The sequence below is a fragment of the Phodopus roborovskii genome, unplaced genomic scaffold (assembly GCF_943737965.1).
Source record: "Phodopus roborovskii unplaced genomic scaffold, PHOROB, whole genome shotgun sequence".
Classification (NCBI taxonomy): Eukaryota; Metazoa; Chordata; class Mammalia; order Rodentia; family Cricetidae; genus Phodopus; species Phodopus roborovskii.
Window position 1 is genome coordinate 48,770,373 of NW_026126517.1, and position 141,950 is coordinate 48,912,322.

At 44.1% G+C, this 141,950-nt stretch overlaps 5 protein-coding genes and 1 non-coding gene across 11 annotated transcripts in view; 4 read left to right on the forward strand and 2 right to left on the reverse strand.

Moving 5' to 3' along the window:
• Positions 1–9,499: 9,499 nt before the first annotated feature.
• Dnaaf4 (dynein axonemal assembly factor 4) lies at positions 9,500–34,689 on the forward strand. 2 transcript variants are annotated; one of them, XM_051197932.1, is made up of 10 exons: positions 9,501–9,744; positions 11,702–11,849; positions 12,305–12,438; positions 16,064–16,289; positions 18,288–18,433; positions 20,972–21,081; positions 26,964–27,117; positions 29,918–30,023; positions 30,495–30,620; positions 34,496–34,689. In XM_051197932.1, exons 1-9 carry the CDS (start codon positions 9,622–9,624, stop codon positions 30,608–30,610), a joined length of 1,263 nt encoding a protein of 420 aa, XP_051053889.1. In that variant the 5' UTR covers positions 9,501–9,621; the 3' UTR covers positions 30,611–30,620; positions 34,496–34,689. The 2 variants fall into 2 exon arrangements, with proteins under 2 accessions (XP_051053890.1, XP_051053889.1); XM_051197933.1 differs by lacking the exon at positions 29,918–30,023 and having other exon boundaries at positions 9,500–9,744.
• Positions 27,529–27,632, forward strand: LOC127232037 (U6 spliceosomal RNA). The gene has a single exon (XR_007835338.1). It is a non-coding gene; the product is annotated as a U6 spliceosomal RNA (small nuclear RNA).
• Positions 34,690–35,160: 471 nt separating the features above from the next.
• Positions 35,161–38,794, reverse strand: Pierce2 (piercer of microtubule wall 2). Its single transcript, XM_051197053.1, has 2 exons — positions 38,530–38,794; positions 35,161–35,670 (listed from the first exon to the last, which is right to left on the reverse strand). The coding sequence occupies exons 1-2, from the start codon at positions 38,752–38,754 to the stop codon at positions 35,329–35,331; spliced, it is 567 nt and encodes a 188-aa protein (XP_051053010.1). The 5' UTR covers positions 38,755–38,794; the 3' UTR covers positions 35,161–35,328.
• A 170-nt stretch (positions 38,795–38,964) lies between these two features.
• Ccpg1 (cell cycle progression 1) lies at positions 38,965–71,046 on the forward strand. Of its 3 annotated transcripts, XM_051197937.1 has the most exons (10): positions 38,965–39,071; positions 50,216–50,284; positions 53,624–53,744; positions 54,059–54,135; positions 56,399–56,597; positions 59,144–59,395; positions 64,817–64,938; positions 66,860–68,259; positions 70,377–70,477; positions 70,944–71,046. In XM_051197937.1, exons 2-10 carry the CDS (start codon positions 50,225–50,227, stop codon positions 70,958–70,960), a joined length of 2,349 nt encoding a protein of 782 aa, XP_051053894.1. In that variant the 5' UTR covers positions 38,965–39,071; positions 50,216–50,224; the 3' UTR covers positions 70,961–71,046. The 3 variants fall into 3 exon arrangements, with proteins under 3 accessions (XP_051053894.1, XP_051053892.1, XP_051053895.1); XM_051197935.1 differs by having other exon boundaries at positions 38,966–39,071; positions 70,377–71,046; XM_051197938.1 differs by lacking the exons at positions 38,965–39,071; positions 54,059–54,135 and having other exon boundaries at positions 70,377–71,046.
• Positions 70,349–90,381, reverse strand: Pigb (phosphatidylinositol glycan anchor biosynthesis class B). 2 transcript variants are annotated; one of them, XM_051197939.1, is made up of 12 exons: positions 90,229–90,381; positions 89,144–89,283; positions 88,569–88,682; positions 87,209–87,313; positions 84,825–84,955; positions 82,008–82,148; positions 79,469–79,520; positions 77,225–77,436; positions 76,204–76,268; positions 72,809–73,022; positions 72,528–72,708; positions 70,349–71,338 (listed from the first exon to the last, which is right to left on the reverse strand). In XM_051197939.1, the coding sequence occupies exons 1-12, from the start codon at positions 90,356–90,358 to the stop codon at positions 71,195–71,197; spliced, it is 1,629 nt and encodes a 542-aa protein (XP_051053896.1). In that variant the 5' UTR covers positions 90,359–90,381; the 3' UTR covers positions 70,349–71,194. The 2 variants fall into 2 exon arrangements, with proteins under 2 accessions (XP_051053896.1, XP_051053897.1); XM_051197940.1 differs by lacking the exon at positions 72,528–72,708.
• Positions 90,382–97,766: 7,385 nt separating this feature from the next.
• Positions 97,767–141,950, forward strand: part of Rab27a (RAB27A, member RAS oncogene family) — a 53,147-nt gene continuing 8,963 nt past the window's right edge. Inside the window, exons 1-5 of one of the 2 annotated variants that reach the window (XM_051197941.1) lie at positions 97,767–98,236; positions 127,853–128,027; positions 132,674–132,759; positions 134,290–134,393; positions 139,402–139,525. In XM_051197941.1, coding sequence (XP_051053898.1) covers positions 127,875–128,027; positions 132,674–132,759; positions 134,290–134,393; positions 139,402–139,525 — 467 coding nt within the window. In that variant the 5' untranslated portion in view covers positions 97,767–98,236; positions 127,853–127,874. Of the gene's footprint in view, positions 98,237–118,031; positions 118,055–127,852; positions 128,028–132,673; positions 132,760–134,289; positions 134,394–139,401; positions 139,526–141,950 lie in introns of those variants that run through there. The other variant, XM_051197942.1, reaches the window with a different exon arrangement.

The following is a 141,950-nucleotide window of genomic DNA, read 5'->3' on the forward strand; positions in this document are numbered from 1 at the left end:
AAGAGGGCATCAGAGCCCCTTCTGGAGTTAGAGGCGGTTGTGAGGAACCAGTGGAAGGTATTGGAAACCAAACTCTGGTCCTCTGCAGGAGCTGTATACATGCTTACCTTTTGAGCCATCTCTACTTCCCTGAGTTCTGACTTTTGAGAAATTACATTCTTCCTGCTATGTGCGTACCTTTAGCATGAGTGGAACAAGATGGCTTGTGCTCTCCGGCCTTAACACTTCATTATGGTAGTATTGTTTTGGTTATTGTTTAAAATGGGTTATGAAGTTTAACCAGCCCTCCATTGCTTTGCTGATAGTTTGAGTGGTTAGCTATCTTTGCAAAGATGAAATGACCTCTCCAAATCAAGTCTAGGGACATACAATTTATAAGGTGATTATTTCACCTTATTTCTAAGCTGTTGCTTTAAAAAAAAATACATAGATGACTTTCAACACCATAGTAAGAATCTGTAAATATAAGAAAAACCAGTTGGCACACACTTTTAATTCCCAGCACTCCCGAGAGACAGAGGCAGGCAGGTCTCTAAGTTTGAGGCCAGGGTGGTCCAAAGAGAGAGTTCCAGGACAGCCAGGAGTACACAGAAAGAGACCCTGTGTAGAAAAAAAAGAAAAACAAAAACAAAACAAAGACAAAAACAGGAAAGAAGAAAAACCATTGGAGACAGAGACAGAAGGATCTCTTGAGTTCTAGACAGCCAGGGCTACATATATTGAGATCCTATCCTGAAAAAAAAAAAAAAAAAAAAAAAAGCCCCATATTGTTTCAGCCATGAGTCATGGACAAGCTGTAATCACAGCTAATGAGTATCTTCACAGGTTTGAATTAATTTTCATACTAGTTCCACATCTGTCTCTGCAAAATACTAAGTTGAAATTTATAAAATTTATAAAGACACTTTTGGTGATGAATTAGGCTGGGTGGTGGTGACACACGCCTTTGATCCCAGCACTTGGGAGGCAGAGGCAGGAGGATCCCTGTGAGCTCGAGGCCAGCCTGGTCTACAGAGGGAGTTCCAGGAGAGTCAAAAAGTGATGAATTATGATCCTGGCCCATAAATTTTGTCTCATTTTACCCAAAGAAGTCTGTTACACAGGTTGACACGGCTTTCTTAGGCAAAGTGATGAAGAGCTCCTAACTTTAAACATATACCAGAGGTGAAGATGTACAGGTGGGATTGTGTTTTCTGGTATAATCCTTTTTTCTTCACCAGAAGGCGACCTCTGCGCACACTCTCACTCCTACATCAAGCTCACCATTCATGCCATGGCCTGCTCAACAAAGCCTTGTTACTGATGAAGATTTACAGCACCAGTTCTGGCTAGAGGTATGATTCAGCCATTAAGAGCACTTACTGCTCTTAGAGGACTCAGCTTCGGTTCTCAGCACCGGTGTCAGGCTCTCAAGCATCTATAACTCCTTCTGGCCACCGTGGTTAGTGCATGTGTATGAGAATTATCCTCTGAAGAGCAGCCAGTGCTCTTAATCCTTGAGCCACCTCTCCAGCCCTGTGTGTGAATTAAAACATGGAGTGCACACGCACAAATAATAATGGTAAGCCTTTTAAAAGCAGTAGCTCTTTTCTGAAAGGCTCACTTGCTTTTTCTCTAGAGGATTTCTGGTCCACAGGCTTCAGATATCCCAGGATACAAAAATACTGAAGCAACTTAGCTTATCAAAGAAAATAAGCCTGTCTTCAAATAGAGTGCTTGGACTAAGATTTGTGGCCGGTGTCTTCCTCTGGGTGGAACAATACTGCTCTTGTGGTCCTTGCTACCCCAATTGGAAGGTTACATACACATAGGAAGTGAGGTTTTCCTGCACTAGTGTCTATTCTGTGTAAGTAAGAAGAATATAATGACAGGCAGGTTTTGAGTTTTGCTTTCTTTTGGTTTTCAGACATCCAACTTTGCCTAGTGACAGGGAAAACTCTTAACGATACTGGGCACCATGAAATCTGATGACACTATCCTAAAAGCATACTGAGCATCTTCATCTAACATTCTTTCAAACACACTTGAACAAATTAGTGTGCCAGTATTTCTCCCATACTCGGGCTGGTAGAACACTAAGCAGATGTGCAAGCAGAAGTTTTTAAAAGGGGCTTTTAAAGTGTGTAGAACTTCTTTTTTTGTAATGTAGAGAGGTTTTGTGTGCATGTATATTTGTGCCATTTTAGGCTTCTCTAATTCAAAAAGTTTAAAATCAACTAGACTCACGGAGCTCATTTGTAAATAATAGTTGGGGTGTCGGTATGAGATAGATTCCCAGGGAAGCTCCTGACAACTGGAGATCACCTCTGTGTAAGAGGGGGAGAAGCAGTGAGCTTCTGTCCTTTCCATGCGGTGAGGGAGGCCTAAGTTTACTGCTGTGGGTGGATCAACTAAGCTCTCTTCACGTCTGCTGTAGAAGCAGGTTTGTTTTTTTCTCTCCAGGATGTTCCAACTTCCCCATCTTGCCTCTGATCAGAAGTTGCCTGTGAGCTGGGGATGTGGCTCAGGAGTAGAATGCTTGCCTGGCATTCGGGAAATTCAAGTTCCTTCCCCAGGACCACACAAAATTAGGACATGGCGGTGCCCCCCCTGAAATCCCAGCACTTGAAAGGTGGAGGCAGGAGGTCAGGAGCTCAAAGGCTTCCTCAGCTATATAGCAAGTTTGAGGCTAGCCTGGGGTACATAAGAGTATCACAAAAAAAAAAAAAAAAAAAAAAGAAAAAGAAAAAGAAAGAAAGAAAGAAGGGAGGAAGGAAAGAAATGACTTCCTTGTGTGGTGTTGAGTGGCTAGGTGTAAGAGTTAATTTCCTGTTGAGATACAGATGAAGATACGGAGAATGTGCCATTGCATTTCCTTTTGTGGATAGTCTTCAGAAAAGAGGATCAAGCACTTCAGACCAGCCCAATCCCAGGCCCCACAGGAAGCAGTAACTTTTGCAAATCAGCTGCCCCTGTCTTTGGACTATTTCTTCCAGGAAAGTCTGGACTTTCATAGCTTTTCTGAGCTCAGAGTTTTCCTTCTCATCTTCAAATTCCAACAACTTTTCCACTTACTCAGGAGAACAGTATAAAGTTGTGTCTGCATTTACCAATTCTTGGTTAACTCTGGGATGGGCATTTAGAGGCACTGGAGCAGGGAGACTAGGGGAGCCCTCACATCTCCCAAGTCAAATAGTCAAAGGGAGACAGAAGAAGGTGGCCATATATAAGCCAAAGCCTGAAGACATTGGACACTTGCCTGTGTGTAATTCAAAACTCAGTAAAAGCCCTGGGTGGGAGATCTCGCCTAACACATTAGTTGCAGTTATATCAAAATGTCTCTAAGTACCTGTACCTTTCTTGTTCCGTGGTAGGTGGTGTTGCTTGTTAAAGTGTTATCCTTTATAAAAAAAAAAGAGTCCTGCTTCTTATCATGATGTATGTGACTTCAACAATTGTTTCATATTAAAACTATCTCCTCCCAATGTACTGTTGACATATGCCTATTTTGGGGATATCACTTCAGTACTTTTATACAAACTCAAGTGTGTTCCACATTGGTGACATGTATTTTGGCAGTAGGTTGACCTTTTGTTCTTAGTGTGTGTCTTAAGTCATACATACACCAGTGCTGTGGTCTGTGGCAAAATTACTGTAATTCAAATTGGAAAATAAAAGGTTTCCAGACTTTGTCCAACCTTTATTCCTGTGGCGAAGGAAATTACTATGTAATTCTAGTTATTTCATATGCTGGTATGTTTTAAGCTACTCTATGAAGTAAGTGAAACATCAGTGTTTATGAGAAGTCTTCGAAGGCATGGGAGGAGTAAAATGTGACATTAGCAACTCATGGCATTCATAATGTAATAAATACATCTTAAAGTTTTAACCTGCTCAGCATGGTAGCGTAAACTCATAATCCCAGCACTCAGAACCTGAGGCTCTGCAGTTAGAGACCACCCCAGCAATGTAGCAAGGCTGTATCAAGAAGAAAGAGTCCATCTACCAGGTATGATTTCTGAGTAATTCTCTTAGCTGACATCCTTTGATGACTCACAACTAAAAGCAATATTCACTGTACCATAGCCAAAATAATGGCACCAGTCTTTACTAAGGACTTGCTGAGGTAATCAAGACAGTTATTAATATAATAAAACTCCTCTCATGTGCTTAGACTTTGTGACCATGAACAAGAACATGGATGTTATATAGTTTGTAACTGTCTGGTGATGGGATTTGATAAGGAAAGTCATAATTATGATTTTAGAAACATTTAACCAGGAAAGCACATGTTTGTTTTATATCTCCGAGTTACGTCTGTAAGAACACTAGTTTACAAACATTCTTTGTTGAGACTGGAGCATTGGCTCAGCTCTTGAGAATGCTTGCTGCTCTTTCAGGGAACTCAAGTTCAGTTCCCAAAACCCAAGTCTGGCAGCCCCGAAACCCTCTTCCTGGCCTCTGCAGACATTTGCAAACACACAAAGAGACACATAAGTAAACAAATACATAAATGTTTTTAAGTCATTATCACTAAAATTTTACCCAAAGAGGTTGTAGTGAATAATATTTGGACATTGCAAATTTGCACATTTGAAATTATATGCTTAAAGTAAAAACAAATGCTGATGTGTATCTTTCTAAAACATTCCAGTTTAGACTTTTATCAGTCAGAACTGCTGAGTTAAAAAAGAATTCCCTATACCAGTGGGTATTTTTCCAAGCGTGTGTGTACCAAGGTTATATTTGTGCTTCTGAGGCTACATCAGAGCTTGTTATGCTGGTTGTGGTATGGCCTGTAATTTTTTTTTCTTTTGTTAATAGGATGGCACAGCAATAACTCACCCAGTCATATGCTTCCATTCTATTTGATGTGAATGTTCATATTTTCATAGACCTATTTTTGTGTATGTGTGTCAAAAAGTTTAGTACCACTTCTTAGGAATTTATTTTTTGTCTAACATTTAACAAGTAGTCTTTTTAGAGTTTAGTATATGTCTGTTTAAATCATAGAATTTTAAGGAAGTAATAATATGAATTAATAAGTGCTCAGGGCTGGGCGTTGTGGCACACACCTTTTATCTCAGCACTGGGAAACAGGCAGGAGGATCTCTGCAAACTTGAGGCCAGCCTGGTCTTTGTAGTGAGTTCCAGACCAGTCAAGTACGCACGGTGAGATCCAGTCTCAAAATAACAATATAATAATGAAGTAACTAGTGGATCATCCCAAATTATTATCTTTGCATGGTTTGTACACAGGTTTTATACTTTTCAAAGAAATTGAAACATGCTTGGTAATTGACAGAATTTGGTCAAATGTGGATAGTTTTTTAAAGGCTTCAAAGTGTTCGACCTATTACATTCTCAGTTATAAAAATCTCTCCTCACGGATGTTACACTTGTACAGTTCCCTTCTGCCCCAAACACCGTGCTGGAGTTTAACATTGAGCATGTCTTCCACACATTAGTGTTTTATTCTGAAGCTGTAAGATGAGCAGAGGCTCTATTTTCCCATCAGTCAATGTTCTTGCCACCATTGTTTTCAGGGAGATGCTTGTGTCGCCTGCATGCAGTGTAAAGACCGGAAGTCTGTAGACTCTGATAGTGGAAATCATGTGTGCAGTCTTTCCTGAATAACTTGCAAGTTTGTCTCCTGTGGTGTTACTCTACTTCAGATTCTTCTAAATAAAGCTAGTTTTGAAGGAGAAGGCCTGATTATTTTAAGTGTTTGAACTTTATCTCTCAGCAAGGAGGGGTAGGTGTGACTGCACTGGCTTTGGGTGAAATAGAGCCAAAGAAGATTAACTGAAGCTCTGGCCTGGAATTTGCCAAGAGTTTATGCTGATCGGACAATTCCTTCTGGTGAGATCCTGATATATATTCTCATTCTCATTCTCTCTCTCTCTCTCTCTCTCTCTCTCTCTCTCTCTCTCTCTCTCTCTCTCTCTCACACACACACACACACACACACACACACACACACACACACACCGACACCAGAACAGAGGTGGAGTTGAAGGTTAAATCTGTGAAACTTGGGGCTGGATAGATGACTCAGAGGTTAAGAGCACTGGCTACTCTTCTAGATGACACAGTTTCAATTCCTAGCACCCACATGGCAGCTCACACCTGTCTGTAACTCCAGTTCCAAGGCTTATACATTGCAGGCAAAACACCAATGAATATAAAATAAAAATAAATCATTTTTTTAAAAATCTGTGCAACTTTAACATTGTAAGTTATGCAGAAAATACAACTAAATACCTTACAGGGGAGACACCATGATCAAGACGGTAGTTTGGGGTGGTAATGAGTGGGGTGGGGCTAGAGAGATGGGTAACAGCACTCATTAGCTGTTCTTCCAAAGGTTGGAGTTCAAGTCCCAGCACCCACAGGCAACTCACCACCTTCTCCAGTTCCAGGGGATCTGATGCCCTCATCTGGACTCTCTGGGCATTGCATGAACATGGTACAAAGACAAACAGGCAAGCCACCCAAACACATAATATTTTAAACACATAGATTTTAAAAGGAACTACTTAGTGGGCATGGCAGCACATACCTTTAATCCCAGCACTTGTGCTGCAGAGGAAAAGGCTTGCAGATCTCTGTGAGTTCAAGGCCAACCTTGTCCAGGGCTACAAACAGATATACCTTTTGTTTTAAATGTTTAAAATATGGCATTGGTGAGTAGGATGTGAGGGTCACATAAGTATATTGGGGAGGATGAGAAGTTGAGACAGGAGGACTGATTTGAAGGCCAGCCTGGGCTACCCACATAAAGAGAGGATTGGGGGAGAAAGATATCTCAGCAGATCAGTAGCCTGGCTATATAGCAAGTTCTAGATCAGCCTGAATTGCATGGTGCCACCTTGTCTCCAAAATTAATGAACAAATAGTAATTTTCTTTAAGAATCTTTCTTTTTATATATTTTATTTTATTTGTTATAGAGGTCAGAGAACAATTTGCCATAGTTGGATCTCTCCTTTCACCATGGAGGTCCTGGGGCTTGAACTCAGGTTGTCAGGCTTGGCAGCAAGCTCCTTTACCTGGGCCCTTATGAATCTTTTTTACTTTTTTTTCAATCATCCATTTAGTGTATAGTGATAATGTACTTGTTTTTATTGGTATGTAATATTGGTATATAATAGTCTGATATATGAGAAACATTTGGATGCTTTCCAGGTTTAAAGTTTTACATTTATTTTATGTGTGTGAGTGTTTTGCCTAGTGTCTGCATTTGCTTGCAGTGCCCACAGAAGCCAGAAGAGGGTGTCAGATCTCTCGGAACTGGTTTTTACAGACACTGAGCTGCCTTGTGTGGGCTGGGAATTGAGCAGCAAGTGCTTTTAGGAGCCATCTCTCCAGCCCTTAGCAAGGACATTTTTTCACATAAGGATCTTATCTCTGTCTCAGAGAAGACAGAGATACCAAGTTAGAGTCTTTCTTAAATTCCTTCAGCTTAAGCCAGGCTGGGATGCTGTGGCACATACCTTTAGCCCAGCACTTGGGAGGCAGAGGCAGATGAATGAGTTCAAGGCCAGCCTGGTCTACAGAGTGAGTTCCAAGACAGCCAGGGCTACTCAGAGAATTGAAAATGAAAAATAAAGAAATAAAAGTTCCTCCAGCTTAAAACATCCAATATGCCTGTGCCAAGGAGTGCAACTAAGGATGTCTAGTGGGCCTAGGTTGAAAAAATATTTCAGATAAAAAAAATTAACACTATTATGCTTTTTGATAAACATCAGTTCTGTTTCATTTTATTTCAGACAAAGGTCTCATGTAGCCCAGGCTGGCCTCAGATTCAGTATGTAGTAGAGGATGGCCTTGAATCTCTGATCTTCCTGCTTCTACTTCTCAAGTTCTAGGGTGATGGGCGTGCACAGCCTCTCCTGGTTGACATGGTGCTGAGGAGGGAACCCAGCACTTGATATATGGAGCAAGCTCTGCTAACTGAGCTACACCCTCAGTCCAACAATCCTTTTATTAGTATTTATTTATTTGGTTTTTCCAGACAGGATTTCTCTGTGTAGCCCTGGCTGTCCTGGAACTTACTCTGTAGGCCAGGTTGGCCTAGAACTCAGAGATCTGTTTGCTTCTGCCTGCCGAGTGTTGGGATTACAGGTGTGAGCCACCACTGCCTGGCTTTTAGTCTTTATTTTTAAGTGTGTGTAAAAACAAGAGTAGAATAAAAAGGGGAAATGTGGAAAACACGAAAATGGACCAAATCTGCAGGACTTGTAGGTTTCTCAGCTCAGTGGGACAAATGAACTCTAAGATGGCTCCCATTGTCCCAAAGGACCAGAAGTTTGAGATATTGAACTGTTCACAAAGTCTGTTGGCATCAGCAGTGGGGGAAACATACTAACCCAGCTGCAACGAATTACATTGGAGTTTAAAAACTTGTGTAAATGCTCTCCAAAAGTTTTTGTTGTTTTTTTAAGTTTAAAATCCAGCTTCCTATGTGCAAATAACTTTTCTGGTATGTAATTATACCAGGCACTGCGTCTAAGGAAGTAGTGTAGAAAGAACATTTAAAATGAATTAAGGATCTCAGTCATTATTCTGCCAACAGTGTATGTAACAATAGATTTAAATGCTAGGAGCACAGGTTCCTTAACCACATGGGCCGAACTACACAACCTTCAAGTTTCTTGGCAGCTGATTTTTTAGTGTGTACTTACACTATTGGAAAAATGCATCGGTTTAAATCCAGTAGATCCTACTATGGAGTTATAGCGAAGCTGTTTGTGTGCCATTGTGTTTTTTTTTTTTTTTTTTTTTTTTTTTTTTTCAAAGCAGGACTCAAATTTTGAAGTCTGGGTCCGTTCCCAGATTTGGAGGATGCAAACGTGCACACCAGAGCTCTCAGGATGTGTGATGGAAACAGCCTCTAAACAGATTCATTCATCACACGTTGCTTTATGTTTTGAGACAAGAGTTTTATATATCAGGATGGCCTCCAACTGAAGTCTCCTGCTTCAGCCTCCCCATGTGCTGAGATTACAGGCCACCGCACTGCTAATGCCCAGCAAAGGATGAGAGCAAACCAAACGTCCCGACTCTAAAGTGCATGTCCCTCTGAAGTCTAAAACCTCAACTTTTTCCTTTCCAGTGTCAGGCATCCCATGGCAAGCCCCACCTCTCCCAGGGAGCACAACACAGCTTCTCTTCTCCTTTAACAAAATCCACTTTGAAATTACTTTTATTTAATTAATCTGTTTTTGCGTGCGAGTGCAGTGCAAGAAGTAAGAAATTGGTACCCAATTGGAGCTAAAAGCGCTTGTGAGCAACCCAGCCCAGGTGCAGGGAACCGAACTTGGGTCCCCTTCAGAGGATCGCATCCGCAGCGCATTTTCTCGACACCAGAGCCATCCCATGTCCATCTTAAGGACATGTCCTGCTCTACTTCCTCATTCTCTCAGGCTAAGACGCAGCAGGGAGCCAGACGCTCCAGACCCAAGAACGACCAGAGCGCACGAGGAACGCTGGGAAGCCTGGACCTCCACTGGACCCCTGACCCGGAAGGACCTGGAAGTGCCCGAAGGGCCGGAAGTGATGGCAGCCGCGATCTCTGCTTTCCTAGCAACCGTGCTGGCTTCTTAGCGACGCGGGGTGGCTCCCGCGTCCCTGGTCCAGCCATGCCGGTGCGGGTGAGCGAGTTCAGCTGGCAGCAGACCCCGGCCGCGGTTTTCCTGTCGCTGCCTCTGCGCGGCGTGTGCGTGCGCGACGCCGACGTGTTCTGCGGGGAAAGTTACCTGAAGGTGGGAGGGGTGGTGTACTCGGAGTACTGTACTGTGTCCATTGTGTTTACCTTTTCATGTTTTGTTAAACATTTCTTATTTCCAGTTTTTACTTTTAATTGCTTGTGTGTGTGTGTGTGTGTGTGTGTGTGTGTGTGTGTGTGTGTGTGTGATGCTAGGGATCAAATCCAGCCTCCTATGTATGCCACGCCACTGGGCTACATTTCCAGCTATTACATGCATTATGTGTGTATATGTATGTGAACGAATGTTTGCGTGTATGCGTGTGCACCAGGTGTGTGCAGTGTCTGCGAAGGTCAGAAGAGGGCGCCAGATCTCTTGGGACTGAAGTTAACAGATGGTAATGAGCCATGATGTGGATGCTGGGGACCAAACCCCTCAGTCTTTTTTTATTGTTGTTTTGTTCTTTCTGTTTGTTTGCCCGAGACAGGATTTCTCTGTAGCTTTGGAGCCAGCCCTGGAACTTTCTGTGTAGATCAGGCTGACCTCGGACTCACAGAGATCTATTTGCCTCTGCTTCCTGAGTACTGGGATTAAAGGCCTGCACCTCTACTGCCTAGCTCCAAACCCAGTCTTTTGCAAGAGCAGCATATGCTCTTAAACACTGAACCATTTCTCCAGCCCCAATGGCTTATAGTCTTACTCTGTAGCCCACACCGACCTGGAATTTTAGCCTCCTGCCTCAGACTTCCAAGTGCTGGACTTAGTGGGATGCTTCACCTTCCCTGGCAAGGCCTCAATTTAAAATCCCCTTTAAAAAAACAAATCTAAAGCCAGGCAGTGGTGTCATATGCCTTTAATCCCCAACAATGGGAGACAGAGGCAGGGGGATCTCTATGAGTTCCAGGCCAGCCTGGTCTACAGAGCAAATTCTAGCCAAAGCTACACAGAGAAACCTTTCTTAAACAAACAAACAACTGGCTGGTGAGATGGGTTAATAAGTTAATGTACTGCTGCCAAGCCTCGTAACCTCAGTTCAGTCCCTGGGAAGGAGAGAACCAACTTCCCACAATTCCACGTGTATGCCATGGTACTCACAAAGTGCCATTAAAGAAATAACAAAAGGGTTGGAGAGTTGGCTTAGTGGTTAAGAGCACTGGCTGCTCTTCCAGAGGTCCTGAGTTCAATTCCAGCAACCATATGGTGGCTCACAATCATCTGTAATGAGAGCTGGTGTCCTCTTATGGCCTGTAGGTATACATACATGCAGGCAGACATAATTAATAAATAAATCTTGGTGTTGATGGTGCATGCCTTTAATCCCAGCACTCAGGAGGCAGAGGCCAGCCTGGTCTACAGAGCGAGTTCCAGGACAGCCTCCAAAGCTACATAGAGAAACCCTAGAGAAACCCTGTCTTGAAAAACAAACAAACAAACAAACAAACAACAACAAAGACAAATCTCTTTAACACATCCAGGTCAAGGATTACTTTCATCCATGGCTTCCTCAGATACCCACACACACTTTGCTAATTTAAGCTACCTGGAATAAATTCAGTGGGGTTTTGCCTCAAAGTCACTTTGTAGCTGAAGATAGCCTGGAAAGTCTGAGCTTCCTGCCTCTATCTCCTGAGAGCCCAGATTACAAGTATTTGACACTATGCCAGAGACTATATCCCCAATGGAATGAATAATTGTAACTTTTTTTATTTATTTTATGCATAAGGCTATTTTGCCTCGTGTGTGTGTGTGTGTGTGTGTGTGTGTGTGTGTGTGTGTGTGTGTACCACGTGCCTGTCTGGTGTCCTTGGAGTTCAGAAAAGGATGTCAGATCTGGTGGAACTGGAGTTACAGATGGATGTTAGTCTCCATGTGGGTGCTGCAAACAGAACCCAGGTCCTCTCAAGAACAAGTGCTTTTAACCACTGAACCATCTCTCTAGACCAGACTTACTTTTTAATGGTAGTATCTTTAAGTGTGCAACTAACTTAATGCCTGCTTTCTGTCTCCTGAACAGGTCAACTTTTCTCCATTTTTATTTGAGGTGTTTCTCTATGCTCCCATAGATGATGGGAATAGCAAAGCCAAGATTGGGAATGACATGATTCTCTTTACATTGTATAAAAAGGAACCAGTTATGTGGGAGACCCTCTCTATGCCAGGTGGTAAGTTTTAGTGAAAGTTAACTTGAGCTGGGTGTCTTTCATGAGAGCTCAGTATGTACCTGTAATCCAAGCACTGGGGAAGTTAGACTACATGAGTGTGCGCCACCACTGCCCAGCTGCACTCTCAGCTCTTAAGAGGACCACAACTGTAAAACCATTCTGGGCCATGTGAAAGATGCTTTCTCAAAAACATTCCCTTCTGGGGCTGGCTGCTCTTCCAGAGGACCTGGTTCAATTCTCAGACTCCACATGGTGGCTCAGAACTATCTGTAACTCTAGTTCCCCAGGATCTGACACCTTCACACTGATGCACATAAAATAATTTTTAAAAACCTCTATTCTTGTGAAATTGGATCTAAAGAAATCTTATTCTGGATCCCTATGATAAGTGCTTTTCATGTCAATAAAAACAAATTAATTATAATCCCGATTCAATACTTTTCCTTATGTTGCAGTCAACAAAGAGATGATGCAGAGAATAAGAGAAAAATCTATTCAGCAAGCCCAGGAGAAAGCAAAAGAGGCCACAGAAGCAAAAAGTGCTGCCAAGCGGGAAGATCAGAGATACACACTAGGTGTGATGATGAAGGTGAGGGCAGACCTCCAGGGGGCTTGCTGAGGCAGACTATGATGAGCGGGGGAAAGATGAGAAGTTCAGCCAGGTGTGGAGGTGCAGACCATCCAGCTACTCAGGATGGTAAACCAGGAGGATCAGAAGTTCAAGCTGTCAACAGCCGTGGTGGCAAACGACTTTAATCAGTTCTCAGGAGGCAGAGGCAGGAGGATCTGTATGAGTTTGAGGCCTGCTTAGTCTACAGAGAAAGTTCCAGGTTTCAAAGCCACAGAGAAACACTGTCTTGAAAAAAAAGAAGCTGGTCGAGGTGGTACACCTCTTTAATCCCAGCATTGAGGAGGCAGAGGCAGGAGGATCTCTGTGAGTTCAATGCCAGCCTGGTCTACATATCCAGTGAGTTTCAGGACAGCCAGGGCCATATAGACCTTGTCTCCCCAACTTCTGCCTCTGTTTCAGCAATTCTGTCCAGTTTACAAATACTTTCCTCTCTTTAATTCTCATTTTGGCATCTGGAAACGATTAAGGATTTTATAAATAAACACTGTTCCATGAAGAATAATTGAGGGTGCTGTGACTGGGAGTGTAAGGTGTGAGGCGATGAGACACAGCTGGGTTCTTCGAGGGTGAGGATGTCCCACTCCTTATACATTTCTTCTCTGCATTGTGTTTGCTGGGGGAAAAAATGAAGGCATACTTGTAGTTGAACTTTCCTTTGGGCCCCCAGCTCACAAAAAAAGACACAGATGTTGAGTGACTTCCCACCTGGTTCCGAAGCCACCCCTTTAGTTCCAGATGAACACATGGACGCTGTATTAGTTATAAAGCTGTTGGCCAGTGACTAGTGTTTTTTATTGGCTATCTCTGTCTTAATTATTAAGCCATTTCTGTTCATCTAAGTAATTCCACATGGTCTTATCTTACCGGGGTATGCCGGACCCTCAACTTCTTTACCTGCTACATGAAGACTACTCAGCCTCTCCACAGAAAAGTGATTTCCTATTTGTCTCTGCTCATATTCTGATTCTGCTCAGGTCATTTCCTGTCTGACCAATCAGCCAATCAGTGTTTTATTCATTAACCAATAAGAGAAACATATACACAGAAGAACATCCCCCATCACACAGGGACTTATTATGTAAGACCCTAATTTCTGGGTCCTGATGGGCCGATGGGAGAGCCCCGATCCACAAACACCAAAACCAGGAGATGCAACAAGCAAGAGGTGTTTATTGAAGGAGTGTACTCAGGTGTCAGCTGCACACTCCTCAAAGGGTTTAGGCTCTTTTTATAGAGACAAACCACAAATCAGCATACATGCATGGGTCACAAGGTGATTGATTACAAAGTATGATCTCATGTTTGAGAAATCACCCAGGTGTGACCTGTTCTTCAAGGGAAAAACCATAGAATGACTTGGAAAGTTCCCAGACTGTCCGTTGGCCAGGTGTGACCCAGACAGGGCTGTCCATCTGGGACCATTTGTTCCAGGATTGGGGTCCATTTCCTTGTGGTGGGCCAAGGCCTGTGAGAAACTTCTTTCATACTCTGGCTTTCTCTTGGCTGTACATTTGGAGCCTTCAGTTATTCCACAAAGGTTTGATGATTCAGTAACTAGACCTGTTTAACAAGATCAGCCTAGCATATAACTACTAGCCCCATTACCATAATAACCTTTCTTGTTGTCATAATTTCTGATCTTTCCACCCATGTCCACGTCCATTCTTTGTGATTTTCTATATTCTGCTTTCAAGAACTATTCTCCTGCCCCCTTTCTACATCCTTGCTCTGCAAACTAAAGTCTTTCAACTGTTAATTATGGAAGTTTGACCTTAGCTTAGGCTTTTTCCCAGCTAGCTCTTATAACTTAAATTAACTTGACTTTCTTAATTTACACTTGGCCACGTGGCTCATTTACCTCTGCTCTGTACTGTATGTCCTATTCAGAGTCTCTGTGAAATCTGAGTGCCTAGATTCCTCCTCTTCCTCTCTCTCCCTGGAAACCCTGACTATTCTCTCCTGCCTAGCTATTGACCATTCAGCTCTTTATTAAATCAATCAAGAAGTGCCTTAGGCAGAGATGAATCTTTACAGTGTACACAAATATTCTGTTGCAACAAATACTTATTTTTTTGTTTGTTTGTTTTTCAAGTCAGAGTTTCTCTGTGTAGCCTTGGCTGTCCTGGAACTATCTCTGTAGACCAGGCTGTCCGAACTCAACAGAGAACTGCCTGCCTCTACCCCCCCCCCCAAATGCTAGGATTAAAGGTGTGCCTTACCACTGCCCAGCTCAACACATACTTGTTATTAAATGAAGCAAATTGTTACCTTTCAGACTGTGGTGTTCTCTCTGACTTCATCATGCCCTTTTGTGAGATATAAATACAGACTTTACTTTTTGTCATGTACAGATTGCTTGGTTTCTCCAGTTAGCAGCTCTCTGAGCTGCCACCGTGCAGTGGTTACTGTCTTTGGTGCCTACTATGTAAACCTTAATTAGGCAGATGCACTGGTCAGTTTTTCATTGCTATGACAACATTCCTAGGGTGCTCAGTGATAGAGTGCCCCCTTAGCATGCTGGAGACAGGAATTTAACCCTCAGCAATGATGAAAGAAAAATATGTGAAGCTGGGCAACTTTATAAAGAAAAGATATTTCCTTAGCTTACAGCTTTGGAGACTGGGAGTCCAAGACGAGGTGGTCCATCTGCTCGCTGAAGGGGCAGTGTGTGAGACAGATCATATAGCAAGACAGAGAGCCTGAGAGAGATCTGTGGCTCCTCAGCTTTTACAGCAACCGACTTTCTCAAAAGCTAACTCATGGCTCAGTGTGTAAAGGTATTTTATGTTCAATCCTCAGGACATACAAGATAGAAGGAGAAAATCAACTCTGCAGGTTGTCCTCTGAATTTCACACAAACCACATAGCATGTCTGTGCCCATGTCCACATTCAAGCATTCAAGTGCACGCACGCGTGCACACACACACACACACACACACACAGACACATGAAATGAAAAGGCAGGGTGACACATGCCTTTTCTTAGCACTCAGGAGGCAGAGGCAGGCAGAACTCTGAGTTCAAGACCATCCTGGTCTACATGGTGAATTTCAGGCCACTCAGAGTAGTAAGACCCTGTTCAAAACAAAAATAAAAACAAAAAGGAAGAAAGAAGAAAAAGTAAAAGAAAAACAACAGGTGTGGTATCATAATCCCTGCCCTCTGGAGGCATCAAAGCCAGGTTGTCCCAAGTGCTAGGCAAACACTCAGCTAACTGAGTTACATCACCAGATTATTGGCATCTGAGCTGTGACCTGTCCCACCATTTGACATGTTACCCCCCCCCCCAGGACTTCCTCCTACATGCACACTCTTGGGTGCTGAAGTATACGGGGAAGATGAGGGGCTGCCCATTTGGTGCCCTTCAGTTATCAGGACAGTGCCAGTCACCCAGGTGTGCACAGCCGACCGCAGGATCTACTGTTTCAGTGCAAATTAAAGCCTGGTGCGGTGGCAGCTGATTCTCATCCCAAGGTGCAGACACTCACATGAACAGAAGCACATGCTACACACACTCTTCACACGTGCAGGGCTGTTGCTTTCTAAATGTTCTAAAGGACTTGCTGATTACAATTTTTACAGATTGAAGAAGAAGAGAGGAAAAAAATAGAAGATATGAAAGAAAATGAACGGAAACAAGCAACTAGAGAATTGGAAGCCTGGAAAGAAAGTCAAAGACAAGCTGAAGAGCGAAAAAGAATCCCAAGGAAAGAGAAATGCCAACGGGGAAAGCAGGCTGAAGAGAAGGGAGCACTAAAGCCCCCGAGTCTGCCCAGGAAGGTCCCGCCCGCTAGACTCCCTGAAAGAGGTATGGCGCCTCCTGCCCTTTTCTCTTCCTTTGGTTTGGTTTTTAGTCTTCTTGCAGGCACATGCCATGCTCTGGTATATTAAGAATAAGCAATACAATACAAAGATGTGAGATGAAAGACCTTATCTGAGGGGTTGTGCTATGTGGTCTGGGGATCATGGCCGGCTGCTGGCCACATGGTAGTCATTTTATACATTCCATAAATAGCTAGTGTAGAGAGACACTGAAAGCAATAAAACACAAGAGTAGACACAGGGAACTTATTAGTTAGAGGATGGGTTGGAAGCTTGGTATAATGATGAAATCAGAAAACAAGAAAGACAACTAACTTACCGCCTTTGCTTTCACTTGTATTGAGGCAGGATCTCCTGTAGCCCAGGCTGGCCTCAAACTTGCTGCAGAGCTGAGGATGACCTCGAACTCCTGATCCTCCAGCCTTTGCTTCTCTAGTGCTGGGATTTTAGGCATGCGACACCATGCCACAAGCAAGTTTGTTTTTAGTTTCCCTCACTGATGGGGACCAAGTCCACGGCCTTGTGCTTTTCTAGGCAAGCTTATAGACCCTGAGCTGAATCCAACACTCTCTCTCTCTCACACACACACACACACACACACTTTCTTATTAAGACATTTTATGTAGTCTAAGCTGTCCTAAATGCCCTACATAGTTAAAAAGTCCCTTCTTTTTTTCTTCCTTCCTTCCTGTCTTCTTTTTTTTCTTCCTCCCTCTCTACCTCCCTCCCTTCCTTTCTTTCTTTTTTTTAGTTTTTCAAGACAGGGTTTCTCTGTATAAAAACGTTTTTTAAAAATATGATTTATGGCCAGGCATTGGTGGTATATGCCTTTGATGCCATTACTCAGGAGGCAGAGGCAGGTGGATCTCTGTAAGTTTGAGACCAGCCTGGTCTTCAAGAGCTAGTTCCAGGACAGGCTCCAAAGCCACAGAGAAACCCTGTCTCAAAAAACAAAACAAACAAACAAAAACAGATCTATGTAGCCAGGCAATGGTGGCACATAGATGACATCCCAGTACATGGCTTGTTTGTCCTCACATCTGCCCAGCACCTTTATAAGAATGTCTGCCTTTCGTTGGCATTGTTGCTGCCTTCTCACTTACCTTCTCTAGGAAGTGTATGCAGGGACACCGCCGTGGGGCGCAGGTGTCTGCAGGAACACTGCCGTGGGGCGCAGGTGTCTGCAGGGACACTGCTGTGGGGTGCAGGGGTTGGAGGAGGCATGGCAACGATGGCTTTGCCTAGTGTGCCTCCCCCAGAGTAGATATGAACTAGACAGAGGCTCAACCGTGAATCCCGGAAAAGTAGCGGGTCACTGATTAAAGAATAGACTAGCTGCCATGTTAATGCAGAGTATCCTATTCCTCGTTGCAGAAAACATCCTTCGTTTATTTTTATTTTTGTTGTTAGTATGTGTGTGTGGCATGGAGGGGCAGGACAGAAAACAACTTTGGGGAGTTGGTTTTACACCTCTGACTTATTATTATTATTATTATTATTATTATTATCTGAGTAGTGGCTTCATTAACCCTGGGTAGCCTGGAACTCTCTATCTAGAACTGTCTGGCCTTGACCTCACAGAGATGAGCTGGTCTGGAAAGCCACCCAACTCCTTCTACTTTGTTTGTTTTCCAGACAGGGTTTCTCTGTATTGTTTTGGAAGCTGTCCTGAAACTAGCTCTTGTAGACCAGGCTGGCCTCAAACTCACAGAGATCCTCCCAAGTCTGGGACTAAAGGCGAGCACCACCACCCCGCAAGTTCCTTCTACTTTTATGTGGTCCAGTTGCCATTCTTGTACAGCAGCAGCTTTGCCCTCTGACCTATCTCACTGGCCCTCTTTGCCATGTTTTATTTTGTCACTTATTAATTTTTATTATTTACTTGTAATTTTAGAATTAGCCTTGGTGTGTAGTTATCTTAAAAGTCAATCTGTTAGTTAGACATGGGAAATAAATGACTTATTCACTACCTTTGCTTCTGAAGGGAGAAATTGGGAAAACATATTTTCTGAGAAGCTAAAGGAAGACAGCATTCCTGCACCTCGATCGGCTGGCAGTATTCAAATCAGCTTTACGCCTCGAGTGTTCCCAACTGCTCTTCGGGAATCCCAAGTGGCAGAAGAGGAAGAGGTAGGCACACTTAGTCCCTGTTAAGTGTCACCACTTCAGTTAGAGTCACCACTGGAAAATGCCTTCATAAATTCATCTGTTGAAATTATGAAATTAGCACTGGGCTGGATACGGTGGCACACACCTTTAATCCCAGCACTAGGAGGCAGAGACAGATGCATCTGAATCTCCCTGAGTTCACACTAGCTTGTTCTACATAGTGAGTTCCAGGACAGTCAGGAATATGAAAAAAAAAAAAAAAAAAAAAAAAAAAAGAAAAGGAAAAAAAGAAAGAAAGAAAGAAAAAAAACAAAAGAAAAAGGGAAAGAAAAGAAAAGGAAAGAAATTAGGTTTTGGATTTCTTTGTTTTGTGTTGTATGTTTTGTTTTAGTATTAAAAGATGTTTAAGACTTTATAAATATTGAAAGGTTTAAAACATCATGGAATAGTGGGCTTATCAGATCAGGCCATTGTAAACAAAACAGCTAAAATTAGGTGGCTTAATGAAAGGACATCTCAGTTTTCTGATCAGGGATTTGGCCAGGGGTTCTTGGTGAGGCGCTCATCCTGTTTCTTCATGTTAGTAAGGAAGGCAAGCTTTGATCTGCTCCTTTTATGAGGAGAGTGAGGCTGTCCTGGCATGATCTAAACTCCATGGCCTTCTTTACTTCCCCATCTCGGACACTGTCACATCAAGGGTTAGGCCTTCAACGAGTGTATTTGCCATTTGACAGACTGTTCAGCCCATTGATCCAAGTGACAATTTTGCCTACCGGGAAAAGGTGGGAAATGTAAAACTGTTAATAAAAACAAGACCTTTTGGAAGGGGAGAGCTGACTCTACCATGTTGTCCTCTGGCTTACCTGTATGCTGTGACATGTGCACACTCCCCAATCATACACACACATACTAACAAACTTTGTTTCGTTTTGTTTTATTTGAGACAGATATAGCCCTGACTGGCTGGCCTAGAACTCACAGAGATCCCTCTGCTTCTGTTCCCCAAGTTCTGGGACTAAAGGTGTGTGCCACTACCACCTGGCCGTAAATAAGATTTTTAATGAGGCTTTTGTGTCTTCTGTGGCTGGGATCTGCTTTGCCCTTTGTTAGTCAGTATTCCACCACTGTGACAAAGGGCCTCAGAAAAGCACTTGTAAGGATAGAAAGCTTCAATTCATCTGTGGTTGGTTAGCCCCGTTGCTTTGGGGCCAGTGACTAGGCTCAGCATCTCAGAGATGCAAACCCACTCACCTCATGGCAGCAAGAGGTTAAGAGAAGGGACCAGGGTCCTGATGTCCTCTTCAGGCTCATCCCTCAGTGACCTGATTTCCTTTGCCCAGGTCCTATCCTCTGCAGGGTCTCTCCTCATAGCAGTGCCACAGGCTGGGGATCATTAACGCATGGCCTGGGGGAGCATGCTAAACACAACATCTCCCAATGATTCACAGTGTGGAAGGTTGATAATGTAAAGGAATTTAGGGATGGTAGCTCTTTCCCTGTAGCCCAGCAGGCCATGAATTTGTGCCCTCCTGCCTCAGCAAGTAGCTCAGATTACAGGTTGTGCCTTAAGGCCCAGCTCAGAGGCACTAAACTCAAGAGGTGAGCTCAGTGGAAGGTGACTAGGTCATGGTGACACACTCCCTGGGAGGGGTTAATACTGTTCTGAGGAGGGGACATTTCTCCACTAGAGCAGGTTGTGAAGTTGTGTAAGTCTAACCCTTCCCCCATCTCTGGGTCTCTCTTCTTCACCACACAAAAGCTGTCTCTCATACAACCCCTCACTGCGCTCCAACCATGTGATGCCATCTGTCATGCTGTGACACAGCCAAAAGGCTGACAATAGAACCTTCCAGATGATGCTATCTAGAACTTTGGATGGTCTTTTCTTGTTTTTGTTTTGTTTTGTTTTTTGAGACAGAGTTTCTCTGTGTAACTTCGGAAACTGTCCTGGAGCTAGCTCTTGTAGACCAGGCTGGTCTTGAACTCACAAAAATCCGCCTGCCTCTGCCTCCCGAGTGCTGGGATTAAAGGTGTGGGCCACCAACACCCAGATTCCACATATTTTTTATTTTATTTTACTTATTTATTTTTGAGACAGAGTCTCACTGTGCAGCCTAGAGCTCGATATGTGAAGCAGGCTGGCCTTGAACTCAGAGATCCACCTTGCTCTATCTCCATGGCTGGCTTCTTTTTCTCTAGATGCTATAAAATACTCTGACAAAAGCAACTTAAGGGAGAAAGCTTATGTCAGCCCACAGTACAAGGTATGGTCCACCATGGTGAGGAGGTCAGCGGAAGCTTGAAGCAGCTGCTCAGTGAGTGAGAACATGAATCCTGTTCCTACAGCTCTGTCCAAGTACACAGTCCAGATCCCCTATCCAGGAGTGGCTTCCCCTACCTACAGTTAAAGCAAGTTTCTTCCCAATAGATAATATAATCAGGATAATCCCTCCACAGGCATGCTAGAGGCCCTTCTCCAGGGTGATTGCCTGATGTTGTCAGGTTGACTACAGTGGCTTTGTAGACAATGTCCATCATGAAATTGTGTTCTCCTTGTAGTGGCTGCATAAACAAGCCGAGGCCCGGAGAGCCATGAGCACTGATCTTCCTGAGTTCTGCGACTTGAAGGAAGAAGAGAAGAATCCAGACTGGTTGAAAGAAAAGGGGAAGTGAGTTGTCAGAGTGTTCTTCATCACATTCCAAGCATAGATTGACCGTGTGTGTGTGTGTGTGTGTGTGTGTGTGTGTGTGTGTGTGTGTGTATGTGTGTGCTGTTGGGGCATTGCTGATAGTCTTATGTCTACTTGATATAAGCTTGAGTCATTTGGGAAGAAGGAACTTCATTTGAAAAAGTGCCCCACCAGATTGGCCTTTGGACATCTCTGTGGTGCATTTTATTGATTGATGATTGATGTGCAGTGCTCAGTTTATTGTAGGCACTGCTACCTGTGGGCAAGTGGTTCTGGGTACAACGAGAAAGTCTTAGCAAGCCAGGCCAGGAGGAGGCACATGCCCTTAATCCCAGAACTCAGGAGGCAGAGGCAGGTGGATCTCTGTGAGTTTGAGGCCGGCCTAGTCTACAGATTGAGTTCCAGGACAGGCTCCAAAGATACACAGAAAAACCCTGTCTTGAAAAACAAAAACAAAAAGATAAAACAAAACAAATAAAAAAACAAACAAAACCAAAACCCCAGCAAGCCAGTAAGTGTGGATCCTCTAAAACCTCTGCATTAGTTCCTGCCTCCAGGTTCCTACCTTGAATTTCTGCCCTGACTACAAGCTGGCTGATGAAATTAACCCTACCCCCCAAGTTTACTTTAGCTCTGGTGTTTATCACAACAACAAAACCCTAACTAGGGCAGGTAGGTCAAGATCCATATTTAATAAGTCTAATGAGACAGTTAAATGCAGTACAGTGCCTGAAGAATGTTATTGGGTAGGTGGAGTGCTTGCCTGGCACATACAAGGCCCAGGGTTCCATTCTTATCACTCCACACTCTGGGTGTGATTGATACCTGTAATCCCAGCATTTGGGAGGTAAAGGCAGGACGATTAGTTGTTTAAGGTCAATTTGTGCTATTCATGGAATTGGAGGCCAGCCTTAGAAAAGGGACCCCTTTTTTGTTTTGTTTTTTGAGACAGGATTTCTCTGTATTGCTTTGGAACCTGTCCTGGAACTCACTCTGTAGACTAGGCTGGCTTCAAACTCACAGAGATCTGCCTATCTCTGCCTCTCCAGTGTTGGGACTAAAGGCGTGCACCACCAACACCTGGCTAAGGGACCCTTTTAAAAAGCAAAACAGAACAACAACAATAACAAAAGAAAACAAAACAAACAAAAAATCCAGGTGTGCTGGCACAGGCTTTTAAAGCCACCAATCAGGAGACATAGGCAAGTGGCTGTCTGTGAGTTTGAAGCCACTTTGGGCTATACAGTGAATTCTAGGACAGCCAGGGCTGCACAGGGAGACTAGGAGATGGGGAATTGTGTTTTCTGTTTTCTTTTTCCTTTTGCAGTGCTGGTAGTGACCATCAGAGCCTTACCCGTGCCAGGGGCATTGATTGCCCTACCACCAAGATGCACCCCAGCATCATACTCCCTGCACCAAGTTTTGTAGAAAAGTTGAGAGTGAAGGAAAGAGTGTGACAGAAAGGAGTGGAGACATGCAAAGCAGCTTGTGGGTTGAGAACAGGACCAGCAGGCTAGCCCCGAGCTGCCCAGAGGGTCCTTCCAGGAGGCTTCTTTTTTTTTTTTTTTTTTTCTTTAACTGAGTCTTGCTTTGGTTCTGGACTTGATGATGCCTTGCAGGAGATACTCAGATAACCTCCTCTTGCCTAAACACATGGAACTGTGGGATGTGGATTTTATGTCATTATGTCACCTCACAAGTAGGTTCATAGCAAAACTAAGAACTGCTTGCATTTTTCTTTACCTATGTCTTAATTTTAAATGGAAAAGCTGCCTTTAAAATGATATATATGGGCCTGAAGAGATGCTCAGCAGTTAAGAGCAATGGCTTTCTTGAAAAGGACCCAGGTTTGGTTACTAGCACTTGGCAGCTCATAGCTGTCTATAACTCAATTTCTAGGGGATCTGAATCCCTCTTCTGGCTTCCTCAGGCACCAGACACATACATGGTATATGTACATATCTACACAGGGCAATACACTCATAAACACAAAAATAAAATAGAAAAAAAATACATATAGGACTAGGGAGGTTCTGTGCAGTCCTGAGGACATGAATTCAGTCCATGTGAAAAGCTGTTGATGTGGTACATGCTTTGAGTCCCAGTTCTGGGAAGGCAGAGACAGGTGGATCTCTGGGGCTCATTAGCCAGTCATCCTAACCTGGTCAGGAGCACCACATCCCAGTGAGGTGAGGCTGGGTGTGGGGTATATGTGTTTAATTTGAGGCTGGCCTAGTGTACGTAGTGAGTTCCAGACCAGCCAGGGTTATGTGGTGAAACCCTGTTTCCAAACAAAACCAACCACCAAACAAGGCAGGCGGCTCCCAAGGGACAGCAGCAAGCAAGCAGCATATACTTCATGCACATTCCCTTTGCTGGTCTAGTCCTGAGGAGCCAGAGTGGAGTGTGGCACTCACAGTAGCTCTCCACCACAGCTGAGCGGGGACAAGCTTAAGGATCACACTTTGTGTAAAATGGTTACAGTAAACCTGCTATTTTGTTTGTTATCCAAACATATCTGTCTGCTGCTTCCTCAGAGACACACTCTGCCACAGCTGGATGCTACACAAGCATCTTTGCAATCATGGTGCCAGGCTGGGAGTGTGGCTCAGTGGTAGAGACTTGCCTCCCATCTATGATACTCAAGGTCCTGGCTTCAACCTGCAGATCTACCCAGGAGATGGAGATCTCTGGATCTCCATCACAGGAGATCCATGGAGAATTGTCTTTTTATTTTGTTGAACCAGGGTCTCTTGTAGCCCAGTGTAGCTTTGAGCTTATGGCAGTCCTCCTGCCTGAGCCTCCAAAGTGGTGGGATTGTCTGTATCAGCCACCGCTCCTAGTTTGAGAATTGCGTTGTAAGCCATGTGCCTATATGCTTTCAGAACAGGAAACCTGCCTTTGCTACTGCATTTAAACAAGTTCTGTTTATGGAGACAGCTAGTTTTCTCGCACTGCTTTTCCTGATAGAAGGAGTGGATGTTAGAATTGGTGCAGGAGTAATTGCCCTTCATTGATTGTGTTTTACAGTTTATTCTGTTCTGTTGCAGTATTTGGTGGTTAGTATGTATTACAAAAGGCAGAGGAGAGAAAATTCAGTCTTTTTTTTTTTTTTTTTCTAAGGACTTTTTCTCCCTGGGAAAATCAATTGAGTGAGTACACTTGCCAAAGAGGAGCAGTCTTGGGCAGTAACTGGAGTGGCTGCCTGCCTTTTTGGTTTTTGTTTTGTTTTTTATTTTATTTATTTATTTTTTTTAGACAAGGAATCACTATGTAGCCCAGGCTGGGCTGGAACTTCTATGTAGACTGGGCTGGTCTTGAATTCACAGCGATCCTCCTGCCTCAGCATCCCTAGTGCTGGAATTACTGTCATACCTGCGGGGAATTGGCTTTAGTAGTTGTTGTTGTTGTTAGTATACAAAAACAATTATTATTATTGAGCTAGCAAATCAGCACTCCTGGCACTCCAGCCTTCACATTTGTCTTGTGCCAAAACCCTCGGCTCCCCTGGTTTTTGGACTTTGGGGCTTGAGCTAGAGCTACCTATACCAATGCTTTCTTGGTATCTAGTGGGCAGATGGAGCTCAGGACTCCTCAGCCTCCATAGTTGCTTAACGCAATTGCTCACAGTGCACGCCTCTTTCAACCCATCTGTATGGCCATGTGCTGCTTGGTCTGAGAAAGATGAAAGCTGTAGGTGTGAGTATGCAAACTAAGATGGCTATGCCATCACCAGGTGATAGACTCTTTAAGGATCAGTATGCATTCCATTGTTGGCTAAAATGTCATGTGTCTCACTGAATGCCCCATAAGTTCCTTTTTCTCCGGAGGAGGACCCTATGAGAAAAAAATAGTCCTAATGTTGCCCTCACTCACGTGTGACTTGTTATATAGACCAAACTGGCTTTGAACTTGTGGAAGTACTCCTGCTTCTGCCTCCCAAGTTCTGGGATTACAGGTCTTTAGCACCATGTACGTGTTATTATTATTTTTTTTTATCATATGCAGAATGCCAGCTTCTCCCCTCTTCATTCTGAATGCTAATTTGAAGGAGCATGTGTCCCTTCACTTAAGATGTATGGATGCAGACTGTTTGGCTTGCACACTCTGTCTATCCAGTAGATTTTTGTGGTATTAAGGATTGAATCAAGGGCCTCACTCATCTAGACAAATGCTAAAACACTGAGCTATATCCTATCCCCAGCCATTTTTTTAAAAAAAACTTTCATTTATTATTTCATTTATTGTTGGTTTGTTTTGACATGGGGCTCACATGCACAGTCTGGGGAACTTGCTGCAAAGCCCATAGAGCCTTAAGCTCTAGATCCTCCTTTCTCTCCCTCAAGTGATGGGACTACAGCTCCTACTTTTGTATTTTGAAACAGGGTCTCATTAAGTTGCCCAAGCTGGCCTTCAGCTTGTTCCATAGGCCAAGTAAAGCTTGATCTTGCAGTCTTCCTACCTCAGTCTGTCAAGCAGCTGGGATTACAGGTCTTTGCCACCAGGCTGGTTAATGTGGGCTCTTTGAGAAAGGTATGTTGACACATGTGTCAAGCTCAGAGTAGCTCTGCTGTGTCATAAAATGCTGGTCCCTCTGTTTCTTGCTCCTTTCCTGTCCTCATCACACCAGCTTTAACGTAGCTAGTTTCTCTTGTGTGCCACGGACTACCCCTGTTGGGTATGGGGTCCCTGGGATGAGGGTCCTCGAAGACTAGATGGGTAAGGATTCAACGGTGACAAACAGAAACAAACACAGGCAGTTTGAATCTGAGTGTATTTTGCAGTTCTCAAGCAGGGTTTTTATAGAGATAGTTTTCTCAGGGGATGTTTTTGTTAAACAAACCCAAACATGTGACATTATTGTTACTTGGCACAGTGACGCAGAAATCCAAAACATGAAATTACACAGAATTGTCCTTGGTTACTCAAAGCATAGAACCTTCCTTGCTTAACATAGAATCATCCAAGGCTAACTGCATATTTCTTAAATCAAGTTAATATATTTTTATGGTCAGTTATTGTTTAATATCTATTATCTAGTTCTTACTAGTTTTTTTGAAATATTGAACTATTATGACTATTTCAACTCTTTCTTAGTAAAAGCTTTTGTTACCAGACAGGCCCACTCTCGATGACACATGTACAGACATATGAAATTTTATTGTTGGGAAAGTTTTTACTATTTGTACTTTATATGAATGACATGGCTGATTTGGAAAGCACTGGTTTTTCCTGAGATGAGGTCATGGCTAGTGACCCCACTCAGGGGATGGTTTCTTATCTATATCTCTCGCTTGGAATGTCAGCGTAGGCTTTCAGGAACATTTCATTAATGTGAAAAAAAAAGATTAAACGAACAAACATGAGAATCACAGCCCAATATTTTTTCTCCAGTTGAGAGTTTTCACAACCATTTTCAGGAGACCTCCTTCATTTGAAGTTATCACCTCATTCTGTGGAACTTGTCACACAGAATCTACTGGATTTGGTGTGACACCTATGGGTAAAAATATCAACATTTGTTCTATGTGCTTTCCTTATTCACATCCAGCAGGGGGAGAAGTTTTACCAACTTTCACTCTCCAACTGGAGACCAAAATCACCAGCTTCACTCAGGCCACTTTAAGCCCCTTTCCCATCCCTAAATAAATCACTGAATCATGAAAACAGACATACATTGCTGTATGAAGCCACTGATGACTGCACTGCCTTTGGGGAGGAGGATCCATCCTATTCAAGGCATATGCTTGGTGTATGTAGAGAAATGGAGTTTGTACAGCAGGAAGTCTTCACCAGACAGGGAGTAAATATCCCCATGTCTGCTTCAATGTTAAATCGGCCTTTCCTTTTTGTTTCATTAGCAAATTGTTTGCAACAGAAAACTATTTGGCAGCGGTTGATGCATATAATCTAGCCATACGATTGAACAGTAAGATTCCATTATTGTATCTGAATCGGGCTGCTTGCCACCTCAAACTAAAAAACTTACACAAGGCCATCGAAGACTCTTCAAAGGTATGTATGTTCCTCTGATGGGTGTGTTGTGTGTTTGTTTATATATTTCTTACCTAGTTTAAAAATATGATGTTTTAAAATTATCCTGGAGAGCCAGGTGTGGTGGTTCCTCAAGAGGTTGAAGGGAGAAAATCACTGAGTTCAAGCCCAGGATGGATTATACAACAAGTTCCAGGTCAGGCAAGGTTACAAAATAAGGCTGGGCAGTGGTGGCACACGACTTTAACCCCAGCACTCACAGCATTCAGGAGGCAGAGGCAGGGGGATCTCTGTAAGTTCAAGGCCAGCCTGGTCTACAAGAGATAGTTCCAGGACAGCCTCTAAAACCACAGAGAAACCCTGTCTCAAAAAAACCCAAACCAAACCAACCAAACAAGCAAACAGATCAAAATAAACAAAGTAAACAAACTGGTGCCCAATTCAGCAGCACAACTACTAAAATTGGAAAGATACAGAGATTATCCTGGCCCCTGTGCAAGGATGACATGCAATTTTATGAAGCATTTCATAATTTTCTTTTTGAGTTTCCATTTTGAGTGTGTTTGAACTACTAAAACAATAAACTACTGATGCCTGCATAAGCAAAATTGTTATCCTTTAATGGAACCTAGCATGTTCAAGGTCTACATGGACAGGTCAGACCTTAGTAGTCAAGGGGTAGGGGTACTGCACTGCAGCCATTTGCTATGCCTTCTTTATTGGTTTAAATGATGCTCTAGGACAGAAGTTCTCAATCTGTGAATTGAAACCCCCACAGGGGTCACATGTCAGATATTTATATAATGATTCACAGCAGTAACAAAATTACAGTTATAAAGTAGCAACAAAATAATTTTATGGTTGGGGTCACCACAACATGAGGAAATGTACTAAAGGGTCACAGCATTAGGAAGGCTGAGAACCACTGGGCTAGGACTTAGCACTTAGCTTAGTAGTAGAGCATTTGCTTAGCCAGAGTGAGGTGCTGGGTTCTGTACTCAGTACCCTCCCCCAGAAGTTAAATGCTAGGCCCTTTGCCTGCTCTACCATTGAGTCTGTATCTGGTCCTCCTTTTCCTTTCTAGCTGTTCTATATGGAGGATAATCTGCAATAGCATGCTTTCTGCTTCCAAAGAGTGAGCTAATTCAGTATGTAGCGAGCAACATGGAAAGAACAACCAGCAGGTAGCAGATGATAAAACATCATCATGTAGGTGCTGGCAACATCCAGCAGCAGCATTGGGGAAGACCTACTGGAGTAGTCATTCTGGGAGTCCTGAGGGAGAGCATAGGGTTTGCTTCACAAATGAGCTTTTGGCTCCTCCTTCCCACTGCAGGCATTTTTTGTTGTCATTGGTGGTGATAGTGGGTTTTTTTGTTTGTTTTTCGAGACAGGGTTTTTCTGTTTTGCTTTGGAGCCTGTCCTTGAACTAGCTCTGTAGATCAGGCTGCCCTTGAACTCAGAGATCTGCCTACCTCTGCCTCCTGAGTGCTGAAACTAAAGGCGTGCCCACCAACACCCGGCTCATTGCAGGCATTTTTATACTGTATGATAAACAACAGTAACCTCTGCTTGAAACGGTTCACTTCCCAGCTAGTCTCAGGGGTGCCGTGTTTTTAATAGCACCCTTGGCTCTTAGCTGTTTTTCTTTCTCCCTGTTACAAGGTGCCAGGGGGCAACCTAACCTAGGACATGGAGTTTTGGAAGATGTTGAAATGAACATGCTTGAGTCAGCTCTCAATAAGCACAAATAGTACTGACAGTTTACCAATATAACTTATATTTCAGGTTAGATTGCCTAAGCTAAAAGTTGAACAAACCTTGATTTTGCCATTCTATGCTTTAGCCTCCCTAGTAGCTGGAATTATAGACATGTGCCACCAGGCCCATTAGCTGATTTGCTTGTGTTTTTAGTTATTTATTAATTTTTTTGAGACAGTGTCTTGTGTAGCCTAGTCTGGCCTGGAACACAGTATGCAGAGAAAAATGGCCTTGCACTCCTTATACTCCCAAGTGCTGGTACTGAAGGCCTGTGACCACACCCAGTTTAGCAATGCTCCAGGTATAGGAATTATGGTATAAACCATTATGTATTCTGATATCAGCCTTAAAGTTAGAATTTAGAATTTTCACAGTTTTTGCTCAGATTTAATTTTATGTATACCCTTTGTTTTATACACATAGTATGTGTGTGGATATGTGTGGATGTATGTGGGTATGTGTGTATGCAGGCTTGTGTAGTGGCAAGAGATCAGTCTTGGCATACTTCAGGCCCTGTTCACCTTATTTTATTAAGGATTTATTTTCAGTTATGTGTATGTTTGTGTTTCTGGTGTGTGTGTAGGGGGTGGGTATTTGCAAATGAATGCAGTTGCCCTCAGAACTCAAGGTATAGACAGTAGTGGGCAGGCAACTGAACTCAGGTCCTCTGGAAGAGCAGCAAGTGCTCTTAGCCTCTAACCCATCTTTCTAGCCTCACACTTGCATTTGTGTGTGTGTGTTTTAATTTAATTAAAATATATCATTTCCCCACTCCTCCCCTCAGTTCCTCCCATGTCCATCCCCCACCCACCATGTTCACGGTCGCTTTTTCTTTAACTATTACTCCCCACTTTTCTTTTGACACAGAGTCTCTCACTGGATCAGGGCATTGCTGATTCAGCTAGGCTGGCTAGCCTGCCAAGCAGCCCCAGGGATCAGCATGCTCTGCCATGCTTGGAGGTGGATGTTGGGGTTTGAACACAGGCCCTGATGCTTACAGAGCAAGCACTTTACCCACTGAGCATCTCCTTAACCACTACTTCTTTATATTGTTTGAAAGGCACTAGAATTATTGACACCACCTGTTTCTGACAATGCCAACGCAAGAATGAAGGCACATGTCCGACGAGGTACAGCATTCTGTCAACTAGAATTGTATGTTGAAGGTAAGAGATTGATGGGGCATAGTATAGCTGTCAGTAGAGTTATAGCCTCGAATGCACAAGGCCCTGAGTTAGATCCTTGCTACCATATACACTGTGTGCGGTGGCACATACCTGCAATGCCAGCATTTGGGAGATGGAGGCAGGAGATCAGAAGTTCAAGGTTGTCTTAAATTACCTATCAAGCTCATGTATGCTGAGCTACACACAGGAGACCCTGTTTCAAAAAACAAAAAGTTGTTAGGTGGTGGTGGTGCATGCCTTTACTCCCAGCACTCTGGAGGCAGGGGCTGGTGGATCTTTGTGAGTTCAAGGCCAAGTCTAGTCTACAGAGTGAGTTCCAGGACAGCCACAGCTGTTACACAGAGAAATCCTATCCTGAAAAACAAACAAAATGAACCAAAAAGTTGCCTAGATAACACATGTACTGATGAAATTCTTGCTTTGTTGATTATCACTGATATGTCAATACAGGCTTGCAAGATTATGAAGCTGCACTTAAGATCGACCCAGCCAACACAGTTGTACAGAATGATGCGGAGAAGATTCGGAATATAATTCAAGGGACAGGACTGAAGTCTCAAGACTAGAGACAGCTAGGTACAGGAGTCACTGTTAGCACTCTGTCACTGTAAGGGTCAAAGTGATAGAGAGCCTTTGGAAAGGCAGTGCCGGAGGAACAATTTCTGTAGCTCACTACCTTTGATCCCCCAGCACTGGGAGGCAGAGGCAGGTGGGCTCTGAGAGTTTGCAGCTAGCCTGCCCTACATGCCCAGCTCCAGGCCAGCCAGAGCTACACAGGGAGATCCTGTTTCAAAGCATAGAACTAAATACAGAGAATGGGCTGTTCTAATTCTTGGTCTTAGCACAGGGCTTGGGTTTTGATGTTGCTGTCTTGAACTCTCCTTGCTCTTGTAATTACGCTGTTGGGGTTTCCAGGATAAAGATTGTACTTATAAAGATTTTTTATTATATTAAATGTAGTACTTCACTCTGAATGATGGGTTTTGGTATGCTATATAGACAATTTTTAGTCATTTAAAGATACACAAAATCATATTTTTTTATACTGTTTGTTGTTTGAGATTAGACCAGCTAGAGTATAGTGTTGTATTGCATACCAAACCTTTTTGTCTGATGGACAAAAAGATGGAGAATTCCAGCACAGCCTGGGCTACATAGTGAGACTACCTCCAAAAGAAAAAAGTGAAGAAAGAAACAACAGCAAAAAAACAAACAAACAGGACTGGAGAGATGGCTCAGTGGTTAAGAGCACTGTCTGGAGCTGGGTGGTGGTGACACACCCTTCTAATCTCAGCTCTCAGGAGTCAGAGGCAGGAGGATCTCTGTGAGTCTGAGGCTAGCCTAGTCTACAAAGTGAGTTCCAGGACAGCCAGGACTGCCATATAGAGGAACCCTGTCTCAAAAAACAAACAACAAAACAAAAGAACACTGTCTACTCTTCTAGAGCTCCTGAATTCAATTCACACAACCACATGGTGGCTCACAACCATCTGTAATGAGATCTGGTGCCCTCTTTTGGCCTGCAGGGATACATGCAGACAGAACACTGTATACATAATAAGTAAATCTTAAAAAAAAAAAAAAAAAAAAAAAAAAAAAAGTTGGGTGTTGGTGGTACTTGGGGTACTTGGCTTTAATCCCAACTCTTGGGAGGCAGAGGCAAGAGGATCTCTGTGAGTTTGAGGTCAACTTGGCCTACAGAGTGAGTTCCAGGACAGCCAGGGCTGTTTCACAGAGAAACCCTAACTTGAAAAGCAAAACACATAACAAAACAAAAAGAGAGAGATTATTTATTTTTATTTTATGTGTATGGGTATTTTGCCTGCATGAATGTGTACCACTGATGTATGCAACACCTGCAGAGGCCAGAAGGCATCAGATATTTTGGAACTGGCTTTACAGACAGTTGTTCACTGTTATATGTGTGCTGGGAATTGAACCTGGGGCCTCTGGAAGAGCAGTCAGTTCTCTTAGCCACTAACCCATCTCTCTTCAGTCCCAAAACCTTAAACAAACAAATAAAAGCCAAAAAACAAACAAAACAACCAAGGGGCAGGAGAGGTAGCTTAGTGGTTAAGAATATTTACAGGTTTTCAATTTCCAATTCCACTATTGGGTATCTCACTACCACTTGGAACACCAGTTTCAGAGAATCTGATGCCTTCCTTTGTTTGGTCTCTCGAGTGCAAACTCACATGGTACACACACACACAACAAAAATTAAAATAAGTCTTCAAAAAAATTAATCCCAACAAAAGTTAAGACACAGTTAGTTTGCAAATTTTGATATTTTGAGACAGGGTATTGGTTTGTAGCTCAGGCTGGCCTGAACTCGTGGTCCTTCTGCTTCAGCCTCACTAATAATACTGGGATTACATCCTAGAGCCTTTGGGGTATGGTGATACTCACCTCTAAGCTTGGGAGGCTGAGATAGAAAGGTCCCACACAAGTTTGAGGCTAAGCCTGGGCTATGTTGAGAGACTGTCTCAGAAACAAACAAGCAAAAACACACAAAACAATACACAAAACTGGGGAAAATGAATATTAAAAAGTGTGTACAGCTATACACGGCTAGTTACAGGTGGCATTTTCTTGTCCTTGAGACAGTGTCTCACTTTGCAGTCCAAATTGGCTTGGAACTCACTATTGACCTCAAACTCATGGTGATTCCCCTGCCTCAGTCTCCTTAGTGCTAAGTGCCCCCATGCTCAGCTTAGTTTATAGGTCTTGATTATTTGTGGCTCTAGAATCTTGCAACACTTTACTTCCAAAATAGAATCTTCTGGTATAATAAAGTGAGTGGGGGACCTTGGCAGATTCCACGACAGGCTAGGGTGTGTGTGTGTGTGTGTGTGTGTGTGTGTGTGTGTGTGTGTGTGTGTGTGTGTCCTGTCTTTTAAAGGGGTCCTTTGCACCTGTGTGTAGACTAAGTAGCCATGGAACCCTGGGCTGACCAGGGTACTGCCTGAGTGCATTCTGCAGGTGACAGGGGCAGGGCAGTGTAATGCATGAATCCTTACACTGGGCAGAGGGCTGGTTTTGTAGAGAGAAACTGGGAGACACTGAAACAAGAGCAGTTTGGTCAGTCAGAGTGATTTTCCTTGAAAGGAGAGAACAGAGAGACAAAATGGAAACAACTGGTCCTTCATACCAGGTTACTTCTGCTCCCTTGCTTGTGGGGACTAAAATGAAGGCTCCCTGATCACACCAGGGGAAGGTGGTAGGTTTGGGACCAGGTCTTTCACTCCGGACTGGTCAGTTGAGTTTCTGAGTGACCACCAAGTAGAGTTTGGTACAGGAGCTCTGCTTTGATTTTTAGTCTGTCCTGTTGGGTTCTACAACAGAAACAGCCCACAGCAGGTGTCTTCTGTCACTCTGTCTTCTTTTTCAGTCTGAAGATATAGCCTTCACTGGACCTCCTGCATGCTATGTGCTCTACGACCAACCAGGCTATGTCCCCAAGCCCTATCATTTTTCTGTAATACTATATTATCCAAATATCAGTCATAGTTACTGTCTTGAGGAAAGATTGTATTCTTATGTCTTCAGATAAGCCAAAGAATTAAAAAAAAAAAAAAAAAAAAAGCTGCTGTTAGCCTAGCATGCCTGTCTCTGAGTTAGCAGCACTTTGTCCTGCCACTTAGGAGATAAAGAATGCTTGCTGAAAGATCCCTGCAGAGGGCTGGCCCATCTCTGGGAGCAAGTTCACTCTAGCTGAGCTCAGGGGACCGCAGTGGTGACCTCTGTTAAAATCACAAGGAAGGGTTCCTTCCTTGAAGAGTCTGCCACTCTCAATTCTTTCTTTAATAAATCTGTGTTCCCTCTGCTGTGAAAGGACAACCCCACAGAAGACCGTGCTTTTGCACTCAGCCCTACAGGTCCCTGTGCACAAGAAACTAAATACTAAGCTAGGTGTGGTTGGTTGTGCATACCTGGAAAACAATCACTTGGGAGTTTGAGGCAGGTGAATTGCCATGAGTGCACAACAGCCTGGGCTATAGCACAAAAGCCTATCTCAGATGGAGATGGAGAGGCTGACTAAATATTAAAATGGAATCATTGACTCACTCACAGTAAAATTGAGTTGTCAAACTTAGACTAACTTAGATGACCTTCCCATAAATCCAGAAGATCAGGACTAAAAGTCATAATGAATGGAGACCCAAACTGATTTGTTACTCAGACCTTATCATAGGTGCCCAAGTGGTTATGGCTACTTTCAATCTGTATGCTTAGGGATTGCCTCTGCTTTAATCTTTTTCACTTTCTTTTTTAAAGGGGGGGTGTAGGTGGTTACCAGTGAAAGGAGACAGACATAGGGCCTCATGCATGCTAGGCAGGCATCCTACAGCTGAGTCACACCCTCAGCCTCTGATTTATCCTTACATAAAATTAGTAATTTGCTATTATTATCTTACTAGTTATTTTACTCTATCTTTATTGTCTTACAGAGAAAATAACTTTGAAGGGACTGGAGAGATGGCTCAGCGGTTAAGCACTGGCTGTTCCTCCAGACACCCTGAGTTTAATTCCCAGCACCCACATGGTAGCTCACCATCATCTGTCATGAGATCTGGGCCTCTTCTGGCTTGCAGGCATACATGCAGGCAGAATACTATGTATATAATAAATAAATCTTAAAGAACTTTGGAGATGATGAGTGTTTTGTTTGTTTTATTTTGTATTTGTGTGGTTTGTGTTGTTTTGGAAAGAGTTTTTCTATGTAGCCCAGGTTTGCCCTGAAATTCTGGGCCTCATGCTTATGTTTGCAGAGTACTCGTGGTACAAGCATCCCCACATGCCTAGCTTTGAGCACTTTTTAAGATTTATAATTTTTATTTTAATTGTGTATGTGTTAGTAGTATTGGTGAGTGAAGATGCCTTCAGAGGCCAGAGGCATGGGATCCCTGGGGAGCTGGAGTTACAGGGGCTGTTCCTTCCCCTTCATACATGGTGTAGCGGACCAAACAAGAGCAGTCTGACTGCTGAGTCGTCTTTCCTGCCCTTGAACAGTGTTTGTGCTGCAGGGTGTGGTGGTTTACTACATAGAGAGTTCTAGGCTAGCTGAGTTGCATACTGAGACCATTTTTTCTAAAAATAAATGAAGTCACTGTCATTAAGTTATCAGTTAAAATTTTTATTTCTTAAAAGTATTTTAGAACATGTACTTATATCTTTGTTAAAAGTCATTAAAATCCTTTCATGTTCAGAAATTAGGCATTCTAGACTTAAAAATGAACATACTCAAGTACATTTTATCTTCAGTTGTCAGGAAGATGTATTTTCAGAGAGTGTGTTGAAAGTTAGGAAAATCAATGGTCCTGGTTCTGTCAGGGGCAGTATTTAGGCTGTTATTTTGATAAAACCCAGTTGCTCTGATGTGATTTGAGAACACTTGCTCTATTGGAATGTACTTGCAGGGAAAGAACTGGGGTCTAGGTGAGAAGGCACCATACTGGCTGGAATTGGTTTTGTACATAATCATCTGTGGTTTAGACAGTGAGGTGGTTGTTTGGAGTGTCTTGGGGTCCATCATACAGGAAAACACAGGGTTCCCAGGGTTCACACATGGAGCTGGTGGTTCAGGTTTCACTTCTGCATCTGAAGACAAAGTACTTTTCTTATCCTAAAAGGCACATAAAACCATTCTCAGTTACCCAGGAGCAGACTTAGACCTATCCACCCCCCCCCCCCCCCCCGCCGCCTTTCTTTTCATATCCTCTTTTCTTGGCTTGCTTGGTTGCTTCCTTTCCTTTCTTTCTTTTTTATTCTGAGACAGGGTTTTATTATGTATCTTTGTTGGCCTGGAGCTCACTATGTAGATCAGGTTATTCTGGAACTCACACAACTCTGCCTGTCTTTCTAGGGCTGGGATTAAAATCTAGGGCTACCATACCTGACTCTTTCTCTCTCTTAGGGAAAGGGTCCCAGGTAGCCCAGGCTAGCCTAGCACTCTGTGTGAACTTCTGACCATTTTGCCTTCAACCTTGCAAGCATTAGCATCATGTCATGGGTCATAACATCTGGCTACATTTTTTTAACCTTTTAAACCCTTTGTCCAGTACAACTTAAAAAGCCACTGAATTACAGACTTCACTGTGAAGTCATCTGTTGAGGCTTCTGTCCTGAGCGGCTCTGTATGCTGTCCAACACATGTGCTACTGTCCTCTTTCAAGCCTCTCCCGTTCTCTTAGCATCTGTATGACAACCTACAGAACCTGAATTTGTTTCCTGATATCTCCAGCCTTGCTTTATACTTAATGCCCAGATCTCTTTTTTCGTTTTCATCAGTCAAGAATCTTTCTCACCCAGGAGATTTCGGGAGAACACTCATGTTGCCCTATCTTGTAAAGTGGCCCTGTCTACCAATGTTGCTGTCAAACCCTTTCATTTTCCAGTTCTTTGAAGCAGTCTTATTCTGTAGCCTAGACTGGCTTTGAACTCAAGAAACTATTACTACCTCAGCTCCTAAGTGCTGTCACTGCAGACTTGTGCCACCATGCTTGGCTATGAGATTCCTGTGCTGGCTCCGTAACTTTTTTGTTTGTTTTTTGAGACAGGGTTTCTCTGAGTAGTTTTGGAGGCTGTCCTGGAACTGGCTCTGTAGACCAGGCTGGCCTCTGCTTCCCAAGTGCTGAGATCAAAGGCGTGCGCCACCATTACCTGGAATAGCCTTCTTTTATTTGATAAACATACACGGTTAAAAATGAGGCAGTGGCATAGTGTGGTTACTACTGTGAACTAATGTTCTCTAAGGAGGTACAGTGGTTAAAGAGTTAGCCACTATTCCTGGCTGCTTTTCTTACTTTAATGATCCTGAGAAGGCAGAGTTGGCTATGGTATGGCACATCCACACCCTTTAATCCCAAGGCAGAGGCAGGCAGATCTCTGAGTTCAAGGCCAGCCTGGTCTACAGAGCAAGTTCTAGACAGCTATGGAAGGCTACATAAACTTGTATTGGAAAACAAAAGAAAAAAAAAAACCCCCAAACTTTAGGGGCTGAGGATGTGGCTTTGTAGAGTGCTTGCCTAACAAACATACAAAGAAGCCCTGGGGTCTATGAAGTGGGTATGATGGCTCATACCATAATCCCAGAGAGGATCAGAAGGGTCACCCAAAGTTACAAAGGGGGATAGAGGTCATTCTGGGATACAGGAAGCCCTGTCTCAGAAAGAAAAAAAATCTAGAAATTGGAATACTAAGAGTGTGGTGTGAGGCAGAAACTTCCATCTAGATGTGACCCACTTAAAAATGGCTAAAAACACCAGCAAAACCCAAACCACAGGTTTTGGGCTCACTTGAAGGAAAACTGAATATAAATGTAAACATTAAAATGCTAAATAAATGTTTCTGTTTTTTTAAGGCAGGTCCCAATAATTACTTGGCCCCAAACTGCTGGCAGTTCTCCTGCCTCAGTTAGCCTCCACAGTGCTGGGATTCCAGGTCTGGGCCACCATGCCTAGCCATATCATGGGCTTTCTTTGGTTACCACTATCCACTTTGGTTAGTGAGGACTCCAGTTTTCATCAAATCACCTTTGCTACTACTGACACTAAGACTTAATCACTTCAGTTCCAGATCTAGTAATTTTTTTAGAAGTCACTTCAAATAATGCAAATCACTGAACGATTTATTTACTATCAGGAGACAATGCTATTGACTTCCATCTTTTAGATCTCCATTGTAATTGGAGATGTTTATAGGTAATCAAAGTAACTACTACATTACCCCATTCACTATAATGAAATTTTAGCCTCTTCAAGGAGTTCTAAGAGCAGGCAGGGCCTGTGGCATAGGCCGGGTAACCCCAATATTTAGGAAATAGAGGCAAAAGATTCTGGAGTTCAATGTCAGATACACAGAATGTGAGGTCAGCCTGGAATAGTCAGAGAAACTCTGTCTTGAAACAACAAAAAACACCACCCAAAACTTCTCTCTCACCCAAACCAAAACAAGGGATCAGGGATATACGTCCCTGGCAGAGTGCTTTTCTAATTTGTGTGAGGCTTGATGTTCAATTCCTGGTTACAGCAACACAAATTAGTAAGTCTAATCGTGAAACCAGTTTTGCCTAGCATCAGCTGCTTGAATGGGACAGGGGAAAGTTATTGATCCTCTGGCGTGTGTGCACTGTGTTCCCCCTCCCCGATCCTTTTAGACAAGGCATACTATAAATGACATCAGAATGAAGGTACTGGAAAGTGTAGTTCTGTAGTAAAGTGGTTGCCTACCATTCACAAGGCCTTGGATGAGATCCCCACGAGTGCAAACATAAAATAAAATCATCCTGGTCAAAACCATCACCAGTTTGTAGTGAGGTGCCGCCTTTACACCTTCAGAGCAATAATTATTTAGTGGATCGTGCATTTACACTTGTAAACGTAAAAGTCTGGTGACTGAGTGAGTTGAGTGGGAGTAGATGGTGCCTCAAATACTGTCAAAGAATTTGACTTTCAAAAGCGTCTAGTCTTCTGCTCAAACCCACCAAGTCGCAGTCGATCTGTCTCTCCATCTTCTCTCTTTCACAAAAGCAGCTCTTTCCTGATGGCGAGAAGTCTGGCGAGGGCGCAGGGTCCGGTCTTCTCACTGAATCGACGGGAAGCAGCAGCAAGGACGAAGCCAGAACGATCCGTGTCGCGTAAACTGCCAGATCTGGGGAGGGAGAGAGTGGGTGGAAACCTTGTCTTCCAGTGTGGCAGCCAATCTCCATGGCAACGGGTTACAGGCGTGGGAGCCCGGATGTTGTGGGGATCCGCGGTCGCCCCGCCCAGTTTCCGGCAACCTCAGTGGGGCGCGCCGCACGGATCTCGGGGAATCGTAGTTCTTTTTCCCCGCCGCGGGCCGGCAGGAGGCTCAGGAGGAACTACAGGTCTCGGCATGCCCCGCGGCGCCGCTCCAGTCGCCGCTTCCCCGCTGCGGACGCCCGCGAGCAGGTTGTTGTTTTTATGAGGCGTCACTGGCGTCTGGAGCCCGGACGCCGCCACGGTGACAGCCGGTGCGGTCAGGCGGGGGAGGCGCTGCCTTCAGGTAGGCCCCCGGGGCACAGGTGGGGAGGATGGGGCCGCCTCGGACTGCAGCTCGTGCCTTCGGGAGCAGCGCCGGGAGCCTGTCTTCTGGCAGTCGCCTCGGTCCTCGCGCTCGGGCAATCTCGGGTGGAGGGCGCGACTTGGCGGGCTGCAACCCCCGCGAGCTCCGAGCTAGGCGCCCTGGGATTCGGGTGCGGCTGCATCCATATGCTAAGATGCCGCTTGCGTCACCCGGCGGCTTCTCTGAGGTCCCAGGTGTCAGAAATAGAAAAGTGCCAGCGTGCAGCCCAGAGATGCGCTCTTACTTATTCTCGAAACCGTCTTGTTCTTCACCGTTTCCCTTCAGGGCCTCCCCAGCGTTGGTCAGGCTCGCGGGCTTGTCCTCAGTAGCAGCTGCGCGTTTGCGGTACGTGTTTACCTTTCATTTGTCCCAACTTTGCCTGGGGCAGCGCTGGAGTTGTACATCTTAGCTCTTTGAGGCATTTTTGTTGAGGGGTGAAATAAATGTGCACCGCCCTCCCCCCGTTTGCTTTCTTACCGCATGGAGTTGCTTGTACCCAGAATGGGCAACCAGTTAATTGCATCTTCCAGCAAGGTCACGTAATACTTGAAATGTCAGCATTAACTATCCCGTCTTAAAGTCCCAATCTCCTCACCTTCCGCTTTTGTTATCTGAGATAGGGTTTCTCTTAGCCCTGGTTGACCCAGAACTCGTTCTGTTGGTCTTGCTGGCCTTGAACTCCCAGATCGCTTGGCCCTGACACCTGAGTTCGGGATTAACTCCCTACCTTGCTTTACAGTGCTGATTTTCATAGGCCTCAGATTTCTCAGGGGCTGTTTATCATGTATAGCTGGTTTGAATGGTTTACTACTCCAACAAGCTCAAATCGGGAGGTTTGAGGTGAGTTAATGCTCAAAAGTGCTTTTGGTTTTTTCCTGTCATTGTAGCTCTGGCTTACAGCCAGGTTAGACCTGGGAGGTCGCTTGCTTAAACCTCCTAAGCACTCTGATCATAGTTGACTACCACCAAGCCCTGCTGTTAGTGCTGTTTTAACCCCTTTACACTAAAGTTGGAATTCTGGTCAAGGTTGTCCCCCCATCAGACATTTGGATCTGAAGCAGGAGGATGTCAAGTTTGATAACAACCTGGGCAATATAGTGAGACCATATTCCCAAACAAAAAGGTCTGGGAATGCTGACTGACTGACTGACTGACCCAGCAGTACCTCCAAGTGCTGGGATTAAGGTGTGTGCCACCACACCCACCTGTTGTTGTTTTTAGATAATGTTTTGCTCTGTCCAAGGACTGGGGCTTTGTTGCAGTTTTCCTGCTTTAGACTCCTGAGTGCTAAGCCAGCTTGAGCTCTTCATAAAATAAATTTTTATTTGCAAAGCCTTTGCTGCTTTTTAGATGGTAGTAGTCATAATCTGTCTTGGGGAGCATTCCTCCACATTTCAGTTTCTTCTCTTTTAGTTGTATGTTTTGTGTCTTCTGTTGGCTTGTTAGCTGTCTTGTTGGCGCTGGAAATCAACCCCAGGTCCTCTGGAAGAACGGTCAGTGCTTTTAACCACAGAGCTATCTCTCCAACCTGTCTTGTGTTGGTTTAACTGTGATTAGGCTTTGGGTCCATTCACAGGGTAAGAAACATTTATACTAGATTAATGTGACTGAGCTACCAAATTCCATAGCATTGTTGTTTAGCTGAAACTGTATTTTTAAATAACTTTAAATTATTTAAGTATTAATTTCGTTTTAAATTATTTGAATATGAATTGTAAAAACCCTAAAGTTGTTTGGAAAAATGTCAAGAAGGTAGCCTTCCCAGCCATCCGTGCCCCTTTTCAAAAGGTCTTTATTCCTAGTCACAATCACATTTGACTAGATTAAGGCAGGTAAATAGGCTGGTTTCAGTATTTACCATTTGCCTTATGCAGTTAAACAGGATCAAATCATCTTCCAGTTTGAGTTCAGAGATGGAGGCTAGTCCTTAAGGATTGCATACGACTAATATATTTTGGGATTTTTGTTTTGTTTCATTTGAATTTTTAGGAAGGGTATTTACTGTGTGAAAGCTGTTGAATCAGAATTTTCTGTGAAATTCTGTAACATGAGTTGCAGATTTTTCTCTCTTTTATAATTTTGTATTTAAATTTGAAACAAGCGTGTTTTACATGTCAATCCCAGTTCCCTCACCCTCCCCTTCTCCCCATCTCTTTCCCAACCCCCATCCCATTCCCTTCCTGCTCCCAAGGGAGGGTGAGCCCTTCTATGGGGGAATCTTCAAAGTCTGTCATATCATTTGCAGCAGGGCCTAGGCCCTCCCCTATGTGTCTAGGCTGAGAGAGTATCCATCTTTGTGGAATGGGCTCCCAAAGTCCGTTCATATACTAGGGATAAATACTGATCCACTACCAGAGGCCCCATAGACTGTCCAGTCCTCCTAACTGACACCCACACTCTGGGGGTCTGGGTCAGTCTTATGCTGGTTTCCCAGCTGTCAGACTGAGGTCCATCAGCTGACTCTGTGGGTTTCTCCAGCCTGGTCTTGATTTCTTTGCTCATCCCTCCTCCCTGTCTGCAACTGGATTCCAGGAGTTCCGCTCAGTGTTTAGCTGTGGGTGTCTGCTTCTGCCTCCTTCAGCTACTGGATGAAGGTTCTAGAATGGCATATAAAGTAGTCGTTAATCTCACTGGGGGAAGGGCATTTAAGGTAGCCTCTCCACTATTGCTTAGATTGTTAGTTGCAAAGGGAAGCAGTGTTAAATCATGAACAAGTAACTGAGCTTCCAAGTCTTTCCATTGATAAGTTGGAAGCAACTTATGTACCCATGGACACCAGTTTATGTGCCTTCAAGGTGGATTTGTGAAGATGGTATTGGATATGCAAATGAAATCAAGATGATGACAGATTTATCTCTTTATAACATTATTGGCCTCTGAAAGTGGCATTCAAGGCTGGAGAGAGATGGCTTAGCTGTTAGCACTGACTGTTCCAGAGGACGGGGTTTTGGGGTTTAATTCCCAGCACCCACATGGTAACCCACAGTTGTCTGTAGCTCCAGTTCCAGGGGATCCACACCAATGCTCACAGAATCAAGTAAAATAAATGAGAAAAAGTGGCATGTGAATCTTAGTCCACATTGGTGGTTGGATGACAATGCCATACATATCTGTTGGTGCAGGACTTCGTTTGTCTTCTTGGTAGAGCTGGGAAGGTAGCATGTTCTAGTGTGATGGGCAGTTGCTTCCCTTCCTCACTGTGACTTTGCTCTTCTTTACTAAAAGACCTGGGGTTGTAAAACAGTTCCTCTGTGGCTGGGGCCTTCATGCTTATCTTGTTCCCATATTTAGAAGTGTTAGAGGTCCTTAGTTTGATTTCATAGGAAGTGGCTCCTTTGCCCACCCTCCTGAGCAGCAAGACTACACTGAGTCTGAAATCCTCCAGATGTGAGAGCCCTGCATGGGGGGGGGAGATGCCTCCTCCTGGGAAAGTCAGCATTATTGGCTTCAGATTCTGAGGTTGACCTTGGTAGGTTGACGTAGACCATTAATATAAAACAGTGTTTAGAAATGTCTAAGTTCATTTGAAAGGCTATATCAGAGTGATATAGGTATGTAAATAGTTGTGTAAATGTACTGTGGATGGCAGTGGACAGATCAGGTGTATCCTCATTGTGCCCTAGTGCCACCAGATGACAGTGGGTGCCTCTCTTCCCTGTAACCCGATACAGACACCAGCAACAGTAACTAAGAAAATTAAAGAAAATCATCTTTTTGTGAATATTTAGAAGAACTAAAAAAAAAAAAAATTTGTGTGTGTGTGAGGGAGAGAGAGAGAGAGAGAGAGAGAGAGAGAGAGAGAGAGAGAGAGAGAGAGACTGAGAGACTATTGAGATAAGAAACAAAGTCAGAACCAGATTTGTAAAATGATGAAGCCACCCTGGACTCAGTGCTGTATAGCCTAGCCATCTTAGGTATTCCTTAACATTAGGGGGCGGGTATTTTTTTTACTGTGCCTGGGTATGTGTAGGTGAGTTCAGGTACCCATGGACACCAGTTTTTGTGAGTGCTGGATACTGAATTTGGGATCTGAAAGAACAGTATTGGGCAATGTCTCCAGCCTCATTTGTCAGTGCTTTTTCAGAACAGAGCTGTAACAACGCTGGTCAGGCCAATTTTTAACACTGCAAGTATGTAATGAAAGGAGGACCTCTCTCTCTCTCTCCCTCTCTCCCCCATGGGTATCTTAATTTCCTCTCTATTTGAATAAATAGTTCTCAACTTTTAAAAGAAGGCTGTGGCTTTAGTGAGGCAAAAGGACTGTTTGCTTCACATAACCTGAGAGTGGTTTTGGCTTCCTGACTTGCACAGTGTTACATCATAGAAGGGAACTTACAAAGTAATGGTGTGTTGCCACTTCTTTTGCAGAGCTGATGTTCTAGATGAAAAGATGCATTTAGTGTATATAGCAGTAGTACACGGATGGAGTGGATTTATTCCTCTGCCTTTATGTTTTAAAAATATATTGATTGATTTTTTTGTTTTTTGTTTTTTGTTTTTTTTTTGTTTGTTTGTTTTTGTTTTAGAGGTAGAGCTTTGTGTAGCTCAGGTTAGTTTTCAGCTGTACTACATAGACTAGGCTGGCCTTGAACTTCTGATGCTCTTATCCTTGTCTCTCCAGTGCTGAGATTCCTGTGCTACCACACATAGATTTTTTTTTTTTTTTTGAAGACAGGGTTCTTTTTTTTTTTTAATTTGTCTATTTTTATTTTATATGCTTTGTTTTGCCTGCATGTGAGGGTGACAGATCCCTGGAACTGGAGTTATACACAGTTGTGAGCTGTCATGTGAGTGCTGGGAATTAAGCAGGTCCTCTGGAAGAACAGTCAGTGCTCTTAAACACTGAGCCATCTCTCCTGTCCCAAAGAACAGGACTCTACTCTGTAGCCAGGCTGATCTGGAGCTTGTGGGTGATCTTACTTGTTTCCTGAGTGCTGGTCTTATAGTGTGTTCTCCATGCTTGGCTTACATTATTTTTAGTCACAGTGTTTTCCTACTTACTTCAGCTCGGAGAGAGCGAGCCTGCTTGTTGCAGAGAGGTATCTTTGTGCTCATTGACAGGAGTGATATAACCAGAGACTACAGAGGCTCTCATATCCTGTACTGTGTTTACTCACTCAATTCACTGGAAATCTAGTAGTTGATGCTTTAAGTAGTATATTAATTTCTTTGACACATTGATTTCTTTAAATTTTCAAGGAAAAGTCAGGCATTGGTGGCATACACCTTTGAGCCCAGCACTCAGGAGACAGAGGCAGGCGTATCTCTGTGAGTTGGAGGCCACCCTGGTCTATAGAGCTAGTTCCAGGACAGGCTCCAAAGCAATACATAGAAACTCTGTCTCAAAAAAAACCAACAATAAAAATAAATAAATAAACAAATAAAAAAAATTCCAAGGAGAAATTGCTCTTCTTGGAGATAACGATTTTGTGTTTATTTCACATTGTTTAAAACTGGTTTTATAGTTTTGAGAGGTTTATAGTTATCACCATGTAACTCCTGCCTGGAACTTGTCACATAAACTAGCCTGGCTTCCACAATTCAGTGGTCTACCTGCCTGCTGGGATTAAAGGCATGCACTACTACCATACACCTTTAATTGTGTTGTACATGTGCCTTATTTATTTGCTGTGAAAAGACACCATAACTAACACAACTTAAAAACAGAGATTGTTGGTGCTCACGGTGCCAGAGGACTAGAGTCCATGACGTGGTGGGGAGCATGGCATGAAGCAAGCAGACGTAGTGCTGGAGAAGTAGGGGAAGAGTTTACATCTAGGCAGAAAAAACAAGCATTAACTGGGAATGGTTCCACCAACTGTGGCCCAATACAGCACATGGGGGCTAGCTTCTTTTAAACCACCACAGTGTATATAGTCTGTGTGGCTATGTGCTTGGGAGTGCAAGCATCCTTGGAGGCTAGAGGTGTTGAATTCCAGTGGAACTGGAGTTCCAGTATGGTTTCTTAACTAATGAGCCATCTTTCCTTTCTAGCCCCTTTTCTTTTTGTGACTACCTAGGCTAGTCTCAGCCAACATGTAACCTTAATTGTCTTGGAACTCATTCTCTCTCTCTCTCTCTCTCTCTCTCTCTCTCTCTCTCTCTCTCTCTCTCTCTCTCCCCCCCCACCCTCCTCATTTTTTTGAGGCAGGGTTTCTATGTAGCTTTGGAGCCTGCCCTGGAACTCACTCTATAGACCAGACTGATCTCCAACTCACAGAGCTCCACCTGCCTCTGCCTCCTGAGTGCTGGGATCAAAGGTGTGCGTCACCACCACCCAGCTGAATTCATGATCTTTTACCTCAGATTTCAAGTAATTGGGATGGATTATAGGTTTGGGTCACTGGGCCCGAAGGTTTGAGGTTTTTGTATAGAATAATGTTTTTTTAAGGCCAGGCATGGTGGCTCAAGTATGTAGTCCTTGAATAGGAAAGTCTGAGTCAAGAAGAAAGATCAAGACCTACCTGGTTTACAGAATAATTTCCAGGCCGGCCTGGTTAAATTAGTGAGACCCTCTATCAAACTAAAAACCACTGGGCTGTACCAATGGTAAAGTGCTTGCCTAGCATGGATAAAGAAGGCCTTAGTTAACTCTCAGTGCTGAAAAGAAAGGCACACAGACTATGAGGGTGGTGATGAAAATACCCTCCATTTCTTTATTGTCCCCTTCTTTCCTGTTTTTGGGTTTTTGAGTTACAGTCTCAGGCTGATCTCATAATATAATCTCTTCTCTATTCTGGATGTGGAGCAGAGCTGGGTAACAGGCCCAGTTAGTACCATGCTTGGCTAGTTTTTTGTTTGATTTTTTTTTGAGACGGTTTCTCTGTGTAACCCTGGCTGTCCTGAAACTCACTCTGTAGACTAGGCTGGCCTTGGACTCAGATTTGTCTACCTCTGCCTCCTGAGTGCTGTGTGCACTGAATGTTTTCAGAGGAAGACTAGTTTCTGCTGTGCTGTTAGGTTGGCCTTGAGTCTAGGCTCAAACACTTGATGGGGAATATAACATCCATGCATCATTGTCTTCCAGAGCATTCTTTTTTTTCTCAGTAAAACAATTAAGCCAGTTCTGATTTACATGATCTATTTTTCAAACCCATGCAGTAATTGTATCAAATAAATTGAGAAAGTGAAATGCCCAGCTGGGATTGGAGACATGTCAGTGCTGTCCCAGTACTTGGGAAATGAAGAAAAGGAAAATTTGAGTATGAGGGCTAAAACAAACATAAAAGATGGAGAGAGCTCAGTCAGTAAAGTACTTGTCAGGCAAGCATGAGGACTTAAGTTCAATACCCAGAACCCACTTAGAAAGTGGCATGGTAGGTAGCTCATGCTTATTGAAGGGGCCAGACTCTCACCTGTCCCCCTGCTTTGGCAGTCATAACAGGCTGCAGAAATATCCAGCAAGATGTAGGCCTCTGACTCCACAAAATGTGCTTAGCTTCCTGACCTTGACCCTCCTACTAGTCGCAGGAGGTCAGATACCCTCCATGTGGCAAGGAACCAATCCGAAGTTAGCTGGTGGGCTCTGGCTGTGTCGCCGAAGCCCAGAAGTCTTAAGGCTGTTATGTATCCCTAGACACTCCACATGTTCTACCCAATACATTCCCTGCCTCATGTCTCCTTTGGGGCCTTCCTGCTCCATCTGCCATCTCGGACAGATGGAGAAACTGAGTTAATATAGTTAACTCATTAAACAATAAAAGACTCTTTGCTTTTGCATTGGAATGGGTCTCATGGCGATTTTGGGGCTCAGAATTTGGGCACAACATTATAAGTCAGGCAGGTCTTAGGAGTTAGCTGGTCAATCAGTTTAGCCTACTTGGCCTACTTGGCACAATTCAAGTCAGTTTTGTTATTGCCCCCCCCCCCTTTGAGATTAAATGTCACTATACAGCTCTGGCTCTTGTAGACCAGGCTGTGATGAAAGGAGTGCATGACCCTTCCTAAAAGAGACTGTCTTAAAAGAGCAAGGAATGCTATTCATTACTGTCCTGGCATCTGTATGTGTGTATGTGCATGCATGAATACCACAAGTACAAAGAATACCTATAATTAACACAGCTATTTAAAAATTAGAGTTAGAAGTGACATAGTCTCAGCATTGGAAAGCTCATGCAGGAGGATCACAAATTCTAGGCTAGCTTAGTTTATACAGCAAGTTCTAGGCTATTAATGTCTACATAGACTTGTCTCAAACCACCTTCCACCAAAAAATTTGTGTTTTGAGTACCCAAACTGAATTGGACTGAACCACGTGCCAGGTGCATTTGAAGAGTTGCTCTACAACTAAGTCACATCATACTCTCTAAACCCTATTTATTTATGTTAACCTGTAAAGCAATATATGACATTAAAAAATAATTTATTTATGTGCATTGGTGTGAAGGCACCAGATCCCCTGGAACTAGAGTTACAGACAGTTGTAAGCTGCCATGTGGGTGCTGGGAATTGAACAGGGGTCCTCTAGAAGAGCAGACAGTGCTCTTAACCATTGAGCTATCTCTCCAGCCCAGCCATATATGAAAATTTTAAAGAGGAGGAGCTAGGGGGCTGGAGAGATGGCTCTGCTCTTGCAGAGGACCAAGCTGCCCACATGGCAGCTCACAACCACCTGTACCTCCATTTCCGGGGGATCCCATCCTTCTAACCTCTAGGCACCAGCCACATATGTAGCAAACAGATACACATGCAGGCAAAACAATCACACACACACACACACAAAATTATGTTTTTTAAAAGTTAAAAAAAAAAAGAGGAGGCACTAGAGTGATTTCTCAGTGGTTGAGAGCTCTTCCTGCTCATGGAGAGGATCCAGGTACCCACATGTAGCCTGCTCTAGGAGATCCAGGCTCTATGGACACCAAGCCTGCATGTGAGACACATACATATGTGAGGCAAGACACATATACACACATACAAAAATACACAGAATTTTCAGAAGAAAAAAACACAACTTCACAAAACTGCTCAGGCTGATCTTGAACTTAAACTTATAGCTCAGGCTGACCTTAAACTTCCTGCTCCTCTCCCTTAGCCTCCTGGATAGCTGGAGTTACAGGCCTGTGCTTAGAGTCAGAGTCTGAGCAGTGAAGAGAGTGAGGTTTTCACGGACAGCCCAGCAGCACTTTGCTTTTACCTACCTCAGCCTATGGCCTGCTTGGAATCACAGAACTGTGAGATAACAGTGCCCACATTCTTCTCCCTCGTGTCTAATTCTAGAAGATAAGGAAATAGAAACACTGCCTTCTGTATAGTAAAATGTAGCTTTTTAGGGACAATGTGGTGGGATGTCATCATACCAGGTAACTGTTGTAGTTAATGAGGAAAGTTTAGCCTTGTGTTACATTCTTTGCTTTTCTAGACTGGGTCTCAGTGTGTTCTTGCTGTCCTGGAACTCACTCTGTAGACCAAGCTGACCTCAAACTTGCAGAGATCCACCTGCCTCTGCTTCCTGAGTGCTGGGATTAAAGGAGTGCGCCACCACTTCTGGGATAGCACAAGTAGGTTTCTGTTTATTTGCTTCATTTTTGTTTTTTGAGACAGGCTTTCTCTGTAGCTTTGAAGGCTATCTTGGAACTCACTCTGTAGAGATCTGCCTGTCTCTGCCTTCTTTCTGAGTGCTGGAATTAAAGGTGTGGGCTACTACCACCTGGCTAGCACAAGGCAGTTCTTAAGGATGATTCATAGAAGGAATGTTTCCTACCCTTCAAGCTCTCCAAAAACAATCAGAATTTATGGAGGCTGATGGTTAAGGAAGCCTGCCTGCCTCCACCCTGCCGTCTTCCCTCTTTCTTCCCCTCCTTCCCAGTCTTGGACTATCTTACTGTGAATCCTAGGCTGGCTTACAGTTGGTAGCCTTCCAACCTCAGCTTTCCTAGTGCTGCCTCCTGGGACTGAAGAGTACCATGCATGGCTGTCCAGGAGTCTTGGGAAGGTCATTGCAAACTAGCTATTCTTGGAGCAGAACAGAGGGTGGGGTGACTTCTGACTTGTAAAGGAGTGTCTTGTATACCAGGTTGGCCTGGAACTTACTGTGTAGCCATGAGTGACCTTGAACTTCTCATGCTCTGTCTCCAGCTCAAGTGCTAGGATTACAGGTGGATGCCAGCATGCTTAGTTCACATGGTACTGGAAATCAGCTCTAGCTAGGCATGCTTCCAGCTGGGCTGTGTCCTAGCCCCTGGATGCAGCTTTCTTGTAACCACAGCCTTCAGGTTGGATCGGACACTTTCATAGTGTCTGCAGTGCCAGAAGCTAGTTGGATTCTCAAAGCATGGCATGGTCGTGTACGCCAGTAATCCTAGCATTCTGGAGACAGGTAGGGGAATTGAGGGTTCAAGACTAGCCTGTGCTAGCTAGAGTAGGGTGAAATATGAAAGCTTGCGCTCAACTAGCTCTTAAAATATAAATTAACCTGGTTATATTAATCTATAGTCTACCATGTGGCTTGTACCTCTCTATATTTTCTGTGTCTCCATGGTGAGTTCCCCTCTCTTCTTCCCAGAGTTCCTATCTTTTCCTTGAAGTCCTGTCTGTCCTCTCCTAATTAGCCACTAAACCAATCAGAAGGCTCCTTGGCTGAGACATCTTCACAGTATATAAAAAGATTATCCCACAGTAGATTCCAGACACTCTTTTGTTTGCCCTTCAGCTCTGACTTCTGTTGTTTGCAGCAGCACAGCTTTGCAATTGCCTTGGTTGGTTCAGGAGGGTTCCCAGGAGCAGTTTGGTTGGTTTATTAACACATGTACGGTCATATGCCCAGTGTAGAAAACTTGTGGGGGTTGTCTAATATCACTTGGAGGTTTTATGCTGTGTCATGTAGAGCTTTTATAGACATTTAAGAAATGTCCCCAGCTGGAGAGATGGCTCAGAGGTTCAGAGCACTGGCTGTTTTTCCAGAGATCCTGAGTTCAGTTCCCAGCAACCACATGATGGCTCACAACCATCTATAATGAGGTCTGGTACCCTCTTCTGGCGTGCAAACATACATACAGGCAGAACACTGTATACATAATAAAGAAATAAATCTTAAAAAATAAAAAAATGTATCACATATTTTACTAAAGTTCTTGTGTTTGTAGACCTGGAAAATGTCTGAAAATTCCAGCGACAGTGACTCATCTTGTGGTTGGACTGTCATCAATCATGAGGTATGTTCTCTAATACATTGTTAGCAGCAACAGAACTGCTTTATGGAGGTCAGTGAGTGTTTTTTTTAAACATGTAAGCCATAGGTTCCTTTGTGTATAGTTTGGGTGTTTCCCCAAGCATATTAAACTTGGCTGCTAAAATACCATTAAGCTACATACAGCCCTAATCTCTTTCTTTTTTAAACAACAATAACTTTGAGATGGGGTCTTAATAAGTTGCCCTAGGTGGCTTTGGATTCTGTATGTGGCTCATGCTGATCATCTTGAATCTAGGATCTTCTCTCAGCCTCAAGAGCCTGGGATGAAAGGCAGGTGCCAGCACACCTAGGGTTTGGGGGGTTTTTTTTTTTGGTATGTTTTTGTTTTGTGGTTTTGAGAAATTAGTCTCACTGTGTAACTATCTTTGGATGGCCAGAATTGGCCTCGAATTCCCAACAGCCCTTCCAAGTGCAGAGATGATTGAAAAAGTCTCACTCTATCATGTAGGCTGGCCTGAAATTCAAGGCAGCCTTCCTGCCTCAGCCTCCCAGGTGGATTAGAGGTATGGCACATAACCAGTCTCTTTTTCCTTATGAATTTCAGGATTTACTAAAAAAAAGTATGTGTTTAGATTTGCATGTGTGGAGAACCACATTTGTTCATAATCAAGAGGATGCTTCCCGAGAGAGTAGCATCCAGGATTTTGGATACCCTGATGAACACTGCAGTCCAGCATCTTCTGTATTAATCCAGCTGATGTTCCTTAACTTTTTCTTTTGTTTTTGTTGTTGTTTGTTTTTTGAGACAGGATTTCTCAGAGTAGCCCTGGCTGTTTTGGAACTCACTTTGTAGACCAGGCTGCAGGCTGGCCTTGAACATCACACTCCTCATACCAACTTAATGTCTTAGGATTTCTTTTCTTTTCTTTTTTCTTTTTTACTTTTTCTTTTCTTTCTTTCTTTTTTTTTTTTTTTCTTTTTTTGAAACAGGGTTTCTCTGTATTATTTTCGAGCCTGTCCTGGCACTCACTCTGTAGTCCAGGCTGGTCTCGAACTCACAGAGATCTCCCTGCCTCTGCTTCTCAAGTGCTGGGATTAATGTCATGCGCCACCAACGCCTGGCTTGTTTTAGGATTTCTTTTGCTGTGAAGAGATGCTGATCTCAGTAACAGGGTTTCTCTGTGTAGCTTTGGAGCCTGTCCTGGCACTTGCTCTGTGTAGACCAGGCTGGCCTGGAACTCACAGAGAGTCTCCTGCCTCTGCCTGCTGCTGGGATTAAAGCCATGTGCCACCACTGCCTGGCTGACCACAGCAACTCTTACAATGGGAAACATTTAATTGGGCTGGCCTACAGTTTTAGAGGTTTAGTTTGTTAATGTCATGGTGGGGAACAGGGCAGTGTGCACACAGACATGATGCTGGAGAAGGAGCTGAGAGTTCTACAACTTGATCCACTGGCAGCAGAAGGAATCTGTTGCAGGGCATAGCTTGAGCATATATGAGTCCTCAACCCTCCTCCACAGTGACACTTCCTCCAACAAGGCCACACCTACTCCAGCAAGGTTACATCTAATTGTGCCACTCCCTCTGTCCCAATCTTTCAAATACATGAATCTGTGGGGAATATGACCTATTCAAACCACCACATTCTATTCCTTGGCCCCAAAGGCTTGCAGCCATAATATAATGCAAAATGTATTCAGTCCTGTTTAAAAGTCCAAAGAGGGGGGCTGAAGAGATGGCTTAGCCATTGGGAGCACTGGCTGATCTTCCAGAGGACCCAGGTTCAATTCCCAGCATCCACATGGCAACTCACAGCTGTCTGTGACTCCAGTCCCAGGGGACCCAACACCCATAGCAGAACATGAATGCACATTAAAAAAAGTTCAAAAAGACCGCCCTCCCACGTGCTGGATTAAAGGTGTGTGTCATCACTGGGACTTCCCTTAACTTTGAGGTGTTGACTTTATTATTTGTCAGGCTCTGCCTTTACAACTACATTCTTACGTAATTTTTGTGGTACATTCTTTTCATTCAGGGGTGGAGGGCAGATCATCATTTTACTGTGTAATTTAGGATAGCCTCTACATTACCACACAGCCCAGGTTTGACCTCCAGCTTCTGATCCTGCTGCCTTGATTTCTGAGCACCCAGTTGTCAGTGCCCTCTCCTTTATTATTATTATTATTATTATTATTATTATATATGTGTCGTATTTTGCCTGCCTGCATGTATGTCTTCATACCATGTATATACAGTGCCCTTGGAGACCAGAGGATGATGTCAAAGTCTCTGGGACTGGAAATACAGAAATTTGAGCCACATGTCGATGCTGGGAACTGAACCTGGGTCTCTGGAAGAGCAGCCAGTGTTCTAAACTGCTGAGCTATCTCTCCAACCCCAACAGCCTTTACTTTTTGGTACTGGTTTTGAAGACAGGATCTAGTTGTGGATGATGTGGAGCTTACACTGTAGTCAAGGCTGAATTGAGTATAGTCACAAAGCCAGTTTTGCAATGAGGAACGATACATATACTGTGAATTTGTGTAACTAGAATGTTATAATCATTGACATATTTCTCCCACTGGTGTTTGTTTTCAGAATAGAAGTCAGTGCAGCCTCACTTGCTCAGATTTGAGTAGCCTCATCAGTTTCCCTTTTGTTTTTAGGATTTTATGTCCTCTCTTCTGTAAATTCCTCTAAGTCCTTCTCTTGCTTGCTAAGGTCTCTTGGCTGTATTTTATCCTTATTTTCTTATTCTGATTTAGTCCAGAGCCTCCATCCCATGCAGTCTGCAAACCGGATCTAAACCTGCCTGAGACTCCATTTTGCTGCCAGTGCAGGCAATCTTTTAAAATTTTTATTTTATTCATATAAATATTTGTGTGGACCATGTGCACACAGTGCCTGAGGATGCTAGAACAGAGTGTTGGTTCTCCTGGGACTGGAGTTACAATTGTGAGCCACCCTGCGGGTACTGGGAATTAAACTTGGGTCCTCTGGAAGAACAGGTACTCTTAACTCCTGAGATATCTCTCCAGACCCCACAGTACAGATACTTAGCACTCGGAGTTTAGCTTTTAGCCTCTGAGCCATCTCTCTAGGACCATGGGAAGATTATCTGGCCAAGTAGCTTTATTTAAAAGGTAAATCCAACTGACAATATTTAATTTGATACCAAATATTTTGTTCATTCTGTTTGTGTTCATTTGACATGGGCTTGAAGCTTGTGACTCCATTCTGCAATTCCCTTCTATAGGCTTATATTAGGATAGATGATATTTGTAGTGTGGTAGCATTAGAGACTTTATGTCATCAAATCAGTCCAATACCTAAATTAATACTTACCACTCTCCCCTAGGGTTCTGATGTAGAGATCATGAATTCTGCCACAGCCAGTGACAGCTGTGAACTGACTCTAGAATGTTCCTCATTAGAGCAAGAGGAACTGCAAGTTCTTCATGTGGGCCCTGGAGGTGGAGGTAAGTTAAGTTCCTGTTCCTTTTCTTGGGGATGAAGGTATCATCATTGGTTGCCATTGGAATGGTCTTATCCTAGAATGTTCAGCGGGCTTGTGGGAAGCTGGAAACCTGTCATCAAGTATCTGAGATTAGTTAGAGGCTTCTGACACCTGAGAGCCATTAATGAGTTACATTCCTTGTGTGAAATTGTCCCCTCACACTTTCAAGTAATTGAAATTTGTTAGCAAGAGCAGAGTGATTGATGTAATGTCAGCCACACAAGCAAAGTGTTTTCAAAGAAATAACGCTGTTTATTGATCTTGGTTTTATACCAGAAAGCAGTGCAAACAGCATGTCTTCGGTGGCAGAGACTAGGTTGTCATCAGTGGGAGAAACCAAGTCAGCAATCGAGGTAAACTTTTATTTTGTTCCGTGGATATTTGATAAGCACTTTTCTCCTGTTTATGGCTAAGCATTCAATTCTTACCTAAATTACAAGAAAATTTAGTGTAAAAAAATCAGTCAGCTTTAAGGTTAAAGTTAACTTCTGCTGGGTTTCAGAACAGCACACTAAGCAAGTGCCTTCCCCTAGGTTACTCTCACACACAGACTTTATTGTGACTAGAAGATAAGTTAGTGTTTTGTTTAAAGAACAATTATTTTTTTGGTTTTCCAGACAGAGTTTTTGTGTAGCTTTGGAGACTGTCCTGGAACTTGCTCTGTAGACCAGGCTGGTCTTGAACTCAAAGATCTGGCTGCCTCTGCCTCCTGAGTGCTGGGATTAAAGGTGGGTACCACCACTCCTCAGCTAAACAACTATTCTTTTAATCTATATTGTGATTGTTTTTGGAAATTGGTTTCATTCATTATATATTCAGATTTTACTGAGTAAATGTCTAAAATAAAAGTTAACTTTTAAATTTGATAACAAGTTAAATATTGTCTGTTGGAGTTGCCTTTGAATAAAGCCACTTAGCTAGATAAATCTTTCCCTAGTATTTTAGTTCCTTGGTGCTGAGATTGGATGACATAAAGAAAAAAATAACTCATTTCTGAACGGGCTTGAAAAGATGGCTTAGTGGTTATGAGTGCCTGCTACTTAATCATGAGGACTTGGGTGATGGGAGATGTCATTTTGTAAATATTCTCGTATTAGTTAATGAATAAAGCACTGTTGGCCAATAGGAAAGCAAGATAGGTGGGACTAGGAGACAAGGAGGAGAGAAGTAGAGAAGCGATTTAAGATGTAGGATGGGGAGAGCAGAATGCCGGCCCCTCTCTCCGGTAAGGTAAGACCATGTAGAAATACTTAGATTAATAGAAATGTGTTAATATTTAGATAGAGCTAGCCAATAAGAAATGCTAGTAACAGGCTAACAGCATTATATCTAATATAGCGTCTCTCTGTTATTTGGGGCTGGTGTGGCTCTGGGACCAGGCCATCGAAAAAAACTACTCATAACACTTGGGTTCTGATTTCACCACACATGGAATAAGCTGGGTGTCCCACAAAAATGTGTAACTATAGCTACAAGGGATCTGATAGCTCCAAGGGATCTGATGCCCTCTTCTGGTCTGTGCACACACTTGAGCAGATACACGGCACCCTCCCCCCACATAAATAAGTAAGTAAGTAAGTAAGTAAGTAAATAAATAAATAAATAAAGCTTTAGTGTTGATGAGATCCTTCAGCAGTGGGATGGCACTTGCTGTCAAGTCTGACCTGAGTTCAGTTCTCAGGATTCACATGGTAGGCGAGAATTGAGGCTGGCAAGATGTCTTCTGATTGCCATATGCACCCCCCCAAAAAGTTATTAAAAACAGTTTTAATTTTAGAGGCTGGAAAGTCCAAGATGAAGGTGCTAATAACTGATTTTGTGTGTGATGATTGCTCTTTGCTTTAGTATGGTACCTTTTGCCAATTCTTTATAGGGAACAAATGCCATGGTTTTGGATGACAGAAAGGGAATGGCCAAATGACATCGTGATTTGTGCTTGTCAAACAACATTTTCCTCATCTCCTCAGAGCTGATCAGATATAAATGATTTGTTTGTTATTTTGATTTGTTTTGGAGGCAGGGTCTTTCTACATAGCTTGGCTGACCTGGAACTCAATTATGTAGAGTAGGGTGGGCTCCAACTCAGAGCTCCACCTGCCTTTGTCCCCTGAGTGCTGGGATTAAAGGTGTGCGACCAGCCTAAATTGTAATGATTTTGGGGGCGGGTTCAGACTCTAGTGGGATCAGCCTGTTGCTTGCTCCGTGGCCATGTGTTTTGTGGCAGCGAAGTCACGGAACTGGAGAAGTGAGTAAATTATTGGGGTCCTGTGGTTATGGAGGGAGCAGAGAAATCTCTTCAACTTTTGAAGCTCGGTGGGTGGAGACAGGAGTCTCATCTAATTGTTAGCATTATGGAAGGCTTTTAGGTCCCAAACTAAAGTGGAACCTAATACTGTTGGATAGAAACCATTTCTTTCAGGGCTAGCCGAGGTGTTCAGGGGTAGACCTGAAGCACAGAGTGCCCAAAGCCCTGGGCTCCATCCCTCATACTGAAAATCAAAGGGAAGGGGGGAGAACGGAAAAGGAATAAAACTAGGTGTCATGAATTTTGAACTGCCAAGAAAATTTAAGATTCAAAATTACTGAGCATAATGCCTATAAAATCTGGTTCCTTAGGTGGAGGAGGCAACTTCCCCCGAAGACAATACGTATTTTGGAACTACCAGTGATGATTCTGATATTGTTACACTTGAACCACCTAAACTGGAAGAAATGGGGAACCAGGAACTTATAATAAAAGAAGCACCCAGCTCTGAAGACTTTAACATGGGTTCTTCCTCCAGTAGCCAGTACACCTTCTGCCAGCCAGAATCTGGTAGGAGCTGTTGCTGCAGCGAACTCTGACATCTGATTTAATGGCTTGTTTTCTAGCTCCAGTTCTTAAAATGATTTCTCCAAAACGAAAGAGAATCTTGGTCAAGTTTGTCACAGTAGTCTGCCTGTTCTTTCTTTGCTACATTACTGTGGGAGGGCGTGGACCTGGGACTAAACCCAGATAGGGCACATTCTAGGCAAACTTACTCTGCTACAGTTTATTAAAGTCTCAAGTCCTCAAAGGACGCATTTGGCTTTTGACATTTGGTTGATTGACTGCCTGACTAGGGTGTATTTATAGTAGGGTCTAGCTCTGAAACTCTGGCTGCTGTTATACTCACTGTGTAGCCCAGCCTGGGCTCAGTTTTGGCAGCAATTGTTATAGGCATGTGTTACCATTCCCAGCTCCCACAATTCTTCTCTTTTTGTTTTGTTTTGAGATGTTTGTCTTTGTTTTTCCAAGACAGGGTTTCTCTGCATAGTTCTGGATGCCTATATAGATTGGGCTGGCCTCAAACTTAGATCCTTCCCATCAAAATTGCTTATATAAAGAAAATGTTTTAAAATGATAAATTAGAGATACACTGAAAATGCTATACAGTCAGGCATGGTTGGATGATTTAATCTCAGTTACTTGGTTCTGTTCTCTCTTATTCTTTTTTTCCTTACAGCTTTTCAGCTTCATGTTTCTGTATGATTCTAATAGGTGTGCAGCCTTCCTTTGTTTAAGAAAACTGCTGCCTTCCATTGAGCAGCCTTCTCAGAAGGCAAAGGTGGCAGCTATAGGGAAGTTCGTGTTGTGTGTGTTTCTAAAGAAACAGTCATTGGATTTTAATCTCACATAGACAACAGTGTTAACTGATGAAAGCTGTATTTTTGGTTTTCTTCCTTTATTAGTTACAATAAAGCTTTATACATTTTTCCTGTTTATTCACAAAAGAAAGGTGGTGGGAGAAGCTGTGGAAGATTCCTGAATGCATAAGGGGATGGGATGATCAGCTGAAACTCCGTGTTCCTAGCCAGCTCACTTTCCAAGGTGGCGTGACTGATGCTGAGGGGCTTCTCAGCTGGGCCTAGTCACACTTACTATTGTGATGCTGAGTGCTTCTGAGACTCTTGAACCCAGAGTTCCCGTGGACAGGCTGGCCGAGCTTACTGCATGCCACCGCATCGCTTGCTGCTCAGATTGTGGGCTGAGATATTGCCACTATTACATATATGAGTTGAAGATGAACGCATTAGGTAGTTAATCCCTCAATATCCATAGGGTGGGCTCTTCATATACGAAGGCATTACATATTAGTATATAAAGGTGTGGAGACATTTCTTTACCTTTACTTACTGTGAATCTGTCAGAAAATGACTTTAGTACCCCAGCCATGATATGAATGCCCTTATATTATGCAATGCTTGGCTTAAGTCTTCCTCTCTCTTTTTATCTAAGAAATGTACCTCACGGCTAAGGCAGTGTCATCTTATGAAAACCAGTGATCAAGAATAACCAGACCTGTGCTGGGCCTGAGGGTCACGATACAGTAATCCTCTTGGTGGCTCCCATGTCACTAAGTATTAAGCTATGTGATGGTTTCTCTTTGTTGTCATGTGAACAGGAACTAAATCCTCTGCGCTTGATCTTTAGAAAGCATTATAGACCCAGCTTTCCTGTGGCATGAACAGTGTATTTTCTAAAAGGCTGGCATTTTTGGTGCATGAGTGTGTGCTGTTTTGGAGCTTGGTGTTAAATCAAGTCCACATCTTACCCTTCTAACTGGCCTATAGAGATCATTACCAAGTGTTCTTGTCAATAATTTGTTGAAATATGGAGTGGAGTTAAGTGACATGCAAAAAGCTGCAATTTTTCAGGGGAGTGTTCCTGGGGTGTAGTTTTTGTACAGTTTTTCTTTCCTCGGTTTGTCCTTTACTATTCTTTCCATGAAAAAGCAGCACCAGATTGGGCCTTAGCATCAGGGATAGCTGTTGAGTCGCTTCCTCATGCTGACATATTTACCAGAGGGTAAAATCAACAACCTTCTGGTAAGAGTGGCAGTCGAAGGGAAGGCCTCACCTAACTTCAGGAACCTGTGGTGCTTTGGTCCTGCATGGTGGGGTAGGGACCTGGAAGACACATCTATTTATTGTACCAGACCAGGAAGTAATTATATACTTCCTGTCCCTTCACATAGCTGTGAAATTGAAAAAGACAGGCTTCCTTTTTTACTTAACTGAAATGTTTGTTTCTGTCTATAAGACTGAGCTAGACTACAAGAGTAACTGTTCTAGATCATAAGGTGAGGAAGGACTGAGCTTTGAGAAGGGCTGGAGAAGCAGAGTGTCAGGCACAGGCACATGTAACCCTTGTTAGACTACAGTTAGTCAGTGCTTGGTTTGCTGTTGGTAAATGAGCAGTGTTTTTTTGTTTGTGCTTCTGTTTTCTTTTCTATGTTTTAAAAGGGCATGTAAGGGCATGATTATTATAAATCATAATTTACTCTGAAGCCTTTTTGGAGAATATTCACCTAAATATCAACATTTTTCTTTTTAAAATAGTCTTTTCATCTCAGCCTAGTGATGAGGAATCCAGTAGCGATGACACCAGCCATGAGCCCAGCCCAGCCCCGAGACGCCGCCGCAACAGGAAGAAGACTGTTTCTATCTCAGAGTCTGAGGAGCCACCACTTGCTGAACCAGAAGATGAACCCTCCAAGGAGCCGAGTAAAAGCTACTTTAGTGGTGGTCTCAACAAGTGTGTTATCCTAGCTTTGGTGATTGCTGTCAGCATGGGATTTGGACATTTCTATGGTAAGTTTTAGAAACACCTTGTGCAAATAGCAGTAAGACAAAATTGGCACACAGAAGAAAGGTCAGTGTTGGTTACTATCTACTTTACTCAGGTGGAATAGCGGATTGCTGAAATTCAGGAGTTTGACATTAGCCTAGGCAACATAGCCAGACCCTGTGTGTGTGTGTCCCCTGCCCCCCCCCCCCCCCAAAAAAAAAACCTAACAATTTTTTTTTGGGTGACAAGGTCAGGCCAGTCTCCAACCTTTGATTTCCTACATCAGACTTTCAAGTATGAGTAAGGACTATTAGCATACATGTTTGTGGCTTCTTTGTTTTGTTTTTAAAAGTTAGATTGGAAGATTAAAAGTCTGAAGCTGGGGAGTTAGGGCTGGAGAGTTGTCTCAGTGGTTAGGGGCATAGCTAATGACTACTGACTATTCCAGAAGTTTCATGTTCAATCTCCAGCACCTAACTCATGTGGTGGCTGTTTCATAATTCCAGTTACAAAGAATCACCCTCTTCTGATCTTTTAGGGCACTGTGTACACATAGTGCACAGCCATATACATGTAGGCAAAACACTCCTAAAAAAAAAAAAAAAAATATGAAGACGGGGCTGGAAAGATGGCTCAGTGGTTAAGAGCACTGACTGCTTTTCCAGAGGACCCAGGTTCAGTTCCCAGCACCCACATGGCACCTCACAACTGTCTGTAGCTTCAGTTCCAGGTGACTCAATACCAATGCACTTAAAATTAAAAACAAAACACAAAATAAAAACAAAACCCTGAAGATGGCTGAGTGGTGGTGGTGCATACCTTTAATCCCAGCACTTGAGAGGCAGAGGCAGAGGCAGGTGGATCTCTGAAAATGAGACCAGCCTGGTCTATATTGTGAGTTCCAGGACAGGCTACAAAACTACACAGAGAAACCTTGTCTCAGAAAAACAAACAAACAAACAAACAAACCTGAAGATGCTGGAGTGGTGTTGCATGCCTTTAATCCCAGACACAGGCAGAGGATTTTGAACTTGAGGCCAACCTGATTCACAAGTTCCATTCCAGATTATCCAGCTATTTAGACCCCGTCTAAAGTAAAATAAAAATCTGAAGTTGGATGTGGTATATATGGTAATCATGTAAGAGAACTAGACACGAGATTCTCAACTTAAGAAAACCTTGGGTTCACAGTAAGAAACAAACCTGAACTGCTTACCTTGGGGCAGATTGTTATAATTTGTTGTGTAGTATTTAAATTCCAGCAAATTAGTCACATTGTGGTAGGTAGGGTTATGTTTCACCTCTATAATCCCAGCCCTTGAGAGACTGATAAGGCAAGAGAGTTGCCTAGAGTTCCAGGACAACATTGAGCAGTGTGTGATACTATCTCAAAAAAGAAAAACAAAAAGCATTGCATTTGAAATATTCAGTAATTAGCGCCCATTCTTTCTACTTTGAGGAGTCTCCTTTTGTTAGTATAGTTACAAATCTTTGTACAGCTGATCTATAATAAACTACTTTGTTAGGTAAATGACTTCTAAATAGTGCATGTATATGAGAATCTTTTTCTGGACACTCAGTCATGAATTACAGCTTTGTAATTCATCATTTTAAACAGTCATACAGGTGTTGGCAAGCAGTCATATGGCATAGCTTCTCCACAGGTTGAATGTAAGAATTGTTCTGTGATACCCATTTGCTGCCTTCTTTTTCTATTAGTTTGAAGCCAGCCTGATCTCCAGAGGGAGTTCCAGGACAGTAAAGACTACACAGAGAAACTCTGTCTTAAAAAACCGAAAGAAAGAAAAAGAAAAAAAAAAAAAAAAAAAAAAAAAAAAAAAAGCATTTCACTGATGATTCTTTTAAGTCCTGTAAATTTTTTAGGAAGAATTAACTACTGCATGTGCTATGACATATGTCAGAAGACATTTCTGGGATTCTTTTATTCTTTATGTGGGTTCTGGGAATGGAACTCAGATCTTACACTACATCCACTCTTCCCTGACATCTTGCTAGCACAAGATCTGTATTTGTACAGTTTGAGAATGAAGCATTGCCATTCTGTTCTTTTGAACTTGCAGGCTAGTTCAGTATTTTTTTTTTTTTTTTTTTTTTTTTTTGGATGCATGGAATTACTATGTAAGCAAGGCTGAGCTCTGACTTGTGGTCTCAGTTTCCCGAGTGCTGGGATTACAGACCTGTACTGCCACGTGTACCTATCAAAATATAGTGTACTTCAGAAATAAATGTCTCGGATCTCATCAAGTTCACAGCTTTTGTTGTTGTTGTCTGAGATGAGTTCTCTCTGGCTAGCTGCAGCTGTCCTGGTCTTTACTGTGTAGCTCTGGCTGGCCTAGAGTTCATTATGTATACCAGGCTTGTCTTAGAATCACAGAGCTGCATCTGCCTATGTAAACTATTTTTAGGTTTACTAATTTTCTTGGTCTACATAATCTACAATTAACTTAGCATTTTGATCGTTCTTTCCAACAGTATGTATTTTTTTCATGATTGTGGTAAAAGCATTGATAGAGAGCATGATACTGAAGTTAAATGATGGGGCAGTCCATGTTTGGTATGCTTTTTTTCTGTTCAGCTAAGGAGTTCTCACCCCTTAGGCCTTCCTGAACCACTCTAGTGAGATGTGTTCTGATGCATACTTGCCTCTCTGAATGGTGAAGCAAATGAGTCAGTGTTTCTGTGTGTGTGTTTTGCCTCCCTATAGGTAAACATGAAGGAAGCAAGGGAAAAGGTCTAAAATCTTCTTTCTTACTAAAAGTCAAGAGTTGGATATTAACTTTAATGTTAATACAGACTACCCTGAAATTTCACAATTTGCATGACTTTGGAATATTTTTTAAGAAGTACCATTTAGAACAGTCATTTTAAATCCAAGAAATTTTGTTTCCTTGTTTGCTAGCTTTAACAAAATTAACACATTATCTTCTTATACATTCTCATATTAGCCTTATTACAGCATGAGAACCTTGGATGATGCAATATGTGAAGTGAGTGCACACATTAAATCTGAGCCCTGACCCCAGTGGCCTTTCACCATCCTCACTTACAGGACAGAACTTCATCCTGTGCTGGATAGTGAGCTCCATACTAAGATACATTCTCCAACATCTGTCCACAAGCAGCCACCTGCTATAAACAGTACTCAGAGCACAGCCATCAAGTGTGGGGTTTCCTGTCAGTACTAGAAAAGAAAGCAGAGGGTAGTGTGCTTTAGCTGTTTCATGTTAGGAGTAAGGTTTTTCCTGCCGACCTGGGCCCAGAGCCATACCAGCCCCAAATAACACACAGAGACTCTGTATTAGATATAATTCTGTTGACCTGTTACTTGTTTCTTATCAGTTAGCTCTGTTTTAAATATTAACCCATTTCTATTAATCTAAGTACTTCCATGTGGTCTCATCTTACCGGAGACAGGGACCGACACTCTGTTCTCTCCAGTCTCTCCATGCTGACTCCTCCCTACTACTTCCTCTTTCCTCCTTGTCTCCTAGTCCCTCCTATCTTCCTTTCCTATTGGCCAACAGTGCTTTACTCATTACCCAATAGGAGAAACATATTTATAGAATGACATCTCCCATCAGTTTCACATGCTTCAGATTCTAAAAGTACATCTGAATTTTAGGAAGTGCTTATCCATCCTTGCTCTTCGTATCTCTCCACACTCAGGAGATGGGGGTGTTGACGGGCTGTCCAGCTCTTCTGAGGTTGTAACTGTAAGTAGATGGGAAGTTACACAGCACAAATAGGCATTGAAGTCCACAACTGTATGAGCTTACTGAGTCATCCTTGAATGGGCTTTTAGTAAGCGTACAATATAGAACATTACCCAGCAACTGAAACTCTAATAATCCCTTTTGGAATAGTAACAAAGACTGCCTGAATTATAGGGAAAAAAGGTGTTTTTAAAGTGAACAGTATGGGATGTTAACTGTGGGAACATTTGGTTTATTGAGCAGCTGAAAACAGTGAAAAAGAAAAAGTAAGAAGCACAAGAAGTTAGAGGTTAGCTGGGATGGTTGGGAGTTTTGTAATCCATATATTAGTGCTGAAGGCCTTTGAGTGTAAGATTGAAGGGGGAATGAGGTTGTTAGTACAGTGAGGTTTCCATCCTAGACTCATGCATTGGTAGTCTGTCAAGTTTAGGAAGTGTGCTAGCTGCTTCCTATTAGAAGTAGAGGGTTTCCCAGGGGAAGAGTCCTGCTAGACAATAAAGTAGCTAGATGTGGTGCTAGACCCTCTACCACTGAGCTGAATCACCACTCCCATATTGAGTGATGTTCAAAAGTGGGTTTCAAGATCTATAGAAGGAATTAAAATGGATTGTTACACCTATGTTTAAACTTCTGCGTGTAGTCCTGTGCCCACTATATATGTTAGCTACCAGATGTGCTTTTTGTTTAGTGATATATTTTCTTGTGCATGACACATGTAGGAGGAGCATGCAAACAACAGCTTGTCTTGGCAAAAGAACATTTGAATTTAAGGCCAAATATGAAGGAATTATCCAGGGACTGGTTAGTGAACTGAGCACTTTTACAGATGGTAGCTAGAGGCTCTCCCATTGCCCTATTACAAAATTGTTAAAGGAATTGGCTTTGAGGGCCAGCAAGATGACTCAGTGACTAAGAATGCTTATTTCCAAGTTGATGACCTGAGTTTGATCCCTGAGAGCCATGAAGGGAAGGAGGGAGCCAGCTCCTACAGGTTGTCCTGTCCTCCATATTTGTTGTGGCATGCATGTGTCCCCTCCCCCCACCAAAAGTGTATTTTAAAAAAAAGTAACCTTAGCCTTTAAGAAGTAGAGGGAGGAGAATCAGTTGTTCAAGATCATCTTTAGCTAAATAAGGAGTAGATGCCACCCTAGATGATTGATTTAAGACCCTGTCTCAAAAAGAAGAAGAGGAAGAGGAGGATGAAGAAGAGGAAGAAGACGACTTTGAGAATGATGGATGTTTGTAGTTAGATATTTCTTGTGCCATACTTCAGTATCTCATAAGCAAATTATTAAGAAACATTTTCATTTTTCTTTGATTCTTGACTTGTAGGAAAAGAAATCCACTGATGGTTTATTTCTGTATTTAAAGAGGTTTGAAACACTTCAGGGATCCCAATGAAAAGCCAAGCGCCTTCAGTATAGCAAGATGAGAACTTTCTGTTGCTGTTGTTATTGTTAAAGAGGCTTGTGTTTTTTTTTTGTTTGTTTGTTTGTTTGTTTTTTTTTTCCTTTGGAAGGGTAGTGAACTGCTTCAATGTTCCTGTATGCATGCTGAATGAGTTAACATACAGTATTAATGTGCTTGGCCTGAGCTTTAGCACTCGCTGTCATTTGATGAGTGACACCCTTAGGTGGCTAGGTAGCCTGAGTGCTTTGTGCAGTTTTGAGTAGTGACAGTCATACTATACCTAATGATTTTTCATTTCAGGCACAATTCAGATTCAGAAGCGCCAGCAGTTAGTCAGTAAGATCCACAGAGATGAGCTCACTGATATGAAGGACTACCTCTCACAATGCCAGCAGGAACAAGAGTCTTTTCTAGATTCCAAGGTGCGTATTAATTAAACATTGAGAAATAACCAACAGTGATGTAGAGATAATTGTTTGAGCTAGGTGTGGGGTGTGCGCACACTATAACCCTGAACTAGAACTTGAGGACTAAGGCAGTATAGTATAGATCAGGCCAAGTTCAAGACTAGCCTTGGCCTCAGAAAGCCAAGAAGGAAGAGTGTAGAAGCCAGCAGTTGAGCTTCCTAGACGTAGTAACAGCAAAGATCAATCAGTAAATAACTGGGATGGGTAAGATGGCTCAACAGGTAAAGGGACTTGTTATCAAGCCTGACCACAGTTGTCCTCTGACCTCCACATGACTACCTACAGACAGAATTTAAGACACACAAGTAAGTACAATAAAATGAAAAATAATGTTGGCACATTGGTGTGCATCATGTAACTTCTCTTGGCGCTCATGTTAGTGAAGTAATCTGATCAATTCATTTTATAAATTGGTCTGCAAGGCTAGCAGATCTAACTTCAAAGGTTCTTCCCCCTCCCCCCCAAGGTTTCTCCGTAGCTCTTGGATATTGGAGCCTGTCCTGGAATTCACTCTGTAGACTAGGCTGGCCTCAAACTCAGAACTCAGAGATCCACCTGCCTCTGCCTCCCCAATGCTGGGATTAAAGGCTTGTGCCAACAGTGCCTGGGTTCAAAAGATCTTTTAAAATTGGTGTGTGTGTGTGTGTGTGTGTGTGTGTGTCTGTGCATGTGCATGCTTTGCATGCTTGGTGCAAATGTAGAGATAAAAAATAACTTCAGGAGTTGGTTCTCTGCAATCCACCAATCAGGTACTAGGGAATCCAGTTCAGGTCATCAGGCCTGGCAGCTGAGCCATCTTGTAAACTATAGTTTTAGTAGTCTTAGGTCTTGCTCCCCCCCCCCCCAAGAGTTAGTAAGTTAGTGAAACAACTGTTTCAGTTAGTTGTTTTTTACATGTAAAATTCTATTATTTTCTTCTAGTTTTTTGAATTCAAGTTTACTTGGATTTTGGGAAGTAGTTAATTATGTTACCAGGATTCAGGCTGTCTTCTGTATAGAGATGTTTCCAGGAGACTCTGGATTTACACACTGACACATAGTAGCATTTCAGTGCTGGGATTAAAGGCATGTACCACTACACCATGCTGCCTTCTGAATATTTTTTAATCCACATTGGTACTGAGTCTGGGGCTATGCAGGTACCAATGGCTGATTTTGTTGTTTACTCATATAAGGCAAATGTAGATAACTGTAAAACATCTTAGTTGTTGAGTGTGGAGGCCTATACCTTTAATCCCAGCACTTGGGAGGCATATCTCTGATCTATAGAGATCTCTGAGGCCAGCCTGATCTACATACTGATTTCCAGGACAGCCAGGGCTATGTAGAATTCCTGTCTCAAAATTAGTGAATAAATAGAAAAACCTTAGGTCTTTGTCTGTAGGTATCTTTTCAGGACAGCCCCAGTAATAAGGTGGAAGGGCTTTCCTCACTTTTCCAGTTCACACATTTGTATAATCTGATGGTGTGTCTATATGCAGCACTGAGATTTGAATCTGGGGCCTTGGGTCTGCTAGTAAGTGTACTCAGCCCTTTTTTAGTCTATGAGAGATGAATGCAGTTCTGCCTAGCTTGTCCTTGCTTGAATTCTCCCTCCTCGTGTTCTTGATTTCACAGAGCTGCCTGCCACACATTTCCTCCCATGTGACACTTGTGTTTCCTTTTTATTTTTGAGAACGAGAAACTTCTTAAATATATGACAAGTGGCATTGAGCATTTTCCCCCATTTCCTAATACTGTTTAAGCTCATATACATATACATATACACCAATATGTGAGTAATAAAGGTTATGGTTGTTGCATGATAAAGATTTAGATTAAACTTTGCAAGCACTTGACATTTCTCTTCTCTTTTAAAAAAAATAAACCCATCCAGTCACTGAAAGAAAACCTTGAGAGGTGTTGGACTGTTACTGAAGCAGAGAAGGTTACCTTTGAAACTCAGAAGAAGAATCTTGCAGCAGAAAACCAGTATTTAAGAATCTCTCTGGAGAAGGAAGAGAAAGCCCAGTCTTCCCTGCAGGAGGAGTTACGGCAACTGAGGGAACAAATCAGATTGTTGGAGGATAAAGGCACAAGTACCCAGTTAGTTAGGGAGAACCAGGCTCTTCAGCAGGATTTAGAAGTGGAAAAACAGAAAACAAACAGTTTCCTTAATGAAAGGGAGACTCTGATAGAGGAAGCAAAGATGCTGAAGAGGGACCTGGAGATAGAGCGGCTCACAGCGATGGCTCTACGGGCAGAACTTGAGCAGTTAGGCCCTTGCCAGGCCCAGGCCCAGGCCCATGCAGATTCTCCCAGAGTGCAGACTGAAGAGAAGGAAGTTGTGCTGTTACAGGAGAGACTTGCGGAATTGGAGCAGAAGCTAACCTTCGAGCAGCAGCGCTCTGACTTGTGGGAAAAACTGTATGTTGAGGCGAAGGATCAAAATGGAAAGTTGGAGACCGAAGGGAGGAGGAGAGGAAGCCGTGGAAACCCCAGGGCTAAAAGCAAGTCAAAAGAGACATTTCTGGGGACAGTTAAGGAAACATTTGATGCTATGAAGAATTCTACCAAAGAGTTTGTGAGACATCATAAAGAAAAAATCAAGCAAGCGAAAGAAGCTGTGAAGGAAAATCTGAAGAAGTTCTCAGATTCAGTGAAATCCACTTTCCGACATTTCAAAGACACCACCAAGAATATCTTTGATGAAAAGGGCAGTAAGAGATTCAGGCCTTCGAAAGAAGCAGCTGACAAGCCAAGAACAGCTCATGGTTATTCTTCATATTCCCTGCACGAGGCACTGAACCAAAACCAGAATTGCAGAGGATCTTCTGCACAGAGTGAGGGAGGGAGAGAAAAGCCTAGTCACACAAAAGAAAGTAGAAAAAAGGCAAATTCAGATACGTACAAGGCCAAGTTTGACTGCAGGGACACCCATTCCACCAGAAGGGTTTTTTCTGGCATGTTTGAATGTGCCGGAAAAGAATCTGTTAGCTCTGTTAACACAGCAAGTCCTATCAGGATAAATGACTTCAGACAGCTGATTCAGTGGTACTTACTGAATGAACTGGATACTTTCCACCACTGGGAAGAGCTGGATCAGTTCATCAGTCCATTTTTCCCAAATGGTGTCTTTAGACACGATCAGAAGCTCTTTGCCGACTTTGTTGATGCAGTGAAAAGTTACCTTAAGGGAATAATGGAGTACCAAGTAGAGGATGACAATTTGGAGAAGTTGGATCAATACATATATAGACACTTTGGGCACATTTTTGCCCTTCCGTTTGGACCCAGGTCGGTTTACATAAAACCATGTTACTATAATAGCTTCTAACAGTGGTACATTGCATAGTGGGTTTTTGTTTTTTTGGTTTTTTTTTTTTTTTTTGTTTTATATCACTGAGCTTCTTGGAAGGCTACTGTTTGTAAGAGGTACGCTTTGGAGCCTGTCCTGGAACTAGCTCTATAGACCAGGTTGGCCTTGAACTCAGAGATCTTGCCTGCCTCTGCTTCTGCCTCCTGAGTGCTGGGACTAAAGGCGTGCGCCACCAACGCCCGGCATGTAAGAGGCAAGCTTTAATGTCACTGAAAATCAGAATAAATTGAAAGACAGTTTTAAAATTTAACTATTGCAAACTTAAAAAAACAAATCCATGTATTATGTAATCACTTAGGTTGAACAAATGGTTGGATTTCTACCTTAAACATAGTTCAGTTCAATATTAACTTATTGGTTTCTCTCAGTACAGTTCATGTAACTAAGTAAAATTATTGCCCTTTAATCTTTGACTTAGGAAGCTAGAGACATATTTTAATGTGCAGTTCAGATCATGTGGACCTGCCACATGTGTAATCATTGTTGGTTTTATGTGACAGTTTAAGAGTAGTACTAATTGAAGGGTTACTACAGGGAAGAGTGATGCTCAGGATCCACAATGCCCCATAATGTTCTTCAAAACTGTATCTATGGTCCTTCAGCTTTTTATTCTGTAACTGCAAATATGTGGTATTTACCTCTGAGAGTCACACAGTCCCATCTTCATGAATAAATGCAATGTGCCTATAAAATAATGAGGCTGGCTTCTGATGTCTTAGTTCCTGAAGCAGGCAGGTGTCTAGTGCTGTGATGAGCAGGGTTAGGAGGCTGCTTTGAGGAAAAATGAGCAACCCCTTGCTCTTTAGGAGTTAGGTGTGCACTGGTGGTGTGAAGATGTAGGGGCCTCGGGCGGTCTGGAGATGGTTGGAAGAGCTTCATGATTGAAATGACCTTGCATCTAAACTTGTTTTGAAAGTAGCTTTTGGAAGAGAAGTGAGAGTACATGGATAGGGGAGGGCATCTCACTGGAATGGAAGTTCATTTGCAAAGGTGTGGAGAAATGGAGACCTTCTTTACTTACAGAAACAGGTGGGCTCGGGGTGAATCAGGAAAGTCTGTTTTGTCCTCAGGTAACTGTCTTGTGAGAGATGGAGACTTTCTGAAGGATTTTGCCATGGGGTGGAATTGTGTCTAGCCTCTTAGGTGACTGGCATCAGCCAGGAAAGTTGATTGGCAAGCTGTGACACCAGCTGTGGTGATCTGTACTTGAGAAGCTGAGGAGGTGTTGGGAGGAGATGATACACTTAAAACAGTTGTATCTTTTGTAAGTGGAGTTGAAAGGAAGTAATTTGCAATATATCTGGAAAGACTTCATATATATATCTGGATATTGATATTCAGAGACTACAAAAAAAGGTACTAAGCAGAGGATCCAGAAGTGAATTGGTTTGGGGGAGGGGGGGTTCCTGTTGATCCTTATTTGGAGAGGATGGGTTGGCGGTTACTTGCCCAGCAATCTTTACTCAGTCTCACTCCAAAGCCAGTCCCCATTGGAGATCTAGTGCAGGACATGACACCAACAGGTATCCCAGTTAGAGAAGGCTAAGCAAGAAAGACTGCAGAATGACAGCACAAGAATCCAGATGTGAGTCAGTGCTTAGAGCTGAGGACTGCAGGGCAGTTGACATGGTCTTTGTGTGAAGCAATGGAGAAGCCTGGTGTTGGAGTGTTAGGAAAGTTAAGAGACAGCTTTGCTTTGCAAGATGTGTATTCAGTTGAGGGATAAAGCCAATGGAGATGAGACTTATTTAAAAAACTGGAAATATCTCATTATTTTATTGTCACATTCTTGTTCCTCATCACTTGTTTGGTTTCCCCTTCTAGCCAGCACAGGTGTATTTATGTCTGTCTATTTTTTTCTCTTGTTGAAAAGTAGTGATTCCCCTCTTTCTTGGTATTACAATAGAACCATATTTTATATTTTTACCTTTTGGCAGTGTTCAGATAGTAGATTAATGGAGAAAAACATTAAGTTAGTTTTACTTTTAGAAAACTGAACTCTAACACAGATAAAAAATGTGTTTACTACTTTCAGTCGACCTGATAAAAAGCAACAACGTATGGTAAATATTGAAAACTCCAGGCACCGAAAACAAGAGCAGAAGCACCTTCATCCACAGCCTTATCAGAGGGAAGGTAAATGGCAAAAACACAGTCGCGCTAACGGAAGACACACGGCAAACCTTGAGATAGAATTGGGGCAGTTACCTTTTGACCCTAAATACTGATTCATGATTACATTAGGAGATGCTTTCTACTTTGTTTGGTGTTGAAATTAAGATGAAATCCTCAAGACAACTGTCTTTTCATTTCCAAAAGACTGGTTTGATGGCTTTCTATTGCACAAAAGCAAAGCTTACTAACTTGCATTTCCCAGTAGCTTGGGTTTGTTAATCACCGCCCCCAAATGATAATTTTATTAATGAAGTTGGGCATGAAACACTCTGCATGAAACAGGGCTTGGTTTGAGTAGGTGAGCTCAGAGCGAGCACAGCTCGTGCAGGGCAGTAAGTGCCGTCGTGAGGTGCAGTATGGCTTGAGTGAGCTGGGACTCCCTTCTAACCCTTCTACTCTCATGCTTTTGTCTCTCTGGGGGATCAAGTGCCCGTTGGCTTGTGAAGAGCTTGCTGACTTGTTTTTGTGATCGCTCTTGTACACCTGAACGCTATGGAAGAACAATAAACTGCACCATGAGGAAAACGAAAGGTCTCTTTCAAATCTGGCGTCGCTTTGGTGTTTTCTCAGAGTACAGTGTATGGTACAGCTGTCCCCCAGTGGCTTCCTCTTCATTTCACGAGTCACCTGGTTTCCCTCAGTTATGCCAACTTCTCTGCAGACAGACGTCCTCATTGTTCAGTTCCTTCCTGTGTTGACTCTGCTGGTTAACCTTCGTTCGTAGACATGTATGTGACTTCCAATTCGACCCTCTGGCCAATGAGTATGGAAGAAAATAGCAGTCCTCTCATAGCTCCCTGAAGTGAGGAAGGCATGGATCTCCTACAAGTAAATAAAGACATGTTTGCCAAGTGCGGTTTCAAAGAATTGTAGAGTTGCCAATTATAATTTATCCTTTTTTCTTCATGGATTCATGTAAGATTTTTCAGGACATAGATAATGAATTACAGAAGTAAGACTGATTTTTACTGGGGAAAGGCCAATTATGGAACATGGGGGCTGCAATCACTAGATTTTGTCACCTTAACTAGATTAAGAAACAATTGGGGATGGGGTGGGGAGGTAAGCAGTGGTGGCCCATGCCTTTAATCCCAGCACTCCAGAGGCAGAAACAGGTAAATCTTTGGTCTACAAAGCTACACAGAGAAACCCTGAGGAGTGGGCAGAGGAGGTGGCTGTTTTCACATGGTTACTGACCAGGCATGAGGATCTGCACCCACATAGAAAGCTGGGCATGGTAGCTGGGTGTGGTGGCACAGCACATGTCTTTAGCCCTACCTAGCACTTGGGAGGCAGAGGTACATGGATTTCCATAAGTTGCAGGTCAGCCAGGGCTACCCAGTGAGACCCTGTCTCAAAAGTAACCAGGCATGGTGGCACACGCCTGTAGCTGTAACACTGGGTCATTGGAGTTGGAGCAGAGATAGGATTCTGGAGGCTGCTGGCAAGCCAGAGTAGTTATGCTTCAGGTTCAGTGAGAAACCAGGCTCAAAAAATGAGGTGGACAGAGACAGGAGAAGGCATCAACTTGGTCGTCTGGCCTTTGCACGTGTGTATACAGGAATGTGAATATACACCGAAGAAACAAGACAGGGCAGCAATGAAGCACATTTGTTGAGTTTATGTCTTTGAGGGAACGCCTGCCCTGAATGTGGGCGGCACATTCCTGTGGGCTCTGGTCCAGTCTGGATAAAGGAAAGGAGAGAGCAAACTGAACCAGGACACTTCCCCCCCTTTTTAGATGCTGTTCCATAGACCAGGCAGGCTCACGTTCCTCCGCTGTAGCTGCAACTGCTAAGTTGCTCCCACCCAGCACCATGGCTCCTGCCACAATGGGACAGTGTCCTGAACCTGAGCCAGAATAATAAATCCTGTCTCCTTAAGTTGGTATTTGTCAGGTGTTTGGTCACAGCCATTAGAGGAGTAACTCATAAAGGGGAAGAAAAGGATCGGTGAAGCAGATTGTTGCCAATTGTTAAGATGCTGAGTTGACTATTTCAAGTGGACGTACCTTCTCCAGAACACTGAAGGTGACCAGGTGAGTGGGCAGTGATGCATTGCTTCCAAACTCTTGTTGTAACCAGCTTAAGGGATTTAGGTAGAACATATCTGCTTCATCAAGATACTGAGTTTTTCCAGTCAAGTCTGGGGGACACTGGAGAAACCGCATGGACAGTGGGCAGTGAACATGGCTGTGTAGAGAGGTCAAAATAGTTAAGCGCTCCACACTTCTGTATTGTTTCAGGCTGATTTTGGAGCGTGGGGGACCTCAGGCAGAACTGCCTGCCTTACCTGTAGTAAGGAGTGGAGTGGCAAGGCATCATGATGAGCACTGAGATGGCAGCTGGGTCAGGACCTCTGGGGCAGGCTTGCTGAATGTGACTCATGACATCCAGAGTGCCTCTCTGATGAACCAGGCCAGTGTAGAGTGCCAGCAGCACATTTGACAAAAGCAGGAAACTCAGAGCTGCCTTCCGCCATGCTTTCAGGTGGGCCAGTGAGTACCCTGCATGGAGATGGGTGGAAGGAGGTGGAACATGACAGTTTGCTTTTCTGTCACCAGATAATTCATTTGTATGTGATGTTCCACGAAAACGGTATAAGCCATGGTATTGTGTGGCAAATAATGGGTCAACCTCTCGGGGCACTCATCGCCATTGTACTCTCAGGTAGGGACTAGCCTTTTTTAGGGAGTCAATGGTGTGGTGTGGTGTGTGTGTGTGTATGTGGGGGGGGGGGGTAATGGCTGTCCAGTCTTAACTTGGCAGCCAAACAGTCAGAGGGCATCTGACATCCTAAGGGGATTTCTGAAATTTAAATGATGCCAAGTACAGTTGGAAGGACACAGTTACATGGCTAAGCTGGACTAAGATCCATGATTTTCTTAGTGAGCAGCACTGCGTGTATGGCTATACCCAGTTAGATCCCACCACCCGTAGGTCTTTCAGTTGCATTTAATATGGTGCAGTTCTCATAAACATCACTCCAGGTGCCTACTTTGCTCCTGTTACCTGGCTCTAAAAAAAGATGCTTCTGAGTGTGATGCTGGGATGTAGCTAAGTACCAGGATGCTTGTCTGGCTTCCATCTCATGCACAAGGTACAAACCACTCTATGTAAGTTAGTTCTTTGTATGTATGTGGGTTTTGTGTTTTGAGATGGGGTTTTACTATGTATCCCAGGCTGGCCTCAAACTAAAGATCCTCATGCCTCAACCTCTCAAATACTGGGATTACAGTCATGTACTACTGTGCTGATACATGTACTAGTAAGCTTACTATTCAAAGGTTGTAGGTTTTGGTGTGTGATAAGACAATTGGCATTCTCCAGCACCAATTATCAGGGTGTTCACACAGTGGAGAGGGTGGGAAAAGCTTAGCCTTCACTTAATAATTCTATCTCCTGTGCTGAACAGTAACAAGAACTCCTACAAAAGAAACAAAACAAACAAAAACCCAAGATCACTGGGCAGGAGATCCCAGCACTCCTGAGGCAGAGGCAGTCTGATCTCTTGAGTTCAAGTCCAGCCAGAACAAGTTCCAGGATAGCTAGGGCTACACAGATAAACCCTGTCTGGACAAAACAAACACTCCCAAGGTCAAGGGAAAATGCCTAGTATTTTTTCTAGTATGTTCTGCCACGTAGAAATACATGTTAACGTTTACATTTTTAGACACTGATGGGAAGGCTGTTAGTTCAGGTGTTTACATGAGTAAAGAAAGGGTACAGTAGTTGGAGAACTAGTATGGGAAGGATATGGCTGAACTGTGTCTAAACCTGAGTCATCGCCACAGTCATAGGTACCAGGAAGTTCAGACTGCTGCTCTGTTAAGGAAATCAAGCTATATTTTCACTGACCACAAGTCAGTACTAAATCCTACAAGAAAGATCTTGTAGTGGAACTGTGAACATCAGACACCAAAATTAACTAAGAATACACAGGGTGTGAGGTAGCACATAGCAGTAATCCCAGCTAATAGGAGACCTAGGCAAGAGGGTTACCAGTTCAAGGCTAGTCTGGGCCTTCATCAAGTTGAAGCAGTTGCTTTCAGGGATGAGGACTGGTATGTAACTTTGGTTTCTTTTGCTTCTACCTCCCGAGTGGAACAAGTGAAAGGATTACAAGTGTGGTTTTTTGTTTGTTTGTTTGTTTTTTGTATTGCTTTGTTTTGTTTTTCCCTTGAGACACTCTCTTGCCATGTATGTAACCCAGGTTGGCCTAACCCTGCAATCCTCTGGCCTTGGCTGCTAGAGTGCTGGAATGCAGACCAGTGCCAGTTTCCCTGGCTTGTTGGCTTTAGAACACAGAGTCCGTCTTGAAGCAGATAGGCAGATCTGAACTCAGAACCTGTGCTCTGGCAGTGGGAAGCAAGGTCTCTACTGGCCAGGAATAAACCAGCCAACACCTAGTACTTGCTGGTAGTGCATCAACACAGTGCATCTCAGCATATCCACCTTGGGCAATAGCAATTCCCAGCTACTGATAAGAAAGCAGGATACAGGGCACACCATAAGGAACTTGTTAAGCAGACATAGTCTTAAGGGACTGAGAGGCATTCTGGCTAGGTTAAGTGTTTATAGAGGGGAAAAAAAAAAACCTTGCTGTTTTACCATCTCTTGAATCTGGCCTGGCTCTTGATTTGCTATGATCCAGAGACTAGTGGAAGGCTCTGCAGATTCCAGGCCCAGGCCTCCTCCCCTCCCACTCTTCCCTTGGAACTCTGAAAACAGCATTTAAGAAGCTCCACCTGACCCACTGGACAGTGACAGGACTCAGGAGCTAATGTGTTCAGTCTATAGTTAGCCTGGTCCCACACATGTAGAGCCCTTTCTCCATCCAGTGCTTTGTCTGGTTGGTGTGAGCAAGCCCGGCTGAGATGTGGCTTGTAAAAATAAATGGCATTAAAAGTCATTGATTATGAAGCAGTGGCTGACAGTTACATTTACATGAAGTCACGTTAAAATAGGCCACAAGAACAGAATAAGGCTTAGATTTTTAAAATAGGCCACAAGAACAGAATTAGGCTTAGATTTGAAGTGTTTAGGAAAGACTTGATAGTTCTAAGGAAAGCTGTGCATGGTACATCAAGTCCAGCATCCCATCACTGGTGGGGATGGATGAGAAAGTGAGATTGCTACATGTACGTTTCAGGCCAGCCAGACTCTGTCTTATCCCCTGTCCCTGGCACAAAAAAAAAAAAAAAAACCAAAAAACAGCTGGTGGATCCTTGTTTTATGTTACGTAACACAGGAGAAAGGATATTGAGAAGCTAAGCCAGGTGGCTCACATCTGTAGTCCTAGCACTAGGTAGGCTGAGGTAAGAGGATGGCCCTTGAGTCCAAGGCCAGCCAAATAATGAGGTCTAGGTCAGCCCTGCCTGCATAATCAGACAACTAACACCCACAGATGATTAGAGTACAAAAAGAAAACACTGCAGTCACAGTTTGTAATTAGCAAAGTTTTCATTTAGCCTAGTTGGAAATGAATGGCTCCTTGGGCCCTGACTGTCTCTTCGTGTTTTAAACTGTTTTGAGAGGATCTTGCTGTCAAAGCCCAGGCTGCTTGGCATGTTGCAGATCCTCCTGCCTTTTCCTCTCCAATGCAGGGATTACAGCAATGCTGCCATGCCTGGCTTATTTTAATGATTTCTGTCTTTTAGTGTATTCTGTATTAAACAAAACACTTACCACAGAACACCATGCACAATGGTAAAACTGGATAGATAAATCTGAATTCTTTGTGGCCCAACATGCTATAATAAAGGATATTAAGGCAAAACATTAATTTTACATGAGTCTGACAAATTAATGTATTTAAAATCAAATAAACACGATCCATTTGTCAAGTATCTGAGATTGAATTCTTCCTTTTTTTCTAAAGATAACCATTTCCTCTCCCTTCCTTCCTTCCTTCCTTCCTTCCTTCCTTCCTTCCTTCCTTCCTTCCGTCCTTCCTTCCTTTTTTGTTTTTGAGCCTATCCTAGAACTCACTCTGTAGATCAGGCTGGCTTTGAACTCAAAGAGATTATTCACCTGCCTCTACCTCCCGAGTGCTGGCATTAAAGGCGTGCACTACTATTGCTCAGCTAGATAATCATTTTTCAGTCATAGTTTATACTACCTCAAATTCTTCACACTTTGAGCTTTAGTCTGTGTTGCTGGCACTGCTGGCATTACACCATGCCAGGCTTCAGACTCAGGAATCATACTCCTTTTTAAATAGAATGTGATTATGGGTAAACGGTAATGTCAGATTGAAATTATAATGCATAATTACACTTAGGGAAAAAAATCACATTACCAATTCAATTAAGTAATACTACTCAAATTCAGAATACAGATATATTCATTAAAATATTTTTAAATATTTGTGTATGTGTGTTGGGGGCAGGGCGCTCACACCATAGGGGGCATTTGGAGGTCAGAGGACCAAGGACTTGTGGGAGTCCATTTCCTTCTGCTATGTTGACATGGCTTAGAACGCCAGGCATGGTGGTAGGAGCCTCCACCTGCTGAGCGATCTCACCAGTCCCTCGTTTTAATTTCACATACTTATGCAGGGATAAGCAACTCACTACATGATCACTACTACCTTCATCTGACATAATCTCACTGCTATGTCCTAAGAAAGTAAAAGCCTGCTTCTGAATAGTTTCATGATCTCTTAAGAGCATTTAAACATTCGCCTACTTGAACATAAAAGCCTTACCTGTACACCAGCAGTGTCCACAGCACGGTCAGCAGTAGTATGTGCAGCCTCCTTGGGACCAGGAAGCAGCCGTGAATGAAGAAGGGTAAGTGGGTTCCAAGGACAACTGGAAACCCTTGACTGAAATACCAGTGCCATGGATGAGAGCCATAAAAAGTCCCCAAATTCTGCAGCACGTTAAATTTCAAGAAATTAAATTGGACCAATGTCCACTGGTATAAGTGAAAGAAAAAAAGAAAGAAATGGGTTAGTGTTAAAACCTGATCTTGGACCTTAGAGTATTTGACAGAATCATGATTGTAAATAAGGATTTAAAAACCAGGCAGCAGTCTTACATTAGTAATTCTGATTAATGATACAAAGTCTTGTTAATAACTTGTCCCTGTCCTGTGTCCTGTCTGTCTACTATCCCCTCCCCCCCCACATACACAGGGTTGTCTGTGTATCCCTGGCTCTCTTGGAACCTGCTCTGTAGACCAGGTTTGTCTCAAACTCAGAGATCTACCTGCCTCTACATCCTGGAGTGCTGGGATTAAACTGTGCTACTACCACTCTGCTAATAATTTGTTTTTCTAAATACTTGATGTATCTTTTGTTAATCTGTAAAATGCTAGGTTTTAAGATTTAAGGTGAGTCTTACACATATTTTGGTACTGCAAGCTTTATATCCAATTAGAAGGTTTTTTTTTTTTCTTTTAATTGTGTGTGTGCATGAACACAGTTGTTCTTGGAGGTAAGAAGATCTCAGAATCCTTGGAGCTGGAATCCTAGGCAGTATGAGCAGTTCCCATATGGGCGCTGGGTCTCCAGCTTGGGCCCTCTGCAAGAACGGTATTTGCTTTCACTGATGAGCCACCTTTTCAGGTCCAACAGGATTTTAAAAACCAGCTGGGCCAGCCAGGCGGTGGCACACACCTGTAGTCCAGACACTCGGAGGCAGAGGCAGGTGGATCTCTTTAGTTTGAGGCCAGCCTGGGTTACAAAGTGTGTTCTAGGACAGCCAGGACTACACAGAGAAACCCTATCTCAACCCCTGCCCCAGAGAAAAAAAGAATCTATTCCATAAAATTGCTCTCTCATCTCCAAAAATACTCCTTGACATGCACACAAATAATTAAGAATTAAATGCTGTTTTTCCCCCCTCCAAGAAAGGATTTCTCTGTGTAGCTTTGGCTGTACTGGAACTTACTCTGTAGACCAGGCTGTGCTTACACTCATAGAGATCCACCTGCCTCTGCCTCCAAACTGCTGGGATTAAGGGCATGCACCACCATCGCCTAGCTAAGAAATGAATTCTTTAAAAAAAAAATTTTTTTAAAGCTGTTTTTCTTTAGACAATGTTTCATGATGTAGTCCTGATTGGCCTTGAAGTTGAGGTGTTTTTCCTGCCTTCTTCTGAGTCCGAGTCCTAGAATTAGAGCCATAAGCCACTACATCCTGCTTTAAAAATAGCTTAGAAGAGGGCATATGTGGCACTCATATTAACAGTTTTACTTTAGTGCCTTATGCTGCCTGGTAAAGTGCTCTCAGTTACAATCTGAATTTTAGCACAAAGCAGACACCAATGATGGCAACAGTAATCCTCTGGTAAGTATCTTAAACACTCACTGATAGCCAGAACTGTGAGCACTCTGCATGCGGCACCTCCCAGAACCAACCTTTGCTTAGGCAATGAAGCCATAGTAATGTCCAGATAAGGTATGGCAGGCGAGTGTGAGATCTGTCAAGGTCTCACAGCTAATAATCTTCCAGGCTGCAATCAGAGTTGTAACTTAGTACCCAGTGTGCCTTTCAGGGCCCATATAAAGCAAAAGGCTACTGCCCACAATTAGGGACCTGTATTGCAAACCAAATGATTGATGGACAGACTAAGGGTCAGACTCATTAAACATCAAACCACAGCAGAGGACACCAAAGAATAAATCAGTAGTAATTAAATGGATTCCATTATAACTATAAAAAAGATTTGCCTCTATTCTAAAATGTTAATGGGTCTGTTTGTGTTCTGAGATGGGGGTCGCTTGTAGCCTAAGTTGGCCTCTACCTTCCTCCTATACAGCTAGGGATAACACTGACCACCTGATCCTCCTGCCTCCTCAGTGTGGGATTTCTGGTGTGTACCACCACACCAGGCATGTGTCAACACATCCAGACTGACATTCAAAAATATTAAAAGTCCATCTTGAGGTTTCAGAGCAGTAAGTGGTTAAAAATAGCCTTTAGCTTAATCTTATTTTTACTTACTTGGCCAAAAAAGATACGATCAATTATCAGAGACAAACTGAAGATTATAAATCTGAAAAACAAAGTGGAATGGTTACTCACATTTGAGCCTGCTGGGTTCCACTCCAATGCCTTGTACAAACACCACTTTAAAAATGCTTTACAAGTTCACGAACTATAGCTTCATACACTTTGAAAGCTCTATCCCTGGTGAGAAGATGCATTTAAGCAAACCACTCACTATTTTATCTATTCTGGGATAATCAACCTGTCAACATAAAAATATGAAAACTTATTATTTCAAAGTTCCTGGGGTTCCAAATGTAATCGGCTCCAAGTATGTTACAAGATCAGCTTCCCAGATCAGCTGCTGGCAGCTTCTTTGTCATCGTGCTTCTAAGACTGGACTGTCTTCCTGTGTGTGTGCTACAGTTCATTTACAATGCTGTTTGTGTAACTGTCTGTCACGCTGCTTTTGTTCTGTTATTCAGAACAGTGTAGCTACAGACAGTGTCATAGTTCCCATCAGTTGTCAACTTGTCTCATCTGAGAGAACCATAAATGGGGAACTGTCCCCATCACATTGTCCTGTGGCATTTTCTTAACTGTTAACTGATGTTGTAGTGCCCAGCCCACTGTGGGTGGAGTCATCCTTGAGCCCATAGGCCTAGGCTGTGTAAGAAAGGTAGGTGAGCAAGCTCCCGGAAGCAAGCTGGTAGGCAGCGTTCCTCCAGTCTGCCTTGGCTTCCCTGGGTGGTGGACTATAATTGGCTATCTGTAATCAACCCTCTCTTCCCCAAGTTGTTTTTGGTCAGTGTTTATCACAGCAATAGAAAGCTAACAAAGAGACTCGGTCATATAACTTTGTTTTGTTTGTCTTGTTTTTCGAGACAAGGTAGCTGTCCTGGAACTCTTTCTGTAGACCAGACTGGCCTTAAACTCAGGGATCCATCTGACTCTGCCTTCTGAGTGCTGGGATGAAAGGTGTGTTCCACCATGGGGCTAGAGAGACGGTTCAGAGGTTAAGAGCACTGGCTGCTCTTCCAAAGGACCCGAGTTCAATTCCCAGCAACCACATGGTGTGGCTCATGACCATCTATAATGAGATCTGGTGTCCTCTTCTGGTGTGCAGACATACATGGAGGCAGAATGTTGTGTGTGTGTGTGTGTGTGTGTGTGTATGTGTGTGTGTGTGTGTGTGTATTAAATAAACGAAATCTTTAAAAAAAAAAGATGCATGCCATCATACCCTGCAAGATGAATACCTTTATGTTTAGTATGTTTAGTGGCCATCTGGATTTTATTTTTAGGTTTATTTATGAGTATGAGTATTCTGGTATTCTGTGTGCTTGTATGTATGTGCATCATGCATGTGGCTTACGCCCTCAGAGGTTAAAAATGGGTGTTGGATCCCCTGGAACTTAACTTGTGCATAGTTGTGAGTCACCATGTAGGTGCTGGGATCTGAACCTGGGTCTTCTGCAGGAGCAACAGGTGCTTTTTAACCACTGAGACTCCAGCTCCCAACATGGATATTTAAGTAACTGATAGGGTCTTTTATCATTTGTTTCCAGTTACCATTTTCTTCTAGTTTTCCATGTTTTATGTCCTCTGGAGATGAGGTTTGATTGCTCATATGTATTGTAGATGCCAGTTAGTCTGTAGCTTGCCCTTCCACCTTCTGCCCTTAACTTTTGTTTTTGTTTTGTGCAGCTCTGGGGTCCACGTGTAAGCAGTCTATCATTGAACTCTGCCTCCATCACAAAGGTCCTCACTACTCAAATGTATCAAGTTTTCTGTCCTGATTTTCTGTTTGTGGATCCTATTTCCCACTGCTCTGAGTGTTTTTTTTTTTTTTTTTTTTTGCATTATTTCTAAGTCACCTTAGTCATTGTATATCCTCTTAACATTTTCCCTGGGTTTCAGCTACTCAGAAGCGGAGGCAGACAGCAACCCCATGCTCTGTTGGCCAAGGTGCACTCACTGGCTTGGAAGATAGTTTGGATAGTCTACTGGATGCTGTATGTACCAGGTGTCATATCAGGGTGCTCAATACTGTTTAACAGTTCCCGGCTCACTAGCTTTGCTAATTTTAAATTTCTCCATGCTTCTGTTTACTATAAAAAAGAATGCTAGCGTCACTTACATCAAAGAACATCGTGAGACCATATGAGAAAAACTGTTATAATGTCCTTAATAAATAGAAAAATTTAGGAAATGAAAGTTGAAATTCTAAGAAATAGAAACCTTTGTTTAACTGAAATACAATACAGTTAATCAGTCCCATAAATCTAAAATGGGACACTGGGCCAACGAGATAGCTCAGTGGGTAAAGGTATTGGACACAAAAGCCTGATGGAGAGAACCACAGCCACAAGAGTACCCTGACCTCCACGTACGTACGCCTTTCAGCACACTAGTGTTTGGAAAACAGAAAACACAGAGTTGGAAGTTCCCTGTGGCGTTACATAGAGCAATTAGCTGAAGGATATAAAACCTGCCCCACAATCTGTCATTTACAGGTTAACAGACGAATAGACGGGACCACAGCCAGACTTACCCTACAGGTAAAAGGTGATACAGGATCAGATGGACCTTTCTCTGTTCTTGGTAGAAATGTCTGAAGAGTAGTGGCACCCATGGGATGAGAGCTGTGGGGCGGACTATGCAAGCCAGTGCGACCAGGAGAGAGTACTTCACACTAGGAGCAAGGAAAGGTAAGGTTGTTACAGGAAACTGGGAGACCGAGCTTCAAGTTAGTCAGCTATTTCCACTGTGAGAGAACTTCAGTTTGGGGGCTTCTGAGACAGGGTCTTATTATATAGCTCAAGCTTATTCCATACTCTGAACCCTCCTTCCTCCTCCTCCTCCTTTGTTTTGTTGTTGAGAAAGGGTTTCCTCTGTGTAATAGCCCTGGCTGCCCTGGAACTCGATTTATAGACCAGGCTGACCTCCAACTCACTGAGATCTGCCTGCCTCTGCCTACCAAATGCCGGCCAGATTCTTCTTAATACTAATTGTATGTGTTATAAAATCTTCGTAATACTAATATATGCTATAAAATCCACTTAACTTTAATGCTGTTGACAAAAAAATAATAAATATTCTCCTACGCAGTTATGTCAAAAAATACACAAATCCTATCTCTAAGAGGAAAATGCAGCAGGGCAGTGTGGCACATGCCTTTAATTCCAGCAGCACTTGGGAGGCAGAGACAGATGAATCTCTGTGAGTTCAAGGCCAGCCTGGTTTACAGACCAAGTTCTAGGATACCCAAGCTGTCTTGAAAAATACCAAAAAAGAAAAGAAAATGCAGACTTTTAAGGAAATACCATTATTTATTCAGTGATGGCCTTGTGAATAAATATGACTTGTCCTTGTAGAGCAGAGACACAGACTAATGGAAGAGCTTTCCAGGTCCTGGGTCTGACTCCTAGCACCACTCACAAGAAGGTTTTTTTTTCTTTTTTCAAAATTAAGTAAATTCTACTTGCCTGAAAGACACACACAGATAAGTACACACAGAAGGGTGCGTGTAATTACTGATGTGTGAGTGAAGACTGAGAAAGAGTTCAGATCATGAGTTCAAGGTGAGGCTGAGCAAGGTGAGTCTTCAAGTGTTGGGATTATAGACATGAACCACCATGCCCAGGCAATTTTTGTTAGTTTGTTTGTTATGTAGCACAGGCTGGCTTCAAACTTGCTATCTAGAAGATGCTGACTGTAACCCCTGATCCTCCTGTCTCTGCCTTCCAGTGTTGGCATTCCAAAAGTAAGTGACCATTGTGTCCAGATAAGGTCAATGCTGTTAAACCTACCCAGAGTTTCTCAGACTGGATGTGACATACAGGAAAGTTGGTGGTGAGACCACAAGTGGAAAGGGCCTAGCTAGGTGTCATCATGGGAAAAGAGACTAAAACAGGGTGGAGACCTCAGGCTACAAGCACAACGAAACAGCCCATTCCTTCAAGTTGTTGTGGAATCTACATCTCCCAATTATCTTACATGACTGAAATATCCTAATTCTCTCCCAGGCTCAGGACACCAAGATGTCCTCAAGACTGAGAGGCCATTTTCTGTATCATTACTTCCTTACTTACTGTAGCCTCCATCATATTTACAGCAACCCAAATCTAATGCAGAAACAATGTTAGCAGAGCATGGTGGCAACACATGCCTTTAGTCCCAGCACTTAAAAGGTAAGTAAAGGCAAGCTGCTCTCAGAGTTCGAAGCCAGCTGGTCTACACAGTGAGCTTCAGGATAGCCAGCACTACAAAGTGAGGCTGTATCTTTAAATAATAAATAAATAAATAAAATAATCTTTGTGCAAGACCGAAGCCTATCTCTCTCAGTACTTTTTTTTTTTTTTTTTTTTTGAGGCAGGCTTTCTATGTAGCCTTGGCTCCTGGAACTTGCTATTTAGATGAAGCTAGATTCAAACCCAGAGATCTGTCTACTTATGCCTCCTTAAGTGCTGGGACTAAAGGCGTGTGCCAGGATACCCAGCTTTTAGTACATGCTTTTGAGATCATGTTTGCCTCTGGTGATTTTGTATTATGTGTAGACTAAAACCCAAGGTATGGAGCCGGGCCAGGTCCCATCTCAGCTTCATCCTTGCTTGCTCCTCCCTACCACCCACTTGCTCCCCACAACACCTGCCTAGCACCTGCAGCTCTCTGAGCTCCGTGCTTTGCTCAGACATTTCTCTCTGCTCTCTCTGCTGGGTTTTTTCTTGCCCTTCAGATCTTTTGACCCTCACCCATGCTGGTGAGCGGACCTGCAGGAGCATTCAGCCTGTCTTGCTTCTGATGGCTTTAGGGAACTGGAAGGCAGTCACAGTATGAGTGGGTTACTTATTCTCCTGGCTGACTCCTTGCCATTGCTAAAGGCTAGCTATGCCTGTCCCCCATGGGGACCTGCAAGTAGAGCTTTATAAGGACCCCAGTACTCTTTCCTCTTGTCCCTTGGAGCCCACTGATACTTCAGTGAGCTCTGGTCACCCCAGGACATCCTAAGCACTGTCTACACTTTGTAACCAGCCCTTTGACTAGCTTTAGCATGAGGTGCGACTGTTTTCTGTTTCCCGTTACACTTATCAAAAACCTTTGGTTCTTCTAAGTCCCATGTTAATACTGAGGGGTTTTCTTTTTCTTTCTTTTTTTTCTTTTTTGTTTTTCAAGACAGGGTTTCTCTGTGTATCCCTGGATGTCCTGGAACTAGGTTTGTAGACCAGGATGGCCTCGAACTCACAGAGATCCTCCTGCCTCTGCCCCCTGAGTGCTAGGGTTAAAGGTAAGCACCACCACCACCACCCAGCTCTGAGGATTTTTCAAAAGCACATCTTAGAGCTTTGTCTGGACTTACTAGCCATCTTACCTGTTCATGGACCTTGAGCCTTCCAGTGGGTAGTAGAAAAGGGCAGTTGCAGTGAGGGCAGTCTCCATGGTGTTCGTGAGGGTTCGGGTACAGCAGTACCACGTGAACCAAGAGCACAGCTGGCAAAAAAACTAAGAACTCAGGAGTGAGTACAGCTGCAGTAGGGAATGGGATGCTAAGTGTTATCTTCTGCAGAAAGCATGAGCCCAGATGCTGCAGAAGCTACTTCAAAAGGGACATGTCTGGAAAGTAGGCATGGCCAAGCGCTGTTCTTAACCAGTGCCACAGGGCTCTGACAGCAGATTTGCATTTCTTAATGCTAACTCAGTGCTTCTGAGTGCCTTTTGATGGTTTGCATCTGACCTAACTCCTACTTCCTGTTAATGAACCTGACACACAGACATGTGTGGAGGTCTCAGAGTAATGACACTCCTCACTAGATCAGCCAGCCAGCCGGTGCTCCGCCTCCTACCTCACAGTGGCCGGACTTAAGCATCTATTCATATTGCTTTGGAAATGCTGTCCCATTCTTCCTCCTCTTCTGTGTGTGTGCATATATGTATATAAATATATGTATTATATATCTGATATAAATACATATACATACACACACACAGAATTTTGCTATATAGTGAAGGCTGACCAGGAAGTTGCTTTGAACCAGTTAGCATCTGACCCCCATATTTCTTTTTTGGGCTTCATAATTCAAGGCCAGATGTCCTTTGCCCTGGCTCCCATATTTCTTGGTGAAAAATTAAGAGAAGAGAGTAAAACAACAGTATCATGAGGCATTAAATTTCAATTTGTTTCCCTGAAGAACATGGAAACCAAAGTATCAGAAGTATCAAAACCAGCCTTAGAAGAACTCCTTGTTAAAGCAACACATGTTCTTCCTATCTGTCTTAAAAGGCCTTTATATAACAACAGCAACAACAAAAAATCCCCAAACCCACAACCAGGCAGTGCAGTGCATACCTGTAATCCCAGCACTTGGGAAGCAGAGGCGGGTGGATGTCTGTGAGTTCAAGACCAGCCTGGTGTACAACTTGTGTTTCAGGATAGCCAGGCCTGTTAACACAGAGAAACCCTTTCTTGAAAAACCAAAAAAAAAAAAAAAAAAAAAAGATTCCAATTTCCATGATGGAAAAGGATTTTCCTTAAGGAGAACTCAGAGGGGAGATCTCAGAGGTGGGCTGGGACCTTTGCTATCATTTCACGTGTGCCTTTGGTAGTGTATATAAAACAAAAACAAAACAGACCAAAGGGCTAAGAGCACTTACTCCTCTATTAGAGGACAGGAGTTAAGGTCCTAGTACCCCTGGCAGGCGGCTCACAAATACAGGTAACTTCAGCTGCAGGGGATCCCATGCCCTCCTCTGGCCTAGGCACCACATACAGACACAAAATAAAACACTATTTATTTATTTATTTATTTATTTATTTATTTATTTATTTTGGTTTTCTCTGTGGCTTTGGAGCCTGTCCTGGAACTAGCTCTTGTAGACCAGGCTGGTCTTGAACTCACTGAGATCCACCTGCCTCTGCCTCCTGAGCACTGGGATAAAAGGCGTGCACCACCACCTGGCTAATAAAACACATCTTAAAATGTAAAGAACATAATGTCTGGACAAGTATGGCCTTTCTACAGGTTTCTAATACATCATAGTACAGAAATGTATTGGTGAATGGGAAGCTCGGTATTTAAAATGTATTTTCTGATAGAAATAAAATTAGTAGTTCAGTACAAGGTTCATCAAGGCAGAGTCAAATAAGGAAACAGTGGTACTACACAATCCTTTCACCCACCGGGGTGTAGTCTGACTGGGAGATGCAAGCATTAATGACCCATCTTGAAATAAACCAGTGGCGAACGAATGCCTTTAATCCCAGCACTTGGGAGGCAGAGGCAGGAAGGTCTCTGTGAATTTGAGCCCAGCCTGGTCTACAAAGTGAGTTCCAGGACAGCCAGGGCTATGTAGAGAGACCCTGTCTCAAAAACAAAAACAAAAACAAAAAAATAATAACTAACTAACTAAACAAAAACCCCCATAAGAAATAAGATGCTTTTCCAGGCCATGCCGCCCCCCCCCCCACACACACACACAAGTCCAGTCCCTTTAGGCTCTCCAGCTAGGGCTTGTGCTCCAGTGCAAAGAGCTTTTTCTCAGCCAATCCTCGGCTGGGGATGGACAGTGGACACAAGCTGAGGACTCTGACAGCTTAGAGGTCCAAGCGCTTCCATAGCTGGCTTCTGGGGTTCAGCCTGTCCCATGTGGGGCTCAGTATGGGAGAATTTCCAGGAGGTTCCATGGACCAGCTGTTTTAGGAGCCATTCACCCCACACCTGCTCTGTATCAAATGGCGTCTAAAGTGTTTGAACTTACCACCCATTGTGCCACTTCCTGGTTTCCCACTTGCTTCATGAGCGAGTAAAGTCTTACATCAGCGACAGCAGAGAGAAGAGCTTGGGCCAGTCTGGGAATCCAGATCTTCAGTAGTTAAAAAGAAAAAGGGTTGTTAGGCACATCATCTGGGTTCATACTGAACTACCATAAAAATAAAAACCTAACCATCAACGGAAAGCCACCTTTCCAACTCCATGTTCATTCATACGCCTGTGGCGTGTGCTTAGCTTGCTGCCTCTTGCTTGCAACCAGCCCTCCCCATTCCCCGTCTTTTGGAAAGCCTTTGCTGTGTAGCCCAGCTGGCCTTGTCTTTTGCTTTTCCTGCCTTAGCACCCCCAAGTATTGGGATTTATAAATGTGAAGCACCATACACCATTTACCCATTTTCTATTTATGTATATCTTACAACACTGATTATCTTTCGTAATAGTTGGTATTGAGCCTAGGGCCACATGCATGTTAGCTAAATGCTCTACCACTGAGCTCCTCCTGGACAGCGTGCAAACTGTTCTATTGTATTAAGATTCTATTTTAGAAGCATATTTATTTTCATGAGCACATAGTAGGTTTTGTTTTTAAGTCAAGCATTTATAGTACCGTGTGCTGGGCATCATAGCAAGTATTTTACATGTATCAGATCATTCCTTACAATGCTGAGGCAGGAACTGTCTAATACATGAAGAGACCTAGGCACAGAGAGGCTAGGTGATGTGCCTAAATTATAGAGCTTGTTAGCATCAATGCCTGGATCCAGACTAAGTTATGGGTAATACCACAGCCTGTGCTCATAACAATAAAGTTTTAAAACCCAGGGCTGAAGAGATGACTGGTGGTTAAGAGTACTTGCTGCTTTCAGAGGACCCAGGTTCAGTTCCTAGCACCCAGGTCAGGCAGCTCACAGCTGCCTCTAGCTCCAGATCATCTGAACTTTCTTCTGGCCTCCAGCACCAACATTAGCATGTGCCAAGCACAAATGAATACATGAGTAGGGTTTTTCAGGGTGGAGCACAATCCAGGGTTAATCTTGTGTCTACCTCCTCAGAGATGAAGTCACAGGTATTTGCAGGGCCACTTAGCCTCTTTTATAGGTACTGAGACCTGACATCTGGTCTTCATGCAAACTCTCCAGCAACTCATTTTATCTTTTTATGTAAACTTTTATTTTCTTTTTAAATCATATTGTCTTTAGTGCAGTGGGCTTCCCAGATAAGGCTGGGCTTTAGCAGCAACAGCCTTTTACTTTGTAATACTAGGACAGTCATTTAGTTATTACCAATGAAGTTTTGAAAAAGGAATACATCTGGATTTAACAATTTTGGTCACGTTAATTTGAACTTACCAGTAACTGAACACTGTCTTTCCCCAAAAGGTGCAGAATCTTGTAAATGCTTGCAAAGATGAGGGGGTAAGTATAACCCCTCAGCCTCTCAGTCCATTCCCAGGTCAGATAACCATATTTGCTAATATCAAGGACCAAGTGTCAAATAGTACTGAAACAAATTAAACTTCCATATATAAAGCAATATTTTATTTTTTGATAATGAAGTTTTAAAACATAGGGTTTTTTTTTTTTTTTTTTTTTGGTGATAGTAGGAATTCAGTCTCCAGCCTTGGATATGCTAGGCAGGTAATGTACCACTAAGCTGCACCCTAACCTTAAAACATGGGATTTTATATTGAATATTTGGTTAACTTAAGTCTTAATTTCCTCAAGTTAGAAATGTGTTTCTCCAGCCATGGTGGTGCACACCTTTAATCCCAGCACTCAGGAGGCTGAGGCAGGTGGATCTCTTCGAGTTTGAGGCCAGCCTGGTCTACAGAGCAAGTTCTTGGACAGCCAGGACTACACAGAGAAACCCTGACTCCAAAACCACATAAACAAAAAACAAGAAAGGAAGAAAGAAACCATAAAGGATATCTGAAAACCATGTGGTGTGCAACTTCAAGAGACTGCCAGTATTCATCAGGAACAAAACTTGTCTGCACTAGGAAGCAGTTAAATATCCGAAGAGCGATGGTAAATAAGACCAGGTAAACATTTTCTCCAAGAAGACCTGAAAAGCAAATCAAAGCAGTAATTATGGCATTCAAAACAAGCAGTTCTTCCTTTAGATATACAACTGTGACGTCACTGGCTCTGGCTCTGCTGTTAAGGACCTCCAGACCACTTCACAAAAGACATCTAGCTCAGGGTTGGATTCTTGCTTGCTGGAAGCCCAGAGTGTGTTCCCTAGCAATGTGTGGGGAAGAGGTGACAACCCACAAACTCCATCACCATCACCACCACACACACACACACACACACACACACACACGCGCACACACGCACGCACACACGCACATTAACCACTGGTGGTCCCTGCTCCCACTGTTAACTATTGGTGATTCCTCTCTGAACCTCTGTTATACATGTGAGGAAGCTAAGGATCAGAAACTAAACTGCTTTGCCCAAAATGAAAATGCTGGTCTGACGGTGGTGGCACATGCCTTTTATTCCAGTACTCGGGAAGCAAAAGCAGGATCTCTGTGAGTTCATGTCCAGCCTGGTCCACTTAGTGAATTCCAGGACAACTAGGACTATTAAAGAGAAACCCTGTCTTGAAAAACCAACCAACCATCCAACCAACCAATCAAATGCTGTTACTGAGTAGGTAGTATTCAAACCCAGGCAGGCCGGCCAGCCACCTCCAAAATTCGCTTTTTCTCAGTGGTCAGGCAGCCTGCGTGCTGAATACTGAGTGTTTTCTGAAACTCTAGCTGTAAGCCGTGACTGCGGCAGGGGTCAGATTTTATGTTAAAATCTGTTGAGCCATGTGTGATTGTGTCATCACCACAAAGCAATGGGGAGACTGAGGCAGGAGGACTGAGGCAAGTTCAAGCACAGCCTGCACCACACAGCAAAGATACTATGCAGAGAGAGCTCGCTTCCACAGCGCGGTGCACTGTCTGCAAAGCCGCAGGTGCCAGGAAGTGCTTTCTGCGAAGCACCCCGCTCTCACCGCGGCGACGAGAGTGCTTCTCCTGCGTGTTCACGTACAGCGTGGACTTCCTCTTCCGCAACTTCATCTCTCCGGAGCGACTGTGGAGACTGCGTAAGGCCGGGCCATGGTCGCCGGCCTCGGGCTCCATCTCCTCCCAGCCACCTGCAGCCCACGGTGAACTTGCCCGCATCTTCTTGCAGGCGGACGCGCAACACTAAGATTGGGTCCCGCGAGCCGCCGTCGTGGGGGCGGCTACAGCACAACCGCAGCCGGAAATGCGGCCGGAAGCGACTGAGGCTCTAGGCAGTGCGAGACGTCACCTACTTGACTGGATCCCGGTCCTGGGGAAGACAGAAGACTGGACTCGCAGCCCGCGAGGAAGCGCGTGGAGGTAACAGAGCGGAGGGAGGCGGTGAAACCGCAGCGCTCACCCCACGTGCCGCGTCCATGCGTGGGAACGGTTCCGTCCAGGTTCTCACAGTGACAGAAAAGAAGTTACACGCCAGTGATTTTTTTTTTTTTTTAAGTAAAGGAAGTTGCTTTTTAAAGATTTACTTCTTATGCATACAGTGTTCTGCCTGCACACCAGAAGAACCGGGTCTCATTGCAGATGGTTGTGAGCCACCATGTGGTTGCTGGGAATTGAACTCAGGACCTCTGGAAGAACAGCCAGTGCTCTTAACCTCTGAGCCCCATGTCAGTAAATTTTTTTTTAAATTATTTTATGTGTAGTGGTGTTTTGTTTGCATATATGTCTTTTAGTTACAGTTGTGAGCTGCCATATGAGTGCTGGGAATTGAACCCGGATCCACCTCTCCAGCCCCCGCCAATGAATTTTTATTTCTAATCTGTTCTTCTGACACCCAGGGGATTTCTTTATTCCGAATTACTTTCTCATCAATTTTTTTTCTTGAGTTGATATCACTATGTAGATATCCTCCTGTCTGCCTCATGAGTGCTGGGGTTTAATTCGTGCACTACCACACTCGGCCTCATCTATTTATCTTGGTGACTGGATGTCACTGGCTGGCCTGGAACTCTGTATGTAGACCAGGCTGGTCTCAAACTCACAATACCCTCACGAGTATTGGGATCAAAGGCGTGTGTCACCATGGCATGGTGGGGGCGGCTGGAGAAATGGCTTAAAAGCACTGACTGCACTTGCAGAGTTCCCTGGTTTGATTCCCAGTAACCACACACTGGCTTCGTGCCTCCCAGGGCGCCAGGCATGCATGCCGTTGCAGATACATACATGAAAATGAATACTTATGCACATAAAATAAAAATAAATCTTTTAAAAATGTGTTGGTAGAAACATTAAATCATGAGTTCCAGTAAGTGGGGACATCTGCTTCAGGCCGCAGATGACCTCTGCTAACATTCTTAGCTTTTGGGTTGGTAGAAGGGAGAGGCCTGTTATTGCATCTCAGGTTTTTAGCTGATAGTTGTAAAAGATGTTTGGTCACATACAGATGGCTAAAAAGGGACTATTTAGGGGGCTAAAGATAGCTTGAGGTGATTTGGCTTGGGACCTGCAACATCACCAGTAACATTGCCACATAGTCACTGAAGTTCTAATTGTTTAGTTTGTCTTTTAGAATGTTTGACAAAAGTGTTTTGTTTTTGTTTGTCCGGGAAACTAAAGTTCATGAAACCCAAGGTTTGTTTTTTTGTTTTGTTTTGTTTCTTTCTTTCTCTTTTTATTTATTTATTTATTTTTGGGTTTTCAAGACAGGGTTTCTCTGTGTAGCTTTGGAGCCTGTCCTGGAACTTACTCTGTAGACCATTCTGGCCTTGAACTCACTGAGATCCACCTGCCTCTGCCTTCTGAGTGCTGGGATTAAAGGTATGTGCCACCACCACCTGGCAAAACCCAAGGTTCTATTACATTTTTCAAAATGGTGGGGGTAAGTGGCTACTGAATAACAGGTCCAAAAGACTCAGATTTAACAGCAACAACAAAACCGCTACATGAGAAATAGTTTCAAATGGCCTCTGGCTTTTGTACCTTGTTTGTTTGTTTGTTTTTAAACTCTTTATTTGGACCAAAGCAAGATTGGTAAAATTGTCATTTGTGTGGTCAACTCTATAACTAGGAGAGAACACGCTTTCCCTTTCCTGGCATGATTAAGTTGCATTTGAGAGCTCTTATAATAATTATAATTTGTAACCTGCGGCCTGGATTAAGAATCCATGCCACAATTCAGAAAGTGTGTACTCCTTCACTCTGCTTTTCTCATTTACTGACATCTCTCCGAGGTGATTAACAGGCAGCACTTTTCTCTAGAAGGTGCTATGCCCATTTGTGAGGTTCCATTATTTTCAGTTGTTGGAACTAGAAGCAAAGTCTCCATTGTGTTTTTCTCCAAAAAGGCACACAAATGATTTGCCTTTGTTGTCTCCTAAAATACCAAAAGGAACTCAACAAAGTTTTGTTGTTTTGGTTTTGCTTTGCTTTTTTGACATATGGTTCTGCTGTGTAGCCTTGGCTGGCTTGGAACTCACTATGTAAACCAGACTGGCCTCAGACTCACAGATCTCTGCCCACCCCCAACCTCAACCCCATAGTGCTGGGATTAAAGGCAGGGCACCACCACTCCTGGCTCAATAAAGTTTTACAGCCTCTTAAAATTGTTTTTGTCATAAAGCTTGCTAAAAAATTATGGCTACTGCAGAAGGAATAATGACAAGTCATTTGTCACCTCCCTTTATTATTCTTTAGATACAGTTTAAACTGAGACAGTCACATCTGACTTCCCTTCAGGTATCTTTTGGAGTGAAAAGTTTTGTATGACTTGAAAGGTGGTTGCCATCCCTTCCCATCCTTTTGCCATTTTAGAAGACTAACATGGCTGTTAGTGACATAAGCCTGTCATTCTATCACTTGAGAGGTGAAGGGATAATTATAATCTCTAGAGCAGCCTCCCTATCTCAAAGAACCAGAACAAACAGACCAACAAAGACAGAAAATAACTCAGTGGGAACATTCTGTATAAAAGAGTATTTAGCTTTGTCTCACACTACCGTTGACCTTCATTCCCTATGTGTTCCTTTTTAAGGTTTGTTTGAAACCTGTTACTGTGGCCAGACTGGCCTCAAACTGGCAATGTAGACTGGCAATCCTCTTGGCTGCACCTGAGTTTTGGGAATATGGATATGAACTACAATGCCTGGAAGAAATGCAAATTTTAATATATGATTTTTTTTAACTATTGGCAACTAAATTGAAATTTTAGAAAATATTCCATAGTGAGTCTATATCCTGCAAACCCCTATGTATTTATTACTTAGTGATTCTTTTTTGTTTGGTTGGTTTTGGTTTTCTTCAAGATAGAGCTTCTCTGTGTATCTGTCTGTCTAGGAATTCATTCTGTAGACCAAGCTAGCCTTGAACTCAGAGATCCACCTGCCTCTGCCTCCCAAGTTCTGGGATTCACAACATTCACACCACAGCAAAGTCATAATAAATCTTGTAAAGGGCAGTTGTGGGGCTGGAGACATGGCCCAGGGTTAAGAGTGATACTACTCTCCTAGAGGACCACAGTTCAGTTCCCTGTGCCTGTGTTGGACAGGTTACAACCACCTGTAACTTCTGTTCCTGTGCTAAATGGTCCCTCTTTTGTCCCCTTTTCTCTGGAGACAGATCTGCAGAGATTTGCCATCCGTGGAGCGAAACCACCCTCAGACTGTGCGCTACTCGTTGCAGCAATGCTCAGGAGACTGACTCTTCCACAACTGCTCTTTGGTGCAGTCCTCGGGATTGCCGGAGGGATTTATATTTATCAGCCAATACTTGAACAATATTCCAGAGATCAGAAGGAATTAAAAGGAAAGGTGAAATTGTTGCAAGAGTCAGAAGAAAAGAGGAACTAATTCTGCGTGGAGTGAAATTGTAGGCATTGCTTACAATTTGTTCCATTGAAATGGCACATGGACTATTAATCTAGTAAACATTAGGTACATTTTAAATAAATAAATCATGGGTCATTTACTATTTATTTATTTTTGGTTTTGGAGACAGGGTTTCTCTGTGTAGCTCTGGCTGTCCTGGAGCTCACTCTGTAGACCAAGCTGGCCTCAGATTCACTTGCCTCTGCCTCCCAAGTACTGGAATTACAGGTGTGAGCAACCACTGCCAGGCAATTTAAAGTTATTTATAACATTAGTTCTTTGTTGGTTTGTTTCAGGGTAAGATCTCACTATGTAGCACTATGTAGCACAAGCTCTAAGTAGTTCAGCCTCAGCTTTCCAAATGCTTGGATTATAGGGGTTCTGACATTTGTTTTCTTGATAGGCTCTCTGTGTGTAGCTCAGGCTGGCCTCAAACATGCAATCCTGCCACTGGTGCTGGGGTTACAGAGTATCACCACACCTAACTACAATAAGATGCTTCATTTAAAAAATATTTCTTTCCAGTTATATATAATTATATGAGCTCCACATGGGTTATGCATACACAAGTGCAAGTACCTCTGGGGGCCAAAGTTGTTGAATATCTTAGAGCTGGGGTCACAGATGGCTGTGAGCTACCATGTGGGTCCTCCTGGGAATTTAATCTCAGTCCTCTGTAGGAATGAGTGTACTCTTAACTGCTGAGCCATCTCTCCAATCCCAAGATGTTTCACATTAATGTTCATTTACTTATTTGCTATTTTATATCATATCAGGACAAGGCAGCAATTTCTATAGCATAAATTTAGTCAGTATGCTTAATAGTTTAGTGTGTGCTTTTAAGATTCCCCTTTTCTGGCTGCTCTTTCAGAGGTCCTGACTTCAATTCCCAGCACACAATTGGTGGCTCACAACCATCTATTAACTGCAGTCCCATGGGATCCATGACCTCTTCTGGTGGGCAGATAGGTGTACATGCAGACAAAACATTCATATAAATTTTTCTTAAAGATTTATTTATTTACTATGTATACGGTGTTCTGCCTGCAGGCCAGAAGAGGGCACCAGCTCTTATTGTAGAAGGAAGAGCAGCCAGAGCTCTTAACTGCTGAGCCATCTCTCCAGCTCCCATAAATCCTTTTTTAGTTCCCCCGTTCTTGGACAATACAACCACACAAATGTGAGGGTTTTGCCTGTTACATTTTTCCAGTTGTGGAGACTGAATCCCGGGCTTCCTGGTGCTGGCGCTGTGTAAGTGTTCTGCCACTGATCTATACTCCCAACTGACCTATGCGTCCCAGTTAGAGATGGTTGTGAGCTGCCATGTGGATGCTGGCAACCTAACCTCCATCCTCTGGAGGAGCAGCAGCAAGTGCTCTTAACCACTGAGCCATCTTTCAAGCCTCTGCTTTTTAAACTTCAAGTGTCACTAAGTTTCCCAGGCTCACATTGAATTCACCCAGTATCCCACAAATCCAAATGGCTTCAATTTGTGATTATCCTTCCTTAATTTCTAGAGTAGCTGGAGCTATAAGCCTGTGCTGTTAGGGTTGCTTCCCCCCCCCCCCTTTGTGATATAATCCAGGATGGCCTTAAACTCACCATGTAGCTCAGGTGGGTTTGTGTACCACCATGGCTAGTTTGAAATGTCTAATCCAGGTATCAAGGTTCTACTTGACAGAAGCTCTGGGCATTAAGCCAAATGAAACCACTTTTGGCCTTCATTTGTAAGGCCTGGGTTGATAGAGTGTTTGCCCAGCCCTGGGTTTCATGCCCTGCACCTCACACTAGGTGTGGTGATGCAGTTTCGTAGTCCCAGCACTCAGGTGGAAACAGGAGAGCCACAAGTTCAAGGTCATCCTCAGCTACATAGGAAGCTGAGGCCAGCCTGGGTTCTGCTATTTTGCTTCCAGGCCCATCTTTCCTTTTGGAATCCCTTTCCTTCACCCCTTTTTCATATTCACATCATGTTCCTTGATTTTGTGGGTTGGTTGGTTGTTTGTTGGAGACAGGGTTTCTTTGTATTATTTTGGAGCCTGACTGGAACTCACTCTGTAGACCAGGCTGGCCTTGAACTCACAGAGGTTCACCTGCTTCTGCCTTCCGAGTGCTGGGATTAAAGGAGTGTACCACTACCACCCAGCTAATATGGTGATATTTTTATGTGTTCAAATGCTTAATTATTTTTGTGCTGCCCACAATGGCTTCAGACCCTTCAATCAAGTGATAGTCCTGTTTGGGCCCCTCCTCTCAGGTTCCCTCCTCAGTGGCTGGGATGCAAACATCTTGCACTCTGTCTATCTCCCAATGACATCCTTTACTTTCCTTGTTGAAACCCTTACTGGATGTTACTGGAGTTTCCTACTTAAGCATCTGTCTTACAAGTAAGTTCTGGGGGCCAGGAGCAATTTAACCTATTTCATTGTTGCATCCTATGTGCCTAAAAGTGCCTTACTCATTGAAAGCATCCTCAGGTGATGAATATACAGTCTGTCTACACCCCGAGACTTGGCTGCTGAAGTGGAGAACACTGAAGGTGGGTGCTCCACCTGGATCATACCAACCATCAGCAGTCACTGTGTTGTTTCCTAATATAGTTCACATATTCTCCCCCCCCCAAAGGTTTATGTGTGGGAAGTTTGGCCCACACATATTGATGTGTGATGGTATTGAAAGATGGTAGCTCCTTAAGAGCTAGTTTCTGAAGGAAGATGATAACCTGGCTTTTTCTGGGGTGTGGTGATATCTTGCTTGTACAAATAAAGCCTGTCTGAAGGTCAGAGATTGGAGCTTGCCACTAGCTAACTATAGAGGTCTGGAGGTATTTCTGTTCACCCCAGATGAGAGGAAAATATAGAATCTGTTCAGGTCCGGCTTGGTGAAGCCAGTGAGTTTATTGGGGTTACTTACAGAAGCATGGATGGTTCCAGGAGGTCTACCCGCAGAAGGCTCCTTGGACATTGACCGCACTGTGATTCAGTCCCAGCACATTGTAAATAATGGGCCAACAACATTATATCAAATACAGAGTTTCTATGTATTATTTGGGGCTGGCGCGGTGGTGGGACCAGACCCGGCGGCGGGTGGAAAAACCGTACTTGTTACACATTGGAGGGGTGACGGGCGGGCAGTGGGTGGGACAGCTGGAGTTTGTGGTGGGAGGCCACCAGGATGGACAGCTACATGGGCAGAAGCTGAACTCAGGCTTGCCAGCATTTGCTTGTCTTGGATATGGGATTCTGAAAGCACAAGGGGCAGACCCAAAGGCCAGTGTAGAGAACTCTGAGCCACCTTTGAATGGGTTTGGCTAATAATCTCACCCCCCCCCCCCCATCAAAATCCAAACTGCTCAAAGGAAACCCTGGGTATCTCGAAGAGGCCGCTGGGAGGCAGCAAAGGTTCACAGGATGCTCCTGATCCTGCCGGTCTTAGTAGGTTATGGCACCCCATAATTTCCCTCATACTGTGTATTAACTGTCCTAACAGTGTTTTAGGAATCCAGGCTGACTATAATCAGAATTATACCTTGTTCGTTTAGACCCCGCTGGCCATTGCCTCCCAGAATGGTGTTAATTTTTTCCTTCCTTTATTCTTACTTTATTTTTCTTGCTGTCACGTCCAGGAACCCTGGCAGGCAATACCCAGGTTGTCACCAGCGAGGATACACAGCCAGAAAAAGGCTTTTAGGACAGATCTCCGGAGTCACCAGGGCACGCCTCCTCTGCCCTAGATCCTCCAGCAGTTTGACCTTTTTGTGAATGGCACTTTGGGTCTCAAAACGAAAACCACTCCCTGTGGTTCCCGCACCTTCCTCAACAGGGCAAGAGGACCTGTTTCAGGCCAGGCGAGGGAGCGGTTGTTTCTGTGGCTGGGGGCCTGTGGGCAGGTGACAGAAGGAGGAGGTGGAGGCCGCGCAGGGCCCGCCCCCGCCGCGCTTTCCTACACGGGAAGTGATGTGGGGCCGGACGGAAAAAAAAAAACCGCCAACCACCCTAAAAAGGCCAGTCGCTTGGGGTCCCAAGCTCCGTTTGGAAGGCAGTCCGAAGAGACTGACCATCACCAGGACGCAATACCGGACCTAGCACTGCAGGGGCGCAACACTCGGGGACAGCACAGAGACAGAGCACCAAACCAGGTGAGCGCAGTGCGTCTTGGGCACTGAAGGTTGAGGGCGATCGAGCTGTCCCTGGGGCGACCAGGGGACAGCAAATCTTTGGACGGGATGCTGGTCCCGTTAAGCTACAGGGGTTAGGGTCCAAGGTTACCCCAAGTGAAATGTAGGTGCCAGAGTCCCCATAAGGAGGTGAGAGTAAAGTCCACTCCACCTCCCTCCTGTTCCCTCATTTCGGTTTTCACTTTAAAGTCTTGAGAGCCCCGCTGCTTGCAGGCGACTAAGGGCTCTCCCTTTTCCTGTCATTCAGAGAACCCAGCCGTTCAGCCAGGTTTTAGAGTCACCCTACCGGGAGGTAGAATTAATACGATGACACATTTTGGTCACTTTGCCAAGGCCGGGTCTCCAGTAGCTGGGTACCGATTTTGAAATCCAGGTCTGAAGTGTAGAAGATCTTAAAAGACACTTCAGCAGCCTCCTGGCCTTTGCACCCTGCGGTTCCCTGGAGTGTCCTCCACAGGCTTCCTTTATAAGCCCCAAGAGCTAACAGCTGTTCTGAGTTAGCTGTTCAACCCAGCTACCTGAGTGAGGCAGGAGGCATTTAAAATCATTTCTTTACAGCTTTCTGGAGAGCGAAAAGAGCACGGGAAAGGTAATCCTGCATCTGGGAGGTGGACAGAGAAAAAGATTCAGGGTTCAAGGTCAGACTCTGCTACATAGAGAACTTGAAGCCAGCCTGGGTTACATGAGACCTGTCTCCAAAAAAATAAATAACATCAGCAAAAGGAAGGGAGGGAGGAAGGAGGAAAGGAAAGGGGGGGGGGGGGAGCATACAGCAATGCTAAACACACCTGAGTGGAATTGCTTTCTGTATTTTCTCTTGGCCTCCCTATCTTCCCTCACTTTCCATAATCTGTCATATTTGTTTATTTCTGACATATTTGTGGGGGGTTGTGAATGTGTGTGGATGGAGGCCCATACATGTGCATGTGGATGACAGAAGTCCATGTTGAGTGTCTTCCTCCATTACTAGCCACTATATATGTAATTAAATATAATATTTATATTATATATTTGTGTTAAATATAAAATGTATCAAATTGACATATAGTAAATATATTTATACTATGATAATGATAATTGAATATTAGATTAAATATATTAATTAAATTTGATTTTTGTTTTTGAGATGGGGTCTTACTGTGTAGACCAGGCTGATCTTGAACTCATAGAGAGCTGCATGCTTCTGCCTCCAGAGTCCTAGGATCAAAGGTCTGACCACCTTACTTTTGTTGAACCAGGTTTCTCATGGAACCTGGAGCTCCTTGTCTGGATTGATTGGCTAGAGAGTCTCAGGGACTCTCCTCTCCCTCCCCAAGTCTTAGAGTCACACACCCGCACCTTCATGCCCAGTGTGGATTCTGGGGACTCTGCCCACTGAGCTGTCTCCCCAGCCATTGTTTTGGTTTTGCTTTTATGAGGCAAGGCCTCACTGCTACACCCAGGCTGGCCTTGAACTGGTGACAGTCCTGCTCCGGCCATGCCCAGCAAGTTGTTTGTCTGAGATCATGAAGACTTGTGCTTATGACTTTTTTTTGTACACCCAGAATTCTTATAGTTTTACTGCTCCATTTCATTCTTTGATTGATTAAATTTAAGTTAATTTTGTGTGTGGTGTGGGGTAGGGGCTGGCATGGCTTTGGGACCAGGCTGGCGGGAAAGTTTTGTAATGGGACATCCAACTTTATCTCCTCAAATGTGGATATTGGATATTCACTTTTGCCAACAGTGTTTGTTGACAAGACTGTTTTGACCCTTTGAATGAGACTGGTACCTCCGTTGAAAATAGATCAAACATAAAGGTGGAGTTTGTGTTTGGATTTGTAGTCTTCTACATACCATGTGCCCATTGTTACAGTGGTGGCACCCTGTCTCGGAGTTTTGAAGTTAGGGCATGAGCGGACTCCAGCTTTGCCCTTCTTTTTGGTAGTTGCCTTTGGCTGTGCAGAATCCCATGTATCTCTGTGTGGAATTTAAGGTCAGCTTCTCAGTTTTATTGCCTTGGCTTTAGAACAAATGTAGGTAATTTGAAGTGGGCAGCAATCTTTGGGAAGCAGACTTTTAACTTCCTTTTGCCTTCCCTATCTTGGTGGATAGATACTTCACTCCTGTAGAAGCTCACACTAAACCCTGGGATTGCCCTCAACTCTCTTCATCCTTTCATGCCCCTTGCCCAACCTGAGCAAATGTTATTGAGTTTACCTTAGTATAACTATTTTTGTTGTTGTTATTACAAACTTTTGAAGTGGATAGAGAAATGGCTCCGCAGTTTAGAGCACATACTGCTCTTCCCAAAGACCCAAGTTTGATTCCCAGTGCCACATCAGGCAGCTCACAACTGCTTCTAACCCCAGTTTCAGAGACTCAAATGCCCTCTCATGCACAAAACCTAAATACACCCCCCCATACACACACATACACACATGCATACAAGTAATTAAAAATAAATAGATAAACTTTATAATTGTTACTGAATCAGATAGGTTAGTGGCTAAGAGGCTTGCTGCTTTTGCAGAGGAACTGGATTTGGTTCCCAGTACCCACATGCAACCCACTAACTGTCAGTAATTCCAATTCCAAGGGACCTGATGCCAACTTCTGACCTCCGCAAGCCCTGCACTCATGTGCTGCATGTACATACATGCAAGCGAAACACATACACATGAAATAAAATCTTTAAAAATATTACATTTGTTTAGCATTTGTGCATGATATGATGCGTATGGAGAACAACTTGTAGGAGTTGGCTATCTCCTTCCACCATGTGAGTCCTAGGAATTTAGCTCAGTTTATACAGCTTGGAGGTGATCACAGAGCTGTACTGCCTACAACTTTTTTTGGGGTGTGTGTGTAATTGAAACAAGGCTCCACTATGTATCCCAGGATAGTGTGGAACCCAGTGTATAGCCCAGGCCTCAGCCTCCTGAGCTCTGGGATTACAGATGTGCCCATGATCACATCTGATACAGTAACCATTTCTCTACTGTTTTCTGCCCATTCCTACTATGCTCTCTAGCTGTATTGCTGCCAAAGCCTCTTAAAGCATTTCTAACCTTGTTATCACCTCTCTATAATCTTCCCTCAACACAGAGGTCACTGGTATACACACACATATGAATGTACATATACATTTAGTCTGCTCAGAATTCTCCTTTTATCCCAAAATGAAAAATTTCTCGTTGAGTGAGGTAGTGGCACATGCCTTTAATCCCAGCACTCTGGAGGCAGAGGCAGGTAGATCTCTGTGAGTTCAAGGTCAGTCTATTCAACAGAGTGAGTTTCAGGACAGTCAGGCTACACAGAGAAATCCTGTCTCAAAAAAAATCCTTATTATTAAGCTCTCAAACCATATGTGCTAACCCTGGAGGGTGGCAGAGTGCTGGCTGAGCAAGGACAAAACCTGAGTTCCATCCCCAGCCCTATACAAGTCTTGAATTTAGGCTGTGGAGGCAGGAGGACCAGAAGTTCAAGGTTATCCTTGGCTACCTAGGGAGTTCCAGGCCAACCTGCAGATCTCACAAAGGATGGAAGGCTGAGTAGTAGGCCTGTATATTTCTCACCATTGTTTCCACCACTCCACACTCTCTTGTGATGGTGGTAGCAGGCATCCCTCTGCGCTGGCACTGGGGAAACTGGGCAGAACGGTTTAGTAGTTGCTTTCCTGTCTTCTGACCTTTTATGTTAGTCTAGGGCAAGAGTGGAGTTCTTGGAAATTTAAGGAAATGGAAATTAATTTCTTCATTAATATTTTGCACTGTAACGAATGGATCCTTCTTGGATTTTAACAAATGCCACCTGGTGGCATTTAATTATGTAACTACTTGCAGTTGTCAACCATTTTTCTGTGTGTTGGCCCATTTCCATGACTCTTCCATTCCTGGGGCTTGAACCCAGGGCCCAGCACATGCTAGGCAAGTGCTCTCCGTTCCCTGAGCCACGCTCTCAGGCCATCCATGACTGGATCCTAACAGCCTGGAGACAGGGCACCACTCTGGCTCACTCTGAGCCTTATTTTATAAGGAGTCAGAGGCAAAACCAAGAGCAAGGCTGTGTCTGACTGTGCACTTGAGTTACTAGGTAAAACTCCAGGACTGTCTACAAGTGGTTCTCACTGAGCCTTCCTAATGTTGCAACCCTTAAATACAGTTCTTCATATTATGGTAATCCCCAACCTTAACATTATTCTCATTTCTACTCCATAACTATAATCTTGCTACTGTTACAAATAGTAATGCAAACATCTGTGTTTTCTGCTGCTCTTAGATGATTCCTGTGAAAGGGTTGTTTGACGCCCCCCCACACACACATCAAAGGGTCCCACCCCACAGATTGAGAACCACTGATCTAGTCTATATTTTTCTTTTTCTATATATTGTTTTAATTTTATGTGCATTGTTTTGCCTATATGTATGCCTGTATGAGGAAATCAGATCTTGGAGTTAGCAGACAGTTGATAACTGCCATATGGGTGCTGGGAATTGAATCCATGTCCTCTGGAAGAGCAGTCAGTCATCTTAACCACTGAGCCATCTCTCACTTTTCTTAGCAAGCATCTTGTTATAGACAACCGTATCCTACTGCTGCCCACTGCCTCCCACTGAATGGGGCTTCCCACTCAGTGAGGAATTGTGAGACTTCCCAGTGAGAATTGAATTAATTCAGCCTATAAAATATGGTAACTAATTTTATGTATCTTATGTTAGGAATTACTTTAACACAGTATGGGGGTATTTATGCACACACACACAATTCATTTCCTGAATACATTAGACTTGAAAGACAGAACAGGACTTGCAGGTTAAAGTCTGAGCCCCTGAGAAGAAAGCCCTCTTGCCAGTGTTAAGGTCTGATTGGTTCTTGAGGAAGCAGCTCCTCCCTTCATGAATTCCTTCTCCCTGCCTCACGAGATTTGCTTGGACTATGTTCCTCCACCTGGTAATCAGGAAATTTGAGTTGATGATCTGGCTTCCCTTAAACTGATTATCCTGAGAGCAGACACTGGAAGCCAAGATAAAAGGTTTAAGTGAGCTTGATGTACGGGGGTGAGGGACAGGAATGGTGAGCATCTAGCTTGCTGGGACCTTCCAGAGTAGGGACTCAGGGGCATGCCCATCATTTTTCTTGTATGATTGGGGTTCAACAATACTGAAAGAGATGGGGATCTCCTTCCTCCTTTCTTCCCCTCCCTCCCTTTCTTTTCTCTATCCCTTCCTCTTTCTCCTTCCCTACTGTTGAATCTTGTATATACCAGGTTAGCCTGGAACTCACAGTTTAGCTGAGGATGCCCTTGAACTTCTGATTGTCTGCCTTCTGCTAGGATTATGAGTGTGTGTTTCCATGCCCGTATGAAATTCTAATTTGAGGATGAGGTTCCAGTTTTACCAAATAAAAATGATTAACTTTTTCTTTCTTTAATGTTTTTTTCCTTTGAGTCAGGGTCTTGCAATGTAGCAAGCTAACTCTTAATTTCCCTGACTCAGACACTTGATTGCAGTGTACACCATCACATCTCATTCTGAAATACAAATGTGAACAGTTCCTGCTTGTACACAGGAAATGCATATTAAAATCCAAAGAATGGCTGAGTTATGGCTTGCTGGCTATGTGTCTCCTCTAGTCTTTGGTATTTAAGGAGATCCCCATCTGGAGAAGCTAAGTCCACCCATGTTACATAGACTCAAGGGTAAGAGCTAGATCCAGGACCAGTGGTGACACAGTATCCCTCTCAGGGTGACACTTGCTGCTCTTCCAGAGGACCTGGGTTTGGGTCCCAGCACCCACATTATGGCTCACAGCCATCCATAATTCCATCCACAGCAGATCCAACACCCTCTTCTGACCTCCTCAGGTACCAGGTGTGCATGTGGTATAAATCCAGTGCACTCATACACATAAAGTAAATTGTAAATATTTCAAAGAAAATCTGTAGCTCCAGTTCCAGGGAATCCAGTACCCTTCTCACTTCCACAGGCACAGACATACAGACACACACATACAAGAAGAACCCCATGCAGATAAAGAAAAAAAATCTAAAATTTTATAAAGAAAAAAGAAAGGCAACCCTGAAAATGGACGTGTTTTGTCTGCCACTTGGAAAACCACATTTCAGGGCCCCTGATCTTTTTTCACAACCTGGATGGTTAATTCATATTAAGCCTTACCAGCTGCCAGGTCAAAGCATAATAAAATTGGTTGCCAAGAGACAGAAAAGTCTGTTCTATCGTGTTTGCTGCCGTCTGTCCCACCTCACAGGCGGATGGTAGATCTTCTGGGTGTTGCTGTGCACTAATCTACTATGTATTTGTATCACTAGAGGCAAAGACGAGGTATCAATTGCCTGGTTAAACATGGTAGCGTGCTTTAATTCTCGCAGTAGCCTAGCACGGGGAAGTGAGATATACAGCTCCAGTCTGTACAGGCCCATAGATACAAACCTTGCTTGTGGCTGAGGGGCTGCTCAGTATGGGCTTGCCTGGCACTCATGAGCCTCTTTCTGCTCATTTGGGTTGCCTAAAATTTGTGTGTTTGTTTGAGATAGTCTCCTGTAGTTCAAGCTGCCATGAACTTACTGAGTAGCTGAGGATGACCTGCAACTTCGGATCCTCCTGCCTCCCACTCCCAAGTGCTAGGGTTACAGACCTGGGTTTGTGTGGTAGTGGGGGCTGTGTGTCAGGTGAGCATTTAACCAAATGAACTACTTGCAGTGTCCTATGTAAAACATTAAAAATACCACAGTGGAAGACATATGGAAAAATAATTGAAGAATATTAACCCATAGTTGTGGGCAGGGTTTCTTTATTTCTAGCTGTGTGTGTTAATTTTCATTCACATCTCATTTGTTTGTTTGTTGGTTGGTTGGTTTGGAAACAAGGTTTCCCTCTGTAGCACTGGCTGTCCTGAAATTCACTCTGTAAACCAGGCTGGCCTCGAACTCAGAGATCTCTCTACCTCTGCCTCCCAAATGCGGGGATTAAAGGTGTGCACTACCATTGCCTGACTTCCTTCCACAACTTATTTGTACAGTAATGATGGCCAGAATGAGTGCAGCTGTTTGGCAGCCCCTGACAAGAGCCTGAGAGGACCCAGTGCGGCCAAGCAACCTGATGGTTGTTATGAGTTTAGCTTATCTTATTAGAGACCAAGCTAACCCTTCATTAATCCTCTTTGCTCTGTATAAGAGCATAGACTGTGGTGTCTTTTGGTGAACCAACTCATCTCTGGGTCCCAGGGCACATGCTTGAAAGACCCAGCGCTGCCAGGGATCACTGGCATCCTTTCAGTTCTCATGTCGCTGATAACCAGTTATTGGTCATCATACTAGCAGCTTTCAACAGGGGTCATCATCCCCATCCCTGCCAGGGGACTTTAGCCACTGTCTCACGCTCACTCTGTAGCCCAGGGTGTCCCTGAACTCGTGCGCCTCTTGCCTCTGCCTCTGAAGTGCTAGGATTATAGAGACATTTTGTGGTGTCACAAAAATGGACAGTTACTACTGGTGTTTTATGGGTACTGGCCAGAGATGCTGCTAAACAACCAGTGCACAGGGAAACAGTGGATTAGCTTGACCAAAATGTAAACAATGGTGAAGCTGAGAAACTCTGCCTCAAAATCACTGAGCTGCTTTGGCTTGCAGTTTGCTGAGTGAGACATCTCCACTGTGGAAAGTTAACTGTACCTAATTTTGCAAACCTTTCCCTTACCCCAAGTCCCATATGTTAAGAGTGGGGTTAAGGCTCATGTCTATGCTTGTGGTGGTTTGAATAAGAATGGCCCCATTGGCTCATATGTTTGAATTCTTAGTCATCAGGGAGAGGCACTTTTTGAGAAGGATTAGGAGGATTAGGGGGCCTTGTTGGAGTAGGTGTGGCCTTGTTGTAGGAAGTGTCACTGGAGGTGGGCTTTGAGGTTTCAAAAGCCCATGGCAGCCCAGGCTTCCTGTCTCTCTCTCTCTTTCATCCTCTCTGCCTGTGGATCAATACGTCATAACTCTCGGCTACCATGTACCGTGTGTGTCGCCCTGCTCCCCACCATGATAATAATAGACTAAATCTCTGAAACTGTAAGAGGCAGCCCCAGTTAAATGTTTTCCTTTATAAGAGTTGTTATGGTGACAGTGTCTCTTCACAGCAATAGAACATTGACTAAGACAATGCCCATACATACTTCTAATTCCTACAAGGGTTGCTGCTGAGTAGTGGGGTCTGAGAACTCTGCCCTCAGGGACTAATGGCATCCTTGTGGAGAACCAGGTTGACTTCATGAGAAGAGTGGCTAGAGGCTGGACTGAAATGCTTATTTGTGTGACCCCCACAGGGCATGGTGACAAGAACCTGTGCATGCAAGGCACCTCAAGCCCTCAGCACATCCGGGCCTGTGCTTCTTGAATCCCAGCAGACTGCTATAGTTTTTGTGCCACAAGTGCCAAGAAAATGGCAAGGTTGGGCAGTGTCTACCTTGCTTCTGCTCCTGGAAGCTTTTCTGCATTTGAGAGTCAGGAATAGAAAGCCTTCTCCTAACTCTGCAGCTCATTGTGCAGCCCAGATAAAGAAACCTTGTTGGTTACACTGACAGAATTGTGTAACTTTAGATCTGGTTGGAAGAGGCCTTGGAAAGTCATGTGGTTTCCCCTCTGTCTCCCTACATCTGGAGCTAGGCCCCTAGGCTGATTGACAGCCAGGAGGGTTCCAGGAGGAACTTATTGTCATCTCTAGGCTGGTATTTCTTCACCATCACCAGCAGTGAAGTAGACAGTCCAAAACTATGCTGTTTGAGTGCTCAGAGGAAGTGGCATTCATTACTTACTTATGTATCTAGAGAAGGACTACCTGACTGTCCTTGAAATCCCGATATGGCTTTGGATCTCCTGCCTTTACTTCTGTGTATGCTGCAAACTGAACTCAGGGCTCCATGCAAGCTAGGCAAGCACTTTACCAATGAGGCTGGCTTGCCAATCCTGAGAGTGAACTTCAGAAGGAATTGTACTAATCCCTAAGGCATCTTCCTTGAAGCTGTGTGAAATGATAAGTATATCATGGTCTTGATTTACATTAAAGCTGCCAGGGAGAATTCCAGTGTCTATCATGATGGCTCTATTGGTCCTTCATGGAGAGTTTTCTGTCAGCCCATAGAGGACTGTTACGAGTTGTCTCTGCCCGTTTCATGCTGTCTGTGTGTTTCTATCTCCACATCATTAGTTACTATTTGAGATCATTTTATCTGTATGTTTATCTTGCTTTTGGCCTGCTCTTCCTGCTACGGCATGCTCTCTGTGAGCACAGCTCTCTCTCCCTCCCTCCCTCTCTCTCTCTCTCTCTCTCTCTCTCTCTCTCTCTCTCTCTCTCTTTCACTCTGAGCTGCTGTGGCTGACTACCTAGAAAATAACTACAAGATGGTGAGTGCTAACTTAATAATGAACAGGTGAATAAGTAAACAGGTAGCTAGAGAAGCCTGCTTCCTCTTCTACGCTGTAGTTTATTTGATGCTTATGTGTGAGTATCTGCATGTATGTCTGATTACCACAGGTGTAACTGGTGCCCTCAGAGGCTGGGAGAGTGTGTTAGATCTCCTGGATCTGGTGTGAAAGGTGGTTGTGAGTCACATGTGGGTGCTGAGAATCAAACCTAGGACCTCTGTAAGAGCAATAAGTGCTCTTAACCACTGAGACATCTCTATGGCACCTGAACGTTGTTTTAAAAATTAAATCCAGAATATCAGTTTATTAGTACATATAACATGGAACTGTTGTTTTGTTTCTTGTGTGTGTTTTTCCAGACAGGATTTCACTGTGTAGCACTGGCTGTCCTGGAACTCACTCTGTAGAACAGGCTAGCTTTGAACTCACAGAGATCTGTCTGCCTCTCTCTGCCTTCCAAATGCTGGGATTAAAGGCTCGAGCCACCACTGCCCAGCAGAAAATAGAACTATTAAACAGACTAGTTTCCTTTTCCGATTCATATTACTTTTTACCTGCATGAATGTTTAGCCTGTGCCTACAGGAAATCAGAGCAGGCATTGGATTCCCTGAAACTGGAGTTACATATGGTTGTGAGCCACCATGTGGGTGCAGGGAATTGAATTCAGGTCCTCTGTAAGAATAACCAGTGCTCTTAACCACTGAGCCATCGATCCAGCCTCAGCCCCACCTCCTCACCCCCCATCCTCCATTCCCTTTCAAAAACAAATCCTAGTGCAGGTATTTTTCCTAAGCAATGGCAACCACCACCACCACCTCCTCTCCAGGAAGCAAACACAGAAAGAGAAGGCTGCTGTGAGCACTGACTCTATGTAAGGACAGAGAATCAAAACCACCCAGAGCTGCAATGCGGCGGCGGCAAGGAACCAGGAAGGTAGCTTGTCAAGTCACAAGAGGAGTGTCATTTTGTTTCTTTAAATACTCCTTAAGAGACAGCATATTTTGTTTCCTTTGGAGATTGTAATCTGTTAGGCTTGAGGTTAGGCCTGGGTAATCAGTGTTTTTTATTTATTTATCTAATGTGTATTAGTGTTTGGCCTGCTTGTATATATGTATGTGTCATATATACAGTGGCCAAGCCAGGAGGCAGGAAGAGGGCATTGGATTCCCAGACTAGAAGAGTTACCGGGGTCCCCTCACACTGCTGATCTTGGCTATTGCATTTAGTGACTTGTTAAAAAGCCATAGTTTATTAAGCACACCATCAGGCTTGGGTGCTGGAAATGAAACCTAGGTCCTCTGCAAAACAGCAAGTATTCTTAATCACTGAATTGTCTCTCCAGACCTAAGGAATCAGGTTTTCTTTCAAATACTGCCTAGCCTGGTCTGAGACCCGATGATGTGCTCCTGTACTCTGAGGTACTAAACCAAGGCTCAGAGAATGTGAGCCAGGGACATGGAGCCCCAACTCTGCATCATTCAGAAACCAGTAACGGAGATTTTCAGGGCAGAGGCAGCACACACAGCTCAAAGTTGTTGACTCATTACTTTTTATTCTGTTTACTCACAACCTACCAGGCTGGTGTCAAACAGGAAGCCATAGGCACAGCTTTCCTTTCTGGTTCAGTGTCCTGTGAATTAGGTAGTAGACATGAGGCTGTAGAACAAATTCCCCCATAACAGTGAAAAGCCAAGTGTTCTTCTGACCCCAGCAGTATGAACACCACCTGAGAATGTGCTAGAAAGGCAAATTCACAGCCCTACCCAGACCCACTGGATCTGAAGCTGGTAAGCCCAGAGCTAGGGTTTTAAGACTACTCCAGTAATCCCAGTGCCCACAAAGCTGAAGATCCACTGTCTGTGTTCATAGCCCAATCTCCCCTGAGTAAGGCTGACCTTGACTTTTGCAGTTGGTGACTCACTACATGGACGCCCCAGCTTATTAAGCAAGCCATCTGGTTTGCTTAGGAACACTTATTGAAAAGCTGAGCTGTTGTTTTCTTAGAATACTATACAAGGTGAAGAACAGACTAATTCCTGCCCCACATCTGCTCTGAGTGAGGCCCTGGGCTGGGAGTGCTTATTTGCTATTTTGTTCCCATAGCTATCATGCTAGGTAGATACTATGATGTGTTTTACAGATCTGGGATGCAGTAATGATGGAGGTTGAACATGACCTTTACCTACAGACTTCTTACCTAGTCATGGCTCTACATTTGACTATCCATTGTTTTCCTAGTACGGTGGCTCTCAAACCTTATGTAGCACAAGTAAGTCCCTGGCAAGCCAGCAATAAATGGAGATTCTCTAGGTCTCCCTGGAAGGGATCCAGAAGCCCAGGTGAGGCTCAGAGCTTGGGGTTTTCACCAAGTCCCAGAAGAGTCTGCCCATGTACATCAGACCGTACTTGGGAAACCCTGCCTGGAGCTGCCTCCTGCCCCGGCTGGTTGGAACAGACCATGCTCAAAGCTTCTCAGGGGTTTTGTGATACTCTGTTTTGTGGTCCCAGTTCTCCAGTGTTGACTGGAAAGCTAGTGAGAGAAATATGAAAACAAGTAGAAGGCTTTTGTAGCAAAGAGAAGTCTTGGATGCTTCTTTAGCTCAGCTGCCTCTTCGGGGCCTCCAGCCCATGTGTTGGTTTTGAGCAACTTGTGATCTTTTCTGTTCCCCTACCCCCCAACCCCCATTTTGTAACTTTTCCTCTGGCAACTTTCTCCTTGTGTTTGTGGGGTGATCAGATGTGAGCAACTTCCTCCCAGCTGCAGTTAACATGTATGGAATGGTGAATTGCTTCAGCTTTGAGGCCGGAAAAGGATTTCGTGGGCTCAGGGATAAGAGCCCTTATTTTTCAGATGGGATTGACACAGTGAGTCATTTGGCAGTCCAGTGGGACACTAAATAGCTTGGTACCACTATAAAGGAGGAAAGTAAAACACAAATTGAAAATGGGCTTCAGGTGTGGTACCTGATATCCTTGATGAGTCCGTGCTAGTGTCTGTGCATCTGAAAGTTTAGAAACCATTACTATAATATATACCCCAAGACAGTGCTGTGAACATGCCCAGCCCCTAAAGTGCTTACTGCACAAACATAAGGACCTGAGTTCAAACCCTGGAACCGCATAAAACAGCCAGCTGTGTTGCTGGGGCATGGTGTCACATGCCTTTAATTTCAGCACTCAGGAGGCAGAGCCAGGTGGATCTGCATGAGTTTGAGGCCGGCCTGGTCTACAGAGTGAGTTCTGGGACAGCCAGGGCTACACAGAGAAACCCTGTCATGTAAACCCTCCCCCAAAAAAAGGAGAAAAGAAAAACACAGGCATATGTGCAGGCGCAAACATGCGCATGTGTGCACACATGCTTACACACACACACACACACACACACACACTCCCTCAAAACTCTCACAGTGGGAAAAAAAGAAATCTGTATGAAAACAGAGTTGGCACTAGCCTTTGTAGATAGAGTAGAGCCGTTAATGTTGAACTATTAAAATTTTTAAAAAGATTTATTTTTAATGAGTGTGTAGCTGTGTACCATGTGTGTGCAATGCCTTCAGAGGCCAGAAAAGGATGTTGGATCCCCTGGAATTGGAGTTACAGGTGGTTGTGAGTCACCATGTGTGTGCTGGGAACTTAACCCAGGTCCTCTGCTCTGCAAGGGCAAAACAGTGCTTTTAACCACTGAGACATCTCTCCAGGCCCCAACTATTAAAATTTTGAGTATGTCTTAATTCTGACACAGTTGTGTAAGCCAGAGATGGAGAAAATTTCATAAGAAACCAGCGTTGGGAGGTTGTAATGGTGCGGGCCTTTAATCCCAGTACTTGGGAGATAGAAGCAGGTTGATCTCTGTGAATTTGAGGCTAGTCTGGTCTACAGAGTGAGTTATAGGCCAGCCAGAGCTGTATAGTGAGATCCTGTCTCAAAACCACCAAAGCCAAAAAGAAAGAAAGAAAAGAGAAGCCACAGCTTTGCTTCCAGGAAGGCCATTTGTGCTTAGAGCATTTTGCCTGCAGCTTGCAAAGAACACAGGCGGAGCCACAGCTACTATACATACTTATGGGGAATTATGGAAAACATCACCTCACCTCATCTAGTCTTCAGCAGCCTTTCAAAACAGTAGCCACCCTCCGGTTTTACCAATGATAAGATCAACACGGTTTCCGTGGTTGTGGGCCTTTCGGTGTCTTAACTCTGATGGTCTCTGGCAAACTGGGAGAGTTGCTCACCAGGTCGGCAACCTCCTGACTCCCGGGTGATGGAAGGAAGTAAGCCTATAGGGTTCTGTTCAGTCACACAGATGACTGGTACAAGGAACCTGCTGCCTGCTGCAGTCAAGACTCCTGGGACACGAGTCCCTCTGTGCCACACACTGCTCAGGACGCTTGGCTGTTTGGTGTCCCTGTGCCTCATCACTGAGGAACAGCACACTAGAAGGTGGCAGAGCTTGCTCTAAAAGCTATATTGGTGACTGCATTGAGGGACAGCTGGCTGATTGACAGCATGAGTGGGGGGGGAGATGAAATACAAACCAATAAAAGACAAAAAGCAATACAGTCTTCAGGAGCCATCTATTACAGAGGCAAATTAGCTTCTGTGACAATAGCTATCACTGATCATATACCCCATGCCAAGCAAATAAAAAAAAGCTAAACAAACAAAACAACAACACTATTTATTTATTTATTTATTTATTTATTTATGGGAGTGTGTATGTGTGCTAGCTCTTTTGTGCCAGAGTGCATGTATGGAAAAGTTGATTTTCTTCTTTCTTCATGTGGTTTTAGGGGATCAGATTCAGATCTTAAGTCTTGGTACTCAGTGAGCCATCTTGCTGTCCCCACAAACAGCTTTCAGTACTTTATAGGCATTGTGTAATTCAGTCTTTCTAATGCAATCCTATTATTTTTTCCTGTTTCACAGATGAACAGTGAGACAGAAGGGTTGAGTAATTTTTTTTTGAAGCTTCACAGCTGGAGTGATGAGTTTGTACAGTGAGTCTTTCCCCAAAGCCCAGGTCCTCAATGCCCTATGTCAGGGAAGGTACTCAATTCTTGGAGACAGTGTGACCGGTCCAGGATGCCTATTGTGATGTCCTAAATCATTCAAGAAAAACAACCACATTTTGTTTTTCATTAATTTTAAAAATTAAGGTTATATACAAATGTTATTTTATAAGGCTTATTATTACTAGACTACTATTATTTTATTATTTGGTTTTCAAGACAGGCTTTCCCTGTGGAGCCCTGGCTGTCCTGGAATTCACTCTGTAGTCCAGGCTGACCTCAAACTCATAGAGATCAGCCTGCATCTGCCTCCTCAGTGCTGGGATTAAAGGTGTGTGCCACCACTGCCCAGTGAAACTTATTATTAAAACAAAAAGCGAAACAAAAATGAAAAACCCAGCAGGCTCCTCATCCCCAGCCATTTCTAGCTCTATTGTCACTCAGTTTGCTGACATTCTAAATGACACGAATATTTCCACATTATTTTCATGTTTAGGTGTTGTCTCTTGACTGTGGAATGAGAGTGATTAGTTCATTTTCTCCAACACCTCTCCCACACATGTGCAACTTCCGTCCCTTCCCTTTCCACAATCATATTAGAATTTTTGGCTTAGTTTTTACACTGAAACAGGTTTCTCAACATGTAGCCTGACCTAGCCCGGGACTAGTTATGTAGCCTTCTGCAATTATAGACTTGTGCTATAATGCTTTTTTTTTGGGGGGGGGGGCTTTTGCTAGCCTCTTCTAGGACTTTTACATTTTTCAGGCCTCTCCTTTAAGACATTATTCCAGATTCAGCCAGTGGTTGGGTCAATGGACTTTCCACATTAGACTATGGTCCAGTTCATTCCATAACCTTGACAGGAAGGTCCCAGAGCTGGTAAACTCTGCTATGACTTAATGAAGCCTTGATTGGCACATTTTGGCCCTACATCAAGGTTGAGTTGGCTTCAACAACCCCTGGTGAGCTTCCTACAGCTATTCAGATTGTGGGAAAAAAAAAAAATCCAAAGTGCTAAACCTGATAGCTTCACAATTAAGGAAGATTTGCTGAGCGTGTTGGTAGACACTGAGGTGTGGATGTGGTTTTATATTGGGGAGATCATAGGCAAATGTGGCATCATTGGTGATGATGCTTGAAGACCAGTCTTTAACATCTGATTTATTTGAGTTGTGGACCATGCTGCATGTTTATTTGCATGTTTAGTTGATGCTTGTGTAGGATGTCCAGTTTCACTCTTGTATGTGTGGATAGCCAATATTCTCCACACTATTGAGGAGGCTCTCTCACTGAAAATAAATACCTGGGTGTTTAACCCCAGTACTTGGGAGTCAGAGACAGGGGATCTCTGTGAATTTGAGGCCAGCTTGGTCTATAGAGTGAGCTCCAGGACAGCCAAGGCTACATAGAGAAACCCTGTCTCAAAAAAAAACAAAGAAAATCGAGTAACCACATGTGTTTATTTCCAAGTTCTCTATTCTGTACCACTAGTCTCTGTGTGTGTTTTCATAGCAGTACCACACTGTTTTGATTACTGTAGTTTCGAAATAGTTTAAAATTAGGTAGTGTAATGCCATCTTCTTTTTTTCTGTTTGTTTTTGAGACAGGTTCTTACTTTGAAGCTCAGGCCAGGCTGGAACTTGTGGCAGTCTCTTCATCTCAGGCTCCTGAGTACTGTGATCATAAACGTCTACCACCATATCCAGTTTCCATTTTCCTATTCAGTTGATGCCATAGGAATGTGTGTGTGTGTGTGTGTGTGTGTGTGTGTGTGTGTGTGTGTGCATGAGCATGTGTGTAATCTTCAGCAAAAAGAGATTATTTAACTCAGGTCCAGCACTCTATTTTGAGCTCCATCCTCAGCCCCTCCTTTCTAACGAGGGTGCTCTTGTTGCTCTCCTATGCCTGGTTGCCCCAGCTGTGACCTTCGGGACCCTGCTGAAGGGCAGTGGTGAGTGTGAGCATCTGTCTTGGCCTTGCTCTTGAGGAAGGCTTTCAACAGCTCAGCAGTGAGAACCATGTAGGTGTGACTTATCACCTGGCTGTGGTGGAGGGAGTTACCCTATACCTAATCTGTTGAGAGCTTTTGTCATGAAAAGGCTGAGCTCTGTCAAATGTCTTTTTTAAATGATCTATTCATTTTTATTTTATCTGCATTGGTGTTCTTGCCTGAGGGTATCAGATCCCTTGGAACTGGAATTATAGACAGTTGTGAGCTGCCACGTGGGTGCTGGGACCTGAACCCAGGTCCTTTGGAAGAGCAGCCAGTGCTCTTAACCACTGAGCTGTCTCTCTAGTCCCTTAAGTGTTTTTGTCTTTGTTTTTTTTTTTTTTTTTGTTTTTGTTTTTTTGTTGTTGTTGTTGTTTTTTTTTTGTCAAATATCTTGATGATCTTGTTGTCTTTGTCCTTCATTTTGTTACTGTGTATGTCATTATTGGGGGGGGGGGGCTGGAGAGATGGCTCAGTGGGTAAGAGCTCTTTACTGGGACACTCAAAACCACCGGTAATTCCAGTTGTAGGACCTCTAACGCCTCCTCAGGCACCTGCACGCACGTGGTGCACATAAAGACAAAAAGACACATACAACTGAATACAATTTAAAATAATTTGTTTTGACTTCATGAGTAAGGGCACATACTACTCTTGCAGAGGACCTAGATTCATTCAATTCAATCCCAGGAGCCATGTGGCAGCTCCCAACCTCTGCAGTCTTCTCCACAGCCCCCCTTTGACAGGTTTTATGGAGGAGAGTTTTGAGCCTTCCTTTGTCTTATGGAAAGAACAAGAGTACTGTGAGGGGCATGGGTTGGAGGTGTGACCACATTTGCAGCCAGAATACCAAATAAATGTTGATCACAGTCGTCCAGACCAGAATAGTTTTCTTCCCTTAATCCCTTTCTTCCTTTCTTCCTTCTTTCCTTCCTTTCTTTCATGGAATGGGGGCGAGAGTAGGGAAGATGTGGCCAATGGGAGGGAGAGAGGGAGGAGCCATTGAGGACCTGCAGTTACTGAAGAGGGGAGGAGGGGAAGAGCAGGCCCGGAGCAGCAGCGGAGCAAGGTAGGCAGCCAGGGGCAGAACATGCTGACTTCGGGTAGTGGTGGGTGTCTGTGTGGACCTCCCTGGAGAATGTTTTATCAGTGGGCCTTCAAGTAGAGCTCCATCTAGCTCCATCCCTCTGGCTTGTTACTTGCATGTGTGTTTTTCCATGCTATTTGGATCAAGCATTGCATTTATAAATGCATTTATAAAGAAAGTGCAGTAAGAAAGCAACCGTGGCCAGGCGGTGGTGGTGCGTGCCTTTAATCCCAGCACTCAGGAGGCAGAGGCAGACGGGTCTCTGTGAGTTCGAGGCCAGCCTGGTCTACAGAGCCAGTTCCAGGACAAGGCTCCAAAACCTACACAGAGAAGCCCTGTCTCAAAAAAAAAAAAAAACAGACAAACAAACAAAAGCGAATGTGCCTTCTTGATGGAGGGGGAAAATAAGAGTAGAAGTACTGCTCAGTTAATAGTCTGCTTGCTCTGTCTGTGTGAGAGCCGGGTGGATTGACCCCGGGGAATCACTTGACTGCTTCTCCCAGCCATATGACGAGCAGCTGAGGCTCATTAGCCGGATTGTGGCTTTCTGAGGAGAGGCCTGATCTGAAAATCATGTAGGATAGACTGCTTTTCAAATGATTCTTTGGAAAATCTTTCCTGAGTAGGCTATTCAGCCTTTTCCATTTCTCTTTGTTGTAACATTAGAAGGGGGGAAAAATGACCTTGTAGAGGAGGAGGTGTGATCACAAGGAGTCAGTGTTGGTACCCTGGCAACCCCCGGCTAACGGTCTGGGAAAACAGAGCCCTAGCCCTGCCGCAGGTATGGTTTGCATCTGTTCTTGTGTTTTTCTCACAGTGGTTTCAGAGACCTGCCATGCCAGTCTCCAGGCACCGAAACGCTTCGTTTTGTTAGATTTGCAAGAGCAGGCCCCCATCTCAGAGCCTGGAGGAGGAAGCTCTGAGCAGAGGGAATGGTTTTTTTACATTACTCTTTCCACTTGGTGGCAGTTTGGTGTAGGTGGCACTCCAACTTGTGAACGTCTTGTCACCCAAGATCAGGCCTGGGTCCTCCTGAGAGTGTCAAGGGCGAATCCATTCCCGTCCTCTCCCTGCTGTCTGTTGTCTTTCCTCTGCGCATGCTGGGGACCAAATTTCCTGCGTGTACGTGTTCAGTGCATGTATGTGGAGGCCGGAGGTCGACCTCAGATGTCCTCCTCTATGGCTTTCGCCTTTTGGTTTTGTTGGGATATTTTGTTTGTTTGTTTGAGTCAGGTTTTTTTCTGTGCATCCTTGGCTGTTCAAAGGCCTTGGACTTAAAGAGGCACACCTGCCTGTGCTCCCGAGTGCTGGGATTAAAGGCACAGCCACCACCACCTGGCTTTTACCTTTTTCTGCATTGAGACAAGGTCTATAGTATGGCTGACCTGCCAGGGTTGTCTCATCTCTGCTTCCACAGTGCTGGGATTACAGCTCTCTTCTCCTATGTCCACTTTTTATATGAGCTCTGGGGATAGCCACTCAGGTCCTCAAGTCTGAGGTGGCAAGCCATCTCACCAAATGAGATTTCCCTTCCTTATAATAAAGACAACCGCTGTATTGGTTTTGGGCCCACCCTCCCAATCTTTTTTAACACCTGGCTCCCTCCCTTAAAAGTTCTATCTACAAAAAAATGTTATGTCCCGAGATACTGCAATTTAGCACTTTCATGTGAAATTTTGGGGAAAGATAATTCAACTTGAAACAAACGTGTTTGAGAAGTTTCATAATATTGCCCTCTGAAGGCCTGCCTTCCCAGGGCTGGAGAGCTGGGTCGGTGGCTGCTCTTCCAGAGGACCCTGACATCTGATTCACAGGCTGCAGAGACAGAGAGAGCCTGAGACGCAGCCTGGAGTGGCCTTTTGAAACCTCAGAGCCCACTCCCAGTGACACACCTCCTCCAGCAAGACCCTCTAATCCTTCCTAAACAGTCCTCTAACTGGGAACCAGCTTTCAAACATGAACCCATGGGGGCCATTCTCAGGGAAACCACTGCAAAGGGCTTGCCTGGGCTATACCACAAACAAACCCAAGTACCAAACTCATCTCAAATCCCTCCAAATTTGGTTTCGTGTGGGCCATGTTTACTGATTACAAAGCAGTGGGTGGTGTGCTGCTCCTCAGTGCTTCTGCAGAAGTGAACTCAAGGCACACCTGTTCTGTAAACAGATGCTGATAGACATGCAAATAGTCAGTTCCAAGAACCCACATCTACATAGGAAAGGTAGAACAAGGCCAGTCTGCCAAGACACTGCAAGAGCTGTGTTTGATCAGACCCTGTCCTCTAGGTAAGTTTATTTTCATCCCTTTGGATTCGTCTATTAAAGACTATGATATTTGGGGGTAATTAAATATGTGTTGTAAAACTTACCAGTAGAGAGAAAAACCTAGGAGACAGAATTAGTTATCCCTAATGACAGGGGCTTGGAATTCTAGGGTCCTACCTGTGCCACTATGAAAGGAGATCTTGTCTTACGAGTGAATGTCTACACAGAGCTGTTAGCCTCGATTGGATGCTCTGCTGGAAAAGTAGAATCAAGTGTCCCGTATCCTTTATTTGTATCCTCTGGTGTCATAGAGGAAAAGTCATATTGTGTCTCACCTCTGGATACTAAATATCTTGGTTCTTGCATTACATTATGTGGTAGTGGCCATCTTTATCAGAGCTGCTTGTTTTGTTTTTGAGACAGGGTCTCACTATACATCTCAGTGTGGCCTGGAACTTGATCAATAGACCAGGCTGGCCTGGAACCTCCTGAGTGCTGGGATTAAGATGTGCTCCACCATGCCCTACATATCAAAGTTGGGTTTTTTTTTTTTTTTAATTTTTAGATTTATTTTATGTGTATGCATCACATGTATGACTGGTGCTCATAGAAGACAACAAAGGGTATCAGATCCTCTGAAACTGGAGTTATAGATGGCTGTGAGTCATTTTTTCCACCCATGTAGATGCTGGTAACCAAACCTGGGTCTTCTACAAGAGCCATCTCTCTCCCCTCAGAGCTGTTTTTAATGGTGTTATTTAGAATGTTTTCAGATAATGATTGAGAACCTAATAATATATTTTAAAAAGAATTCTATGGGGCTAGAGGGATGGCTCAGTGGTTAAGAGTACTGACTGCTTTTCCAGAGGACCTGGGTTCAATTCCCACATGACAGCTCATAACTGTCTATAATTTCCATTCCAGGGAACCCAACAGCCATGGCAATACACTGATGCACCGAAAATAAATAATAAAATTTAAAAAGCACTGTATTTACACTTTTAAAAAAAGAATTCTATTTTAGACATCAGATAATAGATTGCTTTTTCTGAGCTTATTATACTGGTTTTTATTTTTTATCTTTTTAAAGAACTGGGTTGAGCGCTCGCCTTTAATCCCAGCACTTGGAAAGCAGGGGCAGGTGGATCTCGGTGAGTCAGCTATATCATGGTGAACCCAAACCCGGGACCCAGTTTTGTGGGAACTTACTGAGAAGGGTCAAATACTCAGAAGTTTGCATGGCAGCTTACTGTGTTTCCAAAGGGAAGCACATGTCGGTTGACTGATGGTGACAGCTTTGGGGAAGAACATCTGGAAGTGTGGGACAAAAGATCCAAGAGATGAAGAAGATAGCAGATGAGCCCATGGTTTAGAGTTGCCGTTACAGTGCAAGGTGTGTGGGGCCAGCACATGTGTGACTCTACAAATGAAAGCCAGCTGGAAATGTAAAGAGCGTGTTGCCATGGATGCAGAACAGCTCTGTTTGATATGGTTGATTAGGGTGTGAGGGACTCAAGCGGGGAGTGAAGCTGTATCTAGTCCAACAGAGCAGCCTTTGTGAGCATTTGTACGCCAAGGCAGTTTGTCCTTCAGGGTGGGGTGATGGGGTAGGAGTCCTGCATGCAGGACTCAGCACAGAAAAATTAAATCGTGCTTTGTACCTTATGTTAAAGAAGCCAGATTGATTACAGCATACTGGAAACACATCTCCTTTATAACACCCAGTGAAAATAACACCCTGGCGTATAAATGAATGGATGCAGAAAGAGCAGGGTGTTAAATACGCAGGACCCAATTTCTGTATGGATGAGAAAATGGAGAACACTCATTCTCTTTCTTAAAAAGTCAGCTCGGTTATCCTGACAACTCAGGGTTGTTTGCATAACTGCTTTCATTGCATGAATAGGTATATAATTCATATTTTTTCCTGGAACAAGAGAGCGTCATTTTCCTGTCACAGAGTGAAGGGCTTGCATCTTGGTTGGTGGCCATCTTTGATTGTGTAGCTGTGTGGGTCAGAGCTTCATCACACAAGTCCATGTCCCGAGAGGACGAGTCTGTACAGAATCACCACCTGGGCTTCTGAAAAGCGTTTGTGTTGCAGAATGTTAGAGATCCTTTTTCCACCTTCAGGCTCCTCAGTGTCCTCCACTCTATGGTGCCATCCACCCTGGCTGCTGTGGCAGAGGCGCAAGGCTTAGGGGTTCAGTGGTCTCTGACTTAACTAATAACCCCCACATTCTGCAGGCCCAGAGCCTGTGACTAGCAGAAGGGCTTACAGGTAGTCTATCTTCCAGGTGGCTAGGTTTCTCCTCTGTTTCTGTGCTTGGAGAGTGTTTTCTCTCATGTCTTTGAGGAATGTCACTTCTTAGTGTCATTCTCTCACTTGAGTGGAAAGCAGCAGGCTTACAGATGTGAGATGGGGTGCGAGCCCTGGCCTGCCTGGCTCTGACTGAGTTCACCAACACTCAGACACTTCAGTGTTCACTTTACCCCTGTGGGTGTGGTGTTTGTCACCCTTGTCACCTGTCCTATTCTCCACTGTCTCCCTTGTCCCCACGGAAAGCAGCCACCCAGTGGGAGTGGGACTTGGCACACTTTCATTTTGACCAAATCCTTGGAGACAGCCTAGCTTCAAGGTGTCATTTAGAGGCATGCTCAGCTGTGGGCTGGCATTCCATGACAGTGACATATGGTTGTGTGCATTGTGAGGTTCCCTCCACACTATTTGAGCTATTACTCAGGAAGCCAATGAGCCACCACGCCTGTGTTCTACACACGGAAGGTGGTGTCCTCCCTCCCATTAGACTGTATGTAAAGCCAGAAGTGCTTGTCTCAAACTCTAAGTACCACACACCCAGCATTTTGGTAAAATTTCCTAAAACCCAGTGAAGATGACTATTCTGTTCCTCAAAGAGGCTTTGGCAATAAGTCTAGACATTGCCTCTGGAGTAAGTGAATCAATGGTCCACACTGAGATAAAAGGCTAGCATCTCCTATGAGTCATGGACATGGGTCTTTCAGATATACTCAGGAAAGGTCTAATAGCCTGTGCGTCCCTGTGGCTTGGCAGCTCATCTCACCACTTCCAGGTCTTCGGGGCCCACTGCTAAGGGATGGCAATTTTAGAAATGCTTTGGAGCTGACAGCACTTACATTTTCTTCAAGCTGGTTCTTTTTCCCTAAGTGTCTTTCTGAACATTCAGGTGCAGACTGAATTGACAGTAAGAATAGGTTTTTAGGACACAGTATTCCTCACCTTTAATTCTAGCCCCCAGAAGACCGGAAGGTCTGTGAGTTTGGGGCCACACTGGTGTGTGTAGTAAGATGTGTGCCAGCCAGGGTCACACAGTGGGACCCTCTCTAAACAACAACAAAACCTGTGCTTCTTGCTAGGACAGGCAAGATGGCTTACTGGGTACAGGTACTGCTGTCAAGCATGATGACTTGAATTGATCTCTAGGACCCACACAGTGGAAGGAAAGAACTAACCTCTGACCTCCACACGTGCCCCACCCCCAAAAATAAATTGAAACAAACAGCAAACAAACCTCCGTGTTGCTAATAAGTCGAAATGGCTGGACACTTGAACCAGTCCCTTTGCTGAAATCTTCCTGTGAGCTCCCTCAGTCTGTAAGTCACGTCTATGAGCTTAGTAGGGTTGTTATGATGGTTGGCTTTACTTGTCCACTTGACACAACCTGGAGTCACCTGGGCAAGGTCTCAGCAAGGGATTATGTACATCATGGTGGCCTGTGGTGGCCAGTCTGCTGGATTGTCTTGATCACTTTAACTGGTGGATGGTCAAACCATTCCCTGGATTTGAGGCCTGCACTGCAGGAGAGTGGAGGAAGAGCTGACCACCAAGCTTGCGCGAATGAATGCATTCATCCTCTCTGCTCTTGACTGTGGATGTGGTATGACCAGCTGCTTCCTGTTCCTGAAATGATGGACTACTATCTGGAAGTGTGAACAAAAGTGTGTGTGTGTGTGTGTGTGTGTGTGTGTGTGTATGCAATAATATTTAATGAAAAAGGAATCAAGGAGGGATTTGTGGGAGGATTTGGAGGTGGAAAGGGAGGAGAAAAATGCTGTAATTATCATATAATCTCAAAATTAGAAAAAAGTAAAAAACAAACAAGAGCCCCTGCCATCCCCCTAAGTTGCCTGTTGTCAGGGTGTTACCAGAACAGCAGAATGAACATGGGCAGTTGTCTCCATTTTACAGCCCAAGGGATGAGGCTTCTTTTAAGAACTGGAACCAGCAGAAGAGTTAGGACTCTGAGCCTTGTAAACAGACTATGGGGAAGGCGCGCTCTCTGCGTTGAACATCTGTGCAGATTTGAGAATGATAAATAAAACGAGCCATGTCTGGTGCTGTTTGTGGCATATGGCAGCTGTTAGGAATGCTTCCCGCCTTTTATTTCATGTTTTCAAACAGTCTTGCTATGTGGCCTAGTAACCTTCCTGATTCAGCTTCCTGAGCCTTGGGTTACAGGCGCGATCTCCTAAAGCTCACCTCCCCATATTATCTGAACTGAAACTGCTTTCCTTTTTGACTCTCTGGAAAACAATTAAATGGTGTTTAGAGGTTTTATTTGTGTTTCTGTTAGTTTGCGTACTAGGAATTAAACCTAGGGCCTCAGACTGCTAGGCAAGTGCTCTACCACCGGACCATATCCTCAGGGTCCTTTTACTGTTTATTTAGAGGCGAGGTCTCACTGAATCAGCCCAGGCTGGCCTTGTCCTTTCTGTCTTCCTCCTGCCTGAGCCTCTAGAGTGTCTGGGATTCCAGACTTGTCCCACCAGGCCCCGCCCTCTTTTTTCTTTTCTTTTTAATAAGGAAGCCCTTCGCCTGGCAGGCACTTATCTCACATGTGGTTGGTGTTGAGGAAATGGGTGTTCTTTGCTTTCTATTGTTAGTCTGATGAGAATGAGGGTGGGGAGCACTTTGAAAAAATATTTGTGTAAGGAGGAGAAGGCAGCTGAGCAGGAGCTTCTGACACTGATGGAGGGATTGAAACAGTACTTCCTCCAGGAGACAGGGACTCAGATACGTGGCCTGAGGTTCCAGTGCCCTCAGCAGATCCTTAGCTTGGTTATTAATTTAATCTTTTTAATGTAAATGAGGTTCCAGGAATTTCCCAGTTCTGATAGTCACCGGATGTTAGATCCGACAGCTGTAAAGGGACTGCACAGCCTGAGATAATCTGGCTAATGTGCTGGTTGGCTTTTGTCAACTGGACACAAGCTAGAGTCATTTGGGAAGAGGGACCCTCAACTGAGAAAATTCCTCCACCAGACTGACCTGTGGGCAAGCCTGTGGTGAATTTTCTTGATTGATGATGAATGTAGGTGAGCCCAATTCATCGTGGGCAGTGTTACGTCTGGGCTGGTGGTCCTGGGGTGTGTATAAAGGCCAAATGAGCGAGCCATGGAGATGAATCCAATAGGCAGTACTCCTCCATGGTCTCTGCATCAGTCCTTGCCTCCAGGATCCTCCCCTTGAGTACCTGCCTTGATTTCCTTTCATGGTAGACTGTAAGCTGTAAACTGAAATATACCCTCTCCTCCCCAAGTCTTTTGGTCATGGTGTTTATCATAACAATAGAAACCTAGCTAGGACAGTTGTGGATCTGCAACATTCCAACTGCCTACACCGAGGGAGATTTAATTAGCCTCGAAGAACTGTATGTGTAAATACAAGTGTGCCAGAGGCTGGCATCAGGTGTCCTCCTCCATGGGGTCTCTCTGACCCTGGAGCTCACAGATTAGACTAGCCCGGCTGACCAGCTGGCTCTGGGGACCCTTGTGTCTCTGTCTCCCCAGCTCTGGCATGCATTATTGCACACAGGTTTTTGTTATCTTCTTTAGTGGGTTCTGAGGATCTAAACGCAAGTCTTCATGCTTGCATGGCAAGTCCAGTCTACCCCTTAGAATAGTTTACATAAGCTCACCCTCCCACTCCTCCCCCTGCCCCAAGCTTCTGGTGGCTTAGTATATGTGCTGGGATCTCCACAAACAGCATCTCATTCTGTCCTCAGAGCAGTCGTGTGAGGGTGTGAGGTGGCGTTATTATCCCGCCCCCCCCCCACACTTCTCAGTTTTTCCAGACAGGGTTTCTCTGTGGCTTTGGAGCCTGTCCTGGAACTCACTCAAGGCTGGCCTCGAACTCACAGAGATCCACCTGCCTCTGGCTCACAGTGCTGGGGTTGAAGGTGTGTGCCACTACTTCCCTGCCTCTCTTTTTCTTTTAAAAAAGATCTTATACTTTTTTTATGTTTGTGTGTCTGGGTTTGTGGCTGTGTGCAGTGTCTGAAGAGGCCAAAAGAGGGCATCAGAGCTGGGTGGTGGCTCATGCCTTCAATCCCAGCACTCAGGAGGCAGAGGCAGGCAGATCTCTGTGAGTTTGAGGCCAGCCTGGTCTACAAAGCATCATGTTCCAGGACAAACAGGGCTACACACAGAGAAGCCCTGTCTCGGAAAAAAAAAATTAAAAAATAAAACAAACAAAATACAAGAGTATTGTGGCGCATGCTTTTGATTCCAGGAGGCAGAGAAAGGCAGATCTATGAACTTGGAAGTTAGCCTGGTCTACACAGTTAGTTGCAGAATAGTTAGGAGTATATGGAGAAACCCTGTCTGGAAAATCAAAACAACAAAAAAAGGTAAAACATCATCAATAAAAATAGTCTGGCAGGGGGCTGGAGAGATATCTCAGTGGTTTAGAGCACGGACTGCTCTTCCAGAGGACCTCAGTTCAATTCCCAGCACCCACATGGCAGCTCACAAGTGTCTGTGACCCCAGTTCCAGGGGACCTGATTCCCTTACACAGACATACATGCAGGCAAAACACCAATACACATGAAAATAAAAACATGTTAAAAAAGAATTAAAAACTAGTCTGGCTGGGTGGTGGCGCCGCACACCTTCTATCCCACCACTTGGGATGCAGAGGCAGGCAGATCCTCTGAGTTCCAGGACAGCCAGGGATATAGAGAAACCCTGTCTTGGGAAAAGAAAAAAAAAAGGTCTGACTATAAATTTAAAAATAAAATAAAACAGGTACAAGACTGACTAGCTTTTTCCAAATTAACATAAACATCTGTTACAGGGTCTTTGTTCATTACTGCTTTTGTTGAATTAGAGCCCTTTGCTTTTCCTTTGAAAGCCCCTCTCCTTCCCAAATGACCTGAGCTTATCTGCTTTCAAGCCTTAGCTCCTGTTTATATGTTTATGTATAACATGGAGCCAGGCATCTATCCTCATGTGGTCCTCCTTTGCAGAGATCATTAATCCTGTGTCCTCTGCCTGTAAGGAGAAGCTATTAACACAGACAGACACCCCTTTCAGTAAAGTATCACTCTTCATATCTTTTTGTTTTGTTTTGTTTTGTTTTCGAGACAGGTTTTCTCTGTATTGTTTTGGAGCCTGTCCTGGAACTTGCTCTGTAGACTTGGCTGGCCTGGAACTCACAAAGATCTTCCTGCCTCTGCCCCTCGAGTCCTGGGATTAAAGGCGTGTGCCACCAATGCCTGGCCACCATTTATATCTTGCAAACAGAACTGCAAATGTTTGTAGACACTCTGCCCTTACTGACAGTGCCAGCCTTATCTGCAACATGAGGGCACAGATCCGTGCTTAGGTTGTGTGAGGAAGTTAACTACAGTAGCTTGAGGGGCTCAGGATTTTGGGTATTTGAGAGAAAGGTCAGTCACTAAGTTGAGGAGTTAGGCAGGGGTAAGGGAGGTAGTGGCTTGAAGATGAATGAAGGTCGTTGCCTGAGGCTTATTAATTCTATGAATCTATGCTAATAGCCCCACAGGAAGCACCTAGTGTTAGAGCCCAGTTCCCATAGACAGGAGAGTGTGAGGGAACACTGCCTTTCATGGGTAGGAAGAGTTGTCCAGAGGTGTCATGTGAGTGGGACAGAAGGTCATTGTTCTGATTATCAAGAGAGTTTGTTAGCATTTGACATGAGAATGCACATGGCTTTCCTGGAAGTGTGTGTGTGTGTGTGTGTGTGTGTGTGTAGAGAGAGAGAGAGAGACTACTGACTGACTGTGTAGTTCTAGCTGACCTGGAACTCTGGATAGACTAAGCTGGCTTTAATTCACAGAAATCTGCCCACCTTTACTTCTCTTTGATCCTGCTGGGAACAAAGGTGTCCAACTTCTCAACCCCCCATGCAGTGAGATGCATTTCTCTTTGGACGGGCATGGTGCATTTGCATTTGTTGAGAAGGTAAAATAGATAATGAACATCCCAACAAAGGAGAAAAGCCACTGTGGTTGGGTATTGCTGGTGAAGATGAGTTGTTTCAGTTGATCTTGAAGAATTTCGAGCCCTTCCTGTTAGAAAACCCAGGTGGAGGTGTAGAGTTAGCTTTGGGGTTATGGTTTCTATTCACGGTGGAACCCACTTCCTGAGAGTGTGGTAGCTAGGAAGTCTGACCAATAAATAGGAAACAAAGACAGAGTATACAGAAGTCATCAGACAGATTTGACCTGTGAGTTAGTCATATCTTGTTTCCAGCACACAGGTATGTGCATGCGTGCGTGCCTCATGCTTCCATGCGTGCATGTATGCATGTGTATATGTGTGCATATGGAGGCCAGAGGTTGGTGTCAGGAATCTCTCTCCAGCCCTCTGTACCCTACCTTTTGAGACAGGGTGTCCACTGAATCCAGAGCTCACCCAGTTAGCTAGGTCGGCTGGCCGTTTTTGGCCTATCCCTACACCTCTGTGATTGGGGTAAGGATAATGCGCCTGGCTTGTCATGTGGGTGTCAGGGGATCTGAACTCAGGTCCTCATGCTTGCACAGTTAAGTGTTTTGTGGACTAAGCTATGTCCTGGGAATTGTAGGTGTGCCTGAATATAAAAATGAGTAAGACAAACAAAAGTGCTTAAAACCAAGTGAAAAGAGGGAGTGGTTAGGATCTAGTGCCGAGAAGAGGAGCTGCAACCACTGAGCCCTGGGATCACCGTCCATACCTCGTCCCATCTGTCTCTGTCTGCACGTTTTTTCCTGAGACACAATCTCAACTCGGGCTGGCCTCACACTCAGGACCCTCCCGCAACCCTTCCATGTCCTGGGGGCACAGGTCGACAGCACCATGCGTCACCCTACCCCCTCCCTGTGGTTCCCTTTCCCACTTATGTTCCCTTTTCTTTCTCTTATTTTTGGAGTCAGTCTCACTATACAGCCCTGGTGGGCTGAGAGCTCACTGTATAGACCAGGTTAGCCCTCAGACTCCCGGGCCATCCTCCTGCCCCTGCTTCTAGAATGCTGGGGTTGAACCACACCCAGCTGTGCCTTTTTTGTTGCCAGTTTTTGTTTTCTGTGGTCTGCGCCACGTTTACAGGTAACCTTGTTACTGTCATTGTCACTTGGAGTCCCCTTCTTTGTAGTTCTACAGCATGTACGTTAAGCTAAAACTAAGCTGCTAGGCTGAGAGATGGCTCAGTAGTTAAGAGCACTGACTGTTCTTGTTGAGGCCCCGAGTTTAATTCCCAGCATCGATGTGGTGGCTCACAACCCTCTGTCACTCCAGTTCCAGGGGATCTAACACCCTCACACAGACGTATGTGCAGACAAAACATCAATGCACATAAAATAGGAATAAATAAATCATTAAAAAAAATTAGTGTGGCATGCATGTGTCAGTCAGAAGACAACCCTTTGGATTTGACTCTACATGGGTTAACTCAAGTCATCGGCCTTGAGAGGCTGTGCTTCATTCGAGGAGCCATCCAGCAGCACTAATTCTAGTATTTCTGGTGGACTTTGCTAACTCCCTTTATTTGTGTCTTACAGGTGAAGCACAGAGTTCTTCATCATGTCGGATGGGGATTATGATTATCTCATCAAGTTTTTGGCCTTGGGAGACTCTGGAGTGGGGAAGACCAGTGTGCTTTACCAGTATACAGATGGGAAATTCAACTCCAAATTCATCACCACTGTGGGCATTGATTTCAGGGAAAAGAGAGTGGTAAGTTCTACACCCTTCATAAGAATCTAATCTCAAAGCTGGGCAGTGGTGGCGCTTGCCTTTAATCCCATGGCTCCGGAGGCAGAGGCAAGCCGATCTCTGTGAGTTTGAGATCAGCCTGGTCTACAGAGCAAGTTCCAGGACAGTCAGGACTACTGTTTCAAAAAAACTAAAAGGAAAAAAAAAAAGTCTAATCTGAGTCAACAAATTACTAGGTCTTTTTAGTTTGCTTTGTAGGATTTAAGAAGCCAAAGGTTGGGACCTAAAATTAGTTTACAGAGGAAAGTGTGGCTGGGTGTGAGGTGCACACTTTTAATCCCAGAGCTCTGGAGGTAGAGGTAAGCAGATCTCTAGGAGTTTGAAAGCAGCAAGGTCTATAAAGCAAGCAAGCAAATAAATAAATAAATAAGAAAGTGTGTTGTGCTTAGTCCATGTTAAGTAACTAGGAATCTTCGGGACACTTCATATAAACCCCTTTGACACAATTAAAGTGCATGTTACTTTTTTCTTTTAAAAAATACTTATTTTTCATCATGTGTCTGTGTCTCCCTATATTCTCTCTCTGTTTCGTGTGTGTGTGTGTGTGTGTGTGTGTGTGTGTGTGTGTGTGTGTGTGTATACACATCCATTGAGGCCAGAGGTGCAGAGGTGTTGGATCCCCTGGAGCTGGAGTTACAGGTGTTTGTCAGCCACCAGATGTGGGTGCTAGGCATCAAACTTGGGTCATCTTCAAGAGCAGGCTATGGCCTTAACCACTGAGCCACCAGCTCTAAAGTGAACATTTCTATTAGCATCTCCCCGGCTTCTATCTTTCCGAATACTCCAGAGTGATCCATCTACCCTTACTGTGAAGTCTGCCAGCCACCCTGCCTCTTCTGTTCCTGTTGGCCAGGCTGGGCCTTACATCTATGTTATTGTCTCATCTTTAATGGCAGCTCTCTTAATTGAAGCCCATAGTTCCATGGAAACACTATGTGCCAGGAGTGTGAGAATGGGGAGAGTGTGGGATATTATTGGTGATGTAGTGTGCTACAGAATGGTGGTGGGAAAGTGTGCATGTACTGGTGTTTGTATTTAAGAGAACCAGAGGAGTGCAGGGGCTCCTGATGCTGGGAGAGGTGGGCAGGAAGCCACACTATCATAGTGCAAAGGAGAGATGACAACTTTCCATAATGATGATGCTTGAAAAACCCAGTTATGTTGCCACTGGTAGGTCCAGTGATGATGAAGCCAGAGGGTCTTCAGTATATGTATTCTGTCAGGGAAGCTGCAGGGTGTAGTAAGATACCTACCCAGCCCACACCTCTTGCACTGACCATGCCCATTGAGGGTGTGGGGACAGGTGTGGGTTCGGTGGATAGCGGGCAGGGTGGATATCTCACTATAGCAGGGTCCCCAGCTTCTAGGACAGAACAACTTATTCCCTTTAGCCCATTGTAGGCCCTTTATACTACCAATCTTCTTTTATCATTTTAGTGTCTTCCTATGTAGCCCAGGCTGACCTTGAGCTCTGACTCCGCCAGCTTCAGACTCCCAAGTGCTGGGGTTACAGGTTTGTGCCATCATACCCAGCAGCCAGAGCATCTTACAGAGACCTAGACTCACTGAGTGAGATGGGTGTCCTAAGAAGTGCTCACGGCCACATACTTGGAGTCACTGCGTCATCAATTTTCTGTCTCTGAACCAGCCTTATACATTGTACTGTGCAGTTAAGTCTAGGGTGATAGATGTGTGTCACACCATGGCCCCTGTAGACTTCCTCCTATCTGTCTGTCTGGCTTTGTGTCTCTTTGTCTCTGTCTCTCTGCCCTCCCCATCCTCCCTCCCTCCTTTCTTCCCTCACACTTTCCCTTCTCTCCTGCTCCTTGGCCCCATGTGTATACGTTTTCTTGTCATTATTCTGGATAACACAGTAGCAATCTCAAACTGCAGTGATTTTGGAAGCATGTACTAGGGCTGACGATGTGTGTAGGTGGTTGTTTTTTCTGCTTTCCTCTCACCTTATAACCTGGCTTGTTTTGTACATGGTGTTCTGACTCAGGGGTTGAACTCAGAGCCTCATGCATGCCGGGTGAGTGTTCTGCCTCCAAAAGGCATTTCCAGCTCTTCTTTTTGTTCTGAAGTAGCTTTATTGATGTGTAATTCTCAAGTAAAACCCATCTTTTTTTTTTTTAAAGACATGGTCTCTCTGTGTAGCCTTGGCTGTCCTGAAACTCACACTATAGACTAGGCTCAAAGTCATAGAGATCTACCTGCTTCTGCCTCCTGAGTACTGGGATTAAGGGCATATATCACCACTGCTCAGCTAAAACCCATCAATTTAAAGTGTAGAACTAGGCAGTTTTTTCTAGCATATTCATGTGATGTAATCATCACAACTAATTTTTTTTGCATATTTGTTGATTTATTTCATTTTTTGGATTAATTTTCCTCTGTTTCGTTATGAGTGCCTATATGTATGGATAATACATATGTGTACTACATGTGTGTCTGGAGCCTACAGAGGCCAGGAGAAGGTGTCATATTCCCTGGAACTGGAGTTATAAATTGCTGATTATTTTACCTTTCAGGAGGACAACTGCAAATTTGAGGCTAGCCCAGCCTATAGAGTGAGTTCTAGGTTAGCCTGGGCTACAGAGCAAGGTGACTTTGGCATGGAAAAAAACAAACAAACAAACAACGACAACAAACAGCAAAAGCAAACACCAAAAACTAACAAACCAGTTAACTAACACTCAAAAGAATCTCCCTCGGACATTTCTTTCTTTTAAAGTTTACTTTTTGAAGGGGAACAATGAGAGAGATTAGACATTTGTTAGTCACAACTAACTGCTATCCCTAGTAGCCCTGCTGTTAAATAACTTCAGGGACTGCTTGCTGTTCATATGAGCAAGTTCTGGAGGAGGACCACTGGGACAGGCCTGGGGTTGGGCACCCTAGGGACAGGCCTGGGGATGGGCACTCTAGGGACAGGCCTGGGAAAAGCTCTCTAGGGACAGACCTGGGGATGGCTCTCTAGGGAGCTTTCTGGCAAACTTCCAAACCTGTCTCCCCCTGCTCTGCAATGGCTGCCAAGGCAGAGGCTCTCACAGCCGTCATGGTGGTACATTTGTTGGTTGGTGTTTGTTCGAGACAGGGTTTCTCTGTGTAGCCCTGGCTATCCTGGAACTTACTCTGTAGACCAGGCTGGCCTCCAACTCTCAAAGATCCACCTGCCTCTGCCTCCCAAGTGTTGGAATTAAAGATGAGTGCTGCCACCACCCAGCTGTTTGTTTTGTTTTTATGCAGTGCCCAGGATCAAACCTGGGGTCTCTCTCTCTCTCTCTCTCTCTCTCTCTCTCTCTCTCTCTCTTTCTCTCAAGACAGGGTCTCACTGTGTAGCCCTGGCTAGCCTGGAACCTGCTATTTATCCCTGGTTGGGCTGGAGCTCACAATTATTTGCCTGGCTCTGCCTCCTGAATGCTGGGGCAGACTTGCCTGTTTATACAGCCATTAGTTTTTATATTTATTTAATTATTGATTGTATACGTATATATGTGTGTGTGCACATGCTGTGGTTCATATGTAGAAGTCAGAAGACAACTTGTGAGAATTGGTTCTCTCTGCCATGTGAATCTGCCATGTGAAATCAGGCTGCCAGGCTTGCTGGCAAGCACATTTACCTGCCACACCATCTTGCTGGTCCCTATAAAATTATTTTGTTTGTTTTTGAGACAGAATTTGTCTGTGTAACAGCCCTAGCTGTCCTGGAGCTTGCTTTGTAGACCAGGCTAGTTTAGAACTCACAGAGATCCACCTGCCTTTGCCTCATGAATGCTGAGATTACAGGTGTGTGCCCCCGTGCCCATAAAATCATTTTAAGAGCACTTTCTAAAGATGAGATGAGGAAAACCCACAGAAAGTCAATGTTTCTTGAAATGAGTGATTAAGGACACTGGGAGAAAGCAAGCTGTTGCTTTAGCATAAATCATTGTGTTATTTACATGTTTCATAATTATCTCTAGCATATATAATGCACATATACTTAAATAAAAAGAAAATAGCTCGGGCAGTGGGGGCACATGCCTTTAATCCCAGCACTTGGGAGGGGGAAACAGGACTATCTCTGAGTTCGAGGTCTATAGAGCAAGTTCCAGGACAGGCAGGGCTGCACAGAAAAACCCTACCTTGAAACTGTCTCCCTCATCCTCCCCCCAAAAAAAGATCGAATATAAAACAATTTGTTTTTAAATTTTTATTATTTTTGGATATTTGGATACAGGGACTCATACATTCTTGGCTGGCCTCAAATTCAGTTTGATAAATAGCTGAGGATGGCCTTTTTATCCCTCTGTCTTTTACCTCCCGAGTGCTGGGACTGCAGCCATGTACCAGCACGCCTGGTTTTGTGATACTGGGGATGGAACCTAGCGCTAGATGCTGGGCAAGACTCTAGCAGCTGAGCTACATCCCCCGCTAGGTGTAGATGTCTTAGCAGGAAGCATCACTGCCCAAGTGCAGTTATTGCAACAAAGTCCAAACCCGGTTGCATTAGGGACTCAGTTCTCTTGAGAAGTGTAGGTGCTGTGGGGCTTTGTGCTAAACAGAAGGTCAAGAAGAACCCGCCAGTCTGTCTCCCTTGACTTCTCTGTGCTCTGATGTTTTAGGTGTACAGAGCTAATGGACCAGATGGAGCTGTGGGCCGAGGCCAGAGAATCCACCTGCAGCTATGGGACACGGCGGGGCAGGAGAGGTATGTCCTCCCTGGGGCTGTCTCCACACTGACCTGGGTGGGCAAAGGCAGCCACTTGGCTCATCTGCACCTGGTGAGATGAGCTGCTCGACCAGCCTGAGGTGATAGTGATGGGCATATTTTCCTCCTCGATCGAAGGGGATGTGAATCTCTTTAAAACTGGACCCTCTTACCTGAGACTCTTCCTTTTTCTCTCAGTTTAGCGCCCCCCCCCCCATTGCCCTTTGCTGTTTGCTCACCAGTAAGGAAGTCCTAAGGCTGCTTGCTTTGTTCTTATCTGATGCTGAAGCCCGATGGAACATCTGGTTGGAATGAATTAATCCGGTCACAGGTCACTTAACTAAAATAAATCATGTGATATCTCAGTACAAGGCTGCTTTCATTCAGCTACAGCCTGCGATTTCTCTCAGTCTCCTTAGAGGATTGTTTTTCTCCGTGTGTGTGTGTGTGTGTGTGTGTGTGTGTGTGTGTGTGTGTGTGTGTGTGCACGTGCACTAGTATGCGGGAACATGTGTGATGCCAGGTCCAAAGGTTGACATCAAGACTGATTGCTCTCTCCCTTAATCATTGAGGCGGGATCTCTTGCCTGAACCCACTGCTCACAGGCACAGCTGGGCTGCAGCTTATTTTGGGGATCCGGCTGGCGTTACAGGTGGTTTTCTGTGGCCACCTGACATTATGTGGCTTCTGGTTCTTAAGCTTGTACAGGAAGCACTTGAGCCACTGAGCCATCCCCCCAGCCCTCTCTAAATCTCCAAGTGTACACAAACGTGAAGAGGAGATTGAAATGAATCTGTGTCACTTCACTCAATTTCAATAATTGCCGTGTTGTGGCCAATCTTATTTCATACACCCTCTCGACACTTCTCTCCCTCCCATATTACCTGGAGGGCCAGTTTCAGATGTCCTATCAGGCCAGATTTGCTGTAGGTGTCTATCGGTAAGCAATAAAGACTTTTTGTGAGGAGAGTGAATAATGATTGAGAAAGACCTACTATGTCTGAACAGTTGGTTGACGTATACCCTGCCCTTGTGTGGAGCCTGCCTGCCAGTCGCAGACTGTGAGGTTAGGCAAAGTGAAAGGAAATTGTAAGAGGAGGAGAAGGGTTAGAGCCTCTAGAGGTAGAACGCAAGAAAGGGTTGAGTCTGCCTCAACGCCGCCATTCCCACCTTAGAGGTAATGAAGTGGTTGTCAGAGAGAAGGGACTTCCACAGAGCCTGAAGAGAGACCAAGGATTGCCTTGTGGTGTCACGAAACTTCCCAGGAGGAAAACACACATGGCTAGACTGTTGCTTTTGGCCCACTTACCGCAAGGTTGTCCAGTCATTTCCTGGCTGAGACAAGGTTACAAGGCAGCTCTCCATTCGGGGGCTCAGTTTTCGATAACACATTCTGTTCACATTAACCTGTTTTGGGGAGCATCATGGGAATTATTGCTGAATCTTTGTAGAAGGCGGTGAGTGTCGCTGGCAGCTTTACATTTCAGGAGCAGGGCCCTGACATAGTGACCGTCTGTTTCTGTGCCCTAGGTTTCGCAGCTTGACCACTGCGTTCTTCAGGGATGCTATGGGTTTCCTGCTACTATTTGACCTGACGAATGAGCAAAGTTTCCTCAATGTCCGAAACTGGATAAGTAAGTGCTGCGGTTTCCCAGGGCCTGCTCCACGCCCGGGCCCTGCTCCAAGTGGATGCCATGTTCTTTCTTTTGCTGAAAACAGTCAGAGCCAAGGCTGCAATGATGAGTAAGCTCTTTAGCTCAGGGCCTCAGATGACTGCCATTCCCAGCCTCTCTCCTTTGCTCCCCTGGTGCTTACCTTCTCTCTGCTGGGGATCCTTCTCTTCCTCTCAGGAGGAGTGAGAAGAGCCAGCCCTGTGTAGGAGCATGAACAGAGCTGAGTGCTCTGGGCCCACATGATTGGAATTGGGTCACCATCTGTCTTCCTTGAGTTAAGGACTGAGCAGGTCACGTCTAGAGCCGTTCCTCACCCTGGGCCAGGATGATTCCTGACAAAACTTGCAGGACGTCTAACCCTCCAAACTCATGCATTTCCCTCTTCACTTTTCCCTTTATCTTTTCATTCTATTGTGAAGTCCTCTGTTTTCCCTTCTTTCTGACCAGTTAGAGCTGTTTATTTACACTTTAGGCTTATGTGTGTGAGTGCTTTACTTGCCTGCCTGTGCACTCTGTGTGTGCAGTGTCTGGGGAGGCCAGAGGAGGGCATCTGATCCTCTGGGATGGAGTTACAGACAGCTGTGAGCCACATGTGCGTGCGTGAGAACCTGTGTCCTCTAGAAAAGCAACCAGTGCTTTTTAACCACTGAGCCATGGTTTCAGCTCCAAGTTATGTTTATTTTTTAAAAACCCAGAAAGAAAGAACTCCTATGAATGTTCCATGGTCATCTCAGCTGAAATACTTCCTCTCTTATTACTGACTGCTATTTTATTTTATTGTTTTAACACATAGTGATCTTTACCATACCTCACCTCAGGTTGAAGATGTTTAGGTATGTCCTTCTTTAGGGAAAAAATTCAGATAACTGATTAATTTACTTAACTACCCTTTCCTTTGTAGTGTTCATACAAAAATTTAGAGATGAGAGCAATAACATCAGCTGGGTGTGGTGGCACATGCCTTTAATTCCAGCACTTGGGAGGCAGAGGCAGGAGGATCTCTGTGAATTCAAAGCCAGCCTGGTCTACAGAGCTAGTTCCAGGACAGCCAGGGCTACATAAAGAAACCCTGTATGGAAACCTACTCCCACTCCCAGAGAAGAGAGAACAATAACATGTTTGAGACTCATCAGCATAGATATCGACTCTGTGAACTGTTACAGAGTATTAAAAGTGCTTTGATTTATTAACTGAGTGTGCATATGCAGCTGAGCCTTTTGGAAGTTGGTTCCCTCCAAATCCATGTTCCTGGTCAATAGGACCTAGAGTTTGCATTCCTGATAAGTTCTCGGGGCATGCTGAGGCTGCTAGCCCATACACCTTACCCAGAGAGTGAGTGAATCAATTAACCTTCCCTTTGACTCTGGGAAGTAAATAGTGTTGTGATCATTTATAGGTGAGGAAGCTAAGGTGGTCAGGTAACTTCCAAGGAGGTGGGGAGGTAGGGGGTGGGATGGGCGCACAGCCACCAACAGAGCAACAGGGCCATGCTTCAACTCTAGGAGATGCTCGTAACCATGGTAACAGTCATTGAAGGTGCTAAGAGTGTAACCACTGGGATGGATTGGATCAGATGGACAGGGACTCTGGCACTCAGGAGCCACAGAATACTGAGTGTTAAAGATCAGATGGAAAGGTATTCTGGCACTCAGGAGCCAAGGAATACCACAGGTCACCTTAAACATAGCAGCTCCCAGCCCTGCTTCAGGGAAAGGCTTCCCCAGTGTAACAACTCTGCTCCAGCAGGGGAGGGCTTCCCCAGTGAAGTTCTTACAGTTTGACTCCAGTCCCCATCCCCTGTGCCCCCCACCAAGTGTTAATAGCCCTGCTCTGCTCCTCTCTGCTCTGGCTCAGACAAAAAGTTGTTACTTCTCTCCTCTGCTCAGCTCCATTCCAGGTAGCTTCTGCCCGGGTAGCAGAGGACAGCCAGACTGCCTGACAGCTACAAGCTGAACAGGCACAGACAGGACTTATATAGGGCTCCTTAAGGGCGGAGTTATACCAGTGTGGGGATTGGTCAGGTTTCAATCCCTGAGCTCAGATTGGCTAGATCTTGTGCTCAGGGATCGATTGGTTTTTCTGCACAGGTTCAGGTTCAGATTTGGCTCTGATTCCAGGGACAAAGTGTGTTTCTTTGGCACACGTTTCAGGGTCAGGGTGAGTTTCTTTGGTTCTGGTTGCAGGGCCAAAGTGTGTTTCTTTTGGCTCTGCTCAGGGTGTGTTTCTTTGGCTGTCTCTTTCCCCCTACACAGAGAGCACAGGACAGACCAGTAGAGGAGACAATGGAGCAAATCTTGAAGGAAGTTGTGTCTGGGCATTAAAGAGTGTGGGAACTGTACATTAACAACCCAAGAGTAGAAGAAGCCTGGCTTTTGCAGTTTGATCTTGCCTGGGCCGGTCTTGTGATCTAAGTTGTCCCCTGAAGGCAAAAAGACATATCCTGAAGTGCAGGCCTGTGTTAACGCTTGGGGAGACTTCCTTGTACTTCACCTTCTCTTGATAAGATATGCATGACCTGACTTTGCAAGGAGGAACTGAAGTGTCAACACTCCTAGCTGATAGTGACAAAACACACACTAGGTCATGCACTCCCAAGACCCCTGATTGTGAAAGCTCAGCGGCTCCGGGCTTGGTCTGGAGTGCGAGGAGAGAGAGGTTGGGTTTTATTTTTCTTCTTTGGGAGATGGAGCTACCTTGCACCCTGGAGCTCTTGTTCCTTCTTCTTCTTCTTTTTTTTTTTTAAGGTTTCATTTTTACGACTTTTTAAGTCTGTTGTCTCTGTGGTACACATGAGTGCAGATGGCCTAGGAGGCCGTGTAGCTGGTGATGATGAGCCTCCTGGAGTGAGTGGTGGGAACAGAACTCAGGTCCTCTGGGAGAGAAATGTGTGCTCTTTACCACTGAGCCATCTCTCCAGCCCCTCTCTTCCTTTCAGAATCAAGCTTAGCTAAAGGACTTTAGATGAAAGGATATAAAAGTTACAGAACATTACTGTAGCACCCTTCTTTCCCTTGGTCTTGGCGACAGTCATTTTACTATTTACCCTGTGTCTTCTTTTGTCATCAAACCATAGTTTTTGTTTGTGTAAGACAAGGTCTCACTATGTAGCCCAGGCTATCTCTGAGCTCACAGAGCCTCTAGCCTCAGCTTCCTGAGCACTGGGATTACAGGCACATATCATCACATTCAGCTTCTTAATTGTTTGCAATAGATTGGTCCCGTCTTAGGATGACACAGAAGTCTGAAGAGCATTTCAGATGTAAGTAGGTTTGATTATAGAAAGAGGTTTCTTAGCTCAGTTGGTAGGTATTTGCTTAGAACACATGAAGCCTTGGTTACCAATTCCAGTACCCCATAAACTGGGATGCACTATATACCTGTAAGTTTAGCACTTGGGATGTCGGAACATTAAGAGCACTCAAGTGCATCCCTGGCTATATAGTGAGCTGAGGGCCAGTCTTGGGGGATACAGGATGTCTTAAAAAACAAAAAGACAATTCTTTATAAATTATACTACTGTTGAGAGAAAATAAAATAAATGATAAACAGGGTTTAAGATTAGTAGTAACATACAGACACAATGGTAGTGCACACCTTTAATCCTGGCACCTTTAATCCTGGGGAGGCAGAGACAGGAGGAGTTCAAGGCCAGCCTGGTCTACAAAGAGAGTTCTAGGACAGCCAAGGCTACTTGGAGAAACCCTGTCTTAAAAGATCAAAATCAACAACAAAAACCCAAACAAACAAACAAAATAGATTAGCCCCACCCCCACAAAACCAAAAAGAAAATATAACAATTATAAATATTTATGAATCCAAAATAAAACAAAAGGTTTGCAATGCACAGGGCAGGGGAAATGTCTCAGTGGTTAAGATTCCTGACTACTGTTGCAGAGGACCCAGACTGATTTCCCAGTACCCAGGTGTCAGCTCACAACCATTTACAACACCAGTTCCAGGGGATCTGGTGCCCTCTTCTGGCCTCTACAGGCATCTGTGCACCTATAGTGCCCACGCGCGCGCGTACACGCGCGCACACACACACACACATATGTAAACACTTTCACATAAAGTAAAAGTAAGTCTTTAAAATCTTTTGAAGTCCCTTCTGCTTATAAAGTGCTTTTAATTTGGTCTTTGACAATTTCATACAGTGTCTTTGGATCATATTCATCCCCCTCTCCACCTCCTCCCTACTCATCTGACTTCATCTTTTCTCCCCCTCCATTCCTTCCCCCTACAAGACCCTCCCCTCAAAAAATAAAGTTTTTTGGCCGACTGATTCTGGGTGTGGGCCTGCCCTGGAGTGTGATCAATATGGCAGGTGTCACTCCGTTGAATAAAACCAACTCTCCGTCTCCTACCAACAAACAAATGCCAACAATTCTCAAGCTAGGAGTGGGACTTGAGCCCACCTGCACTCCCTCATGGTAGAATTTTAACTGGCGTGAGCCTGTGTAGGTCTTGTGCATACCATCACAGTCTGAATTCATATGTACATCTACCCCGCTGAGTCTGGGAAATACTGTTTTCTTGAAGTCATCTAATGCCTCAGGCCCTTATTATCTTTCCCACTTCCCTTCCACATACACCCCTAAGCCTTGAGGAAAGTGATGTGGTATAGAAATCCCACTTAGGGCTGAGCATTCTGATGTCTCTTATTCAAAAGACAGGTCTTTTATGACCTGTGTGAGTGCTCTGTGCAAGTGAGAGTGTACGTACACACACACACACTTTTAAGGGTTATCATATTCTTCTGTATCTCTCTGATGTAAACATATTGGAGTATGTGTTAAGGACAGGACTAATAATCCAGTCTGTCTTAAAGATTATTGATGCTCTGAAATATTGTATCAGCTCTTTATCTCTGTATGTGCATTTTTGGTTTTCAGATGCTCTTTTGCAAATATTTTCTGTTGACCACGTGTTTATATCATGACTGTGTATAACCAACTTTCCTGTATCACAGGCCAGCTGCAAATGCATGCGTACTGTGAAAACCCAGATATAGTGCTGTGTGGAAATAAGAGTGACCTGGAAGACCAGAGGGCAGTGAAAGAGGAGGAAGCCAGGGAACTCGCAGAGAAATATGGGTGAGTATTCCTGCAGCCTCTGGAGGAAGCGTTTTAACAGAAACATTAGCACGTGAGTGAGAAACTGAAATGACAAAGTGAGGAAGTCAAGTAAAAAGCTTAGCTTTTGGCCTTGAGAGGTGTCGAACGCCTCATGTTTCACATGACTATCACAGTGGCACTTACAGAAGAAACGTGGGATAGGGCTGTCCTCTGGTGTCTTTGTCCCCTTTTGTCAGTCTTGGAACTTACAGGAAGAGAGCCTTGAGGGCAGACATACTGACCACAGGGCCTTCTGTCCAACATCTGAAGAGAAGGAGCTTATTTATTTATTTATATTGGCAGGGTTTCTCTGTGTAGCCCTGGCTGTCCTGGTCTACTCACTCTGTAGACCAGGCTTGCCTTGAACTCGGAGATCTGCCTGCTTCTGCCTCCTGAGTGCTGGGATTAAAGGCGTGAACAGCCGCCGGTGCCACCTCCACCACCTGGCTAACAGAAGGAAATCCTCTGCGTTCAGCAAGGAAATTTCAAAACCACTTTACATAGCATTGTAGAGTCCTGGCAACTGAGTAGGCCTTATGAGGTATCGCAGAGCAGGCGCTGACTGGGGAGGCGAGGAGGTGGAGATGCCCTTTGGTTTAAGGCTGCCTCCCTCAGCTCCTGGAGGCATCATGGGGCTTGCACATGAAGGGGAGGGTGAACTCCAGGGGAGTTACTGCTTCCCTCTCCTGAATTAAGAGAATGCAAATTAGATTTGACGATCACTATTAAAAGTAGGAGGCAGGGATGGAGAGGATGCTTAGCAGGTGTGGGCGCCTGCACCACAATTACAAGGACCAAAGTTTGGACCTTGTCACCCGAGTAACAATCTGGGTATCTGGTGCATGCCTGTGACCCCAGACCCAAGGGAGGCAGACACAGGATCGCTGGGGCTTGCCGGCTTCCGTCCTAACTGAGAAGATGTGAGTCCCAGGTTCAGGGAGAGACCCTGCCTTAGAAGACGGAGTGTGCTAGAGAGGGACACCTGACACTCTTTTCTGGCTTTCAGACCTTCATGCACACACATGCACATACAGTCACACACAATAGATCCTTATAAGAGGCAGGAAGCATGCTGGGCAGTGGTGGTGGCACACACTCCCAGCACTTAATCCCAGCACTCAGGAAGCAGAGACAGGATGATCTCTGTGAATTTGAGGCCCACCTGGTCTACAAGAGTGAGTTCTAGGATAGCCAGGGCTGGTACACAAACAAACCCTGTCTTCAAAACAAAACAAACAAACAAAAAACAATAAATACATAAGAAAGAAAGAAAGGCAATAAACAGATTTATTTATTTATTTATGTGCCTTTTTTTTTTTTTTTTTTTTTTTTTTTTGGTTAGGTTGGCCAGGTGGGAAGAAGTCAGACTCTGGGGGTGGGGGTGGACTTTGACTGTCAGCCAAGGAGACAGAGGGTTGGAAGCTTCCGAATGCTGGAAAGTGTTATGCTTTGGGAGCTGCAGGTGGGGCAAAATGGAGGGCAGTGATTTGTGCAGTGGCCAGGGATTGGATCTCTGGGAAAGGAAAAGGAGGGATACAGGAGAGAAGACGCACAGGGTGGGGGAGGGCACGCCTTTAAGCCTCTAGCACCTGAGGGATTCCCACCAGCCCTGCTGGCTTACTCTAGCAAGGAGATACAGTGAGATGCAGGGCATCTCATGCCCGGGCAGATCATGCTGGACCCTTAGAAATACCTGGGAGCTTTTGCAGTTGTGTGAGTGTGGGCCTCACCTCTGCTGACCAGGTCACATGGAGTTTGAGCAGTTGGGTTTCAGTTGGGTGCTTGTCTATGACGAGATCCTGGGCTGGGAAGATGATTGCACAGCTGACAAAGTGCTTACCATGCAAGCCTGAGGACCTGAGTTTGATACCCTCCACCCTGCCTCCAGAACCCCTGTTTAAAACCTGGTGTGGTGAGGGGCTGGAGAGATGGCTCAGAGGTTAAGAGCACTGACTACTCTTCCAGAGGTCCTGAGTTCAATTTCCAGCACAGTCATCTGTAATGACATTTAGTACCCTCTTCTGGCATGTAAGCATATAGGACACTGTATACATAATACATAATTAAAATTAAAAAAAAAAAAAAAAAAACAGAAAACCCAAAACCTGGTATGGTGACACATGGCTTTAATCCCTGTACTCAGGAGGCAGACAGATCTCTTTGAGTTTGAGCCAAGCCAGAGCTACATAGTAAGACTCAACCTTACAAAACAAGGTGGGCATGTTAGCTTTCTCATTTAATCCCAGAGCTAGGAGGCAGAAACAGGTGAGTTCCTGGGGCCTGCTGCCCACAATGCTGGCACAATCGGCAAATTCCAGGCCAGTGAGAAACCTTGCATCAGAATAAAGAGAAGGCAGATGATGCCTGAGGATTGTCATTCAGGGTTAACCTCCGCTAGCAGGTG

Coding starts and splice junctions, on each gene's coding strand:
- Dnaaf4 (XM_051197932.1), top strand. CDS start 9,622: ATGCCGGTGCGGGTGAGCGAGTTCAGCTGGCAGCAGACCCCGGCCGCG. Junction 16,290..18,287: donor CGCTAGACTCCCTGAAAGAG/GTATGGCGCCTC, acceptor TTGCTTCTGAAG/GGAGAAATTGGGAAAACATA. Junction 30,024..30,494: donor ACTAGAATTGTATGTTGAAG/GTAAGAGATTGA, acceptor ATGTCAATACAG/GCTTGCAAGATTATGAAGCT.
- Pierce2 (XM_051197053.1), bottom strand. CDS start 38,754: ATGGAGATTGGCTGCCACACTGGAAGACAAGGTTTCCACCCACTCTCT. Junction 35,671..38,529: donor GACAGATCGACTGCGACTTG/GTGGGTTTGAGC, acceptor TGTGCCTTTTAG/GATAAGAAAAGTACTTTGTC.
- Ccpg1 (XM_051197935.1), top strand. CDS start 50,225: ATGTCTGAAAATTCCAGCGACAGTGACTCATCTTGTGGTTGGACTGTC. Junction 53,745..54,058: donor TGTGGGCCCTGGAGGTGGAG/GTAAGTTAAGTT, acceptor GTTTTATACCAG/AAAGCAGTGCAAACAGCATG. Junction 59,396..64,816: donor GGGATTTGGACATTTCTATG/GTAAGTTTTAGA, acceptor TTTTCATTTCAG/GCACAATTCAGATTCAGAAG.
- Pigb (XM_051197939.1), bottom strand. CDS start 90,358: ATGGAGCCCGAGGCCGGCGACCATGGCCCGGCCTTACGCAGTCTCCAC. Junction 88,683..89,143: donor ACCACATGGTTTTCAGATAT/CCTTTATGGTTT, acceptor ATTAGCAAATAT/GGTTATCTGACCTGGGAATG. Junction 84,956..87,208: donor AGGAAGTGGCACAATGGGTG/GTAAGTTCAAAC, acceptor CTGAGTTCTTAG/TTTTTTTGCCAGCTGTGCTC.